Genomic DNA, 144179 nt, shown 5'->3' with positions numbered 1-144179 from the left:
AATGTTTCCAACCGGCGAAGATGCTCCACTAGGGGGGTCCACGTTTCGCAAGCGTAGACAAGGGAGGGAATGACCGTGGCCGAAAAGACCTGAAGCTTCGTGCGGAGCGACAGACCAGGTAGCTTCCACACAGCGTTACGCAACCGATGAAAAGATATTGCCGCTCGACTGATTCGGAGTGAGACCTCTGCTGATAAACTGGAGCCGGTCATAAGCACACTGCCCAGGTATGGGAAACTCTCCACTCTCTCCACAACTGCCCCATCACCAATTGGGAGTTGTTGGGGTGGAGTGTCCGATGGTACAAAATACCCAGGCAGGTGCTTAGTTTTGGTGGGGCTGATGGTAAGGCCCCACCTCTTAGTGGCACGCTCCAGTCTCAGCAGCAGCGTCTCCAACTCCTCTTCTGAATGAGCAGCTATTACCAAATCATCGGCATACATAATGTGGTTGACCAATAGGGAGCCATCCCTTGATCGCACCCGGGCGTCGATCAGCCTCCCATTATATATGTACCAAATGGAAATTCCCCCGGTACAGCTATTGAAGGCTTCACGAACTACGCAGTCGAAATAGATGTTAAATAATGTGGGAGCCAGAGGACATCCCTGTCGCACCCCAAGGTGTACAGGGAAAGGCTCCGACTCCCGGCCACGTAGTTTTACCCGGGCCCGCTCACCATCATGAAGGTCCTTAATGATCGTGAGCAGAGGGTCAGGGACTCCGAAAGCACGAAGAACAACCCAGAGCCCAGTCCTACTGATGGTATCATAGGCCTTGACCAGGTCAATAAAGCAGAGATGTAGGTCTTTTTGGAATTCCCTACACCTCTGCTGTAGCAGACGGACATAAAATATGGCATCTGTGCAGGACCGCCCTTTCCTGAAACCGCATTGGGGCTCCGCAAGCCTCTCCTCAGCGTGCCTAGCAAGGCGATGTTGAATAATCCTTGCCAGGACCTTACCTTACAGCGACACACACACCGACACACTCACAGACATACGTGGACTCACACACACATTGACGTAAACACACATATGTACTTACACACACACATATGGACTAAGAGACACACACATGGACTTAGACACACATACATAGACTGACACACACATAGCCCTACACACACATAGACATATGGACTGTGACACACAAATATCAACTTTAGATACACAGACATGGATTAACACGCACATATCGACTCACACACACGCATTGACTTACACACACACATCGAGTGACACAGACATGTATAGACTTACACACACATGTGGACTAACACACACACATATGGACTGACACACACATATACATCGACGTACACGCACACATCGACTGACACACACACATGGACTAACACACACACAGCGATGTATACGCACACATGGACTGACACGCATTGTCCGTTGGAGAAAGACAGAGACACACATGGAGTTAAAGACACGCATGGCTCTACACGCACACACATATGGACTCAAAGACACACACACGGACGGGCATAGCAATCCTCGATGATGGCACAGCTATCAGTATGGCAGTACTGCGTATGAGGTAATAGCGTGACGTGAGCGATGGAAACAATATAAATGTATTAAAACATAATCAGAAATGACAGACTGGCAGTAGACCGTGGCAGCGTCATAAAATCACAGCAATAAAAGGGAAAATTGAGCAACGTAAAAATCCAAAAAGACTTTTGTGCACACAAACATAATGATTGTAACATCTGTCAACTTGTTGCATAATCGTAAACAATGAACCCGAGTTGTTATCTGCACACAATATCTGGCAACGTGTTTGTTTAATAATAATAAGCAATGAACACGATTAATGATCTGCACACAAACATTATTATTGTAATGTTTGTGAACTAATGTGTTTAACAATAGTAATCAATGGGCTTGAGTTGTTAGCGTAAGAAGCAAGAAACTTTGTACTTACCATAGCCATGTTGAGGCCTTGTGCCATGCGTAGCCCCCGTCCTGGCCTACATTGGCGAGGCAGCAGAGTTGGCACATTGCCAGGCTAGGGGCTGGGCCGCTATCCCCCCCTCCCCAGCATCCCCCACGCGGGCAAGAATAATGCTATGTAAGCACCAACATATTATTATGTAGGGAGTCTGTAGTATAAACTGGACGTATCGTGTTAGGGGGGACGAAGAGGACATGACACTGTGAAGAAATATCCGCAGTGTGATGTGTGTATGTGTTGGCTGTAAAACGCGTAAAATGAATGTCCCCGTGAGCTCGAGCGAACGCGTATCACTTGGTAGGGTCCGCCCCCCCCAGGCAATTGGCGTCAGTTGGTACGGTCGATGTCGCGCAATAAATAAATAATTAATCATGGAAACGGCACAAATGTGTTAATTAAACTACTTTAAAGTTTACGGATGGGAAAACGGAATAGCCTATTCCCACCGCGGGGCTTGGGGCGTGCCGCCCAGCAATTTTTTTTCTATGTGAAGCCCACCGTCCAAAATCCAAATCCCCCGCAAGTGCGAGCACGCGGAGACTTTTATATATAAGAAATATATTAAGGTAATATTTATCAATATATGTGTATTCATATTTGTAGAGGAGTAGTGGATTATGTCATGTCACCCTGGGGGAGATTATAGATGACGTCAGGTCACACTGGGATATAAGCTAGGACCGGTGACGTGATCGGGGTCGTCGTCAGGAGCCGGGAACGAGAGAGGTTAAGAGTTGGGACCCAGGGTAGGGGGAAATTAGCACCAGGCTTGGGCGGCTACTTCACCTGGCCGACGGAGTCGGCTGATCCCTTGGTCGGTGCTGAGGGAAGAGCCCGAATATCCTGGGTGGGTGCTAGGGACCTCCCAGTACCCTTTCCCTGGGGAGAACTATACCAGCCATCCACTGTTAGGCGTAAGCCCCTATTAAGTTCCTAGGCATAAGCCCTTAATAAACCTTGGCATTAGCCCTTATCGAAGAACTGCGTCATTTGCACCACAACAACTGGCGCCAGAAGTGGTTTTGTCGCGAGTCGCAATGTCAAAGTCCGGCGTGAGATGGAAAACTATGCCTGCGGTGCACCTGGACAATGAGGACGCCAGCGAGGAAGAGCTGGCGACGATCCCGGAGGCCGGGGCCCCGGAGATGTGCCCCGCAGAGGCGGATGGGTTGGAGCTAGAGGAGACTGCGGTCGGAGGAGCTGCTAAGCTGGAGCTGCTGCAGCTCACGATGGCGCAGCTCGCCGTCGCGTTGGCCGAGGTGGGAGATTGCGTACAATCGGCGGGTCGAAATCGCGGAGTCGCCAACATCGCGTCGCCCACCAAAATGGACCTTGCTGCAAACTCGCCGGCGGACGCGCCGCGGCACTCACATTTTTTGTAAGACGCCGGTACCAGGCGCCATTGTTGGTGCGACGCCGGGACTGGGCGCATTTTTCGTGTGACGCCGGACACCACCGCCATGACACCTGTCATGGCCACGCCCATGGGCGCCGCCGCTCTGGACGTCGCCGCCGACGCGAACGTGGGCCCGTGGAATGCCGCGGTGGCGGTGCTCGCCGCGGCCGCGCCCGCGGTGACGTCCTCGACTGGGTGCCGGGGCTACCGGGGCTGCTGCGGCTCGGCGACCCGGTGCCGGGGCTGTGGCATTGGAGTCGTCGGCGAGCGGCATGGCAGGTGAATCCAGGCCGGGTGCGGGGTCGGCTCACCTGCGGCTGCGCCGGTTGCCCCACCCGTCGCGCCGTTCGCCGTGAAGGGGAGCGACTGGCTCGAATTTCAGGCACGCTTTGATGCGGCCTATCAGTCGGTGCGCTGGCCTGCGGAGGAGGCGCTACGTGCGCTGCCAACATGCCTCGACTCAAGGGCGTTGCAGGTGTTTTTAACCATTCCACCGGCTGACAGGGCGACGTTGCAGTCAGCCTACCAACAGATGGCCGCGGTGTTTCAGCCGCCATCTAGTGCACGGCTCAAGTTTTCAGTGCGTCAGCGGGAAGAGGGGGAATGGCCCATGGCGTTCCACTGCTCCCTCCTGGCTCGGGCCGCGTACCCCGACCTTGAGGGGAGGGCGCTGGACCCCTTGGCCCTAGAAAGGCTGTTGGGCCTCGTGGTGTAGCTGGGCATCGCATTATCCATTGCCGAGGAGTCCAAAATCACGTCGTTGGCCGTCGCGCAGAACATCCAAACGCATCTCGCTCTGCGACGACTACCCACGGTGGCAGCGTGTGTTGGAGTTCCCACGCCGGCAGCGGTGGCGGCACCTCAGGGGGTGGACGCCCTCGCTACCGTGGTGGTCTACGACCGACGCGGGAGGGGTGCTGCTGATCGCCGGCCGGAAAGGCGGTGGTGGACGGGTCCCCCTCGTCCGCAGGCTGCGGGGCAGTCGACCTGCTTCAGCTGTGGCCAGCAAGGCCACTTCAAGCGGGGTTGCAACAATGCCCCTGGGGCCTTCATGAAGACCTCCTCTCCTGCGACCGGGTCTCCAGCGGCGGGACCTCCGGGTCCACAGGCAAGTCACGACGCATCGATCGTACGGCCGCTCCCCCCACCTCACGCATCTAGCGGGGTTAGGGTCCATCCTCAGGGTATCATCTCTAGGAGTTCGGGCTCGAGTTCTGCGGGGTCGTGGCCGTCGGTTGGGTGGCCCAGACAGACTCACCAGTGGAAGGCCCTCGCGCACCAAGTGGTAGCCGCCGTGGCGGGGTCCTCGGCAGTTGTGGGGCACGTGCAGGGGGTCCAGGTGTGGATCCTGGTGGACATTGGTGCGTCCACCTCCATGGTCTCGGAGGCCATTTTTCATTTACTGCCACGCAGCGTTGGGCTGTTGCGGCCGGTTCTCGGGGCTTGCGTGGCCGCCAACGGCGACAGCCTCGGCATTTTGGGTCGCATCAGTAGCGATCGGTGAAATTGAATTGGTGGGGCCCATTTTGGCCTCCAAGACCTTGGCCGTACCATGGCTCTTGGGAACGGATTTTTTGGCTCGGATGCCCGTGCGTATCCTGGTCGACCAATGGTGCGTGGAGATGCCGTCGGGGGTCCGCTTGCATTTCCTACGATCTCCCACAAGGTTGGACCCTCTAGCCGCTAGTGTGCGGGCTTTGACTACAATGTCTGTCACGGTTCCACCTGGTTCACAAATCCTGCTACCCCTCAGGCTGCGCTGCCCGTTGAGATTAGAGTCCCCGGAGACAGGAATACTCTTGTCTCCCTCCAATTATTTTTAAAGATTCGACAGGTTGGTGGGTGCTTTTATGGCCGTGTAGGAGGGCCAAGAGCCCTTTTTGCAGGTCCTAGATTTCAGGGCTCACGCCGATCGTCGTCACGTTCGGTACCGTGTTGGCACACGCCACCCCGGTCGTGGCAGGCATGTTTCCCGCTGGGAGGGTCGATGCATCATGGGTGGATGCGTTGTACAACGAGAACGCCTCATTGTCCTTCGAGGAGCGCCAGCGGCTCCGCAGACTCATCGTCAGGTTCGCCGATGTGTTTAGCCAAAGTAAATTCGAACTGGGTCGTATGACTCTCCTGGAACATCACATTGATACGGGCGACTCGGCCCGTATTCGCTTAAATTCACACCGCTTTAGCCCAGCGGAAAAGAATCATGTCCGCTCCACAGTTGATGAAATGTTGGCGGCGGACATTATCTCCCATTCCAGTAGCCCTTGGGGGGCCACCATTGTGCTAGTCAAAAAACAGGACGGGAGTCTCTGCTTCTGCGTCGACTTCCGTAAATTAAACATGGATGATTCCCTCGATGCTCTCTCGGGTGCGCGGTTCTTTTCGACTCTAGATTTTCTCTTGGGCTTTTGGCAGTTTCCGCTTGACGAGGCCTATAGACCCAAGACCGCGTTCCGCACACCCCAGGGGCTGTTCCAATTCAATCGGCTTCCTATGGGTCTTCATTCGGCCCCGGCCACCTTCCAGCGCCTTAAGGAGATGGTATTGGTGGGGCTGCAGTGGGAGTCTTGTTTAATCTATCTGGACAACGTGATTGTTTTCGGCCGCATGTTTGACGTGCACTTGCAGCAACTTGAGGCAGTGTTCACCAAAGTGCGCGCCGCTGGCTTGAAATTCAAACTACCGAAATGCCATCTTTTGCAACCATCGGTGAAGTTTTTGGGACACATTGTGAGTGTGTCAGGTGTGGCCACTGATCTGAAAAAGACTGGTTGTGTCTGGTCGTGGCCGGCTCCTACATCTGTAGCTGAGGTGCGTAGCTTTGTTGGCTTCACGTCATACTATCGCCGGTTCGTCCGCGATTTTGCGACCATTGCAAAGCCACTGCACGCACTCTCTGCCAAGGGTCAGAAATTTCGCTGGGGGAAGGAGGAGGAAGTCGCTTTTGTGGTGCTTCGCACGGCCTTGGCAGACGCGTCGCCCTTGTGGTACCCAGACTTCTCACGGCCATTCCTCCTCGACACCGACGCCAGTAACACGGGCATTGGGGCTGTCCTGGCTCAGGTCGTCGATGGGGCGGAGCGGGTAGTTGCCTATGGTAGCCGTGGTACTTTGGACCAGGAGGGAGCTGCTGGCTATAGTTTTTTTTGTCTAGTTGTACAGACCATACTTGTATGGTTGCCGGTTCACCGTCCGGACCAACCATGCGGCCCTGCAATATTCCCTGCGAATTGACCAGCCCTCGGGTCAGCTGTCCCGCTGGCTCGTGGTGCTCCAGGAATATCCCTTTGATGTCATCCACAGGAAGAGGACTCGGCATGGGAATGATGATGGCCTTTCCAGGCTGCCCCCGGATGGCAGGTGCGCTTATGCTCTCGGTTCCAGCCGCTGTAAGGCCCCAGCGGACACCGTGGCCCAGTCGGTCGCATCGGCTGAAGCGGCGCCCCATCCGGGTGTTACGTTGCCTGCTGATTTTGGCCTGGGACTCCCCCGGGAGGTATGGTCCAAGATGCAGATGGAGGATTCCTCTCTGTTGAGGCTGCGATGCCGTGTTGGTTCAAAGGCCCGGAGCTCAGCTCCGTCGGCTGCCCTGGTGATCGCCGTGCATGAAGGCCTCCTCATGCGTTGGGATGCCCAGTTGAAGCGCTATTGTGTGGTTGTGCCCATTGGCTTGCGAGGTAAATTGACCCGAGTCATTCAAGAGAAATGTATGCACCTCGGCTACCATAAGATCTTGTTGACCCTTAAACGGGTTTACTGTTGGCTGGGGGTGGAGGATGATGTGGTTCTGATTTTGAAGGGGTGCCACGACTGTGCGTGGAGGAAGGCTCCAGTTGGTCAGGATCGGGCCCCGCTGCAGTCCATCCGGGTTTCTCGTGTAAATGAGCTCGTGGCGCTCGACATTCTGGGGCTATTCCCTGCATCCCAACGGGCCACAGGTACCTCTTGGTGGGTGTGGAGTACCTCACGCGTTGGCCTTTGGCGTGGCCTCTTGTGGACCAATCGGCCTCGTCCATCACTGAGGCGTTCGTTCAGGGGTATATTCTTGCCACGGGGGTGCCAGAACAGCTCTTGACGGATCAGGGGTGGAATTTTTCTTTCCGGTTGCTCAAGGAGGTCTGTGACCTCCTTGGCACAAAGAAAATCCGCACCTCGCCCTACCACCCCCAGTTTGACTGGATGGTAGAGCGATTGAACCGCACACTCACGTCCATGCTGTGTCATCACGTCAGCATGTCTCAATCGGACTGGGACCTGTTCATCCCGGGGGTGCTGGCCGCATACAGATTGGCTCCTCATGTCTCGATGGGGGTTCTCCCCTTTTTACCTCATGTATGGGTGAGAACCCGAGCCCCTGATGCATGTCCAACTGGACCTGGGTCCTGCCAAAAAGGGTTTGCCTGTTCCCGTCCCAATGCGGGCCGCGCTCGATCGGCTGCGCGAGGCGCGGCAGGCGGCTTTAGATAATTCGGCCAGCCGGCAGGCGGCCACCAAGCGCCTGCCCAAACACCAGGCAGTCGGCCTTCCATGAGAAAAGGGCCAGTTGGCGTGGCTGCACTGCCCAAAGTGCCGGTGGCTACGTCCCCTAAATTACATCGCCCTTGGCAAGGCCCTGTCGAGGTCGTGGAGGTCCGTCGACCGCAATGTGTCCGTATTTGGTGGGGCCACCGCCACTGGATCGTGCACCCGTCACGGCTCACGCGAGAGGTGCCGCCAGGGCCCCCTGATTCATCCCCATTTACGGAGCGGCCAGCGATTGATGCATCCGACGAGCCGGGCAGCGGGGGCCATGGTGATGCAAGCGATGCCCTGCCCTTGTGTTCGCCCGCAGAACCACCGCCAGTGACACCGTGAGCGTCGGGCCGTCCGGAGGATGTCACGGCAGAGGCCCTGTCTCCCACCGCCTATTCAGGAGGCCGACGCTGCAGGGGGCAGTAGCCCACCATTGGGTACGCCGGCAGAGCCCCCGCCGGTTGTGCCGCTGGCAGCGTCTCACCCCGCCCATGTGCCGGCGGGCTCGCCGTCGGCCAGTGCGCTGCCGCCTCGGGCGGCGGATGACATGCAGGGGAGCGGGCCGGCGGCCAGAACGCGCTCGAGGGGCGTGCGCATACGTTGACGGCCCTTATGTGGCCCCGAGTGGTGACTCTGCCCTGACTTATCTTGTTCCGTGCTGCCCTAGTGTTGTGTTCCTTCTAGCAGCCGGTCTTGTCCCTACACACCATTTTGTGTTCTTGGTCATTTTTTTTCACGGGGGGGTGGGGGGGGGGTGGATGATGTTGAGGAATAGTTTATGACGTCATGTAACCCTGGGGTGTAGGAGGGATGACGGCTTGTCACCTGTCACCCTGGGGTGTATGAGGGATGACGGCTTGTCACCCTGATATATAATCTGGGACCCGTGACGTGAAAAGGGATCGTCACCAGGGGAACGAGAGAGGTTGGAAGTCGGGACCTGGGGTAGGGGGAAATTAGCGCCAGGCTAGGGTGGCTACATCAACCAGACCGACCAGGCTGATCCCTCGGTCTGTGCTGAGGGAAGAGCCTGAATAGCCTGAGTGGATGATAGGGACCTCTCGGTACCTTTCCCTCAGGGAGATATAGGATAGCCATAATAACTGTTGGGCTTAAGCCTCTAATAACTGCTAGACATAAGCCTGTTTAGTTCCTAGGCGTAGGCCTGTTAAGTTCCTAGGTGTAATCTCCTAATAAACATTGGCATCAGCCCTTACGAAGATCTGCGTCAGCGTCGTTATTTGCACTTCAATATGTGTATTCATATTTATCAATATATTTATTAATATGTATCAATATATATTGCGATATAGTTTCAGCCAATTAAGGACGATGACAAGCCGTGTTTTGTAATTATTATTATTTACGTGGCAGAGGAGGATACCGGAGCAACCCTGGAGAAATCCCATGCCTCGTGCGATGGTGCAACGCTCTATTCACCCCTTTCCCAGCAGATGGAAACAGATGGCGATCAGTCCGTTTGCTCCACGCTGCTGTAGGTCATGCGGGGCGAGGGTGGGTGGGTGGGCGGTCTGTGGGACCATACTTCCCTACGTTGGTCAATGAAGTAGGAGGCGACAATGGCGTGGTAGTGACGACATCACATCAGCTCAAGGGGGTGGTGCGGCAATCGGTCAGGGTGGAAGCCACCCAATATTGTGTGCTTCGTCTCTTCGCATGGTCGCACTTAGAGGTTGTTGTTATATATCGAGGGCCTCCTCCTCTTGCCCAAAAAATCCACATCACGTCCTAATGGCTCGTGCCGTCTTGAACGTTTAATGCCGCAGGCGTCTGCTATGTCATGCAGAAAAAATGCGGCCACGCTACAGCTCCGTTGTAGTAGTGGTAGCAACAGTTACCTCTTACTTTACCGTGCGAAATGGGACCTTTTTGCCACTATCAAAGTGTAGTGCCATAGCGCCAGCTGGTGGACAGATAGTACACACGCCGGTGATGGCGTGCACAGAGTAGAGGCCCCTGGAACCATCCGCTCTGGTAGCATAAAAGGAGCCGAGAGCAGGGAGCTCGAGGCTGCCGGTTCTGGGAATAGGCTGGTCTCGTCTTTGCTGTCATCTCGTCGCCGTCGTCGCTGCTGACTCCACTAGATAGTGCGCGACTGGAAGTTGTTGGCTATCTCAGTCAGTTAGGGTTGTGTACAGGCTAGGCTAAGTAACTGTGGCGAGTGTGTGGACGAGACCGTGAAAGGTGTTAATAAATAAGTAATATTTATAAATACTTTTTTTATACACGCTTTAATGAAATGTACCGTACGAGTAATGGCAGATCTCTACGACTCCAGGAAGTGGCCTCGAGGCTTGCCATAACGTAAGGGGCCATGGTGATTTACAGCCAACGTCAGTTGAGCGTGGACAATTAGACCCAAGCCGAAACATAACATATAAAAAATAATGTTTTAAAAATATATGTTCTTTATTTTTATGATAGAATATAGTACTGTCATCAGTATGACATAAGTATACCAAGTTTGCAGTCGATAGCACATTGGGAAGTGGGTTAAAATTGAGTTACAAGATTTGAGGATACGACAACAACAACAGACAGTGAGTTAATAGAAGGCGTGTAATAATAAAAATGTGCATCCTAGAAACCGTCTCTGAATCGTTGACAACTACAAAAGTATAAAACCAATAATGGGTTTTATCCTTTCTGGCAATAAAACAGGTATTACGATGTTTAAACACCAAATAGAAACCTTTTGCAAGGAATCAAGTACTGAATTTACCACAAACGGTACTTGCGGTGAACATGCAAACACGCTCTGATAATTATATCTGCATTGCCTTTGAGACTAATTGGCCTACACCAGAGACAGCCTTATTTAGGGCCGAGTCTCACCGGTGTCAGATCAGATACTTACAAAAAGCGAACAGCACAAAGACAAGGTACTATAACTGCATTTATAGACGATTCCTTGCAAAAGGTTTTCATTTGGTCTTAGAACATCTTAACACCTGTTTTATTGCCGGAAAGAGTAAAACCTATTCTTATTTTTGCAGACTTTAACGTTCGTTCATTTCTCAATTCGCTTCTCCTGGTGAGGATTGAGTAGGGCGGTCCAGACCTCCCTTTCCATGGCGACAGACTCCAGCACTACATTACAATACACTATACACTACTCTACTATACATTAGTATACACTGCTACAATATGCACTACTGTACACTACTATACATAACTATACACTACTACACTATTATACATTATACACTACTACACTATACATTACTCGACACTATACATTACTATAAACTACTATACTATACATTACTACACTATACACTTATATACATTACTATACACCACTACACGATACACTACCATACACTACACTACTACACACTACACTACTATACACTACACTACTATACACTACACTACTATACACTACACTACTATACACTATACTACTATACACTACACTATACACTACTATACACTACACTACTATACACTACACTACTATACACTACACTACTATACACCACACTACTATGCACTACACTACTATACACGACACTACTATACACTCCACTACTATACACTACACTATCATACACTACACTACAATACACTCCACTACTATACACTACACTACTATACACTCCACTACTATACACTACACTACTATACACTACACTACTAGACACGACACTACTATACACTCCACTACTATACACTCCACTACTATACACTACACTACTCTACACTACACTATCAAACACTACACTACTATACACTCCACTACTATACACTACACTACTATACACAACACTACCATACCATACACTACACTACTATACACTGCACTATACACTACACTATACACTAGACTACAATGCACTAGACAACTATACACTACACTACTATACACTACATTACTATACACTACACTATACACTACACTACTATACACTGCACTAATATACACTACACTACTATACACTACACTACTATTTCACTACACTAGTATACACGACTATACACTACACTACTATACACTCCACTACTATACACCACACTACTATACACTCCACTACTATACACTACACTACTATACACTACACTATACACTACACTATACACTACACTATACCAGTGGCGGCTCCTGCAAAATCTCTCATGGGGGCAAATGTCTGGATGATTTATAAGGATAAGGTCCACCCATGCAAAGGATAAATTAACAGCTTAAGCATGTAAAGGCAACTTCACTTCTTTAATATTAATGAAAAATAAAGTGACTCTTACAATACATCTTGTTTGGTTCTATACTCACTATTAATACAATCCACTCAAGTTTATTTTATTAAAGATTCCACTAGGTGGCGACAAATAATATTGTTGGATGCAACGTGCTTACGTATGATGACGTAAGCACGTTAGTGCGAGCCCTCCCGGAAGCCATAGAGAATGCATTGCAGCGCCCCCCGTTCGAAAAAAAAACATATTTGAATGTAAGTCTATGGGACCACTCTGGGCGATTCTCAGCCGGAGTGAAATCGCCCAAAAAGAGGCGGTACTCCACAGAACGTGACATGACGCTGATTGGACTATATCCAGAGGCACAGTGACGGCTAGCGTGACTCTGTGGTTGAATGACATTGGTGGTGCGTCGCCCAATCGCCCTAACGAAGAAACCGCCCCTGCACTATACACTACACCACTATACACGACTATTCGCTGGGGAATTCCCAGACCAGCCGAGTGACATCGTGGGCCCTCCAAGGGGGTCTTCACCCAACGTTACCGCTCGAGTTAAAATGAAAAAAAAAAAACGTAGAACGTGAATGAAAAAATTTTCGTTAAAAGATAAATGCGTTTGAACGGCGTAATTAAATAAGTTGTTTGTTGTTCCGTGACCCACCGCTGCTGTTGTTGAATACAAATCTCATCACGGTGGTTGTCTCAGGGGGCTCCCCCCTCCCCAACTCATAGCTTTGGTCACCAGAGGGGGTAAGCCCCCCCCACCCTCCTGCCTACCTACCACACTGCTCGTTAAGGGCCGTCCATAAATGACGTCACCCAAATTTGGATGATTTTGACCTCCCCCCCCCCCCTAGTCACACGGCGTCATAAAAAGTGAGACCCCCCTCAAATATGACGTCACAAAGCCCTACCCCCCCCTCCCAAATATATAAAACATGCTTCAAATCGCTTTAAATTATTGTCATTGTAGTGCATATTTAATGTGGCGCTGCGCTCGGATCTTGTAGGAGAAAGATGTATTAAAAAGTATATTTAATTAAGTAGAACGTGTTGTCTATATTTATTTAAAGTTGCACATTTTGATGTGACGTCACATTTCTCACCCCCCCCCCCCCCCGTCGTCGTCACACATCGGCACAAATATCTGACCCCCCCTTGGTGCGTGACATCATTTATGGACGGCCACTTACCCTACTATGGGGTTGGAGATCCATATCGTCTCTGGCCAAGTTATGTCAGCCCTGACCGGGAATTGAACCTAGGTCACCGGTCAGATGAGCGTCGTCGCGAACCTGTGGGGGTCGCTAGCCCCCGAGATCCCTCCCTCGATAATACTAACGGCCGGACTAACATCATCAATCGCCCCCCCGCTGCTAAGCGAACCGCCGCTAGGCTCCTCACCCATGGTGTGGGAGCCGTCACCCGAGGATTCCCCTCCACCGCGGGTCCGCGTAGCAGGCATGGTTAACCACGTACGCGCACACCCACACACAGCTCTGCACGGCACTCACCCAACACTGACCACTCACGTTAGGATCGCGCACCTGTGTTACACACGTCGTGAACGTGCGCGCACACACATACAGCTCCACACGCGATACCCACTCTTGCGCCGCTCTGCGCCGCACTGGCCGCTCACGTTACGATCGCGCAACTGGGGTACGCCGATTACGCACGCCGAGAGCTTACGCAAGTAACGAGCACACGCAAGCGGGGCACACGCCGACACAACGACTCAAGCCGCCGCCGTGCGCGCGAGACAAACCGTACAACAATGCGCAGCCGATTACGCGCTCGAGCCGCGGGGTCGGGGGTCAGGGGTCCACCACCGCGCCGCACTTTACGCAAGTAACGAGCACACGCAAGCGGGGCACACGCCGACACGACGACTCGTCCCCTCCCCCACTCGCGCGTGCACGTCAACACAAGTATCGTACAAGGACGATTCTCCTCTCACACGGCTGCGTAGTCACGCCAACACACAAAAGTGCTCTCCCCGGGCGTTAACCCACACACCTCCGTACCCGCACAATCGTACAGAGACCACGGCCTTTACGCATACAACGACCACACACCCGCGAATGCAGTGCACGCTAATACCACGTTCAAAAACACCCAACAACACGGTTCCGTTACTACGCTCGAGATTTTATTAGCCCTTGTTAACCCACCGAGCCACCCGTGTGTGTGTGCGGGCCAGCAAGGCGCTCCTAACCCACTCTTTGGTGGCGTGCAGCCCTACTCTATGCCGCGCTCACTGCTAAACCGCTTTCCTACTCGTCCTTACCCCGAACTAACCCTCTCCCACGGATCCTACTCTCCGCTCTGAGGTGTTGTAAGGCGCGCAACACGATACCGTCTGTAGTCCCTGGTGACCTTGCGGCGCTCAGATCGTCCTGCAGACAATCTAGCGGCTCGCCCGATGACTCCTTCGTCGCCGACTCCGTGTCCAAACTCCAGAAGAAGAGAGTTCCCTACTGCCCCTGCGTTTTCTTTTAAGCTATCCACATCAAAGGCTAGGCGCCCCCGTCCCGACCGCCTTGGTCTCTCGACCAATCCTGAGCCTAGGATTTCCCGCTCTTTTGCGATCCCGCCGGCCTTTGACCTTTCGACCAATCAGTCGTCCCGGGTCCTGATCCCAGCTATCTGCCATGCTGACCCGTGTTTGTGTTTGTATGCGTTTCTAACTGCGGGGCTCTCTGAGCTCGCCGTGGTCGTGCGATCTCAAATCCGCCCACGGCGCCGCAGTGTTACTTGGCCTGGGAAGGGTCCTGTCCAATTCCCTGGCCCTGAGAAACCGTGGGGTAACCCCCCTAGGGAGCCCTCGGGTGAAAACTCAGGGTAGGTGACCCGACCACGAGGCCCTACGTGGGTGCGGGTGCGTGTTTATGTGGGGGGGGTGATGGGGGGCAGTGCGGCGGTGGAAGTCGGGCGGCTCCCTGGCTCGGCAGAGCGGTCCCGTCGCTGTGGCACCACATAGCCCCCCGGGGTGCCAGTCCCCGTCCCGGGTTGACTGGAGCACCTCGCCTGGGTTGCCCCCACGAGGTATCGCCGCGGGGTCCGCGGGATTCGCCCGGCCCTTGTGGCTGGCCTCGGGGGTGGCGGCTCCATCTCCTGGGGCTCCGGCGGTGGTCTCCTCCTCCATTCCAATGGCTCCCCTCGGTCTCTGGCACCTGCGGGCTGGGGAACAAACTCAGAGGCGGTGGGGTTTAAGGGTCGCCGTCCCCGTCGCCCCCGGCCCCGCCCGGGGCCCCTCGGAGCCCGGGGCTCCGTGGGGCCCATATACTGCGCGAGGCCCCCGGGCACGGGGGGTGGGGGGACCCCGGGGTTTCGGGGTACTTGGACGGTGGGGCTCCCCCCCTCTGGGGCTGCTCGCCACGGCTTCAGTCGGCGGATGTTGACCACCATCTCCCGGCCCCTCCCTGAATCAGCACCGTCCATGGTGAGATCTGCCGTCTCACAATCCAGGGTCCTCGCCAGTAGGTGGTCAGCTTCCCCACCTGTCCGGCACCGACGCGGGGAGTGTACAGCCACACCTCGGAGCCCGCAGTGTAGAAGGGGGGCTCCATACGGGGTCGGGCGCCCTGCTCTTACCGCTGGTGTGCGGCCTCTCCGTGCGGGTAGGCTCGGCCCCTGGCCCCTCGGAGGGTCTCCAGCAAGTGCTCCACGGGGTGGCTCCCTTCCTCCCGTTGCGGCGGAGGGACACCGAACAGCAGATCTGCGGGCAGGCGAGACTCGCGACCAAACATCATTAGGAACGGGGTCTGTCCTGTAGATGTGTGAACGGCGGTGGTGTAGGCGAACAGGGCATAGGGGAGGTGTTCGTCCCAGTCCTGTTGATTCGCGGCCGCCATGCGTTTAAGCTTCCCGGCCAGAGTCTGGTTCATCCTCTCTACCATCCCGTTCGCCTGGGGGTGATACGCCGTGGTTCGGTCCTTCTGGATCCCGAACTCTCGGCACAGCGCCTGGAATAGTTCGGCCTCGAATTCACTACCCTGGTCGGTAATGACTCGTTCGGGGATCCCGCACTTAAGTACGTAGTTTTCCACGAAGGCCCGGGCCACTACGAGGGCTGTTTTATCCGGGATAGCCACCGCCACGGGGTAGCGGGTGAAGTACTCCACCGCTACGAGAATATATCGGTTGCCCCGGTGGGACCGTGGAAAGGGCCCCTGCAGGTCGATTCCGACCAACTGATTCGTCCGACTGACTCGGAACGGCCTCAGGGGTACCTGGTACCTCGCCGGCTTTTGCCCACACTGCTGACAGGCCCGGCAGCCCTGCACCCAGGCGGCCACATCTTGCGCCAATTTAGGCCAGAGATACTGGCGACGCAGAGTCTCCCGGGTGCGCCGTTCCCCATCATGGCCCCCGAGCGGGTGGTCGTGTACCAGTCGTAGTAGTTGGGGTCGCACATGGGTGGGAACGCAGATGCACCCCGGCTGCCCAGCGTCGGCCAGTTCCCTCACCACCCCGTTTTCTACACACAACCGGGCATACAAACCACTCCAGGGCCCTGGTAGTGCATCCTTCTTCTCTCGCAGTGCCGCCTCCACCGCCGCCAGATCCGGATCTCGCTGCTGGGTCTGTCTCAGCTGCTCGTCGTTTAGGATCGGGAAGGCGCAGCCGACGTCCTCCTGGATCCGTCCGATCGGGTCCCGAGCCGCGGGTCCCGCGCTTGCCGGGCGGTCGACGGGATCCTCAGTGCCACCTGTGAGGATCTCTGTGGCGCACACTGCACTCTCTCTCGCTGGGGGGGGGTCAGTGGCCGCGGCCTCTCGGGGGTCCGTTGCCTGCCGGCAGCGTCCCCCCGTGAAACACGGGCAGGCCTCCTCCGCCCTTGTCTCGGCGTACACCGTGGGTCGCCTCGACAAGGCGTCCGCGTTTGCATGCGTCCGGCCAGCCCGATACTCGATTTGCATGTTGTACTCCTGCAACTGCGCCAACCACCGGGCCATCTGCCCCCGCGGCTCCTTGAATGTAAGAAGAAACTGCAGAGCATAATGGTCAGTGTGTACGCGACATCTCCTGCCGTACAAATACGGCCGGAACTGTTTGCATGCGAAAATCACGGCGTACAACTCTTGGCGTGTCACGCAATAGTTCAGCTCGGCCCCACTCAAGGTCCGGCTTGCGTACGCGATGACTCGTTCCGTCCCATCCTGTACCTGTGACAACACCGCGCCCAGCCCGCTGCTGCAGGCGTCAGTGTCCAAAATAAAATCGGTGGTGAAATCTGGGAAAGCCAAGGTGGGGGTGTGGGTGAGGTGGTCTTTGAGTGTGGTGAAAGCCGTCTGACAGGCCTCCGACCACTGATAGGGGTTCTTAGGGGAGGTGAGTTGGGTGAGGGTGCGTGCAATCTCACTGAATCCCTTTACAAATCGACGGTAATAAGTGGCGAGTCCCAAGAATGACCTGATCTCCGTCAGGTTCCTCGGCCGCGGCCAATCCACTACGGCACGCACCTTCTCGGGATCGGTGCTCACCCCTGCCTCGCTGACTCGGTGTCCGAGGTACCCCACCTCGCGCTGCGCAATGTAACACTTATGCGGCTTGAGCTTGAGATGAGCCGCTCGCAGTCGCTGGAACACCTCTCGAAGCCTGGACCAATGCTCAGACAAAGATCTACTGAACACTATCACATCGTCCAGGTAAATCAGGCACTGTTCCCACTGCAAGCCCCGCATCACCAACTCCATCAACCGCTGGAACGTCGCGGGCGCGTTAGTGAGTCCGAACGGCAACACTCGAAACTCAAACAGGCCCATCGGCGTGGTGAATGCTGTTTTTGGCCGATCCTCCTCCGTCATCTCCACCTGCCAGTAACCGGACGCCAGATCGAGGGTGGAAAAATACCGCGCTCCTGCGAGACTGTCGAAGGTGTCGTCGATGCGGGGTATGGGGAAGGCATCGCCGAGCGTGACTGCATTTAGTTTACGGTAATCGACGCAGAACCGGGTTGACCCATCCTTTTTCGTTACTAGTACCACTGGGGCTGACCAGGGGCTCGCCGAGGGCTGAATTATGTTATCGCGTAGCATATCCGTGACTGCCTCTTTGATCTGGGTCCGTTCAGGCGCGCCCACTCGGTATGCGGGGAGTTTGATGGGTCGGGCTGCACCTGTGTCAATTTGGTGCTTGACCAGGTCGGTCCGGCCCACGTCCGAATCGTGCTCACTGAACACGTCGGCGTACTCCCGAAATAACCCGCGCAGCTGATCGGCCTCCCCCTTAGGTAAGGCTGCCCAAGGCACATGTAACACATCCTGCAGTGGAACAATCTCGGCTCGGGGGGTCGGGCCGACCCGCCAGGCCAGATCCTGGCTGTCCTCGGGGCGGCCAGGGTCCTCCGCCCAGAGTGCGAACACCGAGTCGTTCGAGTGGCGAGCGTGCAGGGGGTGTACGGTGGCTAACGGGGTGCGTCGTCGTATCATTGCCGGGGTACTGTGTGGGTTAAAGACACGTATAAACAGCCGGCCCCCATCTGCGTTTACCAGTGTGGCTGACCCTACCACCCCGTATCGCGATGCCAACTCCGGGTGAGGAGTCAGCATTACCTCGCCCGATGGTCGGTGGGTTGGGTCGGTGGAGAGGGTTGCCACTGGCACCAGCATCTCGGCGAGAGGTCCGATGGTGACGGCCGACACCAGCGTAGCGGCCACGGGTGTGAAGCGTGGGCGATTCGGCTCCTGTCCAAGGAACGGAATCCGCTCCCCGCTGCCCTCCACCGTAGCGCATCGTTGCCGGGGCTGTACGTTAAGTCCCAACTTTTCCAGGAGGTCCGTTCCTGCAATGCACTCGTGGCACAACACACTCGACACGTAGAATTCCTGTGTGCACACCTGGTTTCCTAGACGGACCTCGAGGGAGACCTTCCCCAGCAACCCCATCCCGGCTCCGCTTGCCGTGTGCAGCGCGCGATCCGGCGCCTGCAGGCAGCCCACGTCCACCCCGAGCATGCTGCAGTGCGCGGCGCTCATGAGAGAGGCCACGGCGCCCGTGTCCAGCAGGATCCGGGTGCGCTGCCCGTTCACCTGGCCTTCCACCAGCGACGTGGCTCCCGTTATCCCTGCCACCAGCTCCCGCAGCCAATCGCCCGAGGTCCCCGCGCCCTTGGGTGTTGTCGTTGTAACCTGTTTATGGATCACTCGCTCGCCATTATTCTCATTACCGTCTATTTGTATCGGGACCGCGTCGATTGCACCCCTAGTTGGTCCGCTCACTAGGAGGCGTTGGAGTTTAACCCCCGCGCCTGCCTAGCTCGGGTGATTTCAGGAAAGTCTCTCACTAGATGCCCTCGGCGATCGCACATATAACATGCCCGGGGAGGGGGGGCGGCTCCGTAGTGGGCCCCCTGCCCACTCCCTCCCCCCCCATTACGCCGCTGTCCACCCTCCGCCTCTAGTCGGGCTACCCTCCCAGATAACCCTCCCACCGTGGCGCGTAGGTCCCCCATTTCGGATCGGATGGTCTCAACGGAGGATTGCAGTTTGGTCATATTTTTATTCGTTTCCTCGCGTACCTGGGTTACCCTCTCACCTACTTGGTTTACCTTGTTGTCTATCTGGGTTACCTGGCCGGAGACATCCTTTATACCCGTTTGTATACCGGCAACCCATCCCGGGGTTGTCTCGCGGGACACTGGAGACTCTCTTTCCCGGCCCCTTACGTCCTCGCGAGCTCCTGTTCCTCCTAGTCGTCTTCCGAGAGCAGGCTCGCAATGGCGCGCTCTCGTCCCAGCCCCCGGAGCTGCGCGCGTTCGCTGTGAATTCTTTCACACTTACGTGCGCGCTCGACAAGGGTGTTAAAGGGAAGACGTGGGCAGCTCATGTCTGGCTGCCACCACGCCGTGCGAGACAGGTACCGCTGGATTTTCTCGGCGGCCAGTTCCTCAATAACCTCAGTTGCGTACCCCGGGCGTGCGATCTTTGTTAACTCGCGCACATCCTCGGCGTAATCACGTAGATCTTCGCCAGGTTGGCGACGGCGCGCCTCTAAGGCCGATTTTGCTTCCTCCTCGTCACGCGTGCCAAAACGCTGATCGAGTCGGCGCATCAGCTCCTCTAGCTGTGTCTGTGCGCTCGCGGGTAACGCTTCTACAAAATCGGCTGCCCGCCCATCAAGATTCATATTAAGTTGACGTACTGCCTGCGCGTCCGTCCATCCATTAATTTCCTTGGCCCCTAAGAGATTGCGGGCGAATGACTTCCACGAAGGGGCCCCCCGGCCGGTAAATATCAGTCTTATTTTAGCGTGAGGTAACGCGGGGGTCCGTACCGCTTCCGACACCAATTTGTGGGGGTCGCTAGCCCCCGAGATCCCTCCCTCGATAATACTAACGGCCGGACTAACATCATCAATCGCCCCCCCGCTGCTAAGCGAACCGCCGCTAGGCTCCTCACCCATGGTGTGGGAGCCGTCACCCGAGGATTCCCCTCCACCGCGGGTCCGCGTAGCAGGCATGGTTAACCACGTACGCGCACACCCACACACAGCTCTGCACGGTACTCACCCAACACTGACCACTCACGTTAGGATCGCGCACCTGTGTTACACACGTCGTGAACTTGCGCGCACACACATACAGCTCCACACGCGATACCCACTCTTGCGCCGCTCTGCGCCGCGCTGGCCGCTCACGTTACGATCGCGCACCTGGGGTACGCCGATTACGCACGCCGAGAGCTTACGCAAGTAACGAGCACACGCAAGCGGGGCACACGCCGACACAACGACTCAAGCCGCCGCCGTGCGCGCGAGACAAACCGTACAACAATGCGCAGCCGATTACGCGCTCGAGCCGCGGGGTCGGGGGTCAGGGGTCCACCACCGCGCCGCACTTTACGCAAGTAACGAGCACACGCAAGCGGGGCACACGCCGACACGATGACTCGTCCCCTCCCCCACTCGCGCGTGCACGTCAACACAAGTATCGTACAAGGACGATTCTCCTCTCACACGGCTGCGTAGTCACGCCAACACACAAAAGTGCTCTCCCCGGGCGTTAACCCACACACCTCCGTACCCGCACAATCGTACAGAGACCACGGCCTTTACGCATACAACGACCACACACCCGCGAATGCAGTGCACGCTAATACCACGTTCAAAAACACCCAACAACACGGTTCCGTTACTACGCTCGAGATTTTATTAGCCCTTGTTAACCCACCGAGCCACCCGTGTGTGTGTGCGGGCCAGCAAGGCGCTCCTAACCCACTTTTTGGTGGCGTGCAGCCCTACTCTATGCCACGCTCACTGCTAAACCGCTTTCCTACTCGTCCTTACCCCGAACTAACCCTCTCCCACGGATCCTACTCTCCGCTCTGAGGTGTTGTAAGGCGCGCAACACGATACCGTCTGTAGTCCCTGGTGACCTTGCGGCGCTCAGATCGTCCTGCAGACAATCTAGCGGCTCGCCCGATGACTCCTTCGTCGCCGACTCCGTGTCCAAACTCCAGAAGAAGAGAGTTCCCTACTGCCCCTGCGTTTTCTTTTAAGCTATCCACATCAAAGGCTAGGCGCCCCCGTCCCGACCGCCTTGGTCTCTCGACCAATCCTGAGCCTAGGATTTCCCGCTCTTTTGCGATCCCGCCGGCCTTTGACCTTTCGACCAATCAGTCGTCCCGGGTCCTGATCCCAGCTATCTGCCATGCTGACCCGTGTTTGTGTTTGTATGCGTTTCTAACTGCGGGGCTCTCTGAGCTCGCCGTGGTCGTGCGATCTCAAATCCGCCCACAGCGCCGCAGTGTTACTTGGCCTGGGAAGGGTCCTGTCCAATTCCCTGGCCCTGAGAAACCGTGGGGTAACCCCCCTAGGGGGCCCTCGGGTGAAAACTCAGGGTAGGTGACCCGACCACGAGGCCCTACGTGGGTGCGGGTGCGTGTTTATGTGGGGGGGGTGATGGGGGGCAGTGCGGCGGTGGAAGTCGGGCGGCTCCCTAGCTCGGCAGAGCGGCCCCGTCGCTGTGGCACCACAAACCCTCTCGTGGCGGCGTGGCAGAGATCGACTCCAAAAGATATAAAACATATAAATGTATTTTACCATTCATGTATATTGCATGTTGAACTTTTTTCGCACTGTACGTAGGGTAAGGACAACAGACTAACACGCAACGAGAAGAAGCGTTCTAAAGAAATTAGTTCTCAATTTAGAATCGTGGTGTAGTGTGTCGTGGATAATCTATTGTCTAGTAGTGTACAGCAGTGCAGTGTATAGTGTAGTGTACAGTGCAGTATATAGTAATGTATGGTGTAGTGTATAGTAGTGTAGTAGGTAGCATAGTACTATGTATATTTACTTTCTATAGCATCGTATATAGCCAACCGTGATAATCGTAGGTGCAGGGGCAGTACAACAAACTAAGAGGCCCACTGAGCTATGTAGCTCGTTTTCAGAAGCCACATGGCCACAAATGATAGCTCAACGATGTGGCTGATATCATCATCATGATCATCACGTGGACATTTATAGCAGCAGCCGAATACTCCAAATGCGTGGTGATGTTGATTCTCGCCGTGAAAAGGACCCGGAGATAAATCCACGCGACCACGGGGAGGTGGGAGGAGAGACGCAAACTCCAAATGTACAGCAGGGGTCGGGATCTGGATGGAACCCACGATCTTCCTTTGCTACCGTGGCGCCTCGACTCGTCCGCTCCATCTCCATGGTGTGTCCAGATTTTAAATTCCTTGTCCCCCCCCCCGCGCACCCCCGATGAGCGCATTTGCCTGCGCACGAAAGTTCAACATACGGCACATACACGGCTGCCCGAGCATCAGCAGCCGCAAATACACGGGGCTCGCCTGCCTTGAGACGGCCCTGGAGGAAACTGGAACCTCCCTCCAGGCATCCTGGATCGGCGAGCACTGAGCTCCTCCCTCCCTAAATGGCTCCTTAAATGTAGCATCTCGCTCGCGACCGACCGACCGGCCGCTGCCCGACTCTGCAACGCATGCTGGGCACAGCTGCTCTCACTGCCCAGTAGCCCCCCCACCACCACCATTCCTCCTACCAGCTACGGCCCCCCACCTCCCCATCTAACCTCAGCACCCCGCCTCCAAAGATAAAGCTCCCCCGTATATCACCGTTGCATTGCTTTTATAGCTTTTTTTTGGTGATTTATAAAACGTTTTGGTTTAGGCATATTTGTTTGTTGTAGTACAGAGTTAGACTGATGACGTTAATCTAAATTGTCTTATGGTTGTTATTGTTTGACTTGCATCCCACTGGTATTTTTTGCACACAGCATTGATATACGGTGCTTTTTTGGAAGACATTGCTGTTTTTTTACTGGATTTTTCTGTTTGCGCGTAGTCACTTTAAGATGTTTTAATGTTCATGTTTTGTTTTGTTGCAGTTGCACCTGTTTCAAGAGCCGAATGGCTCACAGGGCTATACCAAATAAATGAAACTGAAACTGAATAGCCTCAACGGGGCTTGATGGGGCAAGTTTTACGTCGGTATGTTGAACTTTATTCGCAACGTCATCCATGGATGTTGGGATGATGTGATGGATGATGCGATGATGGGAGATGGATGATGTGGTGGTGATGATGAATGATAATGTGGTGATGATGTGATGGATTATGTGATGATGAATGATGTGGTGTTGATAAATTATGTGATGGACGATAGGATAATATGATGTGATGATTTGATAATGTGGTGATGATGTGATGGATTATGTGATGATGAATGATGTGATGGATGATAGGATGATTTTTATGATGAATGATGTAATGATTTGATGATGATGTGATAGGATCACGTGATGATGGATTATGTGATTATGCGATGATGAGATGGTGGATGATGTGATAATGTGATGATGGATGGTGTGATGATGATGGGATGGTGAATATGCTGGATGATGTGATAATATGATGATGGGATGATGTGATGATGGATGATGTGATGATTGGATCATGAATGGATAATGGGTTGACGTGATGGGATGATGGTACAATGTATTATGTGATAATGTAATGTTCGGATGATATAATGTGGTGATGATGGATGATGTAATGATGGGATGATGTGATGTGGTGATGATGGATGATGTATGATGTAATGATGGGATGATGTGATGAGAGTAGATGTATAATGTGATGATGGTATGGATACTGGGATGATGTGATAATGTGATGATAGACGATTTGATGATGGTAGATGTGATGGATGATGTGATGATGGATGATGTGATAATGGATGATGTGATGTGGGTGATGTGATGATGGTAGATATAATGGATGATATGATGATGGGATGATGGATGATAGTATGATGATGGTATTGTGAATGTGCTGGATGATGTGATATGATGAGATGATGGATGATGTGATAATGAATGGATAATTGGATGATGTGATGATGGATGATGTGATGATGGGATAATGAATGGATAATTTGATGATGTGATGATGTAATGTTGGTATGATGTGATGATGTGATTATGGGAGATGGATGATGTGGTGATGTAATGTGGTGATGATATATGATGTGATGTGATGAGAGTAGATGTATGATGTGATGATGGGATGGATAATGGGATGATGTGTGATGTGATGATGTGATGATGGTACATGTGATGGTGGGAGATGATGTGATGATGGTTGATTGGACGAAGCGACGACAAATCGTTTGGATCACAACTGGCGAGAGACGGTGCCGACACTTCCGATGAGCACGGTTCATTACGTACGGTGCGAAGGAAGTTCAACATCACACACACGACCGATTAGGGGGGAGGTTCAACGTTCATTGCCCGTCTCTGATGTCTCGTCCCTTAAACCGCTTAGCCTCCAGGCAATCCGCAGACCTGCAGACGCAGCAGCAGCAAGCAAGCAGTAACTCAGTCGTCGGCCTGGTCCCGCGAGAAGACCTCGGGTTCACATTTAGACACTAGCGGTCATCTCCTTTGGCAGAAAGGGGGACTTATATGGCCAGAGCCAAGGGGGAACCTTTGGGAGCAGACAGCGATCCCAATGCGTTTGGGGAGTCGAGCGCGCATGCGGGTCCGTGCAAACGCGTATGTGTGTGCACGTGTACGTGTGTGTACGTATGTGTGTATGTGTACGTGTGTGTGTGCACGTGTATGTGTGTGCACGTGTGTGTATGTGTACGTGGGTGTAAACGTGTATGTGTGTACACTGGTGTGTCTACACGTGTTTCTGCACGTGTACGTGTGCACGTGTGTGTATGTGTGTGTGTCCACGTGTACGTGTGTGTATGCACGTGTGTGTATGTGTACGTGTGTGTGCACGTGTATGTGTGTGAATGTGTACGTGTGTGTGTGCATGTGCAGTGGTTAGCGTGCTGCACTACGAACCTGGCCACCCGAGTTCGATTCCCGCTCACGGCCAATACCAGTGATGATTATCTGAACCGGTCCTAGGCCTCCCCTAGGTAGACTCAGCCTGAAATAAGTACGTGGTGCGATTCGTAGTAAACATCGCCACTGGGGAGACAAAGGCGGCCGGGCGCGGTGTGTGCCACAGTGCCGGTAGCCTTCACAAGTGCTACTCGCTAATAGCACTTGCCCCAAACGTCTGTGAAGGCTACACGGGGGATCTTTGTCTTTGGCGTGGGTGTGAGGGGGTGGGTGCGTTGGATGCGCGTGTGGGGGTGGGTGGGCTGGAGGCTCGAGAAGAGAGGATCGAGTTCGGAGGCGGTGGTGCAGACAGAACGAGGCACGTCAAGTCCTCCGACCTTCCAGTTGGCTCGCTGTTCCTTTGGTAGCGTAGCCGCAGAGGTTTGAGACACCTCCAGCACCACCACCAACCATCACCAACCATCACCCGACCATCGAGTGTCTGTCCTCGCATCGCTTCTCTGCCTCTCTGTCGCCTTCCCTGCTGGCGATTGTCGTTGAGTCTTGGAGAGATAGCGCAGGTGAGTGGCACAGGCTAGAGAAGAGAAGGGCTGATGGGTGAGTGGCTGAGAAGGTGAGTGAATGAGTGGGTGAGTGAGTGGGTGAGTGAGTGAGTGGTGGCGAGTGGCACAGGCTAGAGAAGAGAAGGGCTGATGCGTGAGTGGGTGGGTGAGTGAGAGGCACAGACTAGAAAATATATGGGCTGATGGGTGAGTGTATTAGTGAGTGGCACGGGCTAGATAAGGGATGGGATTTGAGTGGGTGAGTCGGTGGGTGAGTTAGTGAGTGGCACCCGGCCTCGAGCCTGTCACTCACAAATTATAGCTCAACGAAGTCGCGTATCACGTCGAAATGTATAGCAGTAGCCAAATACTCCAACCGCACGTTTCTAAATGTGGATGAAAAAATTAGGAGAGCCCGGAGAAAAATCCACGCAATCACGGCGAGATAGATAGAACATGCAAACTCGAAATGCACAGCAGCCGTCAGGGTCAGCATCGAACCCACGACCTACTGTATACCAGACGAGGTAGTTAAGATCTCCTAGCCACCGTGGTGATTATTAGAGAGAGAGAGACACGCAAACTCCAAATATACATCAGCAGGCATCGTCAATGTCGGGATAAAATCGATGACCTCTTGCATACCAGGCGAGGTAGTTAACATATCATAGTGACCGTGATGATGATGAGAGAGAGAGAGACACGCAAAATCCAAAAATACAGCAGCAGGCATCAGGGTCGGGATCGAACCCACGATCTCCTGTACACCAGGCGAGGTAGTTAACATCTCATAGCCACCGTGATGATGATGAGAGAGAGAGAGACGCAGACTCCACATAGACAACAGCAGCAGGCATCGTCAGGGGTCGGGATCGAACCCACGTCTTCCTGTATACCAGGCGAGGTAGTTAGCATCTCCTAGCCACCGTGATGATGATGGATGAGAGAGAGCGACACGCAAACCCCAAAAATACAGCAGCAGGCGTCAGGGTCGGGATCGACCCTACGATCTCCTGTATACCAGGCGAGGGAGTTAGCATATCCTAGCCACTGTGGACCCAACAATAGCGCAGCTGATACAGTGTTCGGCAGACCTTCCATCATCCGGCAGTGGAATTTGTTGATTGAATACAAACACCATATCAAATAGCGGAGATGTTGCTGTGATCGGTGCTGTTGATGATATGTTTGCAGTGATGGTGATGTTGCAGTGATGAGTGATGTTGTAGTGATGGGTGATGTTGCAGTGATGGGTGATGTTGTAGTGATGGTGATGTTGCAGTAATGGGTGATGTTGCAGTGATGGGTGATGTTGCAGTGATAGTGATCTTGTAGTGATGGTGATGTTGCAGTGATGGGTGATGTTGTTGTGATGGTGATGTTGTAGTGATGGTGATGTTGCAGTGATGGTGATATTGTAGTGATGATGATGATGATGTTGTAGTGATGGTGATGTTGCAGTAATGGGTGATGTTGCAGTGATGGGTGATGTTGCAGTGATGGTGATGTTGCAGCGGATGGGTGATGTTGTAGTGATGGTGATGTTGCAGTGATGGGTGATGTTGCAGTGATGGGTGATGTTGCATTCATGGTGATGTTGCAGTGATTGGTGACGTTGCAGTGATGGGTGATGTTGCAGTGATGGTGATCTTGTAGTAATGGGTGATGTTGCAATAATGGTGATGTTGCAGTAATGGTGATGTTACAATGATTGTGATATTGCAGTGATGAGTGATGTTGCAGTGATGAGTGATGTTGCAGTGATGAGTGATGTTGCAGTGATGAGTGATGTTACAGTGATGATGATGTCGCAGTGATGAGTGATGTTGCAGTGATGGTGATGTTGCAGTAATGGGTGATGTTGCAGTGATGGGTGATGTTGTAATGATGGTGATGTTGCAGTAATGGGTGATGTTGCAGTGATGGGTGATGTTACAGTGATGGTGATGTTGCAGTGATAAGTGATGTTGTAGTGATGGGTGATGTTGCAGTGATGGGTGATGTTGTAATGATGGTGATGTTGCAGTAATGGGTGATGTTGCAGTGATGGGTGATGTTACAGTGATGGTGATGTTGTAGTGATGGTGATGTTGCAATGATGGGTGATGTTGTAGTGATGGTGATGTTGTAGTGATGGTGATGTTGCAGTGATGGTGATATTGTAGTGATGATGATGTTGTAGTGATGGTGATGTTGCAGTAATGGGTGATGTTGCAGTGATGGGTGATGTTGCAGTGATGGTGATGTTGCAGTGATGGTGATGTTGCAGTGATGGGTGATGTTGTAGTGATGATGATGTTGCAGTGATGGGTGATGTTGCAGTGATGGGTGATGTTGCATTCATGGTGATGTTGCAGTGATTGGTGATGTTGCAGTGATGGGTGATGTTGCAGTGATGGTGATCTTGTAGTGATGGGTGATGTTGCAGTGATGGTGATGTTGCAGTGATGGTGATGTTACAGTGATGGTGATATTGCAGTGATGAGTGATGTTTCAGTGATGAGTGATGTTGCAGTGATGGTGATGTTGCAGTGATGAGTGATGTTGCAGTGATGTTGCAGTGATGAGTGATGTTACAGTGATGATGATGATGATGATGTCGCAGTGATGGGTGATGTTGCAGTGATGGTGATGTTGCAGTAATGGGTGATGTTGCAGTGATGGGTGATGTTGCAGTGATGAGTGATGTTGCAGTGATGGTGATGTTGCAGTGATGAGTGATGTTGCAGTGATGGGTAATGTTGTAGCGATGGTGATGTTATTGTGATGGTGATGTTATAGTGATGGTGATATTGCAGTGATGGGTGATGTTGTTGTGATGGTGATGTTGTAGTGATGAGTGATGTTGCAGTGATGGGTAATGTTGTAGCGATGGTGATGTTATAGTGATGGTGATATTGCAGTGATGGTGATGTTGCAGTAATGGTGATGTTTTGGTGATGGTGATGTTGCAGTGATGGGTGATGTTGCAGTGATGGTGATGTTGTAGTGATGGTGATGTTATAGTGATGGTGATGTTGCAGTGAAGGTGATGTTGCAGTAATGGGAGATGTTGCAGTGATGGTGATGTTGCAGTTATGGGTGATATTGTTGTTGCTTTCATGGTGTTGATGTTGATAGGGTGCTGATGGGATTGAGGTGATAGTGATGATGATGATGGTAGTGAACATTCTGGTGATGGTAGCGGTTATGATGATGATGGACATTGGGTGATGGTGACGGTAAAGATGATGATGTGGACATTTTGGTGATGGTAGCGGTGATGGTGATGGACATTCGGTGATGGTGACGGTAAAGATTGATCATGATAGTGAACATTTTGGTGAAGGTAGTGGTGATGATGATGGACATTCGGTTATGGTGACAGTAAAGATGATCATGATAGTGAACATTCTGGCATCTGATCTGTCCCCTCCAGTCGTGAATCCTTTCGAGGTCAGAGGGACAGGTCGCCTGAATAGACAACAACGATAATAACAATAAAACAAATAATATAAAGTTCGGAGAGGATGAGTAGTGACTCTCCATTGTGTTTTTTCTTCCGGACAAGTGGTGGACGACTTGACAGCGGCTGAACACATACCTGTGAACCCATATGGTTTACTCCCTATTCTTGTACAGAAAATTTGAGTTTTCAAGTCCATAGGGTGTACAGCCGTTTTAATGCGGGCCAAAAAAAATGTGTGCCTGTTTATTTGTGTTTCTCCGTTGTGATGGGCCTTCATAGGATGAACGTTGAGATTCATAAGGGGCACGGGGTGACCAATAAGGTCTGAATTGGTCTGTAATAAGGTAGGCGCTAATCAGAGGTTGACAGGAATGCTTATAGACAGAGACCCATATAGATCCTTAGAGATACATAGAGGGCTTTTGAAAGAAAGTTTCGCCGTTTCACGACAATCCCTCCCCCCCCCCTTGGTGTTCACATACCTGTCAACCCTTTATCAGTGCCTACCTTATTACAGACCAATCCAGACCTTATTGGTCACCCCATGTCCTTAGAAATCTCAACGTTCATGCTACAAAGTCCCATCACAAGGGAAAAACACAAACAAAAAGAAAACATTTTTGTTGTCGTATTGAAACAGCTGGGTAAATCGTAAGGTTTTCCAAGTATGTTTTAACGTAAAATTATAATACGTAAATGAGAGAAATCATAATTTACTGACAATAAACATATATAACAATAATTATTTCTTATATCATGTAACCTTTGTAAAGAAAACCCATGCCACCCGCTCCATGACCTCAATGTTGAACTTAATCTCTAAGTCAGCCATTTTGTGCCATCCTCATATTTTGCGCAATGCAATAAAACCAACTGTTTTAACATCAAATTTCTTAACAATATGTAAATTAGATAATTCATATTTTACTTACAATAAACATATGCCACAATTATTATTTGTTATATCGTGTAACCTCTGAGAACACACCCGTGCCGCCCACTCCATGAATTCAATGTTAAACTTAATCTCTAAGTCGGCCATTTTGTGTCTTCCTCATAAATTGCGCAATGCAATAAAACCAACTGTTTTAACATCAAATTTCTTAACAATATGTAAATTAGATCATTCATATTTTACTTACAATAAACATATGCTACAATTATTCTTTGTTATGTCATGTAACCTCTGAGAACACACCCGTTGCTGCCCGCTCCATGAGTTCAATGTTAAACTTAATCTCTAAGTCGGCCATTTTGTGCCTTCCTCATGAACAGCGCAAAGCAACGCAGTGACGCCAAACGTTGTAAACTATTGCAAAACAACTTATATTTTCATCACCAAAACACTATCATCGTCTTGCAACTCGGTTGTATCTATTCATTCGAGTGGGATTTGATTTAAAATAAATAAGTTACCTCACACTCTCGTAAGCATTTAAATAACTCACCACGAGGCGCGACGCCATCTTATTATTGTTTGATTTCTCCCTCGCAAAAAACAGCGAACAAAATACAAATAAAAATATAAGTGAACATCTCGCACCTGCGATAGCGAGCAGAGATATCCTCCATGTCGCAACACCGCAACTGAATTCCTCTGCCAATGGGATTGAGTGTCAGTGTTAATATTTGAGATGTATATGTAATGCACATGAGAAATCAACTATAATAACAAAGTCTCAACTATGCATATGTTAGTTACCACCACGAACTCAATCAATAGTCAATTAACATTACCGAGTTCCTGTCAGTCAATTGATATTCAAATTTAAGTTATATATTATTGGAGCTAATGTAGACTGCAACTTACTGGTGCAGAAAATAGCCCTAAATCTAAAATTGTACTCTACTGTGCACGTGGGGGCTCGGAATCCAATCCCTGATCACCCTTTTCCTGATCTTAAATTATGATCATGAAACGCACCTGGCTACCTTCAGCTATGCAAAATGGTTTATTAGGTACCCATATGCTACAGATTGTACAATAATGTGCGATTAATCACAGGTGAGCTCACATCGGCTACAGTAGCAATGCTGCTTTCTCATAAACACCTTGCAGCTAATGATGGTGGCATCCTCTGGTCGTGGTTGAAGATGGTGATGTGATGATGATGATGGTGAACATGACAACGATGTCTATTCAGCGTGGTTGAGCATAAGAATGACCCAATCCATCCGTGATAATCTATCCGCCGGCAACTTCCACTCTCCCACGTACAGCGCTCATCATCTTCCTTCCCACCTGCTCATCCTCCTCCAACTCCTCCAACTCCTCCGCATCCTCGTCCCCTGCTCTCCTGAAGACCGTCACACTCCTTCGCAATGGACCGGAATCGCAAGGGCGGATTCGAGACCATGAGGACCACCACCACCAAGACGACCAAAATCATACGGAAGGGCAGCACGGGGATTGTCCAGCATGGTTAGAAATACAACAACGCCGTGTGCTACGATAGAGGGTGGCCCAAAAGTCAGGACACATAGGGTTTTTGTTTTTATACAGGGTGGCCCAAAAGTGAGGAGACATAGGGTTATTGTTATTATACAGGGTGGCCTAAAAGTCAGGACACAAAGGGTTATTGTTATTATACAGGGTGGCCCAAACTTCAGGACACATATTCAGCAAACATTGTGACGTCAGCATAATCACGGGGACGTTACCCGTCACTGGAACGTGACCATTGTAATACCAACGCCATCAGAAAAAATACATATTTAATCGGCGACGTTTCGTGCAATAGCCCTTCATCATGAAGAATAATAAGTAACGTAATGCCGTTCATGGCAGAGCAGTGATTTTTCCATTACTCAAAACGTAGTCTCATGACTTTCGTTCTTTTTTCTTAAAACCTGCACGTTTTAGCCTCTGTTAACCTTAAATATGAGAGCAGTGAACTCTTGTAGGCACTACGGCATGGGGAGCCTTCCCATTGGCTAAGCAGCTGTTTCTGCACACAGCGGTGTTGCTGATGCTACTACTGCTGCTGATGACGCTGTATCTCCTCCTCTACTACTAATGATGATGTTGTTTTTGCTAACTCCCCCTCCTCACCCCTCACTCGGCACCCCTCCTCACACCACCTCCTCACTCATCCTCTGCTCACTCCTCTGCTTCTCACTCCTCACTCCTCCACTCCTCTACTTCTCACTCCTCCACTCCTCGCCTCTCCTCCACTCCCTTCGCCGCCGCTCCTCACCGTGGCACCCAGAGTCGTCTTCCACGAGCAGCACGAGCTCCACGGTGAAGCGCAAGTCGTCCATCACCACGTCCACCGTCTCGCTCGTCACCTTCAACACCAACGTGGAGCCGGGCGACAGCCTGCCCGAGTTCACCATCAAACCCCCTCCCCTCAACGTGCCCGAGGGTGAGCTACAGGGGAGGGGGGGGCACTTGGGGGGGGGGGGAGAGTGGTGTTGGTGCAGCAATAGTTACCGTGGGTGCCACAGTAGATGTTGACTACCTCGCCTGGTATGCAGGAGGTCGTGGGTTCGATCCCGACCCTGACGTATGCTGTATATCGGGAGTCTGTGTCTCTCTCATTATCATCACGGTGGCTATGAGATGTTAACTACGTCGCCCAGTATGCAGGAGGTCGTGGGTTCGATCCCGACCCTGACGCCTGCTCTATATTTGGAGTTTGCATCTCTCTTTCTCTCTCTCCGTGGTGGTTGCATGGATTCTTCTCCGGGTTCCTCTGGGTTTTCCCTCCACATTTAGAATCAACATGATGCGTTTAGAGTACGTGAATGCTTTACATTTCCACATGATAAGCCCACTTTGTGGTCGCTTCTGAAAAAAGAGTTACATAGCTCAGTGGGCGTCACCTGATAAAATAAAAATACAAATAGTTTTAGTTATTTCGGTAAAGACAACTGTCCTGCTGTATCGGTTCTGCCTGATGACGGTCGCTTGTGTTGCGATCGAAACGTCGTGGTTTATTTTCTTTTATTTCTACCCACGTGACTTTACCAAAAGAACCAAGAATATGGATTCCTGCAGTCACGAAAGCTTCAAATCAAGATTAAATACAAATAGTTTAGTATAGCGTGCGGGGCTATGAACTCGGCTGACACCCGAGTTCGATTAATGCTCACAGCCCCCTAACACCAGTCATAGCGATTATCTGAACTGGTACCGGGACTCACCTAGGTCGACTCAGCCTCAAACGAGTACCTGGAGCGGTGTGGAGTTAACATCGCCGCTGGGGAGATAAAGGCGGCCGGGCGTGGTGCTGGCCACCCAAATCCCTCGTGTGCCGTGCCGGCCTTCATAGGTGCTGCCACTTGCTAACAGCACTTGGCCCAACAGTTTTTTAAGACTATACGGGGGGATCTTTGTCTTTAGTGTCTATGGTGCTGCACGTGGGGGTGGCTATAAAACTGCACGTGGTGCTGGTGGTGGCTATGCTGCTGCTGCTGCGATGGCTGTCTGTAATCACCCAGCAACTGTGGAGGCAGCAGCAGAGAGGGTTGGTGGATGGATCACACGAAGATGGGTTGTGAGACTCTCTTGGCCCTCGCCCCCCCTATCCCCCTCCCCCCCCCCAAGGTAAGAACGTCTTCATGAGGGCCAAGATTGCCGGGGAGCCCAAGCCCAAGGTCTGCTGGAAGCGCGGAGCTGGGAACGACGTCAAGGAGTTCGGAGAGCGATTTCGCGACCGATACGATGCCATCACGGGCGAGCACTCGCTCCAGGTGTCCACCTCACTCACCCACAACGGCCACCTCACCCACATCTCACCTGCACGGCCACCTCACCTGCACGCCCATCACCTCACCCACACCTCACCTTTACAGCCACCACCTCACCCACACCTCATCTGCACGCCCACCACCTCACCCACACCTCACCCGCACGGACAACACCTCACCCACACCTCACCTGCACTGCCTTGGCCTGACCCACTCCTCACCCGCATGACCATCACCTCACCCACACCTCACCTGCACGGCCACTTCACCTGCACGGCCACCACATCACCCACACCTTACAGCCACCACCTCACCTACACCTCACCTGCACGGCCACCTCACCCAGACCTCACCTGCACGGTCACCACCTCACCCACACCACACCTGCATAGCCACCTCACCCACACTTCACCCACACAGTTACCTCTCCCACAACTCACTTGCACGGCCGCCTCCCCACCCCTCAACCGCACGGCAACCACCTCACCAACATCTCACCCGCACGGCCACCTCACCCACATCTCACCCGAAACGTACGGCCACTACCTCACCCACCCCACACCTCAACTGCATGGCAGGGCGGTGCGTGCTGCTGGTGGCCACCCACCACTCCCTCTGTGTGTGCCATCGTGCCGGGCTCCATAGATGCTGCTTCTCGCTACCAACAGCACTTGCCCCACCTCTATGAAGGCTACATGGGGGACCTTTGTATGTGTGTTGGGTACAGATCGAAAATGCCACCATGGACGACACGGACACGTACAAGTGCGTGGCCACCAACGCCTACGCAGAGGCAACCTGCACCTTTAGCCTGACCGTCATTGAGAGTAAGTGGGTGGGCGAGTCGATGGCTGGATGTGTGGATGCGTGTGTGGGTGTGTGGGCTGAGTGGGTTTGTTGAGTAGGTACGTGGGTGAGTGGGCGGATGGGTGAGTGGTGGGTGGGTGAGTGAATGAGTGAGTGGGTGGATGGGCGAGTGGAGTGGATTATTGGGTGCATTGGTGAGTGGGTGGGTGAGTGAGTGGACGGGTCGATGAGCGGGTGAGTCGGTGGGTGGTGGGTGAGTGGGTGGATGAGTGAGTAAGTGGGTCGATGAGTCTGTGAGTGGGTGGCTGGGTGGGTGAGTGAGTGGGTAGATGGGTGGGTGGTTGTGAGAAAGTCTTCAGGAGAGTATTCTACTCCTCCCTCACCTCCTCACCCTTCATTTCCTCTCTGTGTGAACGTTTCAGATCAGGAAAAAACAGTGGACTTCAAGTCGATGATGAAAAAAAGGTGAGGGTCAGGAACTCCAATCCCCAATACAAGGCGTCTATATCTATAATCTATATATGAGGGTCAACATCTATATATATTGATTTGAAGCTTTCGTGACTGCGGGAATCCATACTCTGTGGTTCTTTCGGTAAAGTCACGTAGGTACAAAATAAATCTATATATTTACAATCTGTATATGAAGGTCTACATCTATAGATCGATAATCTATCTACAATGGCCTACATCTATATATCTATTATCATCCTCCTCCTCTATTCTCCTCCTCCTCTATCATCCTCCTCTATCCTCCTCCAGGTCCAAACTGCCGCCTCCACCTCCACCCAAGGAGGTGAAGGTCCTCACGGAGAAGGAGATCATGGAGCTGCTGATGAACACTGAGAAGAAGGACCTGGAGCGAGTGTGCTTCGAGCTGGGCATCACCGACTTCCGTGGCATGCTCAAGAAGCTCAAGCAGATGAAGAAGAAGCATGAGGAGGCGATAGAGGTGATGGTGGTGATGATGGTGGTGGTATTGATGATGGTGGTGGTGGTAATTGAGCAGTTGTGGATTGGAGCGTTTCCCATAACTGAGCAGTGTGCTTATGAACAGCTCCAGTTTGACAGCAAAGATCTCACGTCGAATCAGTCGGGCGGCATACATATTTTCACCGGCTGCGTAATGCTGTGTGCAGCTATCTGGTCTGTAACTCAGCACGAAACTTCGGATCTCTTCATCCACCGTCATGCCCTTCCTTCTCTATGCTTGTGAAACGTGGAGCCCTCTAATAGAACATCTGCGCTGGTTAGAAAAATTCAGGCTGGCGTGTCTACGATCCATCCTGGGTTTAATCAGGCTGGATTGTGTGAGGAGCTCACAACTTCTTGAAAGATCTGGACATATTCCCATCAGTGAGCTCCTCTGGTAGGCAAGGCTGCGTTGACTGGATCATTTAGCCCGCATGCCCAGCCTCCGCATGCCTAAACAGCTTTTGTTCGGCCGGATCGAGGGGGCTAAATGGGCACGACGCGGGCTAGAGAAGAGATGGAGTGATGTGGTACAGGAGGATGTGGAGCTTTGTGGATTTGCCGGAGACTGGTACCAGCGGTGTCAAGATCGGCCTCTATGTCGGAGGCTCGTAAAGGACGCTGCTGCTGGGCAGTTGGAGGCAGTCGCCCTCCAACAACAACGGAGGGCGGAGGATCGATGCTCACAACAACGAGTATAAGCACAGGGTGGCTAAAGCACATCCAGTTGGCACAGTAGGGGGCACAGGTGGTGCATCAACCAGTCATCTCAGTCAGTCGATCCGTGGCACCTGGATCTGCCCCATGGCCTCCTGTCAGCGGGAATTCAACATTTCACGTGGCCTCAAGGTGCACATAGCCTTGCACAAGCGTCGTGGTGATGTCACCGCCACTTAGTGGCGAAATGCGTTTTTTGTTGTATGTGCGTCTCTGTGTTCGCGTGTGTGCGCGCGTGAGCGGTAGTGTAGCGATTAGCGTGCTGCGCTACGAACCTGGCAAAACGGGTTCGATTCCCGTTCACGGCCAACAGCAGTGACGATTATCTGAACCGGTCCTGGGTCTCCCCTAGGTCGACTCAGCCTCAAATGAGTACCTGGTGCAATGTGTAAACATCGCCACTGGGGAGACAAAGGCGGCCGGGCGTAGTGTTGGCCACCCACCCCCTCGTGTGCCGTACTGGCCTTTATAGGTGCTCGCTAACAGCACTTCCCCGACAGTCTGTTAAGGTTATACGGAGGATCTATGTCTTTGTGCGCATGTAATTACAGACGGTGACACTGCTCAAGGACATGGTGGACGTGGTGGTGAAGACGGGCGAGAAGGCCATCTTCGAGGTCCACCTCGAATTCAAGGACCCCAACCACCAGCGCGTCCGCTGGTTCAAGGTCAGTTCGCATCCCAGATCGAGAGGTCGAGCCAGACGTCACACCGGTTACACCTTGAACCGGCGCGTCCTCTCTCTCTCCCCCACCGCTCCCCCCTTCACCCATCGCCCCCCATCGTCCCTCCCCCCCATCTAACGCTCCTCTCTTTTTCCCCCATCTCACCATCCCTCTCTCTCCTTTCTCTACCCCTTCTCTCACATCTCTGTCATCCCATCTCCCCCATCTCCCCCCCCCTCTTTCTCACCTTCCTCCCCCTTCTCTACTCCATCTCTCCCCCATCTCCCCCATTACTTCCTCTATCTCCCTCATCTCTCGCCTCCCACTCTCTCTTCTCTCCCCCATATCCTTCCCATCTCCCCCAAATCTCCCCTCCATCGCTCCCTCATCTCCCCCATCTCTTCTGTCTCTACCCCATCACTCCCCCATATTTCTCCCACAACTCCACCATCTCCCCCATCTTCCCCCATCTCCCATCGCCCCCATCTCCCCCCCCCCCCCATATGTTCCCCCCATCTCCCTCATATTTTCCCTCCCTCTTCTCTACCCAATCCCTCCCCCATCTCTCCCCCATCTCTCCCCATCTCCCCCCCCCATCTCTCCCCCATCTCTCCCCATCTCTCCCCCATCTCCCCGCCATCTCTCCCCATCTCTCTCCATTTTTCCCCATCTCTCCCCAATCTCTCCCTCATCTCCCCCATCTCCACTCCATCTCCCACATCTCCCTCATCTCCATCATCTCCCACCATCTCCCCCCGATCTCCCCCATCTCCCGCTCATCTCTTCCCCATCTCCTCCCCATCGCTCACTCATCTTCCCTCCATCTCACCCCCATCTCACCCCCATCTCCACCATCTCCCCCCCCCATCGCTCCCCCATCTCAACCATCTCTCCCCCATCTCCCCCCCCCATCTCCCCCATTTCTCCCCCATCTCCCCCAAATATTCCCCACATCCTCCCCCATCTCCCCCACATCTTCCCCATATCCTCCCCTCTCTCTCTTTTCTCCCTTATCACTCCAATCACCCCCCCACCCCAATTTCCCTCATCTCTCCTCCCCCCGCCCCCCCCCTTCTCTCTCCTCCCCCCGCCCCCCATCTACCCGCCATCTCCCCTTGGTGGTGGTGCACCAGAACAAGGAGCTGCTGATGACGGCCGCGAGTGCGGGGAAGTACGAGCACAAGCAGTTCTCCAGCAAGCACACGCTGGTGATCGCCAACGCCGACCTCAGTGACCAGGCCGCCTACTCGGTGGAGGCCAACGAGAAGACGTGGACCGCCAACTTGAAAGTGATCGGTGAGAACGAGGGTGGAGGGTGGTGTAGGAGGTGGTGGTGGAGGAGGTGGGAGAGGTAGTGGTAGAGATGGTGGTGGAGGAGGTGGTGGTGGAGGTGATGGTGGAGGAGGTGGAGGGGGTGGTGGAGGTGGTGGTGGAGGTGAAGGAGGTGGTGGAAGAGGAGGTGGAGGACAGGGGAGAGGGGAGAGAAGGAGGTGGTGGAGGAGGAGGTGGTGGAGGAGGTGGGAGAGGTGGTGGTAGAGATGGTGGTGGAGGAGGTGGTGGAGGTGATGGTGGAGGAGGTGGTGGAGGAGGTGGAGGAGGTAGTGGTGGAGGTGAAGGAGGTGGTGGAGGAGGATGTGGAGGACAGGGGAGAGGGGAGAGAAGGAGGTGTGGAGGAGGTGGTGGAGGAGGTGGTGGAGGAGGTGGTGGAGGAGGAAGTGTTGGAGGCAGGGAAGGTGATGGTGGAGGAGGTGGAGGAGGTGGTGGAGGTGATGATGGAGGAGGTGGAGGAGGTGGAGGAGGAGGTGGTGGTGGAGGTGAAGGTGGTGGAGGAGGAAGTGTTGGAGGCAGGGGAGGTGATGGTGGAGGAGGTGGAGGAGGTGGAGGAGGTGGTGGAGGTGATGATGGAGGAGGTGGAGGATGTGGTGGAGGTGATGATGGAGGAGGAGGTGGAGGAGGAGGTGGTGGAGGAGGTGGTGGAGGAGGAGGTGGTGGAGGAGGTGGTGTTGGAGGCAGGGGAGGTGATGGTGGAGGAGGTGGTGGAGAAGGAGGTTGTGGAGGAGGTGGTGGTGGTGGAGGTGGGGGAGGTGATGGTGGACAGGGGAGATGAGGGATGAGGAGAAAGGCGGAAGGAGGATATCTCAAAGTGATCCTTGAAAAGGTGGAAGAGGTGGGGGAGGAGATGGTGGAGGAGGAAGAATAAAATAATGAGGTGGAGAAGGGAGAGGAGGAGAAGGAGGAGCAGGATGGAGGAGTGAAAACCCTTCTCCCCCCTTCCCTCGGCCCCTCCCACCACCCCTCCCACACCACCACCCCCACCGCCCGTCCATGCTCCAGACGACCCGTGCCGCATCCTGTCTAACCTGCGTCCGGCGCACTGCAAGGAGAAGACGATCGCAATGTTCGAGGTGGCGCTCTCCAAGAGCCAGGGCGACCTCAAGTGGACCTTCAACGGCATGCCAATCAAGCGCAGCGACAAGGTCAGCGCTCCGGGGCTGGCCGTCGAACAAAGATGGTCGCCTGCATTGCGCGTTTTCAGACGCTATATACACTACACTATACACTACACTATATCTTCTTGGTTCTTTCGGTAAAGTCACGTAGAAGGGAAGTAATAAAATAATAAAAATAAAACATAATATTTTATTACTTCCCTTCTACGTGACTTTACCGAAAGAACCAAAAAGATGAATCCCTGCAGTCACGAAAGCTTTAAATCGAAACACTACACTATACACTAGTATACACTACACTATACACTAGTATACACTACACTATACACTACTATACACCACACTCTACACTACAATACTATGCAGTACACTACACATCACACTACTATACACTACATGACGATACACTACTATATACTACACTATACACTACTATATACTACACTATAAAATCTATTCCACTACACTATACACTACTATACACTACACTCTACACTACTATACACTACACTATACACTATTATACACTACACTATACACTAGTATACATTACACTATACACTTCTATACACTACACTCTACACTACAATACTATGCAGTACACTACACATCACACTACTATACACTACATGACGATACACTACTATACACTACACTATACACTACTATATACTACACTATAAACTCATTTCCACTACACTATACACTACTATACACTACACTCTACACTACTATACACTACACTATACACTACTATACACTATACTATACACAACAATACTATGCAGTACACTACACATCACACTACTATACACTACATGACGATACACTACTATACACTACGTGACTATACACTACTATACACTACACTATACACTACTATATACTACACTATAAACTAATTTCCACTACACTATACACTACTATACACTACACTATACACTACTATATACTAAACTACACACTAATATATATTATACTAGACACTACTATACACTACACTCTACACTACAATACTATGCAGTACACTATACATCACACTACTATACACTACATGACGATACACTTCTATACACTACATGACTATACACTACTATACACTACACTATACACTACTATATACTACACTATAAACTCATTTCCACTACACTATACACTACTATACACTACACTCTACATTACTATACACTACACTATACACAATACTATTCAGTACACTACACATCACACTACTATACACTACACTATACACTACATGACTATACACTGCACTATACGCTACATGACTATACACAACACTACCATACACTGCACTATACACTACACAGCGCTCTACACTACACTTTTGGCTCACCATCGAACAAAGATGGTCACTGCATCACGCGGCACTTTCGGATGCACTTCTGCGGCCGTCTGGAATGCTCTTCCCTTCCGATAGATTGGCAAACTCATTTCTGTATAACTGCTCCTCGTTGTTGTTAGTTGTCCTTCCCCACCCCCACACCTCCGATTAGCGTGATTGGCTCCGTACGGTGCGAAAGAAGTTCAACGTACACACACACACGCACTTGATAAGACAGACAGCCATCTCGTAGTCACGTCGCACGGGCGGCTCTTGAAATTTCGAGGTTGTCGCGGTAGCCGCTTATTTATTTATCGAATGAATCTAACTGCAAATTCTAAACCGAACGGATCTTCCCGTTTGGGGGGTTGTTGTTGTTGTTGTTTGCCTTTCTGCCGACCGCCTGACCGCCCGGGGCCCCCCACGAAGATGGAGATCGTGTCTCGAGACGGGGGCAAAATCCACCAGCTGATCATCAAGGACGCGCGGCTTAGCGACAAGGGCACCTACGGAGTCTGCATCGGCGACCAGACCTCGTCGGCCGAGCTCATCGTCGATAGTGCGTGGACAGAGGGGGGGGCGACGGGTGGAGGGAGGGATGGCGGGGGTAGGATGATTGTGGGAGGAGGGGGGGTGATGGTGCGGGAGTAGAGCTGTATATTTGGAGTCTGCGTATCTCTCATTATCATCACAATGGCTAGGAGATGTTAACTAGCTCGCTGGTATGCAGGAGGTCGTGGGTTTGATCCCGACCCTGACGATGCCTGCTGCTGTATATTTGGAGTCTGCAGTATTTCTCTCCCCGTGGTCGTGTGGATTCAACGTCACGCGTTTTGGAGTAATTGGCTCCTGCTATAAATGTCCACGTGATGATGATGATGAGGATAAGCCACTTGGTTGAGCAGCTATCATTTGTGATAGCCAGTGTCGCTTCTGAAAAAGCAGCTACATAGCTCAAGAGGGCCTTTCACCTGGTAAGATAAAATTAAAATAGCTTAGAGATGAAATTATATCAACCACACGGACACCACGGGCAGGGTACCTTCCAAGGCTGTAATTATAATATATCTTGGGGGGGGGGGGGGGGGCGGCCACACCACCACCCCCCATCATCACCGTGCTACCCAAAGTTTTGGCACCGCTCATGACCCACGTTTCTCTCCCCTCCCCACACCTCTACACCCCGGACTCGACCACCGCTGCTTCACAGAGGAGCCGATCAAGTTCTCGAGCAACCTGAAGACGGTGCGCGTGAAGGAGAAGAGCGGCGCTCGTCTCGAGTGCGAGATCACCACCAAGGACGTCACCGTGAGGTGACGCCTCGGGACAACCCCTCCTGCTGCTGCTGGGGGTGGTGATGGTTGTGCTGGTGGGGGTGGTGTGGGGTTGGTGGTGTGGTGATGGTGGGGGTGGTGATGATTGGTGGTTGTGATGGTGGGGGTGGTGGTGATAGTGGTTGTGATGCTGGTGATGTTGCTGATGCTGGTGAAGGTTGGGGTGGTGGTGATGGCGGTTGTGATGGTGGGGGTGCTGGAGATGTTGCTGGTGATGGTTGGGGTGGGGTGGTGTAGTAGTGGTGGTGATGATGGTGGTGGTTGTGCTGGTTGTGGTGCTAGTGGTGGTGGAGCTGGTAATGTTGCTGGTGCTGGTGGTAGTGGGGAGCGGGAGTGTAGCGGTAAGCTCTACCCTGTGCTATGAACCCGGCGACCCGTGTTCGACTCCCGCTCAGGGTTCCTGCTCACGGTCGACACCAGTGACCATTATCTGAACCAGTTCTGTGCCTCCCCTAGGTCGACTAAGCCTCAACTGAGTACCTGGTGCGGTGTATAAACATCGCCACTGGCATGACAAAGGCAGTCGGGCGTGGTGCTGGCCACCCACTCCCTGTGTACCGTGCCGGCCTTCATAGCTGCACTTGCCCCAATAGCCTGTGCAGGGTATATGGGGGATCTTTATCATTAGTGTTGATGGTGGTGGTGGTGCTGGTAGTGGCGGTGCTGATGGTGGTGGTGGTTGTGTGGTAATAGTGTTGGTAGCTGTTGATGGCATCAAAGGATGAGGCCAGGTTGACCCTCTTAATCTTCTCCCCCGATCACTCACTTCACTCACAAGCCACCCCCTCACCGTCTCCCATCTGCCCTACCACCCACAGCCAAAGAGAAAGGTCACCCGTGTAGGCTTGGACAGATGATTGGGGCAAGTGGTGGTCGTTAGCGGGATTTGAACTCGGGTCACCAGGTTTGTAGCGAAGGGCACTGACCGCTCACCTCTCAACTAACCACCCCTCCCCTCCTCTTCTTCCTCCCAACCCTCCACCACATCCATCACCACCACCTTTACTACCTCCACCACAATCACCTCCACCACCACCATCACCACCACCACCAATACCTCCACCACAATCACCTCCGCCACGACCACCTCCACCACCACCACCTCCACCACCTCCACCATCACCACTACCTCCACCACCTCCACCACCACTACCTCCACCACAATAACCTCCACCACAATAACCTCCACCACAATAACCTCCACCACCTCCAACATCACCACTACCTCCACCACTACCTCTATCACAATCACCTCCACCACGACCACCTCCACCACCACCTCCACCACCTCCACCACCTCCACCACCACCACTACCTCCACCACAATCACCTCCACCACGACCACCTCCACCACCACCTCCACCACCTCCACCACCTCCACCATCACCACTACCTCCACCACCACCTCCACCACTACCTCCACCACGACCACCTTCACAACCACCACCACCTTCACAACCACCACCACCACCGGACAGGTGGCTTAAGAACGGGCAGCCCATCCCGCAGCACCTGCTGGACAGTGGCAAGGTCAAGGTGGTGTCGAGCGGCAAGCACCAGGAGCTGGTGATCGAGGACGCCACGTTGGAGGACTCGGGCCAGTACTCCATTGTGGTGGTGCAGGAGGGGGACACCAAGGAGTACGTGTCCGCCGCTGACGTTCACGTCGAAGGTGAGCTGGCACTGGGGTGGGGGGGCTGAGGCATGTGCCCCCCCCCCCTCAACCCTGATACAATGCTTTTTCTTAACCAAGTGTAAGGCCCACTGAGAAAAGCCATGCGTGTGTGTGTTGGTGCTCGCTAACAGCACCTGCCCCTCCTCCTACTTTCTCCCCCCCCCTTCTCCCCCCACCTCCTCCGCCGACCCCTTCCAGCCAATCTCCTCTGCCCCCTACTTCTCTCCTCAAAATCCACTTCCCCCTCCTGCACCCCTCCACCTCCCCCTCCCCCCTCCCCTCCTCCCACCGTCCTCCTCTTCTACTCCCTCCTCCTCCTCCCGCCCCTCTTCATCCCCCCTCCTCCTCCTCTCCTCTTCCTCGTTCTCCCCCTCCTCCTCCCTCTTCCACCTACTCCCCCTCCCCCTATATGGGGGGTCTTTGTCTTTTCTTTTGCGGGGATTGTACTTAGTGCACCGCTCTACGACCCGGTCCTGAGCCTCCCCTAGGTCGACTCAGCCACAGATTAGTACCTGGTGTGGTGTGCGGGGAGACAAAGGCGGTCGGGATTCATTCACCCCCCCACGCGTGCTGTGCCGGCCTTCATAGGTGCTCCTCTGCTAACAGCACTTGCTCCCAACAGTCTGTTACAGGCTATACAGGGAAGCTTTCTCTTTGGGGGGGGGCGGGGGGTAGGTGCTACAGCTGGCCCATCCGCCAGTCGTCTCAGTCGGTCAACCCATGGCACCACGTGGGTCTATCCCGTGACCTCCTGTCGGCTGTGCCTTCGACACTTCACGTGGCCTCAAAGTGCACCTGGCCTGGCACATGCGCCATGGTGACGTTAACGTCACTTAGCGACGAATGGCGTGAGTTTTATTCGCCGGCTCACGGCCACGACCAACCCCAGTGACAGATGATCTGAACCGGTCCCTGGGTATCTCCTAGGTCGACTCAGCCGCAAATGAGTACCTGGTGCTGTATGTAGTAAACATCGCCACTCGGGAGACAATGGCGGCTGGGCATGGTGCTGGCCACCCACCCCCTCGTGTGCCACAGTGCCAGTAGCCTTCATAGGTGCTGCTCACTAAGACTACTTGCCCCAACTGTCTTGTAAGGCTATACGGGGGATCTTTGGTGGGTAAGCGGTGGGTAAATAATTGAGTGAGATGATGAGTGAGTGAGTTAAAGTTTCAAGTGGATAATACACAGCGAGTGGGTCGCTATGTGAGCCTGGATTTTTAACCGAGTCTGTGGATCTCTGTGTGAGTCTCTGGGTCTCTATGTGAGTATGTGAGTCTCTATGTGAGTCTGTAATTCTCTGTGTGAGTCTGTGGGTCTCTGTGTGAGTCTCTGGGTCTCTATGTGAGTATGTGGGTGTCTATGTGGGTCTGTGGGTCTATGTGTGTGTCTGTGGATCTGTCTGAGTCTCTGGGTCTCTGTGTGTGTATATGTGTCGCTGTGTGAGTCTGTGGGTCTCTACGTGAGTCTGTGGGTCTCTGTGTGAGTCTCTGGGTCTCTGTGCGAGTCTCTGGGTCTTTGTGTGAGTCTGTGGGTCTCTGCGTGAGTTTGTGGGTCTCTGTGAGTCTCTGGGTGTCTATGTGAGTATGTGGGTCACTGTATGAGTTCGTGGATCTCTGTGTGAGTCTGTGGGTCTATGTGTAAGTCTATGGGTCTCCGCGTGAGTCTGTGGGTCTCTACGTGAGTCTATGGGTCTCTGTGTGAGTCTATGGGTGTCTATGTGAGTATTTGGGTCACTGTGTGAGTTCGTGGATCTCTCTGTGAGTCTGTGGGTCTATGTGTGGGTCTGTGGGTCTATGTGTGAGTCTGTGGATCTGTCCGAGTCTCTGGGTCTCTGTGTGTATATGTGTCTCTGTGTGAGCCTGTTGGTCTCTACGTGAGTCTGTGGGTCTTTGTGTGAGTCTCTGGGTCTCCGTGTGAGTCTGTGGGTCTCTACCTTGCCCCCGTCGATCTGTCGAGCCTACAATGGGGGACTTGTGTCCGTGTCTGCGTGCGCGTGCATGCAGAGCGCATGGCCACGCTGCAGAGTGGCCTGTCGGACCAGGAGGTTCGCACCGGGCAGCCCTCCGAGTTCACCGTCGTGCTGGATGATGAGAAGGTGGAGGGTACCTGGAGGTGCGACGGCAAAGTGGTGAGTGTGGCCACCGGGGAAGGTTGCATTGCCACGGTGACCATTGTTATCATTATCATCATCATCGCCGTGGTCATCGTCATCATCATCACCACGGTTACCGTCATCATCATTGCCATGGACACCGTCATCATCACTATCCCCACCGTCATCACCATCACCACCATTATCACCATCAGCACCATCATCGCCACCATCACCAACATCGCCATCATCATCACCATCATCATCGTCACCATTATCAACATTATCGCCATCATCGCCACCATCGCCACCATCATCGTCACCATCATCGCCATCATCGTCGCCATCATCGCCACCATCACCACCATCATCACCATCATCACCATCAGCACCATCATCGCCATCATCATCGTCATAATCGTCGTCGTCAACAACAACAGTATCACCATCAGCACCATCATCGCCATCATCGTCATCACCATCGTCATAATCGTCGTCGTTAACAACAACAGTATCACCATCAGCACCATCATCGCCATCATCGTCATCACCATCGTCATAATCGTCGTCGTTAACAACAACAGTATCACCATCAGCACCATCATCGTCATCATCGTCATCACCATCGTCATCATCATCGCCATCAGCACCATCATCGTCATCAGCACCATCATCGCCATCATCGCCACCATCACCACCATCATCATCGCCATCATCACCATCATCACCATCAGCACCATCATCGCCATCATCGTCATCACCATCGTCATAATCGTCGTCGTCAACAACAACAGTATCATTTCGATTTAAAGCTTTCGTGACTGCAGGGATTCATCTTCTTGGTTCTTTCGGTAAAGTCACGTAGAATGGAAATAATAAAATAATAAAAATAAAACGTGATAAAATAACTCTCACGACGTTTCGGCCACAACGCAAGCAGCCGTCCTCAGGTGGAGAGCAGGTCTGTTGAGTAGACAAAGTCTAGACAGAGTCTACTCGACAGACCTGCTCTCCACCTGAGGACGGCTGCTTGCGTTGTGGCCGAAACGTCGTGAGAATTATTTTATTATGTTTTATTTTTATTATTTTATTATTTCCATTCTACGTGACTTTACCGAAAGAACCAAGAAGAACAACAGTATCAGCAAGTTGCAGAACTATCCAGAGCATAATCACCACCCTGCTGGACCCCCCCACCCCTGCCCCCCCCTCTCCCCCCGGTAGATCGAGCAGGATGACAACGTGAAGATCGTGAAGCAGGGAGCGGTGCACAAGATCACCATCAAGAACACGCAGGACAAGAACATGGGCCGCTACACCTTCACTGCCAAGGGGGTCAAGACGGAGGGAAACCTCAACGTTGCCGGTATGGGAGAGGGGCTGGAGGGGGGGCCTATTGCTCGTAAGGGGGCCTATAGCACGCAGCGTAACAATGAGACAATGCTGCTGCTGAGTTACAAGACGTTCTGTGGGTTAACCCATCATCCAACCTCTTCCACCTCCACTCCCTTCCCCTTCTTTCCCTCCACCCTCCTCCACCTCCTCCACCGTCCCCCTCCCCCTTCTCCCCTCCTCGCTCCTCCACCCCAACCCGGCCTCCTCCACCTCCTCCTCACTCATCATCCTCAAACTTTCTCCCTCCCCCTTCTTTCCCTCCCACCTCCCCACGCGTTCACCTGCCTTCCCCTCTCCTCCCCACCTCTTCTTCTCTCCCCTACCATCACCCCTGTTTATATCTCCCTCCTTCAACCTCCTCGCCCTCCCCCTTCTTCCCTTCCTTCCTACTCCCTCCTCCTCCTCGCTCCTCCATCTCCTCCCACCTCCCCACGTGTTTTCCCACCTTCCCCCCCCCCACACCGCCCCCCCCACCCCAGACCCACCCGAGATCGACGCGGACCTGCTGGAGCGCCTGATGCGCGAGCCCATCACGGTGCGTGCGGGCCAGACGGCGCTCATTGACATCGCGTTCACGGGCAAGCCGGTGCCCAAGATCACGTGGCTCAAGGACGGCCTGGAGGTGGAGGAGGACGCCCGCACCACGCTCCACCGCACCTCCTCGCAGACCTCCTTCTGCCGCGCCAACTGTCAGCGCGAGGACAGCGGCGTGGTGACGCTGCGACTCAAGAGTCCCTGCGGCTCTGTCAGCGTGGACATGCAGCTCAACGTCATCGGTGAGATCTAGGGACGCTAAGTCGAGACACCCACTGGGGTGGAGGTGGTCGTGGTGGAGGTGGTGGTGGAGTAGGTAATGGTGATGGTGGTAGTGGTGGAGGTGGTGAAGGTTGTGCTTATGTTGCTGCTGGTGCTGGTTATGGTGATGGTGGTAGTGTAGGAGGTGGTGGTCAGTCAGCAAACCCATGGCACCAGCTTAGTCTGGCCATAGACCTCCTGTTAGCGAGCCTTAAACACTTCACGTGGCCTCAAAGTCCACCTGGCCTGGCATAGGCGCCGTGGTGATGTCACCGTCACTTGTGGCGAATAACGGGTGTTGGTATTGGTGGTTATGGTGCTGGTGGTGGTTACGGTGGTGGTTCTGGAGGGGGTTGTCAATGAACTGCCATTGCTTAATAAACAACTTAGAGTGGGCGACCACGGAACGGAGCGGGGGCGCTCCTCCATACTTCCTCCGCTCCTCCTCCGTTACTACTCCGCTAATCCTCCACTCCTCCGCATGATAAGCCACTTCGTTGAGCTATTATTTGTGTCGCTTTTGAAAAAGAGCAACACAGTTTAGTAGTGGGAGCTTAATTGTTTTATAGTTTAACAGTTTTCATAGTCTTTAGTTGTTTATAGTTTGTATAGTTCATGTTTTTTTTATAGTTAATAGATTTATTGTTTAATGTTTTATAGTTTAATTGTGTTATAGTTTTCCTTTATATATTTTTATAGTTTAATTAAAAAAATATATAATTTTATAGCTTTTATCGTTTCATATCTTTTATCGTTTGATAGTTTTTAATTTTGTTCTATAGTTTATAGTTTTTATATTTCAGCGATTTTAATAGTTTTATGGTTTATATAGTTTTTCTAGTTCGTAGTTTTTTCTAGTTTAATAGTTATTATTTTATAGCTTTTTTCGTTTTATATCTTTTATAACTTTTAAAGTTGATAGTTTTTTTTATGTTTTATAGTTTTTGGTTATAGCTATTATAGTTCATCGTTTTTATAGTTTAATAGTTTCTTTTTATAGCTTTTATCGTTTTATCGTTTTTATAGTTCATAGTTTTTATAGATGATGGTTTGTATAGTTTATCGTTTTGATAGGTCATGTTTTTTTTTTAATAGTTTATAGTTTTACAGTTCGTAGTTTTTTTATATTTTCATAGTTTTTACGGCTTCGTTGTTTTTACACTTTAATATTTTATTTTTATCTGTCGGCGGCTGCGGCGACAGACGTGCCCAAGCCTCCGCAGGGCCCCGTGGAGTTCACTGAGCGGACAGGCCAGTGCGTGACCATGAAGTGGAAGGCACCCAAGGACAATGGCGGGCGGCCGGTCACCAGCTTCGTGGTGGAGAGGCGCCAGGTCGGTCGTTCCTCCTGGATAAAGGTGGGCGAGGTGGACAGCAGCGAGACCTCCTTCTCCTACGACAAGGTGGAGGAGGGCAAGCAGTACCAGTTCCGCATCCGCGCCGTCAACACGGAGGGGGTGAGCGAGGCGCTGGAGTCCGCCGAGGTCTACGCCGGGGAGCCCTACGGTGAGAGGGGGTGAGGTGGGGGGTGGGGGGGCTATGGAGGCCTGGCATACATCGTCGGAAATGTCAGCGGTGCGCCAAGAATGATCATCGCCACCACCAATGCTTTCATCAGCAGCACCACCACCACCTTCATCAATATCAGCAGCACCACGAACGACTGTAACCATCACCACCACTACCAAAGCCTTCATCAGCACCACCATCACCACCTACATAAATATCAACAGCACCACAATCATCAACAACAACAACAACCGCCATTCACCACTAAGTGGTGGTGACGTCACCATGGCGCTTGTGCCACGCTATGTGAAGTGTTGAACACCCGCTGGCAGGAGGTCGCGGGACAGACCCAGGTGCCACAGGTCGACTGACTGAGATAACTGGTTGATGCACCACCTGTGCCCACTACTGTGTCAACCACAATCATCACTACCATCACCACCTTCATCAAAAACACCACCACCATCATAATCATCACCACCATCACCACCACTGCCACCACCTTCATCACATTCACCATCACCACGAAGTTGTTGTCCCACACCTTTGGGTCTTCACTGCTGTGCGTTGAAACCTCCCCCCACCCCCTCCTCAGTGCCCCCGGGGTCCCCCTCTGCCCCCGTCGTGAGCAACGTCACCAAAAGCTCGGTGACGCTCAGCTGGCAGCCTCCGCAGAGCGACGGCGGGTCGGCCATCTTGGGATACATGGTGGAGCGCAGGAAGAAGGGCAGCTCCCTTTGGGTGCCCGTCAACACGCAGCTCGTGCAGGGTACACGGAGTGGCGAGGGGGACACGCGGGGAGACACACGGGGACACACACGAAGACACCGGGGACAAGGAGAGACACACGGGGACATGCGGGGTGACACGTGGGGAGACGCGGGGACACGCGGAGGAACATGCGGGGGGGCATGTGGAGACATGCGGGAACACGCGGGGAGATGCACGGGGACACGTGGGGACACGCGGAGACACACAAAGACACACGGGAGACATGCGGGGAGACACACGGAGACATGGGGACAAGGGGAGACACACCGGGACACGCGGGGGGACATGCGGGGAGACACACGGGGACACGGGAGGACATTCGGGGAGACACAGAATACGTGGAGACACAGAGTGACAGAGACACAGACACAGGGTTACAGAGACATGGAGACGCGGTCTGGCTGTTTGTGCCTGTCTGCGTGTAGCACAGAGTTGGGAGCGGTGGCGCAGAGGTTAGAACACCGTGCGACTAACCAGGCATAGACCCGCTTTAAGGAGGTGCTCGCGAACAGGGCTTGCCTCGATGGTAGTGTTGAGGCTACACGGGGGACCTTTGTGTGTTGTTGTGCAGGGACGGAGGTGGAGGCCGGGAAGCTGGCGGAGGATGTGGAATATGAGTTCCAGGTGACGGCCGTCAACGCGGCCGGGCCAGGGACGCCCAGCAGCACCTCGATACCTGTGCTGGCACGCGACCCCATCTGTGAGCACATGCCCACCCACCTGCTAGGTCACCCACCCAGCGACCCATTGACTCACTCACTCACCCATTCACCCACTCACCGACCCATCCACCCACTCACCCACCCTCTCACCCACTCATCCATTTACCCACTCACCCACCCATGCACCCACTCACTCTAGATTTGAAGCTTTCATGACTGCAAGGATTCATACTCTTTGTTTTTTTCGGTAAAGTCACGTCGGTTAAAAATAAAATAAATGAAAACTAAATTAAATCACGCCCGAAACGTGACCCACTCACCGATGCATCCACTCACCCACCCACTCACCCACCTACACACCGACTCACTCACCCATTCACACACTCACCAACCCATCCACTCTTTCACCTACCCACTCACCCAATCACCCACTCACCGACCCATTCATCCACTCATCAACTTTCTCACCCACCTGCTCACCTACCCATCCATTCACCCACTCACCGACCCATCCACTCAATGACTTGAATATTCATCCACTCACTCCACCACCGACCCATCCACCCACCCACTCACTCGCCCACCCCAACTCAGTCAGCCCATCCATCCACTCGACCCCCTCCAACTGTCACCCCTCCGTACCCGGCAGACCCTCCGGGCAAGCTGGAGGACCTGTGGGTGACCGAGACGACCTACTCCAGCGTCTCGCTCGCGTGGAAGCCCCCGCTGGCCGACAGCAACAGTGGCAGTGGCGGCAACAGCGAGGCACAGGGCTACGTGGTGGAGATGCGCTCCGAGGATAGCGGGGAATGGGTGCGCTGCAGCAAGGAGCTGGTGACTGGCACGCGTTTCACGGCCACGGGTCTGCGCGAGAAGGGCCGCTACTTCTTCCGTGTCAGGGCCGTGAATGAAGCCGGCGTCGGTGAGGCGAGGGAGCTGGACAAGTACGTGGTGGCCATGCCACCACCTGGTGAGACAACGACACATTTAAGGGCGTTTTTATCGGCAAACAAAAACATACTATATTATACGCTTTGGTTTTTTCGGTAAAGTCACGTACTGTATCAATTAATTTTGCTGTGACGGTGCCACCTGAAGACGGAAGCTTGTGTTGCCTCCGAAACGTCGTGATTTAATTTATTTTAATTTTATTTTTCACCTACGTGACTTTACCGAAAAAACCAAAGAGTATGGACCCTTGCAGTCACGAAAACTTCAAATCTAGAAATACTATATTATACTAATATATTATAATAATATTATAATTATCTTACCTATAAAAGTAAATTTTTACTGTGTGTGTGGATGCCTATCCTTGTAACGCTTTTAACTGATAAACTGTTGGGTTTACATATCAACAAAGTACACAGATACAAACTTTACACGCTTTCCTCTCACAGCGCAGTGGCTCTGACTTTGACATTTAGTTTGTCGGAGCGATCCTCCGCCAGCTGTAATGAGGCATCACGTCAACGCTGGGAGTGTGTGTGTTGAGTGTGTGTACGCACGCGTGTGTGTGTGTGTGTATTAGTGTGTGTGTGTCTGTCAGGAGCGGAACTGTAGCGGTTAGCGCTTCGCTACGAACCCGGCGACCCGAGTTCGATTCCCCCTCAAGCCCAATCCCATTGACGATTGGCTAATCCGCTCCTGGCCTCAGCCTAAAATGAGTACCTAGTGCGGTGCGTAAACATCGCCACTGGCCAGACAAATGCGGTCGGCCATGGTGTTGGCCACCCACCCCCTCGTTTGCCGTTCGGGCCTTCAGATGTGCTGCTCACGAACAGAACTTGCCCCGACAGTCTGTTAAAGGCTATACGGGGGATGTTGTCTTTGTGTACGCGTGTGCGTGCTCGCAATGCCGCCTCCCCTCCCCCGGGAGACACCAATATCAACAATTACTTGTATTTATATTTGTATATTTCATTATACTTGCAAATTTGCCACGCTAACATATTCTTATTTTCCTATATTTTTACAAAAAGAAGTTTAACCTTAAAACAAACTATATCTTTTTTATCTATTCATTCATTTCAATACTTTCCCCCCATTGAGACTACTTTTATTAACATCTAAATATAATTTTTATTAGCTTCTGTTCTATATATATGAAGAACGTTTAAATGTTTTGACATGGGAGTAAAGCGGGAGCTGAGCTCTTGAACACAGCTCTGGGTTTACAGGTCGAGCTATGTTCCCATCCTCACCTATGATGGCCATGAGCTTTGCGTAACGACCGATAGGATGAGATCGCGGGTACAAGGGGCCAAAATTAGGTTTCTCCGCAGAATTGCCGGGCTCACTCTCCGTGATCGGGTGAGGAGCTCAGTAATCCGGGAGAGCCTCAGAGTCGAGTCACTGCTCTGCCTCCGGATCGAGAGGAGCCAGTTGAGGTGGATCGGGCACCTGGCCAGGATGCTCCCAGTAGATTTCCCCTGGAATCTACCGGGCACTTCCCACTGGGCAAAGACCCCAGGGCTGGCCCAGGATATGCTGGCAGGACTACGTCCCTCGACTGGCCTGGGAACGCCTGGGAATTTCCCAGGAAGAGCTAGAGTCTGTGTATAGTAGTGTATAGTAGTATATAGTGTAGTAGTATATAGTAGTGTATAGTGTAGTAGTATATAGAGTAGTAGTGTATAGTAATGTATAGTGTCGAGTAATGTATAGTGTAGTAGTGTATAATGTATACTAGTGTAGTAGTGTATAGTTATGTATAGTTGTGTACAGTAGTGCATATTGTAGCAGTGTATACTAATGATAAGTAGAGTAGTTTATAATGTATAGTAATGTACTGCTGGAGTCTGTCGCCAGGGAAAGGGAGATCTGGACCGCCCTACTCAAAACGTTGCCACCGCAAACCTCAATAGGACAAGCGGACTGAGAAACGAAACGAAACGGAAATGAAAGACATGTCAAATTGTGAGAGAGGTGACCGGTGGTTACCCGTGGCGCTTTGCCTCGGTGCTGATAACTCTCCACCACCCACCCGCTCCCCGCTACCCTCCCTCCCAGCCGCTCCCAGGTTCCACCTGACCTCGCGCCACCAGAGCTACGTCTTCCTCAAGGCTGGCGAGACCCTGCGGCTGGCAGTCCGCTTCTCGGTAGGCACCACCGCTCCCTTCAATCGATTGATCGATCGCTCGCTCGCCCGTTGGTTGCAGCGACAGGGCACTCAGCTCCAGGACTTCTTTTTCCAGTACCAAGATGTTGAATGATAATACGATGGGGTCCATCTTCTTGGTTCTTTCGGTAAAGTGATGTAGAAGGGAAATAATAAAATAAGACAAATAAAACATAATACAATTATATAATATTTTATTTTATTATTATATTATATAATTTTATTATTTTATTGCTTTATTTTACTATATTATTTTATTATTTTTATTTGTATTATTTTATTATTTCCCTTCTACGTGACTTTACCGAAAGAACCAAGACGATGAATCCCTGCAATCACGAAAGCTTTCAATCGAAATTCGATGGGGATTTCATGCTTTCTGGCGTCAATACCGCGGGTGTCAAGGTGTTCATACGTGTGGTAAAAAAAGCGCCAATTAATATACTTTGTCAGTGTACGCACTCTCCTTGAAAGTGATTGGCCTGCACCAGAGACAGCCTCCTCCATGGCATTATTGTCCCAAGACTGCTAGACTAGAGGCCGCCACGAAAAGGCAAGCAGTACAAGGGCAATGCGCACACCCATGCAGTAGTAAGCTGGGGTTAAGCAGCTGCAGCGAGTTGAAGCATTTCGCCTGCAGCAAGATGTTGAATGAGAAAGCAACAACGTGATTTCTGGCCTTTCTGGCAGAAATACAGGGGGGCGTAACGATGTTCAAACACCAAACAGACGCCAATCACAGGGGCATCAAACTGACCACGTGGCCGTTTTTGAACACCGCATCGTGCTGCTTCTGCGGCTGTCTGGAACGTTCTTTTATTCTAATATGAGCAAGCCACTGGGAGGTACGATGCACTTCTACATCATCTAGATTGATGAGCTCATTTGTTTAGAACTGCTTGTGGTTCTTGTTGTGTTTAGTTTGTTGTCCTTCCCCCACCCCCACACCTCCAATTAATGTGGTTGGCTATGTACGGGGGGGAAAGAGGTTCAATATTACACACACTACATCGTACACTACACTATGCATTACACTAAGATCAGCACACACAGTTGATAACTGCCCCTTGACCCTGATGCTACACCCCACCCTCCCTTCCCACCTGCAGGGCATCCCCACGCCCACGGTAACCTGGCAGAAGAACACGCTGGCACTGCCTGACCGCGCCAACGTGTCGACGGAGGGTGGCAGCACCCACATGGTGATCTCCAGCGCGGACCGCTCCGACTCGGGCATCTACAGCGTCAATCTGGCCAACGAGGCCGGCTCCGAGACCATGAAGATCCGCGTCACGGTCGCGGGTGAGCATCATCGCGCTGACGAGCGTCGCACCGAGCACTCACACACTCACTCACTCGCTATTTCACTCACTCACTCAGGCATGCACCCACTCACTCACACACTCACTGGCCCACTCACTGACACACTCACTCAGTCACTCACTCGTTTGCACATTCACTCACTCACTCACTCGCTATTTCACTCACTTACTCAAGCACTCACTCACTCGCTCACTTGCTCAATCACTCACACACGCACCCACTCACTCACACACTCACTGGCCCACTCACTGACACACTAACTCACTCATTCACTCACTCGTTTGCACATTCACTCACTTACTCACTCGTTATTTCACTCACTTACTCAAGCACTCACTCACTCGCTCACTTGCTCACTCACTCACACACGCAACCCACTCACTCACACACTAACTGGCCCACTCACTGACACACTCACTCAGTCACTCACGCGCTTGCATATTCACTCACTCACACTCACTCACTGACACTTACTCATTCGCTCGCATACACCCCAAACTCACACACTCGCTCACTCACTCGCTCACGCACTCCCCCACTCACTCACCTACTCTCTCACTGACACGCACTCACACACTCACCCACCCACCCACTTGCTCGCTTGCTCAATCACTCTCTCACGCCCACACCCACTTACTCGCTCACTCACGCATTCACTCACGTATTCACCCATTCACTCACTTACTCACTCATGCATCTACCCACTCACTCACTCACTCACCCACTCAAACACTCATGTGCTTACTCACTCACTCACGCACCCATTCACTCACCAACTCACCGACCCACTCAAACACTCATCTGCTCACCTACCCACTCACACACTCATCCATTCACTCACTCACCCGCTCACTCAAACACTCACCCACTCATCCACTCATCTACCCACTCACACACTCACTCATACATTCACCCATTCACTCACTCACCCACCCACTCAAACACTCATCCGCTCCTCCACCCTCTCGCCAACTCACTCCCTCACCCATTCATCCACCCACCTACCCACTCAACCATTCACCGACCCGCTCCCCCGCTCACACACGCGCTGACTGGCCCGCTCACCCACCCACCCACACACTCCTCACACACTCACTCAATCGCCCACTCATCCACCGCGGAATTCGTTAGAGATGAGAAGAAGGAGGTAGGAGAGTTCGCAGAACCTATTCCACAGAAACAAGCAATGAACGCTCTTCCGCTACAACCACTCGAACCGAGCCATTGATGCTTTGATATTTGCATTGCCCTCGTGCTGTTCGTCTCACGGCGTCGTTCACTGGTCTAACACCGGTGAGACACGGCTGGCGTAGCTCTGGTGTACGCCAATCAGTCCCAAGGACGATGCGTGCATCATTACAATCACAGAATGTTGGTTTTCATGCACCAAAAGCACGATTTGTGGATCATGCAGACTTGATGACGATGCCTTTTAGTGACGATAGGTGGATCTGTTTGGTGTTCGAACATCCTAACACCTCCTGCATTCATGCCAGAAAGGCTGAAGCCTGATGTTGTATCACTCAACATCTTGATACTTGAAAATGAATTTCTTTAGAACCACTTGTTATTGTTTAGTGTTGTTGCCCTTTCCCCACACGTCCGATTGACGTGGTTAGCCACATACGGTGCGAACGAAGTTCCACGTACGCACACGGACAAAAGAATCCCATGGCTACAACTGGCTCAAGCCGCGCTATGAATGCTTTGTTGTGTGCATTTTCCTTGTACCTGCCGCATGCCTCATCTCCGTCTCACTGACCGTCCCGTGTGTCCCCGTGCGTCCCCGTGTGTCCCCGTGTGTCCCCGTGTGTCCCACATCCCTTCGACTTCCCCCCCCGCCCATCCCCACAACCAACTGGCCAGACGTTCCCCGTCCTCCGGGCGAGATCACCCTGGCGGAGGAGATCAGCCAGACGGTGACGCTCACATGGGAGCCGTCGCCGGACGACCTCCCAGAGGAGCGTGTCTACTACGTGGTGATGAAGCGTGACTCGAGCACCATGAGCTGGTTCATCCTGTCGGACCGCGTGGCTCACACGCGCTACACCGTCACCAACCTCGTGCCGGGCCGCAAGTATTTCTTCCGCGTGATGGCGCGCAACGACCTCGGCGTGAGCCAGCCCACCGACTGCAAGGATGCGTGGCAGGTGCCGAAGCAGAAGAGTGAGTCCTGCGTCACCGTGCGCGTGCGTCGATGTGTCTGTGTGTGTGGTGGGTACGTAGGTGTGTGTCACTGTGTGTGTGTGAAGGTGTGTGTGCGCGTGTGGAGGAGGCTCAATCTTGATTTGAAGCTTTCGTGACTGCAGGAATCCATACTCTTTGGTTCTTTCGGTAAAGTCACCTAGGTAGAAAATAAAATAAATCACGACGTTTCGGGTGCAACACAAGCGTCCGTCATCAGGTGGGGAAGCATGGTCTGCTGGAGACGTGACTTTACCGAAAGAACCAAAGAGTGTGGAGGAGGCTCGTGAAGGATGCTGCTACTGGGCAGTTGGAGGCAGTCGCCCCTCCAGCAACAACTGAGGATAGAGGAGCGACGCTCACAACAACGAGCAAGGCGCCGGGCGGCTAAAACGCAGCAAGATGGCACAATAGGGGTTACATTTGGTGCATCTACCGGTCATCTCAGTCAGCCAACCCATGGCACCTGCTGGGTCTGTCCCGAGACCTCCTGTCAGCGAGCCTTCGAGACTTCACGTAGCCTCAAAGTGCACCTGGCCTGGCACAGGCACCGTGGTGACATCACCGTCACTTAGTGGTGAATGGCGTGGTATTGGTTTTGGTGAAACTTTGTGTGTGTGTGTCACTTTGTGTGTCACCGTGCGTGTGTCACTGTGTGTGCATAGGTGTGTGTGTAGGGCGTGTGTCACTGTGTTTGTTACTGTGTGTGTGTCCCTGTGTGTGTCACCGTGTGTGTGTCACTGTGTGTGGGTTTGTAGGTGTGTCACTGTGTGTATATGTAGGTGCGTGTGTGTCACTGTGTGTGTGTCACTGTGTGTGTGAAGGAGCAGGTATGCGTGTGTGTGTCACTGCGTCTGTCACTGTGCGTGTATCACTGTGTTTGTCACTGTGTGTGTGTCACCGTGTGTGTGTCACTGTGTGTGGGTTTGTAGGTGTGTCACTGTATGTATATGTAGGTGCGTGTCACTGTGGGGAGCGGTAGTGTAGCGGTTAGCACGCTGTGCTACAAACCTGGTGACCCGAATTTGATTCCAGCTCATGGCCTACATCAGTGACGATTATCTGAACCGGTCCTGGGCCTCCCCTAAGTCGACTCAGCCTCAAATGAGTACCTGGAAGACAAAGGAGGCCTTGGCGTGGTGCTAGCCACCCACCCCCTCGTGTTCCACAGTGCCGGCCTTCATAGGTGCTCGCTTACAGCACTTGCCCCTACAGTCTGTTAAGGCTATACGGGAAACTTTGGTGGGTAATCGGCGGGTAAATAATTGAGTGAGATGATGAGTGAGTGAGTTAGCTGAAGTTTCAAGTGGATATCAAACAGCAAGTGCGTCCCTGTGTGAGTCTATGGTTCTCTGTGTGAGTCTGTGGGTCTCTGTGTGAGTCTGTGGGTCTCTGTGTGAGTGTGCAGGTGCTTGCTAACAGCACTTGCCCCAACAGTCTGTTAAGGCTATACGGGGGATTTTTGTATTTGTCTTTGTATGCGTGCGTAGTTGTGACACTGTGTGTGCCAGATGGGGGGGGCACAGCACAGGTGGTGCATCTCGGTCATCTCGGTCATTGTGGGACAAGAGTCAATCATTGCCCTCTATACTAATTGGCCTATACCACCTTAACATGTAGAGGACTGCAGATCTTGGGGCAAAGGTTTATTATTGCCGGCTCTCTCCATATATAACACCTTTAATAACGTATTCTCGCCACCGCCCCCCCCCCCCCCCCGTTGCTATCATCACCGCCATGATCTTTGCCATCATCGCCATTGCCGCCATCATCTTCGCCATCATCACCGCCATCATCTTCGCCATTGTCCACGCCCTCATCAACGCCATCATCATCGCCACCATCATCTTCGCCATCATCGCCGCCATCATCTTCGCCATCATCTTCACGATCGTCGCCGCCCTCATCAACGCCATCATCTTCGCCATCATCGCCGCCATCATCTTCGCCATCATCTTCGCCGCCATCGTCGCCAACATCTTCGCCATCATCAAATTCTATCATCTTCACATCATCGCCGACATCATCTTTGCCATCATCTTCTCCATCATCGCCGCCATCATCTTCACCATCATCTTCTCCATCATCTTCGCCATCATCACCGCCATCATCGCCGCCATTATCTTCGCCATCATCTTCGCCATCATCTTCTCCATCATCGCCGTCATCGCCGCCGCAATCATCATCACCATTATCCACCGCGGCGGCGGCGGCCAGACCTTTTCGAGGTCAAACTCAACCAGTACCAGGACAAGGAGCGTGAATTCGCGCCCGAGTTCGTGCTGCCCCTCAAGGACCACGTGGCTCCGCCGGGCAACGATGTCAAGATGAGCTGCGCAGTCAGCGGCAACCCGCGGCCGCGCGTCGCGTGGCTGTGTGACGGCGAGCCGGTGAGCGAGACATCCAATGTGTGGTGCAGCGACACGTACGGCGTGTGCTCGCTGCACGTGGCGCTCGCCACCGCCAAGGACAGCGGCGTCTACTCGGCGGTCGCCTCCAACCACCTCGGGGAGGCGTCGTGCTCGGGCAAGCTCGCCGTGACTGGTGAGTGGCGGTGGCTGGTGAGTGAGTGGTGAGTGACTGGTGAGTGGCAGACCCAGGTGCCACGGGTCGACTGACCGAGATGTCCGAGATGACTGGCTGATGCACCACCTGTGCCCCCTACTGTACCAACTTGCTGTGCTTTAGCCACCCGGCGCTCCGCTCGTTGTTGTGAGCGTCGCTCCTCCGCCCTCCGTTGTTGTTGGAGGGCGACTGCCTCCAACTGCCCAGTAGCGTCCTTCACGAGCCTCCTCCACTGAGGCCGATTTTGACACCGCTGGTACCAGTCATCGGCAAGTCCACTCAGCTCCACGTCCTCCTGTACCACATCACTCCATCTCTTCTCTAGCCCGTGCCGCGCCTGTTTAGCCCCCTCGATCCGGCCGAACACAGACACACACACACAGACAAAGATGCCCCCTGTAGCCTAAACAGAATGTAGGAGCATGTGCTGTTAGCGAGTGGCACCTACGAAGGCCCGCACGGCACACGAGGGGGTGGGTGGCCAGCACCACGCCCGGCCGCCTTTGTCTTCCCAGTGACGACGTTGGCCGTGGGCGGGAATCGAACTCTGGTGGTTCGGATTCTTAGCGCAGCACGCTACACCCGCTATACTGCACTAGGGGGCCGTCCATGAATGACGTCACGCACCTAGGGGGTAGGGGGGGTCAGACATTTGTGACGATGTGTGACGAGGGGGGGGGGGTTTGAGAAATGCGACGTCACATCAAAATGCGCAACTTTAAATGAATATAGACAACACGTTCTACTTAATTAAATAGACTTTTTAATAAATGTTTTCTCCGACAACATCAGAGTGCAGCGCCACATTAAATACGCACTACAATGACAATAGTTTAAAGTTATTTGAAGCATGTTTTATTTTTTTTTTTGGGCGGGGGGGCAGAGCTTTGTGACGTCATATTTGAGGGGGGGTCTGACTTTTTGTAACGCCGTGTGACGATGGGGGGGGGGTCAAAAATCGTCCAAAATCGCGTGGCGTCATTTACGGACGGCCCCCTATGAAGACAAAGATCCCCCGTATAGCCTTAACAGAATATTGGTGTAAAGAGCGTTTAGCGAGTAGCAGCACCTATGAAGGCCATTGCCATACGAGAAGGGGTGGGTGGTCAGCACCACGCCAGGCTGTATTTGTCTCCCTAGTAGCGATCTTTACACACCGCACCAGGGCTATTCATTTCAGGCACGACACTCACACACGAACGCACCCACACTCACTCATACACAAAGACAAAGTTCCACCGTATAGCCTCGACACACGCGTACATACGCAACACACACGCAGACACAAATACCAACACCCGCCATTCGCCACTAAGTGACGGTGACGTCACCACGGCGCTTGTGCCAGGCCACGTGCACTTTGAGGCTGCCACGTGGAAGTGTCGAAGGCTCTCGCTGCTGAGAGGAGTTTTTACTTATTTATTTTTAGTTAATTTATTAGTTATAGCCATGTGAGCCATTCGGCTCTTGAATCGGGTGCAACCGCAACAAACACAAAACAAAAACATGAACAAGAAAACATCTTAAAGTGACGATGTGCAAACAGAAAATCCAAGAAAAAAGACAGCAAAATAAGGAAGTCACGGGACAGACCCAGCAGGTTCCATGGGTTGCCGGACTGAGATGACCGGTAAATGCACCACCAGCTGTACCCCCCCCCCCCGACTCTGCCAACTCTCACCCTCACTTACTCACACACAAAGACAAAGATCCCCCGTATAGCCTCAACACACGTGTACATACGCACGCACGCATCGTTCGTTCGTATCAACGGATCTCTAACCCCCCCCCCCCCATCCGTTGCCCCCCCCCCCCCCTCTCTTGCAGGAGAAAACTAACGGCGAGAAGGGATGGGGGCGACGGCCCTTCCCCGATCGTCGACCGCCCAATCGTCGCAGCCCAAAAGCCGTCTTCTTCCCCCTGTCCCCCATCTCTTTAGAACGTCCGGTCGATGGGTTGGGTGGTGGGGTGGTCGCTCGATCGTGTCGCGGCCTTCGTTTGGGTCCGACGGTTCGCACCCCCCCCCCACCGCGCTCCCCCCCCCCCTCTCCCCCCCCCCCCCCCGCCGGGATGCCGTCACCCTCCGTCGCCGCCTGGTACGAAGGAGGTTGTCACGGGGTCGGCTGCTTCTAGCTACGACTTATTTTCGTTTGGGCTGGGTGTGGATGCCCCCCGCCACTGATGTGCCCTGTGGCTCTTTTGACTTTTCAGGGGGCCGTCCATAATTGACGTCACGCACCTAGAGGGGGGTGCGGGGGGGGGTCAGACATTTGTGACGATGTGTGACGAGGAGCGGGGGGGGGTGGTGTTTGCGAAATGTGACGTCGCATCAAAATGCGCAACTTTAAATAAATATAGACAACAGGTTCTACTTAATTAAATCGACTTTTGAGCAATGTTTTCTCCTACAACATCAGAGTGCAGCGCCACATTAAATACGCACTACAATGAGAATAGTTTAAAGCGATTTGAAGCATGTTTTACTTTTTTGTTTGTGGGGGGGGGGCAGAGCTTTGTGACGTCATATTTGAGGGGGGGGTCTTACTTTTTGTGACGCCGTGTGACGAGGGGTGGGTCAAAAATCGTCACAAAATTACGTGACGTCATCTATGGACGGCCCCGGCTATCGCAAATGGTAGCGGCTCAACCGAGTGGCTGATATCATCGTCGTCATCACGTGGACATTCCTTGCAGCAGACAAATAACTCTTAAACGCGTGGCGACGTCGCTTCTAAACGTGGAGTGGAAATAACTTAAGGACCCAGAGAAATATCCACGCGAACTACGGGGAGAGAGTGATAGAAATATACAGCAGGCGTCAGGGTCGGGATCGAACCCACAGCCTCCTGTATACAAGGGGAGGTAGTCAACGTCTCCTAGCCATTGTGATGATGATGATGAGAGAGAGAGAAATGTAGAGCAAGTGTCAGGGTCGGGATCGAACCCACAGCCTCCTGTATACCTGGCGAGGTAGTAAACATCTCCTAGCCACCGTGATGATGATGAGAGAGAGAAAGAGAAATGCAGCAGCAGGCGTCAGGGTCGGGATCGAACCCACAACCTCCTGTATACCAGGCGAGGTAGTCAACATCTCCTAGCCACCGTGATGATGATGAGAGAGAGAAAGAGAAATGCAGCAGCAGGCGTCAGGGTCGGGATCGAACCCACAACCTCCTGTATACCAGGCGAGGTAGTCAACATCTCCTAGCCACCGTGATGATGATGAGAGAGAGAAGGAGAAATACAGCAGCAGGCGTCAGGGTCGGGATCGAACCCACAACCTCATGTATACCAGGCGAGGTAGTCAACATCACCAACCCCACCATTACCCGAATCCTTATCATGACCCCTATCACTTCCCCTATCACAACCCCAACCCTGTGGTCGAGTGGATTTCTTTTCTGGGTCCTCCGGTTTTCCCCTCCACATTCAGAACCAACGTCACCACGCGTCTATAGTATTCGGCTGCTGCTTGACATCTCCACGTGATGACGATGATGATATCGGCTAAATCGTTAAGCTATCATTTGTGAAAGTCAGGCCCTTTTTGAAAAGCAGCTACACAGCTTAGTAGTGGGCCTTACCTGGTCAAATAAAAAAAGTTCATTTAGTTATTACCTTGGGCCGGTGCTGCAAAGGGTTAGAGGGTTTAGGTTAGAGCCTGGTCAAGGTTAGAGTCTAGCACCCATGTGCATGTGGGAGTTTGCATATCACATGGGGAGTTGTGGTGCAGTGGTTAACGCGCTGCGCTACGAACCAGGCCTGCCGAGTTCAATTCCCTTCCACGGCCGCCACCAACCACGGTTGTGATTATCTGTACCGGGTCCTGGCCCTCCCTTAGGTCGTCTCAGCCTCAAATTAGTGCCTGGTGCGTAGTAAACATCGTCATCACTGGGGGAGACAAAGGCGGCAGGGCGTAGTGCTGGCCACCCACCACACCTTGTGTGCCACAGTGCCGGTCGCCTTCATAGGTGCTGCTACTCGCTAATAACAGCACTTGCCCCGACATTCTGTTAAGAGGCTATACGGGGTGGGCGGCGGAGTGGATCTTTCCTTTTGTGTGCATCACTTTGGGAGCGGTTGTGCAGTATGGAGCATATTCTTAGATTTTTTCGGTAAAGTCACGTAGGTTAAACATTAAAATTAATAAAAGTAAGATAAAAAATAAAATACAAATCACGACGTTTCGGAGGCAACACAAGCTTCCGTCTTCAGGTGGAACCGTCACAGCACGACAGCTGTATCAAGTAAGAGAAATTCCAAGAAAACAGTCCTTGTATATATACTGGTTGAGGGTGGGAGGAGCCAAGGTGGGCCCTGAATATTATTTTTGTGAGGTTCGGTGCGGCTGAAGCACGCTCCTCCCACCCTCAACCAGTATATATGCAAGGACTGTTTTCTTGGAATTTATCTTACTTGATACAGCAATCGTGCTGTGACGGTTCCACCTGAAGACGGAAGCTTGTGTTGCCTCCGAAAAGTCGTGATTTTTATTTTATTTTTTATTTTATTTTTATTAATTTTACATTTTTACCTACGTGACTTTACCGAAAAAACCTAATAATATGAATCCTTGCAGTCACGAAAGCTTCAAATCTAGAATCAATATAGAGCAAGTCCACTGGAGCCCCGAGTTTGCATCCCGGCTCGATTCCCGAAGGACAACTAGGGCAGTGGAGAGCAGCGAACATCTTAACCGGCCCCGGAGGCATTCCCCCCCGAGATCGGCGTCAGGGTCAGGATCGAACCCACGACCTCCTGTCTACCAAGCGAGGTAGTCAACATCTCCTAGCCACACACAAATATACAGCAGCAGGCATCTTCAGGGTCGGGATCGAAACCATGACCTCCTGCGTACCAGGCGAGGTAGTCAACATCTCCCAGCCGCACACAAATATACAGCAGCAGGCATCGTCAGGGTCGGGATCGAACCCACGACCTCCTGTGTACCAGGCGAGGTAGTTAACATCTCCCAGCCACACACAAAAATACAGCAGCAGGCATCGTCAGGGTCGGGATCGAACGCACGAATTTCTGCGTCCCAGGTGAGGTAGTTCACATCTCCTCGCCACCGTGGCGAGATGTTAACTAGCGACCGCTGGGATTCGAACTGCGATGCCTCTGTGTGTGTGTGTGTGGGGTGGGGGAGTGGTGGCGCAGTGGTTAGCACGCCGCGCTATTGAACCCGCTCGCTCAAGTTCGATCCCCGCTCACGGCCACTACCGACATCAGTGATAGCGCTTATCTGAACCGCTCCTTGGGACTCCCCTAGGTCGACTCGGCCTCAAACGAGCACCTGGTGCGTTCGGCGGTGGTGGTGGTGTTTAGTAAACATCGTCATCACTGGGGAGAGACAAAGGCGGCCGGACGTGGTTGTTCATCACTTCCCGCACGCCGATTCACCGCGCGTGCCACCGTGCCGTTCTGCGTCGGGTGGTGCTCGCTCGCGGCACTTGCCCCACAGGAAAGTTGAGGCTATACCGATGAGGGGGGTAGAGCTTTGCCTTTGTTATGCAGCATTAAAATTGAACGTGAAAATGTAAGCGCGTGTCGGTGCGTTTGTTGTTTCCAGGACGCCATTCACCCGGCAATGATTGATTGTTGACGATGATGATGATGGTGATGACACCCAATGCGACGATTGCATAGCTGTCAACCCACGTGGTTTACCCCGTATTCTTGTACATTGAGGTCCATGCGGCGTACAGCCGTTTGTGATGGGACTTTGTAGGATGAACGCTGAGGTTTATAAGGGGCACTAGGTGACCGTTAAGGTCTGAATTGGTCTCTGATAAGGGAGGGCACTACTATACACTACACTATACACTACACTATACACGACACTATACACTGCACTACTATACACCAGAGGTGTGGACTCGAGTCATGTGACTTGGACTCGAGTCAGACTCGAGTCATGAATTTGATGACTTGCGACTCGACTTGGACTTGCATAACAATGACTTTGTCCCACCTCTGAGGTGTGGACTCGAGTCATGTGACTTGGACTCGAGTCAGACTCGAGTCATGAATTTGATGACTTGCGACTCGACTTGGACTTGCATAACAATGACTTTGTCCCACCTCTGAGGTGTGGACTCGAGTCATGTGACTTGGACTCGAGTCAGACTCGAGTCATGAATTTGATGACTTGCGACTCGACTTGGACTTGCATAACAATGACTTTGTCCCACCTCTGCTATACACTACACTATAGACTACACTATACACTACACTATACACGACACTATACACTGCACTACTATACACTACACTATAGACTACACTATACACTACACTATACACGACACTATACACGACACTATACACTACACTATACACTGCACTACTACACTATACACTACACTATACACTACACTACTATACATTACACTGTACACTACACTATACACTACACTATACACTACTATACACTACTATAAACTACACTATACACTACACTATACACTACACTATTATACACGACACTATACACTACACTATACACTACACTATACACTACACTATACATTACACCATACTATACCTGTCAACCCATATGGCTTACCCCGTATTCTTATACAGGGAATTGAGTTTTCAGGTCCATACGGTGTACAGCCGTTTATGATCGAACTTTGTAGGGTGAACGTTGAGATTTATAAGGGAAAATGGGTGACCATTAATTGGTCTGCAATAGGTTAGGTCACTGATACGTGGTTGACAGGTTTGCTATACACTATACATTGCACTATACACTACACTATACACTACACTACTATGCACTACAGTCGAATCCTAATGTTAATTTAAGCTGAGATATTCCTCAAAGTATGGCTTCTCGTGTGTTTTTTCAGATAATACAATCAAGCAGGGAGAGTGAGTTTGAGACAATGACAGACAGAGAGAGAGAGCAGACAGACAAGCAAACATAAAGGTGCAGGAGAGGGAGAGGATGAGCTTGGACCTCGCCCAAATCAGCCAAATGTTAATGTCATACCTAGTCAAACCCTACCAAATAGGACACTCTACTTTCAGGAGAAATGGTTTAAAGATTATACTTGGCTCTATTACATCACCTCCTTAAAGGGGGTCCTCTGTTTCTATTGTACTTGCAACACAAAAGTCTAAACTTGCGTCAAAAGCAGATTCAGCTTTTGTCAAGACTGGCTTTCAAAATAGGATGAAGGCACTGGGGAAATTTAGTGCGCATAAAGACAGCCAGTGGCACAAATTAGCTGCGATGACTCGGATTCAGGAGCCAAAACCTGTTAATGTGCAACTTTCACGTGAGCTTGAAAGACAGCGGCAACAAGCGAGTATAAATCTCATGAAGATTGTTGGGGGATGTGAAATACTTGGCACGGCAAGGTCTGGATTTTCGAGGCGTTGATAAGGAGAGTGGGAATTTCAGCCAGCTTCTAAAGTACAAGGCAGAGGGCGATGCAGAGCTGACCACCTGGCTGAAAGGTCACTTTGATTTCACCAGTCCCCAAATGCAAAACGAAATTTTGAAGCTGGTGGGCAATACAATCGTCAAATAAATTGTGTCGGAAATAACATCAATGCCAGTGGTGCAGTTCGCACCTATCATTAATGGCACCCAGGATATATCAGGAGTTGAGCAGGAGTCAATATGTTTGTGCTTTGTAGATGCAGATCTCCAACCGAAGGACGAATTCCTGGAACTCTACGAAGTGTCAACAACGACAGGGCAAAATATAGCCAAGATGGCATTTGGTGTGATGATGCGTCTAGGCCAGGGGTCGGCAACCAAAATAACAAGAAGAGCCATTTCTTTCCAATTCGGTACAAAATTCAGTATTTCAAGAGCCGCAATGCATCTATGTACATACTGTACATACGTACATATCGTCAAGATGCAGCCCGCAAAGAGCCGCATGCGGCTCCGGAGCCGTAGGTTGCCGACCCCTGGTCTAGGCCTTCCTCCGTCCCAACTTCGAGGACAAAGCTATGACGGTGCCACAAATATGGCTGGACGATTGCAGGGGGTGCAAGCCATTTGAAGGAAAGAACAACCGCTGGCGATGTATTGTCGCTGTGGTCCACACTGCGTGAACTTAGTTACGCATGCTGCCTGTGTAGCCTCTCCACTAGTAAGATAACACTGGTCAACAAAAAAAATTCTGGCCAGAACTTTTGCAGCTGTTTTAGACTAATTTCAGGGTGCTGATTCCAAATCTGATCTCATATTTGCTCTATCACATCTCATTTTATGCTATCGGCATACCCCATTTTCATTGATTTTACCCGAAATTATCTTTGTCACTTATGATTGCAAGTTGTTGCGAGTCAGTGACTGCTTTAGTGTTAAAATATGGTGCTGTGTTTTTAGGATAATTTTCTTCCGCAGTTTTTATTGAAAATGCAATATTTGATATCTCAAAAACCTGATGTGATAGACAAAAACTGATGCCAGATTTGGAATCAGAACCCCAAAATTACCTTAAAACCGTTGGAATACCTTATGCCAGAAAAAGTGTGTTGACCAGTGTAATCAATGGATCTGGTGCATTAATTGGGGGGCGTCTTTAATCAATCTGGCAAGTTCAAGGTGATTTTCCAGGAAATCGCAAAATTAGAGCATGGTTTCAACTCGTTGAAACCTATCTGCACCCCTGCCATCCGCTCAGTTTTCAGCCAGTATGAGTCAGTGCTGACATCCCTTGAAGAAATGGCATCGTGCAGCTCATCTGACACTTCAACTAAGGCCAATGGTCTTCATGGAACATTTCTAAAAGGGAACACTGTGCTCGGCCTTGCAATGGCTGAATACCTGATGGGGGATTTGGAGTGCCTGAACACCTCCCTGCAGCTTAGGAAACAGACTGTTTCAGGCATGTTGGAGGCTGTGAACCATGTCAAAACAAGCATGCAGGGTAAGCGAACGGAGGATCACTTTGATGTTTTGTTCGCAAAAGCAACTGCTATGGCAACAAAGTTGGACCTACAACCTATTCAGATGCCTCATATCCGCAAACCTACAGAGCGTTACACCGTTCAGGCTACGGCCCATATCCAGCCGGAGGCCCAGTCTTTGTACAGAGCCCAATTCTACAACGCCTTGGACACAGTTCATACTCAATTCATAGAGAGTGTTTGATCAAGCTGGATTCCACAAGCAGCAGCAGCTTGAAAAGAATTGCTGCTATGCGGAGACGTGGACAAGATGATGGACGAGTATCCTGAATTAAATTCAAAACTACTGCAGGTGCAACACCATGTGAGACTAGGCTCTAAGAAAAGCTGTCTCGGGTATGGACCAATCAATTTCAAGGACAGTGCATACATTATCAGAGTTGTGTTTTTGTTTTGGATTTTGACCGCAAGTGTTGTGGTTAATGCAAACATGATCCCTTGTATAAAGGTGTCAGTTTTGTTGGCAATAAAGGGTAAAAACCTACTACTATGTCTTGCTACTGGCAAAGGAGGTCTCATAATGAGCTCAGATGTTGCTAGCGTTATTAGAGAAATGGTGCCAGAGGTGAGAGGTCTCTTCAATCATGTGGAAGCTTTAGTAAGACTTCTGCTGGTCGTGCCTGGGATGAAGTTTTAGTGCCCTGAAGAGGCTTAAGGCATGGTTTAGATCTTCGAGGCTGAATAATGTGGCCCTGTGTCACGTGCACCAGAGGAGAAACTGGACAGACTGGACCTTGATGGAATATGGCAATCTTTAATGGGTGTCAACGATAAGCGCAAAAATGCCTTTTGGGCCCTTTGCTTGAAGAATGACAAGTCAAAACGCTCGTCATTGCCTGGAGAGGAGGTGAGAGGATGGGAGAGGAGAGCAGAGGAAAGGAGCAGAAATGACTGCAGAGCAGGGGAGAGGAAAAGAGATGGCTGGAGAAGAGAGTAGAAGATAGGACCAGAGAAGAGGACGAGAGAGTGGGCTGGAGAGAAGATAGGAGAGGAGTGCAGAGCAGAGCAAACGTCCCTCCTGCCCACCCAAGTTTACTTGTAAATATGTAAATAAAAGCAACAATTTGCTAAACCTTTGCCACAGAATCTGGACTTGTCTTCATCTCACAATGCATTGATGTCTGTTTTTATTATTGTGGTTATGGTCATCTCAGTCAGTCGACCCGTGGCACCTGCTGGGTCTGCCCCGTGACCTCCTTCCAGCGGGCGTTCGACACTTCACGTGGCCTCAAGGTGCACATGACGTCATCGCCACTTAGTGGCGAATAGCGATTGTTGGTTATGGTCCCTAATCTCTGTCATTACATACAATGAAACAAGATAAGATTTTTTAAAAAATACACAAAAACAGAGCAATGTAATTCAATACACTATTAGACATTATTGTAAAAAAAAAGTCCATCCCACGTGTTAGTGAATTTTTTTTATATTATACGCAGGAAATGGCAGGAAATCGTTTTCAAATTTGTTTTTTTTTCCTGGGGGGGGGGGGCCCAGACCCCCTAGAAGATTTGGTCCCCCCAATGTTGACTGCATGGCGAAGGCCTTCCACTACACTATACCATAGGGGCCGTCCATAAATGACGTCACGCGATTTTGGACGATTTTTAACCCCCCCCCCCTCGTCACACGGCGTCACAAAAGTCAGACCCCCCCCCTCAAATATGACGTCACAAACCTCTGCCCCCCCCCCCCCCCAAAAAAATAAAACATGCTTCAAATCGCTTTAAACTATTGTCATTGTAGTGCGTTGTTAATGTGGCGATGCACTCTGATGTTGTAGGAGAAAACATGTATTAAGAAGTCTATTTAATTAAGTAGAATGTGTCGTCTATATTTATTTAAAGTTGCGCATTTTGATGTGACGTCACATTTCTCAACCCCCCCCCTAGGTGCGTGACGTCATTTATGGACGGCCCCAAACCGGTTTTAACCACCCGCTTGCAGCATCTCCGTGCCTTCGTCCCAACAGTCGCAGCGTTGTGTTAGTCGCCATATACCTCGGATGTGCGTAAACCGATTTACGTCCAAGCGGTTATCGGTTACGAGTGATTACTAAAAAAAACGGTTTTAACAACCCCCTTAAGTCTCTCCCCCACGCCCCTCCTCAAATTGTCTGCGGAGTTGACCGCGACTCGCAGTACCCAGGCGAGCAGGGCGCAGCATCAACTATCGCACCAGCAGAGGGCGGTAGTCCACCACGACCAACATCGTCAGCAGAAGCAGCAGCAACAAACACATTCCTGCGGAGGGAGCTGGTAGGAACGTTGGGTTGCTCGGTCAATGGCCAGGGTCAACGGCGGCGTGGTGTATTCCGCAAATATGGCCGACTGTGAGGGCGGGCACAAGCCGGCGTGAGTAGGTTAAACGTTGAGTTTTATAAGGGCACCACGGGGTGACCAGCCCCTCACCACCCAGCCCCACCCCTCCCACCCCCCACCCAGCCCTACCCTCTCCACCCAGCCCCTCCCCACCCTCCCCACCCAGCCCCACCCCCACCCAGCCCCACCCAGCCCCTCCCCACCCACCCCTCCCCACCCAGCAATTAATTTTTATAGCAAAATATGGGGGGGCATATTTAGCATATTTTAATATTGGGGGGAGGATGTGTCCCCCCCCCCAATATCTATTATAATTACGGCCTTGGTGGGAGCCGACGAGGAGCCGTACCCCCACTGCCCTTCCAGTAGATGGCAGCAGAGCAGCAAAGAGTGTGGACTAATCTCCATCTGTCCCATCTCGCTCCCTTCCCTTCTACCCCGTGGGTGGGAGCCGACGAGTAGCCGTGCCCCCCACTCCTCTGCCAGTAGATGACAGCACAGCAGCAGAAAGTGTGGACTAATCTCCATCTGTCCCATCTCGCTCCCTTCCCTTCTACCCCGTGGGTGGGAGCCGACGAGTAGCCGTGCCCGCCACCACTCTGCCAGTAGATGGCAGCAGAGAGTGTGGACTAATCTCCATCTGTTCCATCTCGCTCCCTTCCCTTCTACCCCGTGGGTGGGAGCCGACCAGGAGCCATACCCGCCACTGCTCTGCCAGTAGATGGCAGTACAGCAGCAGAGAGGCGTTGTTCATTGTGTCGCGTGGTGCGTTCTCGCCGTGCGTCGGTGCATCTCACCGCACACAGGGCGTCTTGAGGATAGGGACCTGGGGGGCCATCCATTGAGAACGCACGCCAAAATCTGCAAAAACTTGACCCCTTTCCCCGCTCCCTGTACGCACGCGTATTTTTTACACCCCCCACCTGCGTACGTACGCCTAATGCAACCCCCGCCCCCCGCCCCCCCCGAATCCTATAGAACGGCCGATATTTAATCCACGCAGAAACGATCAAGGATTAATCATATTCACGTGTTTAAGCAAACAGATAATCCGTCGCCGGACTATCTGACTCATTTGAAGGCCAATGTAGATAAATAATAATTATCGAAGCTTCCCCCCCCCCCTCACCGTTTCATATGCGTACGTACATTGTCAGTAGACCCCCCCATACGCAAGCGTATGCATTTGGGTTAACCCCCCCACTCCCTTGCCCACCTCCATGCGTACGTACTAAATGGAACCTGGCCCCCTGAGCGAGCTGCTGGTTCAGAAACAATAGCGGAAAAAAAAGAGAGAGGGAGAGCGAGAGAGAGAGAGGGGGCAGAGAGGGGGGGGGGTTTACATAAAGCAAAGCATAAAAAAAACAAAAAAAACTAAATGATGAACGAAGCAAAGTGCCGACTACACCGAGCATCTTCTTGTTTCCTCTGATCGTAAAAAAATGGATAAAAAAATAAAGAAGAAAAAAGGAAAAATGAGCGACGGCTTTCACTCCGGCAGTTGGAGGGTGAGAAGCAGGGGTGGGGGGAGGGTGTGCAGGAGAACAACCAACACAGCAACGTGGAAACCGCCTTATCTGTGTTTGTATAAACATCGGCAGACCACCTCTTGACGTACGGGGGGAGCTCGCTGTCTCTGGGTGGAAGGTTGATCGAGCGTGGAACGCGCGGTGCGAGTTTGAGAAGGGCCCCAAGGGGTTAGTGGGGGGGGCGCACGCGATGACCCCTGACTTGCGGGGAGTCGAATTCGATTCCCGCACACGGTTGGTGATTATTGAGGGCACCCCCCCCCCACCCCCGGGTGGCAAGGAGATGTTGACTACCTCGCCTGGTGTGCACGAGGTCGTGGGTTAGAACCCGACCCTGACGATGCCCGCTGCTGCTGTATATGTGGAGTCTGCGTCTCCCTCTCTCATCATCATCACGGTGGCTAGGATATGTTAACTACCTCGCCTGGTGTGCAAGAGGTCGTGGGTTCGAACCCGACCCTGACGATGCCCGCTGCTGTTGTCTATGTGGAGTCTGCGTCTCTCTCTCTCTCATCATCATCACGGTGGCTAGGAGATGTTAACTACCTCGCCTGGTATGCAGGAGGTCGTGGGTTCGAACCCGACCCTGACGATGCCTGCTGCTGCTGTATATGTGGAGTCTGCGTCTCTCTCTCTCATCATCATCATCACGGTGGCTAGGAGATGTCGACTACCTCGCCTGGTGTGCAGGAGGTCGTGGGTTCGATCCCGACCCTGACGATGCCTGCTGCTGGAAATGTGGAGTCCGCGTCTCTCTCGCTCATCATCATCACGGTGGCTAGGAGATGTTAACTACCCCGCCTGGTATACAAGAGGCCGTGGGTTAAATCCTGACTCTGAAGCCTGCTGTTGTTTATTTGTAATTTTCGTGTATCTCTCTCCCCGTGGTCGTGTGGATTTTTGTCTCCGGGTCCTCCGGCTTTCCCCTCCACGTTAAGAATCGACATCGCCACGCGTTCGGAGTATTCGGCTGCTGCTATGCATTCTCACGCGACGATAATGATGACGATAATCAAATCGATTGAGCTGCGATCGTTCGTGGCCAGGTCGCTTCTGACAAAGAATGACTACACAGTAGCTCAGTGGAGCCTTGCCTGCTAAAAAACACATTCCTGCGGAGGGAGCTGGTAGGAACGTTGGGTTGCTCGGTCAATGGCCAGGGTCAACGGCGGCGTGGTGTATTCCGCAAATATGGCCGACTGTGAGGGCGGGCACAAGCCGGCGTGAGTAGGTTAAACGTTGAGTTTTATAAGGGCACCACGGGGTGACCAGCCCCTCCCCACTTTGCTTTCGTGAGCATGACATTGATTTCTCGATTTAAAGCTTTCGTGACTGCAGGGATTCATATTCTTGGTTCTTTCGGTAAAGTCACGTAGAAGGGAAATAATAAAATAATATAAATAAAACATAATAAAAACCCTCACGACGTTTTGGCCACAACGCAAGCAGCCCTCCTCAGGTGAAGAACAGAGCTGTCGGAAAGACAGCATCCCATGAACACCGCTAAGCTTGGCAGCGTATTTTCAGCTGGGTGGGAGGAAGAGAGCGTCGTGATAAAGGAGTTTACATATCAACAGAGGAATTTAGCATATTCATATTATTTTATAATGTTAAATTTTTATTATTTTATTATTTCCCTTCTACGTGACTTTACCGAAAGAACCAAGAATAAAGACATTGATATTTTGAAATGCACCTATTGTCAGGGAGAAAACGCGTGCATTTGCGTCATTCCTTCACAGAAAGTCCCGGTCGCAAAAACGAAGTTTGTGGGGGAACGACAGCCATTTTCCGTATTTTTGATTCATAAGCAATTCGAGAATAACACTTACTACCCGGGAAGAAAATAATCGTGTTACATAGTGAATTATTGGCCGGTGGAGGGTGTGGGGGGGGGATGTTTGCCGAGTTGGTGAATTTGAGACGGAGAGCGGTGCGCTCCTTTTGTCGAGAGCAACGAGCCGGAGCGGGTGGAGAATCGGATCCTCACCTCTCATCCTCATCCTCGCCTCTCCTCCTCGTCGCGGTTGTCGGCCCGAGCAGCTTCATGTGAGGACGAGCACCGCAGCCACCTGTTTGCGGCATAAACATCAACAACAACATCAACAACAACATCAACAACAACATCAACAACAACATCAACAACAACAACGACGTCAGCAACAGCATCATCAGCAACATCATCAGCAACAGCATCGGCAACATCATCAGCAACAGCATCATCAACAACATCAACACCACCAACATCAACAAACATCGATAGCATCAGCAGCAACATCAACAGCAACATAATCAGCAATATCAACAACATCAACAATATAAAAAAACATGAACATCAGCAACATCGACAAACATCAACACAATCAACACCATCAGCATCATCAACAAAAATCAATAACATCAACATCAACAACAACATCAACAACAACATCAACAACATCGACAAACATCGACAGACATCAACACAATCCACACCATCAACAACATCAACAAACATCAATAACATCAACATCACCAGCAACATCAGCAATAATATCATCAACAACAACGACACCAATAACATCATCAACAACATCAGCAACATATAAACAACATCATCAACAACATCAGCAACATCAACAACACTACCCTACACACTACACTATAATTGTACTTTGTTTCTTTCGGTTAAGTCACGTCTAAAGATAAAATAATAAATTAAAATAATAGTATATTACGACGTTTAATTTATTATTTTATCTTTAGACGTGACTTAACCGAAAGAAACAAAGAATAATTCCTGCAGTCACGATAGCTCCAAAATTAAGACTATAATTGTAAACGCTGTAGTGGTGTTTACTCTCCAACATACCGGCGGGATGAAGTCGTAAACGAATTGGCGTCTTGTTTACGTGATCAACCTCACTTGGCTGTGTTTGGTGGTGGAGGGTTACGACACAACATTTAGACTCACACGACCTAATCCACAGCGACTTTTAACACATTCCTGCGGAGGGAGCTGGTAGGAACGTTGGGTTGCTCGGTCAATGGCCAGGGTCAACGGCGGCGTGGTGTATTCCGCAAATATGGCCGACTGTGAGGGCGGGCACAAGCCGGCGTGAGTAGGTTAAACGTTGAGTTTTATAAGGGCACCACGGGGTGACCAACCCCTCCCCACCCAGCCCCACCCCTCCCACCCCCCACCCAGCCCCACCCTCCCCACCCAGCCCCTGCCCACCCTCCCCTCCCCACCCAGCCCGTCCCCACCCTCCCCACCCAGCCCCTCCCCACCCTCCCCTCTCCACCCAGCCCGACCCCTCCCATTTTTGGATTCACGACGGACGGACGGACACAATAATCCCCTGTGGGCTGGTGGAACCAGGTGGTTCCTACCAGTATGAATAATTTTGGTCGCAGAAAGCCGTTCGTGTTAAACAAACACAATACTCGTAAATACGATAGTAGTGCAAAGTATGGTGAAGGTGAACACATCACTTAACGAAAACACGCGAAGTAAACTCAACTATTGTTGTTATTTTACCAGGCGTAAGTCCCCAGCGAGCCGTGTAGCTTATTTTTCATCACAAATGATTGCAGCTCAACCTCGCGCTGATATCATCATCATCATGATGATGATCATCACCATATCGTCATCGCCATTATCATTATCATCATCGTCATGATTATACCACGTGGCTGATATCATCATTGCCATCATCATGATTATCATCATCATGATGATCATCACCACGTGGTTGATATCATCATCATGATGATGATCATCACCACGTGTCTGATATCATCACCATCATCATGATGATCATCATTATCATCATCATGATGATCATCACCACGTGGCTGATATCATCATCGCCATCATCATGATGATGATCATCATCACGTGGTAAAAAAAATTATAGCAGCAGCCAAATAATCGAAAAACTCTGAAGGCGTGCTTCTCGACTCGCATTTATAGGGGTCGCCGGGTTCGTTCTGCAGTAGCGCGCTAACCACTGCCCCCCTCCATCCCCCCCACCACCTCCACCCTTAACCACAACATCGCTATCTTGAGACCCGGGCGGCAGGGGCAGACGATGCGTGACGAGCCGATGGCGTGAGCGCTGCGTGAGACGACGCAGGGCTGGAGGGGGAGGAGAGGGAGGAGGGAGGGGAGGAGAATAGAAACGAGAGGTTACTGCGAGTCAAGGGGAGGGGAGGGGAGAGAGAGAGAGAGCGCTAGAGAGAGGGAACTAGAGAGCGCGAGCCGTCGGCAGACTCGGTCGGATGATCGGGCGTCACGAGCGAGCCCCGTGGCTACTTGCGGTCATGGTGACATGAGGGTGGTGTGGTCGTGTGTGTGTGTGGTGAACTTTTACCTACATTCCTCACCAGCTGCATCGTTTACTGAGCCATAATTAATTCGCCTCCATGACTGAAATATTACCTACACACCACCATCATCAACATCATCATCAGCATCGTCTGCTCGGCCATCATCAATTTGCCTCCATTATTGAGCTATTACCTACACACCATCATCATGATTTGCCTGCATTATGGAGCTATTACCTACACACCACCATCATCAACATCATCAGCATCGTCGACTGAACCATAATCAATTGCCTCCATGACTGAATTATTACCTACACACCACCACCATCAACATCATCATCAGCATCGTCTACTCGGCCATCATCAATTTGCCTCCATTATTGAGCTATTACCTACACACCACCATCATCAATTGCCTCCATTGTGGAGCTATCACCTACACACCACCATCATCAACATCATCAGCATCGTCGACTGAACCATAATCAATTGCCTCCATGACTGAACTATTACCTACACACCACCATCATCAACATCATCATCAGCAGCGTCTACTAGGCCATCATCAATTGCCTCCATTATTGAGATATTACCTACACACAGCACCACCATCAATTGCCTCCATTATGGAACTATTACCTACTCACCACCATCATCAATTGCCTCCATTATGGAGCTGTTACCTACACACCACCATCATCAACATCATCAGCAGCATCGGCTCCTGAGCCATCATCGATTCGCCTCCATTATTGCCATCATTTTATTTATTTTATTTTACCAGCCCGGCAGTGGCTCCTTTGCAAAAGCGACTCTGGCTGTCAGGAATGATAGCAGCTGAACCCAAGTGGCTGATACAATCGTCGTCATCATCATCGAGGGGTAAATGTGTAATAATGCTCGTTTGAGGCGACTTCTGGAATCCGTCTTTAATTCAACTTGTATTACAGCTTTCCTACACGCTGCTGACATGAGAGGGACAGATAGAGAGACGCACTGCCATGTGGCAACCCGGAGCCCCGCTTCCGCGTGGCCCCCTTCCTCTGTTCGTTCCCGTTCTGACCACGTGTCGTTCGTCTCCACCCCTATTTAATACCCGGGTCACGTGGTACGTTTCCGCCAATCCTCGTTAGCCTCCATGGAATATTCCAGGCCCCCTCGTAAGCTCCCGGGACCACGCCCCTGACTCATCTCCCCATTGGCTGTGGCCAAAGCCAGCAGAACCAATCCTTACAGCTGTCACCTTTCCATTACGTCAGGGCCACGCCCCTAGACTTCCTCCAAATTGGCTAAAAACTAGGACCGGCAGAGCCAATCATCATGACGAGTTGTGATACGTCAGTGAGCCGGATATATCCTCACATTACATCTGTATAGCAGCAGCCGAATACTCTGAACGCGCATTTCTAAAGGTGAAGGGGAAAAAAACCTGGAAAAACCCACGCGACCACGGAGTCGGGATCGAACCCACGACTTCCTGCTGTAGACCAGGCGAGGTAGTTAACATCTCCGGACGGGTAGAGAGAGACACGCAAACTCCAAATATACAGCAGCAGGCGTCAGGGTTGGGATCCAACCCACGACTTCCTGCGTACCAGGCGAGGGAGTTAGCATCTCCCGACGGGGAGAGAGAGACACGCAAACTCCAAATATAGAGCAGCAGGCGTCAAGGTTGGGATCGAACCCACGACTTCCTGGGTACCAGGCAAGGTAGTTAACATCTCCCGACTTGGAGAGAGAGACATGCATAATCCAAATATACAGCAGGCGTCAGGGTTGGGATCGAACCCACGACTTCCTGCGTACCAGGCGAGCTAGTTAACATCTCTCAACTTAGAGAGAGAGACACGCAAACTCCAAATATACAGCAGCAAGCGTCAGGGTTGGGATCGAACCCACTACTTCCTGCTGTAGACCAGGCGAGGTAGTTAACATCTCCCGACGGGGAGAGAGAGACACGCAAACTCCAAATATACAGCAGCAGGCGTCAGGGTTGGGATCGAACCCACGACTCCTTGCGTAGCAGGTGAGGTAGTTAACATCTCTCAACTTAGAGAGAGAGAGAGACACACAAACTCCAAATATACAGCAGCAGGCGTCAGGGTTGGGAAGGAACCCACGACTTCCTGCGTACCAGGCGAGGTAGTTAACATCTCCTAGCGAGCATGGCGGCCAATCATCAACAGCATTATCAGCATCGTCAACAGCTGCTTAGCCATCATTAAGTGTCCCATCATCATCATAACAACAATCAACAGCAGCATACTCAACAACGCCACGCGCCACCTAGGGGATGAGATAATTTGTTACTGGGTGTTGGTGGTGGCCGTGAGTGGGAATCGAATTCGGGGGGGGGGGGTGGTTGTCTCTCGGATTCTCAGCACGGCGTGGCGCTAACCGCTGCGCCACCGCCCGCCCGCCCGCACAAAAACAAAGAGAGGCACACAGAGTGCTGTCGAAATGCCAGCGTTGCAGATCCGGCATGAACCCGATTCGTCCTGATGCACGCGCTCACTGACACTCTCTCACGCACACACACAAAAGGCAACGATCTCCCCCCCCCCACCGTAGCCTTCACTCGCCTGTTGGGGCAAGTGTTGTTAAGCGAGCGCCAGACATACGCACAAAGGGAAAGATGGCCCCCGTTATGGCGCTGCCCAGAGACTCAACACTGCCCATAGACTCATCACTACACTCGAGACTCAACAATGCACATTCATTCAACACTACCCATAGACGAGCACTGCCCATAGACTCAACACTGCCCATAGACTCAACACTGCCAATAGACTCAACACTTTCCATAGACTCAACACTGCAAACTTAAACTACCCATAGACTCAACATTGTCCATAGACTCAACACTTTCCATAGACTCAACACTGCCCATAGACTCAACACTTTCCATATACTCAACACTGCAGACTTAAACTACCCATAGACTCAACACTGTCCATAGACTCAACACTTTCCATAGACTCAACACTGCCCATAGACTCAACACTTTCCATAGACTCAACACTTTCCATAGACTCAACACTGCAGACTTAAACTACCCATAGACTCAACACTGTCCATAGACTAAACAATTTCCATAGACTCAACACTGCCCATAGACTCAAAACTGCCCGTAGTCCCAACACTGGCCATAGACTCAACACTCTCCATAGACTCAACATTGCACCATAGATTCAACACTGCCCATTTCCTCAACACTGCCCATATATTAAACACTGCCGATAGACCCAACACTGCCCATATACTCAAAACTGCCCATAGACTCAACACTGCCCATATACTCAACACTGCGCCATAGACTCAACACTACACCATAGACTCAACACTGCCCCACAGACTCAACACTGCCCATAGACTCAACACTGCCCACAGACTCAACACTGCCCACAGACTCAACACTGCCCATTGACTCAGCACTACCCATAGACTCAACACTGCACCATAGATTCAACACTGCCCATAGACTCAACACTGCCCATAGACTCAACACTGCCCACAGACTCAACACTGCCCATAGACTCAACACTCCCCACAGACTCAACACTGCTCTATGGGCAGTCTTGAGTGTCACCTCATTCCTCGGCCCTTGCACTGCCCCTGCCATCGTGATCACTTCATTATCATTACCGCCGTTTAACCTCTGCCAGAGACCACATTGAGATGAGACGTTCTCTTTCTCAATATATAAATGTAAGATAAGATAACGGGAGAGGCCCCCCTTATCGAGAACCGTGCCGTGACAACGCACTTGCAGGGCTGAACTTCTACCTTTGTCGTTTTACTGCGGCCTGTAAAATTTAAATGACCCCCGCGGTTAATGGGTAGTCCACGGTTCATGTAATTCGCTGCTGCGGTTTAACTGTTAGTGCCTAATTTATTTATATATCGTGGGTTCATCTCGGTTCAACTGTTAGACACCCAGAGACTCAAATAGAGACCCAGAGACTCACGTAAAGAGCCATAGACTCACATAGAAACCCATGGACTCAACACATAAAGACCCATAGACTCACGTGGAGACCAAGAGACTCACACACAGACCCAGAAACTCACACACAGAGACCCATAGACTCACAGAAAGAGCCATAGACTCAGAAAGTTACTCAACGACTCACATAGATACCCATTGGCTCACGAAGAGAGTGATAGTCTCACACACAGAGACCCAGAGACTCACACACAAAGACCCATAGACTCACACAAAAATACCCAAAGACTCACACAGAGAACCATAGACTCACACACAGAGACCCAGAGACTCACATAGAGACCCGTAGACTCCCATAGAGACCCATAGACTCACACAAAGATACCCATAGACTCACACAAATATACCCATAGACTCACACACAGAGATCCATAGACTCACACAAAGATACCCGTAAACTCACATAGAGACCCATAGACTCACATAGAGACCCATAGAATCACACACAGATACCCAGAGAGTCACACAAAGATACCCATAGACACACACAGAGAACCATAGAATCACACACAGACACCCATAGTCTCACACAAAGATACCCATAGACTCACATAGAGACCCATAGACTCACATATATACCCATATAATCACACACAGAGACCCAGAGACTCACACACAGATACCCAGAGACTCACACACAGAGACCTATAGACTCACACAAAGATACCCATAGACTCACACACAGAGAACCATAGACTCACACACAGATACCCAGAGACTCACACACAGAGACCTATAGACTCACACAAAGATACCCATAGACTCACACACAGAGAACCATAGACTCACACACAGAGACCCAGAGACTCACATAGAGACCCGTAGACTCACATAGAGACCCATAGACTCACACAAAGATACCCGTAAACTCACATAGAGACCCATAGACTCACATAGAGACCCATAGAATCACAGAAAGAGCCATAGACTCAGAAAGTTACTCAACGACTCACATAGATACCCATTGGCTCACGAAGAGAGTGATAGTTTCACACACAGAGACCCAGAGACTCACACACAAAGACCCATAGACTCACACAAAAATACCCAAAGACTCACACAGAGAACCATAGACTCACACACAGAGACCCAGAGACTCACATAGAGACCCGTAGACTCCCATAGAGACCCATAGACTCACATAAAGATACCCATAGACTCACACAAATATACCCATAGACTCACACACAGAGATCCATAGACTCACACAAAGATACCCGTAAACTCACATAGAGACCCATAGACTCACATAGAGACCCATAGAATCACACACAGATACCCAGAGAGTCACACAAAGATACCCATAGACACACACAGAGAACCATAGAATCACACACAGACACCCATAGTCTCACACAAAGATACCCATAGACTCACATAGAGACCCATAGACTCACATATATACCCATATAATCACACACAGAGACCCAGAGACTCACACACAGATACCCAGAGACTCACACACAGAGACCTATAGACTCACACAAAGATACCCATAGACTCACACACAGAGAACCATAGACTCACACACAGATACCCAGAGACTCACACACAGAGACCTATAGACTCACACAAAGATACCCATAGACTCACACACAGAGAACCATAGACTCACACACAGAGACCCAGAGACTCACATAGAGACCCGTAGACTCACATAGAGACCCATAGACTCACACAAAGATACCCGTAAACTCACATAGAGACCCATAGACTCACATAGAGACCCATAGAATCACACACAGAGACCCAGAGAGTCACATACAGATAAACATAGACTCACACACAGAGACCTATAGACTCACACAGAGACCCATAGCCTCACACACAGAGAACCATAGACTCACGCACAGAGACCCAGAGACTCACATAGAGACCCGTAGACTCGCATAGAGACCCAGAGACTCACATACAGATACCCAGAAACTCACACACAGAGACATATAGACTCACACAGAGATACCCATAGACTCACACACAAAGACCCAGAGACTCACACACAGATACCCATAGATTCACACAAAGATGCCCGTAGACTCACATAGAGACCCATAGACTCACATAGAGACCCATAGAATCACACACAGAGACTCACACACAAAGACCTATAGACTCACACAGAGACCCATAGCCTCACACACAGAGAACCATAGACTCACACACAGAGACTTACATAGAGACCCGTAGACTCACATAAAGACCCATAGACTCACACAAAGAAACCCATAGAATCACACACAGAGACCCATAGACTCACACAAAGATACCCGTAAACTCACATAGAGACCCATAGACTCACGTAGAGACCCAGAGACTCACAAACAGATACCCAGAGACTCACACACAGAGACCTATAGACTCACACAGAGACCCATAGCCTCACACACAAAGACCCCAGAGACTCGTAAAGAGACCCCTACCTAGACTTCCGTAGAAACGCAGACTTACACAGAGACCCGCAGACAGACACAGAGACTCGTAGACACACACAGAGACTCGTAGACACACAGAGACTCGTAGACACACACAGAGACTCGTAGACACACACAGAGACTCGTAGACACACACAGAGACCCGCAGACACACACAGAGACTCGTAGATACACACAGAGACTCGTAGACACGCACAGAGTCTCGTAGATACACACAGAGACCCGCAGACACACACAGAGACTCGTAGACACACACAGAGTCTCGTAGACACACACAGAGACCCGCAGACACACACAGAGACTCATAGACACACGCGGTCCTAACCTCTAAGTGTCAGGCAGTTCGCTAGCATTGGGTCAAGCTACCCTAGCCTCTGCTGATAAGGCACTGCATGTTGAAACAAGTCCGTGCACATAAACATTTGGCATATTCTTGGTTCTTTCGGTAAAGTCACGTAGAAGGGAAATAATAAAATAATAAAAATTTAACAAAATAAAATTCTCATTTTATTATAAAATAAAATTCTCATTTTATTTTATTATGTTTTATTTTTATTATTTTATTTTTTCCCTTCTACATGACTTTACCGAAAGAGCCAAGCATATGAATCCCTGCAGTCACAAAAGCTTTACATCGAAATTTAAACATTTGGCAGTTCACTCAGCAACTGGGTCACGCGGGAGGCTCACACTGCTGATGAGACGCAGAACGTGGAAACCGGTCCAGAGTTGTTGATCGTACGCAAGCAATGCTGGTTATATTATGCATTTGTGGGATGTGTTAAAAAAAAACATCCTTCGCTGTTCGGTTCCAAGCGAGACTCAAGACGACTCAAGGCGACTTGCTGTGAAACGAGTTTTTGTTGTGACCAGGTGTGGCCATCACACGAATGATAACTGACTTGCATCCCACTGGGATTTTGGCACACAGTGTTGGTGTACGGTGCTTTTTCTGCAATATTTTGCTGTCTTTTCTTGGATTTTCTGTTTGCACTTAGTCATTCTAGATTTGAAGCTTCCGTGACTGCAAGGATTCATATTCTTAGGTTTTTTCGGTAAAGTCACGTAGGTAAAAAATTTAAATTAATACAAGTAAAATATTTTTTTTTTTACCTACGTGACTTTACCGAAAAAACCTAAGAATATGCACATAGTCACTTTAAGATGTTTTCTTGTTCATGTTTTTGTTTTTTGTTTGTTGCGGTTGCACCCGATTCAAGAGCCGAATGGCTCACAGGGCTATACCTAATAAATGAAACTTGAAAAAACTTGAAAACTTGAACTGTTCAACAAAGTGGCTGCTATCATCGTCGTCGTCGTCATCACCTGGGAGTTTAGAGGAGCAGCCGAATACTCTGAACGCGTGGTGACGCTGATTGTAAATGTGGAGGGAAAAACCCGGAGATGGACCCGGAAATAAAATCCACGCGACCACGGGGGAGATAGAGATAGAAGCAGCAGCAGGCATCGTCAGGGGGATCTAAACCACGACCTCCTGCACACCAGGCGAGGTAGTTAACATCTCCTAGCCACTGTGATGATAATGATGAGAGAGAGAGACGCAAACTCCAAATATACAGCAGCAGGCATCGTCAGTGTCGGGATCGAACCCACAACCTCCTGTAGACCAGGCGAGGTAGTTAACATCTCCTAACCACTGTGATGATAATGATGAGAGAGAGAGACGCAAACTCCAAATATACAGCAGCAGGCATCGTCAGTGTCGGGATCGAACCCATGACCTCATGTAGACCAGGCGAGGTAGTTAACATCTCCTAGCCACTGTGATGATGATGATGATGAGAGAGAGAGACGCAAACTACAAATATACAGCAGCAGGCATCGTCAGTGTCGGGATCGAACCCACAACCTCCTGTAGACCAGGCGAGGTAGTTAGCATATCCTATAGCCACTGTCATGATAATAATGATGATGAGAGAGAGAGAGAGAGACGCAAACTACAAATATACAGCAGCAGGCATCGTCAGGGCCGGGATCGAACCCACGACCTCCTGTATACCAGGCGAGGTAGTTAACATCTCCTAGCCACCGCGGAATCCGTTTCCTGAGCCCTGTACCACCGCTAACTCCGAGTTTGCCAATCGCCGACCCATAAACAGCGGTCCCAGTCACAGGTAAACAGTCCCGACGCGACGTGGCAGACAATGAATGTTGCCGGCACAGCGATGGATTCTTAAATCCATCTGTGTGGAGCTTAAAATTCGATTTAAAGCTTTCGTGACTGCAGGGATTCATCTTCTTGGTTCTTTCGGTAAAGTCACGTAGAAGGGAAATAATAAAATAATAAAATAAAACATCATAAAATACAATTCTCACGACGTTTCGGCCACAACGCAAGCAGCCGTCCTCAGGTGAAGAACAGGTCTGTCGGAAAGACAGCGTCTGATTCTTAAGACAGCGTCTGGTTCTCACGACGCTGTCTTTCCGACAGACCTGTTCTTCACCTGAGGACGGCTGCTTGCGTTGTGGCCGAAACGTCGTGAGAATTGCATTGTATTGTTTTATTTTTATTATTTTATTATTTCCCTTCTACGTGACTTTACCGAAAGAACCAAGAAGATGTGTGGAGCTTTTGAGAGCTCGCACGAGAACACGCGTACCGCGTGCATGTGTGTGTGTGTTATATATAGGCGCTGCCGCCGCTGGTCGCTACTGACAGCACTTGCCCCGAGAGTCTGTTAGAGGCTACCTGGGGGATCTTTGTCTTCGTAGCGGTGGTGCAGGCATGGGTGACGAATGTCCCAACCGGAAGTGGGCCTCGCACGAGGTCGAATCAGTCTCAAAGCAGTATACCCGGTGCGATGTGTAGGCGACATTGACACTGTGGGAGACAAAGGCGGCCATGCGGGGGTGGTGCTGCCCCCCCCCCTCCCATCACGGTGCCGCTCGCTGCTCGCAACACTTGCCCCCGTGACAGCCATGTTGAGAGGCTACACGGGGGACATTTGCTTTTGACCGCGACATCGCGACAGATAATGACGGCATTCATGAAGGCAGAGAGAGAGAGGGAGAAGACGAGAGAGAGAGGGGGGGCAACCCCTTTGGCATTTTGCAAGGGAAAGGGGGAGAGCGCTGGCCAGGGGAGGGGGGCAATGCATGAATTGGGGAAACTCAGCACCATCAACAAACGGGAGGGAGGGCGACTGGAAGTAAGGAAATAAATAAATGAAACAATCCTTACATTTATTATTCATTACTTATTTTTCCGTTTCAGCGGGACAACAACAGTGGTGGGCGCGCTGTTAGAGGGTATTTTTTTTTTATCCGAGACAGAATGAATGATACATTTTATTCGTGCTTTAGGCCCACACACGGAGTAAGGAAGCGGCGGCTTTGCCCACATTAGGAATACTGGGACGGGAATCCACGTGTTTTTAACGATTCAATGCGCGGTTAAACGGGAATCGACCGGTTTTTTTTAACAATGCAAAGCTTGATGTGTTCGAGCATGGATCGAGCGTGGATCGGGCATGGCTATCATATTTTCAATACCTATGCCTACTGTATGTCTCCGAGCGTGGATCGGGCATGGCTATGATATTTTCAATACCTGTGCCTTTGTGTTCGAGCGTGGATCGGGCATGGCTATCATATTTTCAATACCTCTGCCTTTGTGTTCGAGCATGGGTTGGGCACCGCTATCATATTTTCAATACCTCTACATATGTGTTCGAGCGTGGATCGGGCATGGCTATGACATTTTCAATACCTCTGGCAATGTCTTCGAGCGTCGATCGGGCATTGCTATCATATTTTCAATACCTCTGCCTGTGTCTTCGAGTGTGGATCGGGCATGGCTATGACATTTTCAATACCTGTGCCTATGTGTTCGATCATGGATCGAGCATGGCTATGATATTTTCAATACCTCTGCCTGTGTGTTCGAGCGTGGATCGGGCATGGCTATCATATTTTCAATACCTGTGCCAATGTGTTCGAGTGTGGATCCAGCATGGCTCTGATATTTTCAATACCTCTGCCTTTGTCTTCGAGTGTGGATCGGGCATGGATATGACATTTTCAATACCTCTGCCTGTGTGTTCGAGCGTGGATCGGGCATGGATATGACATTTTCAATACCTCTGCCTGTGTGTTCGAGCGTCGATCGGGCATGGCTATGACATTTTCAATACCTCTGCCTTTGTCTTCGAGCATGGATCCAGCATGGCTATCATATTTTGAATAAAAACACGTTCATCGTCACGTGATTTCTGGACCTAAAGGGACGAGTCGTGGATCGAAAAAGCCCCCTAAAATATTAGGCCACCCTCCTTGACGCCGATTGGCTTCCTTCCGCATGAACATACCTTACCATTCATTGTCGCGGATTCACTTTCTTTCCTGTTACAGCAGCTGCCGGAGGGACACTCCCCTGCAGCAGAAGCGCAAACACAAGCAAAGACAAAGACACCTGTCGTTTGCGAGCAAGCTACCTCCTACGATGTGAGGCCAGGGGACGCCACACCTGGAATCGTGTTCAGTTTTTTGTTCAGTGATCCAGCATCCGTTCGGTGGTTTTTGGCATTGCGCCGTGGCGGCTCGGAGATGTTAACTACCTCGCCTGGTGTGCGAAACGTCGTGAGAATTTTATTTTATTATGTTTTATTTTTATTATTTTATTATTTCCCTTTTTCGTGACCTCACCGAAAGTACCAATGAGAAAATGTTAATACATTTAATCACGACGTTTCGGGCACAACACAGCCACGTATAGTAGCTCAGTAGTGGGACTTACACATGGTAACATTAAAGTAAAAAGCAAGTTATATTTTTCGATTTAAAGCTTTCGTGACTGCAGGGATTTAGCATATTTATGGGAAATGCAGATATGGGATTAGTAATGAAAATTATTTTGTCAAGGCGCTCATCCCCCTCCAACCCAGCTTAAATATACGCTGCCAAGCTTGGTGGTGTTTCATTCAGACGCTGTTTTTCCGACAGACCTGTTCTTCACCTGAAGATGGCTGATTGCGTTGTGGCCGAAATGTCGTGAGAATTATTTTATTATGTTTTATTTGTATTATTTTATTATTTCCCTTCTACGTGACTTTACCGAAATAACCAAGAAGAAGCTAGTTATAGTTTTCTGCATTGGCACAAAAACTAAACTATTTCATAATTGACCAGATAAGGCTCTACTGAGCTGGCTATGACAAGCGATAGCGGCTCAGCCAAGTGGCGAATCAACACTTGGAAATGTATCGCAGCAGCCAAATCATCTCGACGCGTTGTGACGTCCAAGAGAAAAATCCACGCGACCACGGGGAGAGAGCCACCGCAAACTCCAAATATACAGCAGCAGGCGTCAGGGTGGGGATCGATCCCACGACCTCGTGCATACCAGGCGAGGTAGTTAACATCACCTAGCCACTGTGATGATTATGAGAAAGAGGCTGACTCCAAATATGCAGCAGCAGGCATCGTCAGTGTCGGGATCGAACCCACAACCTCCTGTAGACCAGGCGAGGTAGTTAGCATCTCCTAGCCACCGTGATGATGATGATAGAGACGCTGATTCCAAAGGTACAGCAGCAGATGTCAGGGTCGGCATTGAACCCACGACCTCCTGTGTGCAAGGCGAGCTGGTTAACATCTCCTAGCCACCGTGATGATGATGATGATGATGAAAGAAAGAGAGAAACGCACCATAAATATACAGCAGGCGCCCACGACCTCCTGTGTACTAGGCGAGGTAGTTAACATCTCCTAGCCACCGTGATGATGATGAGAGAGACGCTGACTCCAAACGTACAGCAGCAGGTGTCAGAGTCGGCATCGAATCCACGACCTCCTGTGTACCAGGCGAGGTAGTAAACATCTCCTAGCCACCGCAGCGCCCCTAACAGTGATATCGAATTTAGCAGTTGTGGCGCGCAAATCGATCGATATCGCCATCAACACGACCGTTGCTACCCCCGTTCTGTTCATCCGCGGTGGCTTCGGCCTGCACCGGATTCACTTCGTGGCAAAAGTAGCACATGCTACTTATCAGTGTCTTATTATCCTGGTAGCAAAAGTAGCAAAATGCTACGCGCCCCGCACTTTCAAGGGCCCCGCGCTAAATGCTTTCAAGCTATCAATTCCGGTTCAGTGATTCTGCACTTGCTCTATTACTATAGTACTACACTGCCTTCAACTTTTATGAACGACTGGGTGTTTAAGGTTATCGATGTGTCGCATTACACTGGTCAACCAAAAAAAAAATCAGGCCTGGACTTTTGCACCTGTTTTAGACTAATTTCAGGGTGCTGATTCCCAATCTGATCTCAGATTTGCTCTATCACATCTCATTTTATGCTATTGGCATACCCCATTTTCATAGATTTTACCCGAAATTAACTCTGTCACTTATGATTGCAAGTGGTTGCGAGTCAGTGACTGCTTTAGTGTTAAAATATGGTGCTGTATTTTTAGGATAGTGTGTTTATAATATCATTTTATGTAGATATCCACATTTATTTCATATTTTTCTTCTGCAGTTTTTATTGAAAATGCAATATTTGATATCTCAAAAACCTGATGTCAGATTTGGAATCAGCACCCCAAAATTACCTTAACACCGTTGGAATACCTTATGCCAGAAAAAGTGTGTTGACCAGTGTTATCTGGCTCTGTAGCAAATGAAAAAAATCCAATTACTTTACTGTGCAAGTAAAACATTGGTGTGTTTTAAAATGTATGTGTGTTTTTCTTGTTTTTTTTTTAGGGCCCCTTCATAGCATATGCGACAGGACCTGCACCAGTCTAATCCGGTACTGACCCTCTTCACTGCTCGTGCTTGCCTCTTCCTACCGGCACCTACACCCGCACTCCACATTCCTGCTCCGCGTGCGGGCTGCGACGTCCTGGTGACGTTGGGAATTAAGGTCGAAGGGCGGTGGGGGTGGGGGGCTTAGGGAGCTTCGAATGCCTCTGAAACGCCAATAACCAAACTCTGCTGGGGGCCCGCATGGTCGGACTCTGGTAGCAACCGACTTTTTAATAAAAAAAAATTCCTACAACATCAGAGTGCAGCGCCACATTAAATACGCACTGCAATGACAATAGTTTCAAGCAATTTGAAGCATGTTATATTTTGGGGGGTGGGGGGCAGAGCTTTGTGACGTCATATTTGAGGGGGGGTCTGACTTTTTTATGACGCCGTGTGACGAGAGGGGGGGGGTAAAAAAATCGTCCAAAATCGCGTGACGTCATTTATGGACGGCCCCTAGGTGGACTCAGCCTCAAATGAGTACCTGGTGTGGAATTTAAAAACATCGCCTCTTGAGAGACAAAGGCGGCCGGGCGTGGTGCTACCCACTCACCCTCTCAGTGACGGCCTTCATAGGCGCTGCTACTCGCTACTAATAGCACTTGCCCCAACAGTCTGCTAGAGGCTACACGGGGGATCTTTGTCTGTGTATAGGCGCTGCTGCTTCTCACTACTAACAGCACTCGCCCTAACAGTCTGCTAAAGGCTACAGGGGGATCTTTGTCTGTGTATAGGCGCTGGGTGCTACTCGTTACTAACAGCACTTGCCCCAACAGTCTGCTAGAGGCTACACGGGGGACATTTGTCTTTCTTATGGACAAGTTGTCCGACAACCAACAACAACAATAGGAGCCAAGAACAAATAGTATGTTCTAATTTACTAGAAAATGAAATGTACAAACACATCAACTCAACATTGTATTTGTAAAGCTACAATGCCACGTGGCATGCAAGACCGGGTTGGTCCGTTTTAAAAATACTGTAATGAATAATAATCGTAACATTTGGATCGTAGATAGCCTACGTGTAAGGAGGTCAACACCCCACCCCCCACTCTCTCAGCCCAACGTGTTCCAGGAATTATATCGACCGAACAGCTTTGCCTGTGTGTGTGTGAGCTCCTCCGGCAGGCAAGACTGCGTTGGCTGGGTCATGTAGCCCGCATGCCCAGCCACCGCATGCCTAAACAGCTTTTGTAGGGCCGGGTCGAGGGGGCTAAACGGGCGCGGCACGGGCTAGAAAAGAGATGGAGTGATGTGGTACAGGAGGACGTGGAGCTGAGTGGACTTGCCGATGACTGGTACCAGCGGTGTCAAGATCGGCCTCTGTGGAGGGCGGAGGAGCGACGCTCACAACAACGAGCGGAGCGCCGGGTGGCTAAAGCAAAGCGATTACACTATGAGACCTCCTTTACCAGTGGCAAAATATAGTGATCAATTTTTACCCTTTCAACTGGTACAAAAACTGACACCTTTAAACAAGGCATCATGTTTGCAATAACCACAACACAAGCAGTCAAAATGCAAACAAAAAGAAACAACTCTGATAATGATATGCACTGTCCGTGAAGTTGATTGGTCCACACCCGAGACAGCTTTTCTTAGAGCCTAGTCTCACATGGTGTTGGACCAGATGACGCCAAAAGGTGTCCGTTTTTGTACCAGTTGAAAGGGTAAATGCCTATCACTAAAGCAAAGCAAGTTGGCACAGTAGGGGGCACAGGTGGTGCATCAGCCAGTCATCTCGGTCATCTAAATCAGTCGACCCGTGGCACCTGCTGGGTCTGCCCCGTGACCTCCTGCCAGCGGGCGTTCGACACTTTACGTGCACATAGCCTGGCACAAGCGTCGTGGTGACGTCACCGCCACTTAGTGGCGAATGGCGGTTGTTTTTGTTGAGGTCGACTCAGCCTCAATGAGTACTTGGGGAGACAAATGCGACCGGGCGTGGTGTTGGCCACCCACCCCCTCGTGTGCCGTGCCGGCCTTCAGAGGCCGTCCATAAATGACGTCACGTGATTATGGACGATGTTTGACCCACCCCCCCTCGTCACACGGCGTCACAAAACGTCAGACCCCCCCCCTCAAATATGACGTCACAAAGCTCTGCCCCCCTCCCCCCCCCAAAACCATATTTTCATTTTTAAAATTAAACATGCTTCAAATCGCTTTAAACTATTGTTATTGCAGTGCGTATTTAATGTGGCGCTGTACTCTGATGTCGGAGAAAACATTTATTAAAAAGTCTATTTAATTAAGTAGAACGTGTTGTCTATGTTTATTTAAAGTTGCGCATTTTGATGAGACATCACATTTCTCAAACCCCCCCCCCCTCGTCACACATCGTCACAAATGTCTGACCCCCCCCCTCCCCCTATGTGCGTGACGTCATTTATGGACGGCCCCCTTGCCCCAAAAGTATGTCACAGGCTATACGGGGGATCTTTGTCTTTGTGCTAAGCCGCTGTTAATGAACTGAAAGCCGCTCGTATTTAATGTCGCCCGGAATGTTAATTAGGGGCCGGCGTGCAAACGGACGTTTCGCGTTGGACCCTTTTGCAGCTGAGGCCTATTCTGCAGGTGCTCGAGATTGACATTTTTGGGGTCGTGAGCGGAAATGGAACCTCCAAACCCCCCCCCCCCCCCCCCCCGGGTTTGTAGCGCTAACCGCTGCGCCACCGCTCCCCACCGCTACACACACAAAGACAAAGTTCCCCCAGTACAGCCTGAACAGACTGTTGGGGCAAGTGCTGTTAGCGAGTAGCAACCTTTGCAGGCCGGCACGGCACACGAGCCCGACCGCCTTTATCTCCCTGTAGTGGTAATGCTTTCACACAACGTGCCACAGGTACTCATTTGAGGCTGAGTCAACCTAGGAACGGTTCAGATCATCGCCACTGGTTGTTGGCCGTTAGAGTGAGAATCGAATTCGGGTCGCCGGGTTCGTAGTGCAGCGTAGCGCGAACAGCTACACTGCCGCTCCCCGCTACCACCACCACCAGCACCACCAGCAGCACCACCAGCACCACCAGCACCACTACCAGCACCACCACCAGTACCACCACCAGCACAAGCACCACCACCAGCACCACAAGCACCACCACCAGTACCACCACCAGCACCAGCACCACCACAAGCACCACCACCAGCACCACCACCAGCACCACCACCACCACCACAAGCACCACCACGCCATTCGCCACGAAGTGGCGGTGACGTCACCACGGCGCCTGTGCCAGGCCACGTGCACTTTGAGGCTGCCACGTGAAGTGTCGAAGGCTCTCGCCGCTGGCAGGAGGAGGTCACGTGACAGACCCAGATGACACGGGTTGGCTGACTGAGATGACCGGTAGATGCAGACACACAGAGACACAAAGATCCCCCATACAGCCTTAACAGACTATAGGGGCAAGTGCCCTTAGCGAGCACCTATAAAGGCCGGCACGGCACACTAGGGGGTGGGTGGCCAACACCACGCCCGGCCGCCTTTGTCTCCCTAGTGGCGATGTTTACACAGGTGCACTTTGAGGCTATCACGTGAAGTGTCAAAGGCTCGCTGCTGCTGGCAGGAGGAGATCACGGGACAGACCCAGATGACATGGGTTGGCTGAGATGACTGGTAGATGCAGACACACAGACACACACACATACACACACACAGACGACACACACACACACTCTCACGCTCCTGTGTTGCTCATGGTGACCTCCATAATGTGAGAGAAGATTACCCGGTTTACTGGCCACGGGTTTCTGGAAATGATCCGCTTACTCCGCGAGGGGGGGGGTTGTTGTTTGTAAGTTGGGGAACGTTTGGGAATCCCCACGGTGGTGTCGAGCGGCTCCTGGGCACGGGTGAATCAATCGGTGTGAAGTTCGCGGGGCACGGTGGCAAGTAGCGTTGTCGTACTGCAGTAGAGTCGTTGAATGGGCGAGTGAGTCGCTTAAGTGGTTGACTGGACGAGTGAGTGTGTGAGTTGATGACTGGGTGAATGAGTGGGTGAGTGGATCATTGGGTGAGTGATTGACTAGTTGAGTGAGTGGGTGAGTAAATGATTGGGTGTGTGAGTGGATGACTGTGTGAGTGAGTGGGTGAGTGGATTACTGGGTGAGTGATTGACTGGTTGAGTGAGTGTGTGAGTAAATGATTGGGTGTGTGAGTGAATGACTGTGAGAGTGAGTGGATTACTGGGTGAGTGATTGACTGGGTGATTAGCTGGGTGAGTGAGTGGCTGAGTGGATCATTGGGTGAGTGATTGACTGGTTGAGTGAGTGGGTGAGTCAATTACTGGGTGTGTGAGTGGATGGCTGTGGGAGTGAGTGGATTACTGGGTGAGTGATTGAATGGGTGAGTAGCTGGGTGAGTGAGTGGGTGAGTGGATCATTGGGTGAGTGATTGACTGGTTGATTGAGTGGGTGAGTAAATGACTGGGTGTGTGAGTGGATGACTGTGAGAGTGAATGGATCACTGGGTGATTGATTGACTGGGTGAGAAGCTGGGTGAGTGAATGAGTGAGTGAGTGACTGGGTGAGTTAGTGTGTGAGTGGATGAGTGACTGGGTGAGTGAGTGGGTGAGTGAGTGACTAGGTGAGTGAGTGAGTGACTGGATGAGTGAGTGACTGGGTGAGTGAGTGCCTGGGTGAGTGAGTGCGGTGGCAGGAACCAACAAGGCACTCCGGTCCACATCTTTCCAAGTTTAATTACTCTTGTTGAAAGTTTGCACACAGCACTAAAAACAGTAAAATGATTAAACACCACGAGGTCGAATATCTCAGATAGTCTCCAAGTCCCCTCTGCTGTCATCTCCTCATCCAGGCGCCTCTCTCTCCACATCGCCACCATAATCATCAACGTAGCCACAATTAACTTAAGCGTCACGCGAATTCCATCTTTCAAAAATCAATTATCATTGTTTGCCTGTAATTATAACCATCGCCGTCGTCGATGGCCGCTTTTACCCACAACCGCACCGCGGGTTTTCAGTTCTACGAGCGCGTGCGTGAGCGCGTGCGTTTCGAACAAAGGGGGGGGGGAATCCACCCCCGAACCATTTCCTCCGCGAACACGCCATCGATGATGGAGAGGGGTGAATGTCTCTCCACCTCGCGCGATCTTTGACCCCCCCCACCCCACCCCAACCTCCTTCGGATCGACCACGGGCCGCCAACATCACCAAAGGGATTGGCACCTCGCCTCGCCCTTCGTTGAACCCAAATGAAAACGAAACAATAACGAAATTCATCGTATTGGGCTCTTACAAAAGTCAACGTAGAACGTCGATCGTTCGCTCGCTCGCTCGCTGTGACAGCGACGTAGAGTCGGATTTTCCCGAACGTCCCCCCCCCCCAACATTCCCCGAACATTGCCGTCACCGGATGGATCGCCCTCACCGGTCGTAAATGCGCACACCGCACGAGCCCGATGATTGGTAAACAAACAGCAGCACCCCCGTGGTAACGTCTCCACGGGGGCTTGTGCCAGGCTAGGTACACTCCGGGGTTCTGGCTGCTGGAATTATGTCACGGGACAGACCCAGCAGGTGCCGCGGGTTGACTGCTGTGCCAGGTTAGGTGCAGGAGAAGGTGGTCACGGGAACAGACCCTGCATGTGTCATGGGTTGTACTGATTGAGATGACTTGCAGGCGAACCACCTGTGCCCACCACTGTGCCAACTCACAGACACACTCACCCACACACTCAGCCAATCACACACATTCTCACCCACTCACTCGCCCACTCGCTCACATGCACACACTCTCACACTCACTTACACACTCACTCACACAGCCAATCACACACATTCTCACCCACTCACTCGCCCACTCGCTCACCTGCTCACACTCTCACACTCACTTACACACTCACTCACACACCCAATCACACACATTCTCACCCACTCACTCGCCCACTCGCTCACCTACTCACACTCTAACACCCACTTACATACTCACTCACACACTCACCCAATCACACACATTCTCACCCACTCACACTCTCACACTCACTTACACACTCACTCACACACCCAATCACACACATTCTCACCCACTCACTCGCCCACACTCTCACTTACAAACTCACAGACTCACTCACCCGCTCACTAACTATCACTCGCAAACTCACCCGCTCACTCACAAACTCTCATACTCACTGTTAGCAATCAACACTTACAAAGGCTGGCACAGCATACGAGGGGGGTAAGTTGCCATCACCACGCCTGTCCACCTTTGTCGCCCCAGTGCCGATGTTCTATACACATACACCGCACCGGGTACTCATTTGAGGCTGAGTTAATCTAGGGGAGGACCCAGAACCAGTCCAGATTATCGTGGTGGCCGTAGCTCAGTGCAGCACGCTGACCACTGCACCGCCGCTCCCCACAAATACAAAGATATCCCTCCTCCTGTAGCTTTTAACAGACTATTGGGGCAAGAGCTGTTAGTGAGTAGCACCGACGAAGGCCCCCACACACACAAACACACACATACGCGCTCTCCGTCGTGAACTCCAATCGGCCATCCTCCTCTCTTATCGCGTGGGACATGTTGAACAATCATCAGGCAGGCGCGGTGCGTTTGGAAGGGCACAGCAGGCAAATAACCAGGGCGCGTGATGAGAAGCCAGCAAGGGCTTAGTGGGGGGGTTTCGGGAAATGAAATCGACAACTCCCTGGAACCAGTCACCAGTCAGCGTCGAACTGGTTTGGGTCTCTGTGTGCGTGTGTGTGAGAGAGTGGAATAACTGGCCCAGCCAGAGCCACCACATCAGGGCACCCCACCCATCCACACACTCAGCGTACCAAGCACCATATAGAGGTTGGGGGGGAGGGCAGATATGAATAGAGAGAGATGAATAGGCTGGCCAATTGCACAACGATTCTGGCCATATTTAATACGTGGGCCCCAACCTAACCTTCAACTACAGTGGGCCCACTATCAACACTACCAAACCATCGAGAGTGAACGCGCGCAAAATGCTACAATCTGATTGGCCCATCCTGATAGGCGTGAGCATGACCCAATTCAAATGCTTTTCTCCGATTCGCTGCTGTCCACATCGCTATCACGATATTTCGAACAATTAAAAATGCAGCCCGTCGCTCCAATTGGTCGATTCAATGCCACGCAGTGAACTCACTGGCCAAAGATATCGCCAAGGGCCATACAAAATTGGCCAATTCAACACTGTCGTCTTCTAATTGGCCAGTGGCACACTGCCGTGTGATTGGATAGTTGAACACGGCCGTCAATTTCACGGCATCACATCTGAGCAGAGTAGCTGAGTAAACACCGTCTTCCGATTGGTCGAAGATTTAACACAGTGACCCGATGGGCCAATATCACCACAGCCATCCCGATTGGTCGATTCAATACCGTCTTCCGATTGGTCGATGATTTAACACAGCGACCCGATTGACATTTATCACCATGACCATCTCGATTGGCCGATCAAACACCGTCTTCCGATTGCTTGACGATTTAACACAGAGACCCTATCAACAGTTATCACCACGGCCGTCTCGACTGGCCAATCAAACACCGTCCTCCGATTGGTCAATGATTTAACACGGCGACCCGATCGGCCAACATCGCCATGGCCGTTTCGATTGGCCGAATGAATAATGTGACGCTGCAAATGAGAAGACGTTGCAATGATCGGCACCGTTCATTTGAAGCCACGAGTCCCCACAAGTAACGCCCCAGCGGGCCTACATCGAGGATTTTCCCAGACTATTAGCAAGGCGGAGGGGATTGCTCAATGGGGCTACCGCTGCGTGCCGCGCTATCGGAGCGTTAAAAGTCCCAGGCGGCATAAACGCTCGCCGCCCCGACGTTTTCTGTACCAAAACAAAAAAAAATCACTAAAAAAAAGTTCCCCATGCGGATTTCCTTGGAGGGGTGACGGTAGCGGAAGTCACGTGGTTGTGTGTGTGTGTCTCTGTGACGTAGAGGTCAGGTGTGCGTGGTGTGGGCGTGGTTTAGTGTCGTCACGGGCTCACGCGCTCAGTTGCGAACCTGGAGGACCCGGGGTTCGATTCCCGCTCTCGCAGCCACCGCCAGCACTCGTGACGACTATATCTGAACAGGTCCTGCGCCTCCGCCTAGGTGGACTCAGCCTTAAACGAGTCCCTGGTGCGGTGTGAAAACATCGCCACTCGGGGAGACTAAGGCGGCCGGGCCACCCACCACCTCGTGTGCTCGCTAACAGAACTTGTCCCCCCCAACAATTCTGTTAAAGGCTACGCCGGGGATCTTTTGTGTTGGTGTGTTGATCCTTTTTCGCACCGTACCTAGGCAACTGCCAATCGGAGGTGAGTGTGAGTGCTGTGAACGCGCTGTTTGGAACGAGTGTGGTGCGTGGAGTGTCTGTGCGTGGTGTGTCGGTGTGTGTGCATGTGTACTATGTGTGTACTGCGTGCGCACTGTATCTGTACTGTGTACAGTGCGGTGTACAGTGCATGATGTGCTACGTACAGTGCGGGCTTCAATATTGCATCAGAGGTGTGTGTGTAGTGCTCTGCGTATAAACAATGGGGTTGGTGGTGAATGGTGGTTGTGGTTGTGAATGGTAGTGGATGATGATGGTGGTTGTTGTCTCCCACAATCGTCCACCACCTCACTTGTGCATGTAAGCGTCCAGCCACAGCTCCCCAGACGCCCTCAGCGAGCTGGCGTTGGGGATGGGAAGACGGGGAGAGAGAAACAAAAACGTCGTCACCACCAACCACAACAACAACAACCACGCAGACAGACCACTGGGTTTGGCAAGATGTCTCTCATCTGCAGCGCTACAGCCACGGTGTCTCCCCCATGTCCCCGTGTCTCCCAATGTCTCCCCATGTCTCCCCCATATTCTTGTGTCTTCACCGTACCCCCGAGTTTCCCCATGTCTCCCTTGTGTCTCCCTATGTCTCCTCAATGTCCCCGTGTCTCCCAATGTTTCCCCATGTCTCCCCTATATTCTTGTGTCTTCACCGTACCCCCGAGTTTCCCCATGTCTCCCCTGTGTCTCCCTATGTCTCCCCAATGTCCCCGTGCCTCCCAATGTCTCCCCAATGTCCCCGTGTCTTCCCCGTGTCTCCCCCGTGTCTTCTCCGTGTCTCCCCCGTTTCTCCCCGTGTCTCCCCCGTTTCTCCCCACGTCTATCCCATGTCCCCGTGTCTCCATATGTCTCCACCAGATCTCCCAATGTCTCCCCAATGTCCCCGTGTCTCCTCCGTGTCCCCGTGTCTCTCACGTGTCCCCGTGTCTCCCCCATGTCCCCGTGTCTCTCACGTGTCCCCGTGTCTCCCCCGTGCCCCCCCCATGTCCCCGTGTCTCTCACATGTCCCCGTGTCTCCCCCGTGTCTCCATATGTCTCCACCAGATCTCCCAATGTCTCCCCAATGTCCCCGTGTCTCCTCCATATTCCCGTGTCTCCTCCGTGTCCCCGTGTCTCTCACGTGTCCCCGTGTCTCCCTCGTTTCTCCCAATGTCTCCCCCATGTCTCCGTATCTCCCCCGTGTCCCCCCATGTCCCCGTGTCTCCCCCGTGTCTCCCCCATATCCTCGTATCTCCCCCATCTCCCCACCCATGTCTCACCGAACGACATCGACGCACGCGGTGATGAGCGGCTTGCTCTGGTAGTCCAGGCCGTGTTTGCTGCAGAGCGACTTGACGAGCGAAGAAATCTTGTGGTAGTTGTGACGCGGCATCGTGGGGAAGAGGCTAGAAACGTCAACATCATCAACATCATCAACATCATCAAAATCATTATCATCAACAACACTAACAACATCATCAACAACATTAATATCAACATTATCAACATCAACCACACTAACACTAACATCAACAAAATCAACAACATCAACATTATCATCAACAACACCAACAACATCAACATCATCAACACAATTAATATCAACAGCAACATCATCAACACCAACGTCAACCACACCAACACTAACATCAATAAAATCAACAATATCAACAATATCAACATTATCATCAACAACACCAACAACATCATCAACAACATTAATATCAACAAAAAAATCATCAAGACCAACGTCAACCACACCAACATCAATATCAACATCATCAATTACAGCAACCACAAACATACATGGTAACTGTGTGGGTGGTGATGATGACGTTGATGGTGTTCATGATGCTGATGTTTCGTTGATGGTGCTGATGTGTCGTTGGTTGTGTTGACGATGACGTTGGTTGTGTTGACGGTGACGTTGATGGTATTGATAATGATGCTGATGGTGCTGATCTGTCGTTGACGGTGTTGATGATGACGTCACTGGTGGTGACGTTTGGTCACTCACTGGTGCTCTATCTGAAAGTTGAGGTGACCGCTGAACCAGTCGTTGAAGAACGATTGGTCCACATTGCACGTGGCCTCCAGCTGCAAACAGATGGCAAACGAACATCACGGACCTACAGGGGTCTGGATTTGCACGACAGCCCACGCGTCTGTGTGTGTACGTGTTAGCACGCCATGCTCTAACAGGTTTAAAAATGAATCCGCGACAGAATGAATGATCAATTTAACACGTAGCAGAAGGCTTTCACGACCAATATTATCCATAATAGAGGGTTTTTGGGGAGGGTTAGATTGCGTAAATATGAATGTCGTTAAACCCGCCACCATCATAATGCCTGGGTCTCTCCCATGACCTCCTGCACCTATCCTGGCACAGCAGTCAATCCATAGCGCCTTGGTCTGTACCATGACCTCCTGCACCTATCCTGGCACATCATGAGGGCACAGCTGGTGCATCTGCCAGTCGTCTCAGTGAACCCATGGCACCATCTGGGTCTGTCCCGTGAACTCCTTCCGCACCCAGCCTGGCACGGCAGTCAACCCATGGCACCTGGGCCTGTCCCGTGACCTCCTGACAGCAGCGACAGCCTTCAACACTTCACGCGGCGGCTTGGGACAGGCCGCCCTGTGCTGCCCGCGCGGTCGTGGGCTCACACCTGCATCGTGGTCCAGTCCTTGTGCTTCTCGTGGTCGATGTCCATAGGGATGTGGTTCATCTGCGTCACCCACACGAACCAGTGGCTCTCGATCACCCTGCGCACGGGGGGCACGCGAGACGACGAGGAGTCGTGACGCGCGTCTTTCAAGAGGGGCCGCCGGACTGCCCAACAGGCGGCCATAGTAACAACAACAAAACGAACGCGAAAGCCATTCAGCCGTGGATAGACAATGGTGATGGTGGTAATTACACTGAGAGACAGAGAAAGGAGCACGTGGCTTAGAGAACACATGCAGGGGAGAGACATCATCATCGTCGTCAGAGTGATCCAGCAGTGGGTAGGCTATGGTGATGGTGATGATGATTAGACAGAGAGAGAGAGGGGCACTTGGATTAGAGAACACACGCAGGGGAGAGACATCATCGTCATCGTCAGAGAGGAGACATCACCACCATCACGGTGATCTCGACCCAACAGTGGACAGACCATGGTGATGGTGATTACACAGAAAGACAGAGGAGCATGTGGATTAAAGAACACACGCGTATGGTCGAGACATCACCACCACAACAGTCACATTGATCTCCATCCAGCAGCGGATAAAGGCCGCGTCTTCCTGGGGTGGAGTGGGGGATGGTGGGATCGACGCTCCTCACCTGACCACGAAGATGAGAGCCATGGCTCCCAGGAGGCCGTAGAAAGGAGTGTAGGTGAGGAAGTAGCGGATGTAGTAGGTGACCGACCACACCAGGTCCTGCAATGCACGTATAACGACACCGACAGCAACCGTGTACTAGGAGCCTCTTGACTGTTGTAGTGACATAGAATCGGTCACGTAGCAGCATAGCGCTGGCTGCTGGCGGGGAAGGGGATCTGCAGCTTACAGCAGTCCTGACTGACGGCAGGCCACGTGATAGACGAGAGAGGGATCTATGGGAAGGGTCACGGAAGGGGCACATCAAGACCCCACCCGCTAGTAAGTTCCAGAAAGGGGGCGTGGTCGGGGGCGGAGCCAGGCCACGCTGACAGTATAAGAGTATAAGAGGGGCCCCGGGAGGGGACCTCGGGGCTGTCGTTTGGAGTGGGATCCCGTCGTGCTGCTGGAGTCTTCGCCAGTCAGGCAGTCTACCAGCTGTCCTGGCTGGGAACCGTAGTTCATTTAGTGACGAGTTATAAAGTATTAACTGATAAGGCCATATTCTCTTGGTTCTTTCGGTAAAGTCACGTAGAAGGGAAATAATAAAATAATACAAATATAAAACAAACAAAAATTCTCACGACGTTTCGACTGCAACACAAGCAATCATCATCAGGTGTGAAATCCACAGCAAGAAAATTTGATAAGGCCATGTTAATAAACAGAGTGCCTCCTACTCCTAGTGTCTCTGATGTAGTCACTACACTGTTGTGACACGCAGCAACCACCCTAGGCCCGGCTTCTTCCGGGTCTTTGAAGCTCGACCCTTCCCTCGAACGTTCCCTTCCCCTTGTGTCCTTCTCGAGCCCTCCTTCTCGAACTTTCTCTCACCGCTTTTACCCCGGGCCAATCCCCCGTCCTTCTCCCTCATAGGTTCTCAACCGTCGCCTCCAGGTTCGAATTCCATTTTTTCCGCCTTTTCCCATTTGCACCTTTCCTCCAGTCCCTTCAAACCCTCGCCTCCCGAACAGTCATCCTGGAGGCCACTCGAAGCCAAGAGGAGGCTTTGGTCTACTCCCTGGAAGTCCGTCAGAGGGATCGCGACACCATTCGAAAAACCATTGGCCTGCTTTTGATAGAATCTCCACGTGGTGGTGGTGGTGATGACGATGATATCGGCCACAAATCGGTTGAGCTGCTATCCTTAGTGATAAGCCACGTCAGGGTGGCTTCTGAACAAGAGGCTAAATAACCAGTGAGGGCTTACACCTGTTAAGATAAAAAAAAAACTAGTTTAGTTTTATTCGTATATGTTTTTGTTCAGTGATGCATTTACCTTTTCTATACAGTAGGGTGGGTAGAATAATACTTAGGGTAATATTATAGTCGAAGGTATAGAGTGGTGTATAGTAATACAGTATATAATTTAATGTTGGGTTTGTCTGGTAGTATATAGTACAGGGTAGACCCGTGTGATGTAAGAGAAAAAAGTTTAGCTGGAAGCATATTATATTTTTTGCGACATAGAATTGGAATGTATTACTTACTGTTAGTAGCTCAGCTTATTGGAGAGTATATTTAGTATACTGATGATGCTATGTAGTTTATACTTTAGTTTTTTACGTGGTTGTTTAGTAACTACAGCTACATACTATTAACATTCCTTCCCTTTGTTAATGCTACCCCCATCCCCTCCCTTTGATGCTGCTAATCCTGCATAATGCACGGGCATAATATGACTTTGAAACCCCCCGCCCACCTCCTACGCATTTCCCATAAATATGCTAAATTCCTCTTGATTTTGAAAAATAATTTTGTCAAGGCGCTCTTCTTCCCCCTCCAACCCAGCTTAAATATACGCTCCGAGCTTGGTGGTGTTTCATTCTTCACCTGAAGACGGCTGCTTGTGTTGTGGCCGAAACGTCGTGAGAATTATTTTATTATGTTTTATTTTTATTATTGTATTACTTCCCTTCTACGTGACTTTACCGAAAGAACCAAGAAGATGATGCCTTGTATAAAGGTGTCAGTTTTTGTACCAGTTGAAAGGGTAAAAACCTATCACTATATCATTTAATTTTGTTAGAGCACACGACTCGCAGTGTTGAGTGTACTAGCCCGGGACCATTGCGATCCCGAGTGTGACTCACCACCCAGTCTCTCCTCTTGAACATCGTGCTGATGATTTGCATGTGGAAGTACACGGGGATGAGAAGGGGTGGCCCGACTGCAGAACACCAGACAAAGACAAAGGTAAAGTATCCGAACACCCACCGACCCAGCCAATGGAACACAGAGGCAAAGGTCAAATATCCATCCAGCCACCCACCACCCACCAACCCACTCAATGCAACACAGACAAAGGTAAAATATCCACCCCCCACCACCTACCCACAATGCAACAGAGACAAAGTATCCGAACACCCACCCACCCAATGCAACATAGACAAAGACAAAGCTACAGTCTCCACTCGCTACCCACCCACCCAATGCAACAGAAAGACAAAGCTACAATATCACCCCCCCACCACCCAACCAATGCAACACAGACGAAGACAAAGCTACAGTATCCACCCCCCCACCACCCACCCACCCAATGCAACACAGACAAAAACAGAGGTAAAGTATCCAAACACCCACCCACGCAATGCAATACACCCACAACTTGTCTAGAAGATTGCTGTTGTCTGTCTGTATATCTATTGGACCGTTCTGCTAGTATGTGTGTATGTATGTACGTCGAACTTCTTTCGCACCGTACGTAGCCATCCCTGCTAATCGGAGTTGCGATTGGCACGGCTGACTGGCGCCCGCCAACAACAATTACCCGCAATTCACCAGGAAGGTGCGGTGACGTCACCAAGGCGCCTGTGCCGGGCCAGGTGCCCCTTTGAGGCCACGTAAAGTGTGGAAGACTCGCTGACAGAAGGTCACGGGACAGACCCAGCAGGTGCCATTTGTTGACTGACTCAGATGACTGGCAGATACACCACCTGTGCTTCCCACTGTGCCAACTCGCTGCGTTCTAGCTGCCTCGTGCTCCGCGCGTTGTTGTGAGCGTCGCTCCTCCACCCTCCGCTGTTGCTGGAGGACAACTGCCTCAAACTGCCCAGTAGCGTCCTTCACGAGCCTCCTCCACGGAGGCCGATCTTGACACCGCTGGTTCCAGTCGTTGGCAAGTCCACTCAGCTATATATCCTCTTGAACCACATCACCCCATTTCTTCTCTAGCCCTTGCTGATGGGAATGTGTCCACATCTTTCGAGGATTTGTGAGCTGCTCACACAATCCCCCCTGGTTAAACCCAGGATGGATCATAGGCAGGCCAGCCTGAATGTTTCTAACCGGCGCAAATGTTCCTTTGGGGGGGGTCCATGTTTCGCAAGCGTAGAGAATGGAGGGCATGACTGTGGCCGAGAAGACCCGAAGTTTCGTATGGGGCGATAGACCAGGTAGCTTCTACACAGCGTTACGCAGCCGTTTAAACAATAAGAGTGAGACCTCTGCTGCCAAACCGGAGCCGGTCATGAGCACACTGCCCAGGTATGGAAAACTCTCCACTCTCTCCACAACTGCCCCATCACCAATTGGGAGTTGTGGGCATGGAGTGTCTGGTGGTACAAAATACCCAGGCAGGTGCTTAGTTTTAGTGGGACTAATGCTAAGGCCCCACCACACACACACACACAAAGACACAGACACACATAGACAAAGACAGACATACAAAGACACAGACACACACACAAAGACAGAAATACACAAACACAAGACAGGCACACAAAGACACAGACACACAAAGACATGCACACAAAGAGACACACACAAGACACCGACACACGCACAAAACACACAAATAAACACAAAGACAAAGACACACAAACACACACAAAGACAGATAGACACAAGACACAGACACACAAAGATACATACACACAAATAGACACACACACAAGACACGGACACACACGCACAAAACACACAAATAAACACAAAGACACAGACACACACACAAAGACACAGACAGACACAAAGTACTCACTTAGAAAGAAGTATTTGTGCTGTTGATTGTAAGGAAGGATTTTCATTTTCTTGACTCCGTACTACACATATGGGGGGGGGCAGGGAGGGGGGGAATACAGAGCATAACTCAACATTTATTTTACCGCTCACAAAAAACAATGATCCCCTCCCCCACCGTATCGCTGGGTTCGTAGCGCAACGCACTAACCGCTGTCACCACCGCCATTATGATCACGACCACTGTCACCACCATCACCACCACTACCCCCACTATTTCTATCACCTCGATCATCACTTTCACCATCATCACCCCCACCACTGCCATCACCACTATCCACCACCACCACCATTATCAAATTCACTCTCATCACGATCATCATATTCACTCTCATCACGATCATCATATTCACTCTCATCACGATCATCATATTCACTGTCATCACGAGCATCATCATAATCACCATCATATTCACTCTCATCATCATATCCACTGTCATCACCATCATATTTTCTCTTATCATCACCACCATCATATTCACTCTCATCACCACCATCATCATATTCACCCCCCCCCCACTCATGCCCTTCTCCCAATGCCCCCCCGCCGCCATTACCTTCCCCCCCACCCCCACCCCCCATCACCTCCACGGGTTGCGTGCGTCCCAGCACGAACACGTGCAGCATGTTGACGTCGGGGTCTTTGCGGAAGACGTTGGGCTTGGCGTGGTGCTGGAAGTGGCGGTGGTTCCACCAGCTGCCCGAGGCGCCCTTCAGGTGGCCGATGATGAACTTGTGGAGTAGGTGGTTCCAGCGTGACGAGCGGAACACCGACAGATGCCCGAAGTCGTGCTGCAGCCAGCCAGCCTGGGCCTGCCAGCGGAGATGCGCGCGCGGTGTGAGCGGAGGGCACGGTTCGGTCGGTCGGAGATAACGGAGATAGAGCAGAGAGAGGAGAGAGAGAGTGAGCGAGAGAGTGAGCAAGCGAGAGAGTGAGCGAGAGAGAGAGCGAGCAAGAGAGTGACCGAGAGAGTGACCGAGAGAGTGACCGAGAGAGTGACCGAGAGAGTGAACGAGAGAGTGAACGAGAGAGCGAACGAGAGAGTGACCGAGAGAGTGACCGAGAGAGAGAGAGCGAGGGAGCGAGCGAGAGAGCGGGCGAGAGAGCGGGCGAGAGAGCGAGCGAGCGGTGAGGGTTTGCATAAAGTAAAGTAAAAAAAAATACGAAATGATGAACGAAGCAAAGTGCCGAATACACCGAGCATCTTCTTGTGTCCACTGATCGTAAAAAAAGAGAGAGGAGAGAGATGGGCGGATCGACTCGTATAGACCCCCAGACTTACATAGATTCCCACACTCACCACACAGAGATACATAGACTCATCATACAGATCATGGGACCTCCTTTGCCAGTATTAAAATACGAGAGAGTAGGTTTTCCACTTTTTTCTTGCAACAAAACAAGCGTTAAGATGTTAAGGAATGAGTGTTAAAACATCTTGACACCTGTTTTGTTGCCAGAAAAAAGGGGAAAACCTATTCTCATCATCATACAGTGACCCACAAACTCGCCACAAACAGAGAGAGACACATAGACTCACACAGAGAGACCCACAGACTCACCACAAAGACATGGACACCCATAGACTCACAGAGACCCACAGACTCGCCACACACCGAGAGACACCCATAGACTCACAGAGACAGCCACAGACTCGCCACACACACAGAGAGACCTATAAATTCACACAGAGACCTACAGACTCACCACCTTCACTGAGAGACCCACAGACTCACCACACACACACACAGAGACCCGCGGCTGACCTGCGACGTGGCGAGGATGATGGTGACGAGGACTGTGGGCACCCAGCCGGTACCGAAGAAGGCCAGGAGGCCCCAGGCCAGCACCTCGAGGAGAATGATGTGGCCCAGGTAGAGCGAGAAGAAGGAGGCGGAGGCCCGGAAGAGGCCCATGGTCTCGGCCGTCGCTCGCAACCTCTGGAAGTCCTCCACGAGCTCACGCTGTCGATTAGAGGCAATGGCGGCGGTGAGAGCAAGGCAAGAGAGAGAGAGAGCCAGGTGAGAGGGAGAGCTTCCTCCTATTTAGGCTCCGCTCCTTACTCTTTAACCCACTGCCTCCTTCCTCTTTAGTCCTCATTCCTTCCCCTTTAGGCCCCACTCCTTCAGGTGAAGAACAGGGCTGAATGATAATTCAGACGCTGTCTTTCCGACAGACCTGTTCTTCACCTGAGGACGTCTGCTTGCGTTGTGGCCGAAACGTCGTGAGAATTGTATTTTATTATTTTTTATTTTTATTATTCTATTATTTCCCTTCTACGTGACTTTACCGAAAGAACCAAGAAGATGAATCCCCGCAGTCACGAAAGCTTTAAATCGAAATGTGTTGTTGTTGTTGTTTTGGGAAAATGGAGGGAACCGGAAATAGAGGGAGACCTCACGTACAATGGATGCTTTCATTATACATTTTTATTATACTTTTAGTTCATTATAATGTGATGTCATTTTGTTAATGTATCATAGCACCATGTATTGCATGGTTTGCACGAATCGTCCTCTATAAGTAAAGTTTGATTGATTGACCAAAGGACATTTGGGCGCCAGAAAGATGTGGCCACTACTCGACCATATTGGCACTACAAGACAGAGAATAAAGTGGAAATACCAAATGACGAAATGTTGCAGTGGTCACCCTCTACGGGCTATTTGCCCCACGGATCGTGATGATGATGATGATGATGGAAAAAAGACTCAATATTTCAAGAGCCGTGATGCGCGCGGTGAATATAAATAACGCCACGGAGGGGTCGTGGAAGAGCCACGTAATGGCTTAGGAGCCGCAGGTTGCCGAAATCTGCCCTGGCCCTGGTCAGTACCTTCTTGCCGTTGTCTTGACTGGGCTCGTCCGGTGCCAGGTCTCCGATGTAGAACATCTTCAGGTATTTCTGGGAGACCGACAGATTCGGGTGGAAGGCCCGGAAAGCGTCCTGCGGATCACCCCGGGGAACGAGAGAGAGAACGAGAGATGCGGTAAATAAGCGGGCACTTAGCTGGGTGGTGGTGATGGTGGTGATGATGGTCAGAGTGGTGGTGTTTATGGTAGCCGTGGTGGTGGTGGAGGTGGTCGTGGTGGAGGTGGTTGAGGTGGTCGTGGAGGTGGTGGTAGAGGTCGTGGGGGTATGGAGGAGGAAGAGGAGGGGATGGGCCGTAGTTGCGAGGTGAGCAATTAGCGCGCTGCGCTACGAACACGGCGACCCGAGTTCAATTCCCGCTCACGGCCACCACCAGTGACGATTATCAGACTTGGCCTCAAATGAGTACCTGGTGCGGTGTATAAACATCGCCACTCGGGAGACAAAGGAGGCCGGGCGTGGTGTTGGCCACCCACCCCCTTCATAGGTGCTCGCTAACAGACTACCGAGTGGGCGGCCTAAACCTCCTGCCGGCAGCAAGAGGCCACACTTCACGTGGTGGCCTCAAAGTGCACCTAGCCTGGCACGAGGGCCGTGGTGGTGACGTCACTGCCATTTAGTGTGGCGAGCGGCGCTATGGATTGACTGCTGTGCCAGGATAGGTGCAGGAGGTCATGGGACAGACCCAGGCGTTATGGATTGACTGCTGTGCCAGGATAGGTGCAGGAGGTCATGGGACAGACCCAGGCGTTATGAGTTGACTGCTGTGCCAGTGCTCCCCACAAACAAAAATATCTCCCGTCTAGCCTGTAACAGACTGTAGGGGCAAGTGCTGTTAGCGAGCACCTATGAAGGCCGGCACGACACACGAGGGGGTGGGTGGGTGGCCAACACCACGCCCGGCCGCCTTTGTCTCCCCAGTGGCGATGTTTTACACATCGCACACAAGTACTCATTTGAGGCTGAGTCGACCGAGGGGGAGAGCCCAGGACGGGTTGTTTAGATAACATTGGTCAACAAAAAAAAAAAAATTCTGGCCTGGACTTTTGCAGCTGTTTTAGACTAATTTCAGAGTGCTGATTCCAAATCTGATCTCAGATTTGCTCTATCACATAATTTGTATGCTATCGGCATACCCCATTTTCATTGATTTTACCCGAAATTAACTCTGCCACTTATGATTGCAAGTTGTTGCGAGTCAGTGACTGCTTTAGTGTTAAAATATGGCGCTGTATTTTTAGGATAGTGTGTTTATAATATCATTTTATGTAGATATCCACAATTGTTTCATATTTTTCTTCCGCAGTTTTTATTGAACATGCAATATTTGATATCTCGAAAAACCTGATGTGATAGACCAAAAACTGATGCCAGATTTGGAATCGGCACCCCAAAATTACCTTAAACCCGTTGGAATACCTTATGCCAAAAAAAGTGTGTTGACCAGTGTAATGGCTGCTGTCAATGGCGGCGGTGGTGGTGGCGGTGGCGGCCGTGAGCGGGAATTGAACTCGGTCGTTCGCCAGCAAGACGTGTGGAGGAATATTTTAACAGCAGTCTCCTGTGGGATGGGTTGTGAGGGGGGGGCAGTGGGGGGTTGGAGGGGAGGGTGGTGGTGGTGGTGGGGGGTATCTAATGAGGTCCGTTGCCAGGGCAACGCAGCTTGCCTGCCTCCCACACCATCGCTCTTCCCGTTCCCACGGCAACCGGGGAGATTCACGCTCTGGTCCATGAGCACGCAGAGGCGATGCACACTGATACAAGACCCCCCGTATAGCCTGTGGCAGGCACGTTGGGGGGATGTGCTGTTCGTAGCGAGTGGCAGCACTGTGGCTCATCCAGACGGGGGGGGGGGGTGGCCACCAGCACCACGCCCGGCCGTCTTTGTCTCCCCAGCGGCGATGCTTTTCACGCATCGCACTCAAAAATGTTTACTACGCACCGGTACCAGTTACTCATTCGAGGCTCAGTCGATCTAGGAGGATGGATGATGGGGTTGGGGATGGTGATGATGGTGATGATGGCGGTGGTGGTGGTGGTGATGATGATGTTGGCAATGGTTATTGATGATGATAGTGATGGTGGTGGTGATGATGGTGGTGGTGGCGATGATGGTGGTGATGATAGTGGTGGCGGTGATAATAATGACGGTGATGGTGGTGGTGATGATGATAGTGGTGGTGGTGATGATAGTGGTGGTGGTGATGATGATAGTGATGGTGGTGGTGGCGGCGGCGATGATGGTGGTGGTGATGATAGTGGTGATGATAGTGGTGGTGGTGATATTGGTGGTGATGATGGTGGTGGTGATGATGATAGTGGTGGTGGTGATGATATTGGTGGTGATGATGGTGGTGGTGGTGATAATGATTGTGATGGCGGTGGCGGCGGCGATGATGGTGGTGATGATAGTGGTGATGATAGTGGTGGTGGTGGTGGTGGTGGTGATGATGATGTTGGCAATGGTTATTGATGATAGTGATGATGATGATGTTGGCAATGGTTATTGATGATGATAGTGATGGTGGTGGTGATGATGGTGGTGGTGGCGATGATGGTGGTGATGATAGTGGTGGCGGTGATAATAATGACGGTGATGGTGGTGGTGATGATGATAGTGGTGGTGGTGATGATAGTGGTGGTGGTGATGATGATAGTGATGGTGGTGGTGGCGGCGGCGATGATGGTGGTGATGATAGTGGTGATGATAGTGGTGGTGGTGATATTGGTGGTGATGATGGTGGTGGTGATGATGATAGTGGTGGTGGTGATGATATTGGTGGTGATGATGGTGGTGGTGGTGATAATGATTGTGATGGCGGTGGCGGCGGCGATGATGGTGGTGATGATAGTCGTGATGATAGTGGTGGTGGTGGTGGTGGTGGTGATGATGGTGGTGGTGATGATGGTGGTGGTGGTGGTGATGATGATGTTGGCAATGGTTATTGATGATAGTGATGATGATGATGTTGGCAATGGTTATTGATGATAGTGATGGTGGTGATGATGATGATGGTGGTGGTGGTGGTAGTGGTGGTGGTGGTGATGATGGTGGTGGCGGCGATGATGGTGGTGGTGATGATAGTGGTGGCGGTGATGATAATGACGATGATGGTGGTGATGATAGTGGTGGTGGTGGTGATGATGATAGTGATGGTGGTGGTGGCGGCAGCGATGATGGTGGTGATGATAGTGGTGATGATAGTGGTGGTGGTGATGATAGTGATGGTGGTGATGATGGTGGTGATGATAGTGGTGATGATAGTGGTGGTGGTGATGATAGTGATGGTGGTGATGATGGTGGTGATGATAGTGATGGTGGTGATGATGGTGGTGGTGGTGGTGGTGGCAGCGATGATGGTGGTGGTGATGATAGTGGTGGTGATGATAGTGACGATGGTGGTGATGATGATAATGAGAATGGTGGTTATACAACCTCTCACGCACACCCATCCATTACAGCTACCCAGTTAACAACAAAAACAACAGCCCAGCCAAATGGCGTCAGCTTTGGAACATCGTTCACAGTTTTCGTCTGATTAACACCATGAGCTAAAAATAGCAAAAAATGAAGACAAAGAACCCCCGTGTAGCATCTAAAAGACCGGTGGGGCAAGTGCTGTCATCAGCGAGTAGCAGCAGCGCATATACACAGGCAAAGATCCCCCGTGTAGCCTCTAGCAGACTGCTGGGGCAAGTGCTGTCAGCATTGAATAGCAACAGCGCCTATACACAGACAAAGATCCCCGGTGTAGCCTCTAGCAGACTGCTGGGGAAAGTGCTGTGAGCAGCGAGTGGGTAGCCACCAGCGGCAATGTTTCCCACACACCGCACCAGCCGCTGTACTTTTCCTAGGCTGAGTAGACCTACGGGAGGAAGTGGCTCAGGATAATCGCAACACCAGAGCAAGGTGACAGCAAGTTCACAAATTGAGGCTTCCCTCCCATCAGTACCAGCATTTCCCTTCCGGCACCAGCATCGTCATCATCATAATCATCAGTACCATCATCATAACCACCATCATCATCATCAACACAACCATAAACATCACCAGTACCATCAACATCATCAGTACCATCATTATCACCACCATCATCATCATCAACACAGGCATTAACATCACCAGTACCATCAGCATCATCAGTACCACCATCACCACCATTATCATCATTATCATCATCAACACAACCATCAGCATCACCAGTACCATCATCACCTTCATCACCACCATCATCATTATCAACACAACCAGAAGCATCACCACCGCCACCACCACCGAGATGGCGAAAGCTGAAACATTTCCTTTCTCGATGAACAAATAAAAACATTACGCAACAGAAGAAAAAATGAGGCAGTTGACCAGGCTGGTACCTCGTGAATGGCAAATTCCACCCACCACTCACATTCCACCCACCACTCAGTTTCCACCCACCAATAAGACTCCACCGACCAATCAAATTCTATCCACCACTCAAATTCCACTCACCACTCAAATTCCACCCACCACTCAAATTCCACCCACCACTCAAATTCCACCCACCACTCAAATTCCACCCACCACTCAAATTCCACCCACCACTCAAATGCCACCCACCACTCAAATGCCACCCACCACTCAAATTCCACCCACCACTCAAATTCCACCCACCACTCAAATTCCACCCACCACTCAAATTTTACCCACCACTCAAATTCCACCCACCAATCAATTTCCACCCACCACTCAAATTCCACCCACCACTCATACTCCACCCACCACTCAGCTTCCACCCACCACTCAGCTTCCACCCACCACTCAGATTCTGATGCCCCTACCACTCAGAATCCACCCACCACTCAGATTCTGATGCCCCTACCACTCAGAATCCACTCAGTGGCAGGGGTCTCTCTGCGCTCCAGACGGAGTCCAGGAGATGGGACCGCCGGACCAACGCTTTTACTCAGGAAAACAAAATTCCTGCGCTCAGAAAACTGAACAATGCGGTGGCCCATTGTGATCGTCACTGGCACTGCCAGAGACTGACATCCGCCCCCGTTCCCACAGCCATCGCCATCCTCTCGCTACGCAACTGAATCCGTAACTTCTTTCGCAACAGCAACGCCGGCCCATCCGCGGCTCATCAGGCAACATTCTAGCGCCGAATGTCCGTGAGCCAGAGGTCGCAACCGGGTACCCGATACCCGTACCCTACCCGATATCCGGCTACCCGTACCCGGCCGGGTACGGGTACCCATTTGCGACCCTGGTGCGGCCGGGTACGGGTAGGCCGTGAGTCACTGGTGAGTAACTGTTTGTCACTCATTTCCCAACGTCTCGTCTCTTCTCACAATTCAAGTTCCTAGAATCAACCCACCCGCGCCTGCAACATGGCTTCATCCCAGAGGTCGCAATCGGGTACCCGATACCCGTACCCTAGCCGATACCCGGCCGGGTACGGGTAGCCGGGTATCGGGTAGGGTACGGGTACGGGTACCCATTTTCGACCCTGGTGCGGCCGGGTACGGGTAAGGAATCAAAACACGTTTGCGACCTCCGCCGTGAGCAAAGCGCACGGCGAAGTTGACGGTCGGTCTCCTGCCGCCAAAGAGCCACCGACAGCCATCACCCACCACAAGGTCGACTGCCAATCGTGTTCATCGGCTCCACGAAGTTGATGCTAATGAGAGAACTGCCGACGATGATGACGGTGATAGCGATCAGATATCGCCTGCGTGTCTACAGCTAGAAACCCCCCGCGCGTCCACACACGCACATAGGTGGCGTGTCTGGTTGCAGTGGCAGATATCACCCGAGCGAGCTCCATGCTGTGGGATCTATTGTCAACCGAGACCCCCCCAGACTCACACAGAGAGACCCACAGACTCGCACGGAGACCCGTGGATTCACTCACAAAGACTCACGTAGAAACTGACAGACTCATACAGAGACCCACAGACTCACACAGACACCCATAGACTCACATATAGACTCACACAGAGACCCATAGACTCACATTGAGACCCACAGACTTACACAGAGAGACCCACGCACTCGCACGGAGACCCATGGATTCACTCACAAAGACTCATGTAGAAACTCACAGACTCACATAGAGACCCATAGACTCACACGGAGACCCACAGACTCACACGGACTCACAGACTCACAATAGATACCCACAGACTCACACAGAGACCCACAGGCTCACACAGACACCCATAGACTCACATATAGACTCACACAGATACCCACAGACTCACAAAGAGACCCACAGGCTCACATAGAGACCTACAGACTCGTACAGAGACCCACAGACTCACACAAACACCCATAGACTCACACACAGACTCACACAGAGACCAACAGACTCACACAGAGACCAACAGACTCACAAAGAGACCTACAGACTCACACGGAGACCCACAGACTCACACGAAGAACCACAGACTCACACGGACTCACAAACTCACAATAGATACCCACAAACTCACACAGAGACCCACAGACTCACACAGACACCCATAGACTCACATATAGACTCACACAGAGACCCACAGACACCAGAAACTAACATCGAGTCACCATGGACTTGCAGGGAGGGAGGAGTCAGCAGAAGGGAAACCATTACTGCCACGTATACGTGCGAGGGGGAAACACTCTATCCCCGTGCAGAAAGAACTGGTGTGCAACAGATAGAACAGGTAAATTCCAGGGGGTACGGCTACTCCACGACAGTCACCCACGGTGTAGAAGGGTGTGAGTCCAACAACCCATCTGTGTGTGACCCACCAACCCTCCCTGCTCACGCTGAATGATATTTATTTATTCTTAGGTTTTTCGGTAAAGTCACCATGTAGGTAAAACATTAAAATTAATAAAAGTAAAATAAAAATAAAATAAAAATCACGACGTTTCGGAGGCAACACAAGCTTCCGTCTTCAGGTGGAACCGTCACAGCACGATAGCTATATCAAGAGTTGTATCAAGTGCTATCGTGCTGTGACGATTCCATCTGAAGACGGAAGCTTGTGTTGCCTCCGAAACGTCGTGATTTTTATTTTATTTTTATTTTACTTTTATTAATTTAAATTTTTTACCTACGTGACTTTACCGAAAAAACCTAAGAATATGAATCCTTGCAGTTACGAAAGCTTCAAATCTAGAAACATGCTGAATGATTCCAGCAGCCGCGTGCAGCAGCAGCAGCAGCATTGCCACCACCACGTGCACCAGCTGCATAGCCACCACCACCACCACCACGTGCAGCAGCAGCAGTATTGCCACCACCACCACGTGCAGCGGGCAGTGAGCAGGTTACGAGCTGCTCATCTTTCCCAGATGGGATGAGACCGGGCGAACTGAGTGCGGGATTTGCGGTGTCTGCATCTGTGGATTAACCCTCGCGCTTCCGTCGCTGGGCAAACAGAACGAGCCACTGTGAGGAGGGGGGGAGACAAGAGAGTGGATGGGTTGGTGGGTTGGTGGGTGGGTGAGTGGGTGAGTGGGTTGGTGGGTGAGTGAGTGGGTGAGTGGGTGGGTGGGTTGGTGGGTTGGTGGGTGAGTGAGTGAGTGAGTGGGTGGATGGATGAGTGAGTGAGTGGGTGAGTGGGTGGATGGGTAGGTGTGTGGTTGAGTGAGTGGGTGGGTGGTTGAGTGAGTGAGTGAGTGAATGGGTGGGTGGGTGGGTGAGTGAGTGGGTGGGTGGATGGGTGAGTGGGTGGGTGGGTGGGTGAGTGAGTGAGTAAGTGGGTGAGTGAGTGAGTGTGTGGGTGGGTGGGTGAGTGGGTGGGTGGGTAAGTGAGTGGCTGAGTGGGTGGGTGGGAGAGTGGGTGGGTGAGTGGGTGGGTGGGTGAGTGAATGAGTGAGTGGGTGAGTGGGTGGGTGGGTGAGTAGGTGAGTGAGTGGGTGAGTGAGTGAGTGGGTGGGTGAATGGGTGGGTGGGTGGGTGAGTGGGTGGGTGGGTGGGTAAGTGAGTGAGTGAGTGGGTGGGTGAGTGGGTGGGTGGGTGGGTGAGTTACTGGGTGAGTGAGTGGGTGGGTGGGTGACTGAGTGGGTGGGTGGGTGAGTGAGTGAGTGGGTGAGTGGGTGGGTGGGTGAGTGGGTGGGTGGGTGAGTAAGTGGGTGGGTGAGTTACTGGTTGGGTGAGTGAGTTACTGGGTGAGTTACTGGGTGAGTGAGTGGGTGAGTGGGTGGGTGAGTCAGTGGGTGGGTGAGTTACTGGGTGAGTTGCTTAGTGAGTGAATGTGTGGGTGAGTGAGTGTATGGGTAAGCGGGTGAGGAGGTGGGTGAGTTAGTGGGTGAATGGCTGTAGAGTTATTGGGATGAATGAGTGAGTAGGTGTATATTGAACTTCTTTCGCACTGTACGTAGCCAACCACGCTAATTGCGAGCAAGGAGAACAAACTAACACACAAATGGTGAGCGGTGGTGCAGTGGTTAGCGCACTGCACTACGAACCCGGCGACCCGAGTTCCTTTCCGGCTCACGGCCAAGTCCAGTGACGATTACTTGAACCGGTCGTGGGCCTCCCCTAGGTCAACTCAGCCTCAAATGAGTACCTGGTGCCGTGTGTAAACATCGCCACTGGGGAAACAAAGGCGGCCGGGCGTGGTACTGGCCACCCACCCCCTCGTGTGCCGTGCCGGCATTCATAGGTGCTCGCTTACAGCACTTGCCCCAACAGTCTGGTAAGGCTATACGGGAAAGTTCGCGCGGGTAAATAATTGAGTAAGATGATGAGTGAGTGAGTTAGCTGACGTTTCAAGTGGATATCAAACTGCAAGTGTGTCCCTGTGTGAGTCTGTGCGTCCCTGTGTGAGTCTATATGTCTCTAGGTGAGTCTGTGGGTCTCTGTGTGAGTCTGTGGGACTCTGTGTGAGTCTATATGTATCTGTGTGAGTCTGTGGGTCTCTGTGTGAGTCAGTGGGTCTCTGTGTGAGTCTATGGGTCTCTGTGTGAGTCTGTGGGTCTCTGTGTGAGTCTGTGGGACTCTGTGTGAGTCTGTCTCTGTGTGAGTCTGTGCGTCCCTGTGTGAGTCTGTGGGTCTCTGTGTGAGTCTGTGGGTCTCTGTGTGAGTCTGTGCGTCCCTGTGTGAGTCTATGTCTCTAGGTGAGTCTGTGGGTCTCTGTGTGAGTCTGTGGGACTCTGTGTGAGTCTATATGTCTCTATGTGAGTCTGTGGGTCTCTGTGTGAGTCTGTGGGTCTCTGTGTGAGTATGTGGGTCTCTGTGCGAATCTATGGGTCTCTGTGTGAGTCTGTGGGTCTCAGTGTGAGTCTGTGGGTCTCTGTGTGAGTCTGTGGGACTCTGTGTGAGTCGGTGGGTCTCTGTGTGAGTCTGTAGGTCTCTATGTGAGTCTGTGGGTCTCTATGTGAGTCTATGGGTCTCTGTGTGAGTCTGTGCGTCTCTATGCGAGTCTGTGGGTTTTCTGTGTGAGTCTATGGGTGTCTGTGTGAGTCTGTGCGTCTCTATGCGAGTCTGTGGGTCTTTGTGTGAGTCTGTGGGTCTCTGTGTGAGTCGGTGGGTCTCTGTATGAGTCTGTGTGTGAGTCTATGGGTGTCTGTGAGAGTCTGTGGGTCTCTGTGTGAGTCTATGGGTCTCTGTGAGTCTATGGGTCTCTGTGTGGTGAGTCTGTGGGTCTCTGTGTGAGTCTATAGGTCTCTGTGTGAGTCTATGGGTCTCTGTGTGAGTCTGTGGGTCTCTGTGTGAGTCTGTGGGGCTCTGTGTGAGTCTATGGGTCTCAGTATGAGTCTGTGGGTCTCTGTGTGAGTCTATGGTTCTCTGTGTGAGTCTATGGGTCTCAGTATGAGTCTGTGGGTCTCTGTGTGAGTCTATGGGTCTCTGTATGAGTCTATGGGTCTCAGTATGAGCCTGTGGGTCTCTGTGTGAGTCTGTGGGACTCTTTGTGAGTCTGTGGATCTCTATGTGAGTCTATGGGTCTCTGTGTGAGTCTGTGGGTCTCTGTGTGAGTCTGTGGGGCTCTGTGTGAGTCGGTGGGTCTATGTGTGAGTCTGTGGGTCTCTATTCGAATCTATGGGTCTCTGTGTGAGTCTGTGGATCTATGTGTGAGTCTGTGGGTCTCAGTGTGAGTCTATGGGTCTCTGTGTGAGTCTATGGGTCCCTGTGTGAGTCTATGGGTCTATGTGTGAGTCTGTGGGACTCTGTGTGAGTCTGTGCGTCTCTATGCGAGTCTGTGGGTCTCTGTGTGAGTCTATGGGTCTCTGTGTGAGTCTATGGGTCTATGTGTGAGTCTGTGGGACTATGTGTGAGTCTGTGCGTCTCTATGCGAGTCTGTGGGTCTCTGTGTGAGTCTATGGGTCTCTGTGTGAGTCTGTGGGTCTTTGTGTGAGTCTATGGGTCTCTGTGTGAGTCTATGGGTCTCTGTGCGAGTCTGTGGGTCTCTGTGTGAGTCTATGGGTCTCTGTGTGAGTCTATGGGTCTCTGTGTGAGTCTGTGGGTCTCTGTGTGAGTCTATGGGTCTCTGTGTGAGTCTGTGGGTCTCTGTGTGAGTCTGTGGGTCTCTGTGTGAGTCTACAGGTCTCTGTGTGAGTCTGTGGGTCTCTGTGTGAGTCTATGGGTCTCTGTGTGAGTCTGTGGGTCTCTGTGTGAGTCTGTGGGTCTCTGTGTGAGTCTACAGGTCTCTGTGTGAGTCTATGGGTCTATGCGTGAGTCTGTGGGACTCTGTGTGAGTCTGTGCGTCTCTATGCGAGTCTGTGGTTCTCTGTGTGAGTCTATGGGTCTCTGTGTGAGTCTGTGGGTCTCTGTGTGAGTCTGTGGGTCTCTTGTGAGTCTATAGGTCTCTGTGTGAGTCTATGGGTCTATGCGTGAGTCTGTGGGACTCTGTGTGTGTCTGTGCGTCTCTATGCGAGTCTGTGGGTCTCTGTGTGAGTCTGTGCGTCTCTATGCGAGTCTGTGGGTCTCTGTGTGAGTCTATGGGTCTCTGTGTGAGTCTATGGGTCTCTGTGTGAGTCTGTATAGAGATGTTCTGGTGGCGGTGGTAGTGGAGGAGAAGGAGGTGGAAGTGGTGATGGTGGTGGCGGTGCAGGTGATGTTGCAGGTGGTGTAAGTGGTGGTGGTGCAGGTGTAGGTGATGGTGCAGCAGGAGGTGGAGGAGGAGGTGGTGGTGTAGTTGGTGGTGCAGGTGGTGTAGGAGGTGATCGTGCAGCAGCAGGAGGAGGCGGTGATGGTGCAGCAGGACGTGGTGTAGTTGATGGTGCAGCAGCAGAAGGAGGATGTGCATGCAAGTGGTGGTGTAGTTGGTGGCGCAGGTGGAGGAGGAAGTGGTGCAGGTGTAGGTGGTGCAGCATGTGATGGTGCAGCAGGAGGAGGATGTGGTGGTGGTGGTAGACGTGGTGGTGGTAGAGGTGATGCAGGTGGTGTAGGTGATGGTGTAGGTGGTGCAGCAGCAGGAGGAGGAGGAGGAGCAGGTGTAGGTGGTGCAGGTGATGGTGTAGGTGGTGCAGCAGGTGATGGTGCAGCAGCAGCAATAGGTGGTGCAGCAGCAGGTAGTGCAGCAGCAGCAGCAGGAGGCGTCGTCGTTACCGTGGCGTCCTCCCCGGCGTAGTGCGCCAGGAGTCGCGGCCCCCCCGGGTGCCGGGCCCCCCACTTGGTGACGTCATAGACGCGCCGCTCCACCACGAGCCAACGAGGCTCCCCGTGGCGACCTCCGCTCCTCTGCGAGACCTCCTCCCAGGTCCAGAGACGAGGAGACGTTGACGCTGGAGACACCGACGACGATGACGATGGTGGTGGTGCTGCTGATGATGGTCCTAACGATTTCTCGCAGGACGATGCGGACGATGATGGCGATCGAGATCGAGCGACGGCGGTGGTGGTGGCTCGTTGTTGAGAAATTCCGCCAATCGTCGAAGACGTCTTCGTCGCTGTTGCAGCCATGGATGCTGCTGCTGCACCGAGCCCACCGGCATCTCCATTCTGGACGCTCGCTGATCCTGGGGGTGCTTCGTCAGAGACCCCGTCGGTGGTTTGCTGCTGCTGCTGCCCCCCCTTGGATGTAGGGGAGCAGGGAGCACCTCCACAAGTCGCTCCACTCTGTTGCCCGCCGCGACCCATGGCTCGCTGCTGCTGTTGATGCTGCTGCTGCTTAGCCGCCTCTGCTGTGTTAGTGGCAGTGCTGCTGCTGGTGGTGGTCGTGGTCGTGGGTGAGTGACAGGGGGGTGGTGGTGGGGGGGGGTGAGACGGAACGGGGGGGGAGAGAGAGATGAGGGAGGAGACTACACGGACAGAGGTGGGGAGAGAGAGAGGTGGTAGAGAGAGAGAGGGGGTAGAGAGAGAGGGGGGTGTTACATAAAGCAAAGCATTAAGAAAAAAAACTAAATGATGAACGAAGCAAAGTGCCGACTACACCAAGCATCTTCTTGTTTCCACTGATCGTAAAAAAGAAAAAAATATATATATAAGAACAAAAATTTAAAAAGAACAAAAAATTGAGAGAGGGAGGCACTGAGAATCAGAGAGAGAGGGGGGGACGAGGAGAGTGGGGAGGGGAGGAGACGACACGGGAAGGAGAGAGGCAGCGAGGGAGAGGAAAGAGAGAGAGGTGGGTGGGGGGTAACACGGGGAGGGAGAGAGTCACCGGTGAGACTGAACCATTAATATGTGACGGGGGGAGGGAGCGGTGGCGCAGTGGTTAGGGCACTGTGCTATGCTTCACAGTTAACACCCAGCAGAGAGAGAAACAAAAGTTCGATTCCAGCTCACGACCACCGCCAGCGGTGGTGACAGCAGCGATTATCTGAACCGGTTCTGGGACTCCCCGAGGTCGACTCAGCCTGAAACACCAAGTCACTTGCTCGCTCGTTCACCCACTCAGTCAACCTACTCACTCACTAACCCACCCAACCATTCGCTTATTCACTCACCGACTCATCCACACGCTCAACCACTCATTCACTTATTCACTCACCGACTCATCCACACGCTCAACCACCCATTCACTTCTCCACTCACCTACTCACCCGTTCGCTTATTCAATAATCACCACTCACCGACTCATCCACACGCTCAACCATCCATTCACTTCTCCACTCACCGACTCATTCAACCACGCACTCACCCACCCACCCACTCGTCTTGTTTGTCGATGAGTCTAGCATTAGTCTATGGGTCCGTGTTAGTCTATGGGTCCAGCATTAGTCTATGGGTCCAGTGTTAGTCTATGGATCCGGTGTTATGGGTCAGTATTAGTCTATGGGGTCAGTGTTAGTCTATGGTCCAGTGTTAGTTTATGGGTCCAATGTTAGTTTATGGGTCCAGCATTAGTCTATGGGTCCAGTGTTAGTCTATGGGTCCAGTGTTAGTCTATGGGTCCAGTGTTAATCTATGGGTCCAGCGTTAGTTTATGGGTCCAGTGTTAGTCTATGGGTCCAGCATTAGTCTATGGGTCCAGCGTTAGTCTATGGGTCCAGTGTTAGTCTATGGGTCCAGCGTTAGTTTATGGGTCCAGTGTTAGTCTATGGGTCCAGTGTTAGTCTGTGGGTCCAGTGTTAGTCTATGGGTCCAGTGTTAGTCTATGGGTCCAGCGTTAGTTTATGGGTCCAGTGTTAGTCTATGGGTCCAGTGTTAGTCTATGGGTCCAGTGTTAGTCTATGGGTCCTGTGTTAGTCTATGGGTCCAGTGTTAGTCTATGGGTCCAGCATTAGTCTATGGGTCCCGTGTTAGTCTGTGGGTCCAGTGTTAGTCTATGGGTCCGTGTTAGTCTATGGGCCCAGCGTTAGTCTATAGGTCCATTGTTCGTCTATGGGTCCGTGTTAGTCTATGGGTCCAGTGTTAGTCTGTGGGTCCAGTGTTAGTCTATGGGTCCAGTGTTAGTCTATGGGTCCAGTGTTAGTCTATGGGTCCGGTGTTAGTCTATGGGGTCAGTGTTAGTCTATGGGGACAGTCTTAGTCTATGGGGACAGTGTTCGTCTATGGGTCCAGCCTTAGTCTATGGGTCAAGTGTTAGTCTATGGGTCCAGTGTTAGTCTAACAGATTGCTGGTGGCAAGTGATCTTAGTAGCGAGTAGCAGCGCCTACGGATGCCGGCAATGTTTACACACCACATCAAGTAGTCACTTGAGGCTGAGTCGACCTAGGGGAGGCCCAGGGACCGGTTCAGATAATCATCACCGGTGATGGCCGTGAGCGGGAATCGAACTCGGCTTGCTCGGTCCGTAGCGCGGCGCGCTAACCGCTGCGCCACCGCTCCTCACCACCACCACCCAACCGTTCCTAGTGGGCCTCCCCTAGGTTGACTCAGCCTCAAATGAGTACCCCTCAAACGATGAAGACAAAGCTCCCTTCGTCACCCCCTCCACCACCACCTACGTGTAGCCTTTAATGACTTTTGGGGCAAGTGCTGTTAGTAGCGAGTAGCAGCAGCGCCTATACACAGACAAAGAGCCCCCGTGTAGCCTCTAGCAGACTGCTAGGGCAAGTGCTGTTAGTAGCGAGTAGCAGCAGCGCCTATACACAGACAAAGATCCCCCGTGTAGCCTCTAGCAGACTGTAGGGGGCAAGTGCTCTTAGCGAACAGCAGCAGCAGCGCCTATGAAGGCCGGCCCCGTGAGACACGTGGAGGTTGCCGATGTTAGATGCACACACCGCAGCCGGATATACTGATTAAGGGCTGAGTCGACCTAGGGAGAGTCCCCTGCTGTCGCTGTCATTGATGGTGGTTAGCAGCGTGCGAACTGCTGTAACACCGCCCCCCCAATTATTAACGGAATAGTCAGCATCATCAACATAAGCACCATCAGTGTTATCATTATTGTCAGTATCATCAGCATCATCAGCAGCATCATCATCATCGGTATCATCAGTGTCATCAGCGTATTCACCAGTATCATCAGCATCATCATCATCAGCGCCATCATCGGTATCATCATCATCATCGGTACCATCAGCATCATCATCAGTATCATCAGCATCACCAGTATCATAATTTGCATCATCAGTATCGTCATCAGGATCATCATCAGTATATTCAATATCATCATCAGCAACATCATCAGTATCATCATCATCAATATCATCAGTTTCATCAGTATTATAATTTGCATCGTCAGTATCGTCATCAGTATCATCATCAGCAGCAGCATCTTCAATATCATCAGCAGCAACATCATCGGTATCATCATCAGTATCATCAACATCATCAGCATCATCAGTATCAGCATCATCAGTATCATCATCAGTATCATAATTTGCATCATCAGTATCGTCATCAAGATCATCATCATCAGCATCTTCAATATCATCAGCAGCAACATCATCGGTATCATCATCAGTATCAACATCATCAGCATCATCATTATCATCAGCATCATCATCAGTATCATCATCAGTATCATAATTTGCATCATCAGCAACATCATCAGGATCATCATCATCAGCATCTTCAATATCATCAGCATCATCATCAGTATCATCAGTATTATAATTTGCATCATCAGTATCGTCATCAAGATCATCAGCATCTTCAATATCATCATCAGTATCATCATGAGCACCATCATCATTAATGATCAGCATCATCACCGTCATCATCATCATTACGCAAAGAGTTGTCCTTACAATCCTCGTCCTCCGGAGTCGAGAAACCCTTCCGAGATGGACTCAAGGTGCAGGTCTCTGACTCCTGTGGGGAGGTCTGCGAGGTTTTTATGAAGACCGTGAACAGGGCAAAGAGTCCCCTGGGCGAATCACGGCCAGTTAACGCCCCGCAAATATGCTGAGTGGGGCTCGATTTGTAGTGCGAGAGGATCGATAATCATCATCGGAGCGCCGCTGATAATTATCAATGTTTCAAGGTTAAGAAAACAGCTGTCAAGAACCACCCCCCCCCCACCACCACCACCCACCCACCGCCTCCTCGCCATAGAGGCCGTCAATAAACTTTTATTTGAACACTTTGTAAGGCCTCCAATGAGCTGTGTCGCTCTGTTTTCAGAAGTGACCTGGTCCATAGAGACCCATAGAGACCCATACTCATAGAGACCCATAGAGATACACACTCATAGAGACCCATACTCTTAGAGACCCATACTCATAGAGACCCATACTCATAGAGACTCATACTCATAGAGACCCATGTTTATACTGGTAGGAACGAAGTGGACCAGCCTACAATAGATTATATCGTCCGTCCGTCCGACCGTGTAGCAACATCGCCCCCTACTGCAAACACTTGGCATGACCCTACAAAAACCTTTAGACTCAGTGACGCTTTCCAGGCTAAACAAGTGTAACATTCCCTTATAATTCCCTCAGATAGCTTTTAATTAAAACATTTAAATTAATGAGGCTTTCCTGGCTAAACAAGTGTAACATTCCCTTATAATTCCCTGAGATAGCTTTTAATTAAAACTTTTAAATTCAAATTTTACTCGCAGCGCCCTAAAGCCTACAGCTAGGCCTAAAGCCTCGAACTACGCCTATCACTCTCCCTTCATATCGTACCCCCGCGTGTGTGCAAGGGAGTTAATGTTTAACACTGTTACATTCCCTGATGCTTTTAAATAGAAACATTTAAATTTAAAGCTTTTACATAAATAATAAAAACATTTAATTTTAAAATTAACTCACGGCGGCCTAAAGCCTACAGCTAGGCCTAAAGCCTTGAACTAGGCCCCAACCTCTCCCTTCGTATCGTACCCCCGCGTGTGTGAAAGGGAGTTAATGTTTTACAATGTTACATTCCCTGATGTTTTTAAATAGAAACATTTACATTTAAAGCTTTTACATAAGTAATTAAAACATTTAAATAAAAAATTAACTCACAGCGGCCTAACGCCTACAGCTAGGCCTAAAGCCTAAAACTAGGCCTCACACTCTCCCTTCGTATCGTCCGATTCGGTGTAGCAACATCGCCCCCTACTGCAAACACTTGGCAGGACCCTACAAAAACCTTGAGACTCAGTGGGGCTTTCCTGGCTAAACAAGTGTAATAATACATTATGTTTATATACTTTGGTTATTCGTTCCTACCAGCCCACCCCGCGGGGTCCTGTTAGAGACCCATACTCATAGAGACCCATACTCATAGAGACCCATACTCATAGAGACCCATACTCATAGAGACCCAAACTCACAGAGACCCATACTCATAGAGACCCATGCTGATAGAGACCCATACTCATAGAGACCTATACTCAGAGACACCCAAACGCATAGAGACCCACACTCATAGAGACCCATACTCATAGAGACCCACACTCATAGAGACCCATACTCACAGAGACCCATACTCATAGACACCCAAACTCATAGAGATCCATACTCACAGAGACCCATACTCATACACACCCAAACTCATAGAGACCCATACTCATAGAGAGCCATAGAGACCCATACTCATAGACACCCAAAATCATAGAGACCCATACTCATAGAGACCCACAGAGACCCATACTCATAGAGACCCATACTCATAGAGACCCACAGAGACCCATACTCATTGAGACCCATGCTCTATGAGCATGGATGTCTATGCAGTCGAAGTGGACGAGACCACGGATATCACAAACAAAGTCCAGGTCTCTGTAATTGTGCGTTCTGTGGCTAAAAGTGAGGTGGCTTGTGAGGTGAGGGGGGCGTTTTTGGGGATTTGACGATGTCAGTGATGACAGACGAGCACCGGCTATTGCTGATTCATGTTTTGGGAGCGTTGGGGAAATACAATTTGCGTTGACAAGCTGCGAGCTCAGACTTATGACGGAGCCTCTGTGATGGCATCAGATCCTTAGTGGGGTGCAGGCCAAGATTAAAGAAAAAGCTACATGAAGCCACGTTGCACCATTGTCACGCACGCAAATTGAACCCTGTGCTCTCGCATTCAGCAAAATGTACGGCTGAGTGTAAAAATATTTATTTTTAAACAGCTGCGACATGTTTCAACAAGCCGTCCTCAGGTGAAGAACAGGTCTGTCGGGAAGACAGCGTCTGAATGAAACACCACCAGGCTTGGAGCATATATTTAAGCGTATATTTAAGCTGGGTTGGAGGGGGAAGAGCGCCTTGTCAAATATATGCTCCAAGCCTGGTGGTGTTTCATTCAGACGCTGTCTTTCCGACAGACCTGTTCTTCACCTGAGGACGGCTGCTTGCGTTGTGGCCGAAACGTCGTGAGAATTATTTTATTATGTTTTATTTTCATTATTTTATTATTTCCCTTCTACGTGACTTTACCGAAAGAACCAAGAAGATGAATCCCTGCAGTCACGAAAGCTTTAAATCGAAAAAAAAATGTTTCAACAAGTCAACCAAGCGCACCCACCTACTGGACGATGTTGTGAAGCGACGTTTACCAAGACCAGCGCCCACGAGATGGAGCTCAAATTCTAGACGAGTTCAGACGATCAGCGTGTACCAATCTGATCTGCGTGCTGTTGTTCCGGATTTTGAGCGGAAAATCCGGATGGTTGGGACAATGACACTCTGATGATGGCCGCCGGATATGATCTTCGGCTGTAAAAAATTAACCCGTAAAAACAAAGTTTTTCACTATAAATCCTTTATATGCGTGGCATCGGTTTTATTTTATTATTCATTGCTGTTTTTCTTGAGTAAGAGTTTCATTTTTACCACATTGGTATTTTAAATTAAATATGAAAAAAAAATTTCCTAAAAAGTGTAAAAATTTGGAGAAAAAAATTTCACGAAAATTAATTGTCACGCACAACGAGTCTGTGTGCAAAATGTCAGCTCGATTGGATCACGGGAAGTGGGTTAAAAAACGACCGAAAGATTTGCACGGTCGTAAGCGCGCAAGCAAGTGAACTTAATATAAAGGATTTAAAAAGCATCAAATTGCTTCTTCATAATGACACACGAGGGCATTTTCAACGAAACCGATGCACTTTTTCGTGCGCCGCAGAATAAAGGAATGGACATTGGATTCTGCTGTGCGCGAATCCGCGACACGATGGGAGCTGTGGAACGCCAGGGGCAAGAGGTTGACAGTTTCTATGATCGATCCGAGCAGAAACGCCTCACACTTCGCCCGACAGGCAATGAGCCCGAAGATAACAGCCGATCAGAGATGAGAGGAAAATAATGTTTCGTAACATTCTGGACAATCACCATTAGAACCTCATTTGCCAATAACAAAATATGATAATTGTTTTTTTACACCTTTTATTATTACAAGGAGTCATGTTTGCATCGACCACAATACCTGCAGTCATAATGCAAACGAAAAAAAACTCTGATAATGTATGTACTGCCCTTGAAGTTGATTGGTCCACACCCGAGACAGCTTTCCTTAGAGCCTAGTCTCACATGGTGTTGGACCAGATGACGCCAAAAGGCGCACAACTCAAAAACAATGCACCATCAGAGTATGAGAGCTCGGGGTAAGCATTTACACCATTGGAACCTCATTTGCCAGTAAAAAATATGATAATTGTTTTTTACCCTTCTATCTGGCAACAAAACTGACACCTTTTTTATTACAAGGAGTCATGTTTGCATTGACCACAATACCTGCAGTCGGAATGCGCCTTTTGGCGTCATCTGGTCTAACACCATGTGAGACTAGGCTCTAAGGAAAGCTGTCTCAGGTGTGGACCAATCAGGACAGTGCATACATCATCAGAGTTATGTTTTTTTTTTGCATTCCGACTGCAGGTATTGTGGTCTATGCAAACATGACTCCTTGTAAAAAAAAAGTGTCAGTTTTGTTGCCAGATAAAAGGGTAAAAAGCCAATTATCATTCTGGACAATACCGTTTGGCTCTTTCGGTAAAGTCACGTAGGTGTAATGTGAGGATATATTCGGGTTGCTGATGGATCACAACTCGTTACGATGATTGGCTCTGCCGGTCCTGGCCCATAGCCAATGGGGGGAAGTCTAGGGGCGTGGCCCTGACGTAATGGGAAGGTGACATCTGTAAGTAGAGGATTGGTTCTGCTGGCTTTAGCCACAGCCAATGGGTGAACGAGTCAGGGGCGTGGTCCCGAGAGTGTACGATGGAGTCTAGAAGATTCCATAGAGGTTAACCAGGATTGGTGGAAAGGTACCACGTGACCCGGGTATTAAAAGGGGTGGAGACGAACAACACGTGGTCAGATCTGGAACAAACGGAGGGTGAGGCCACGCTGGAGCGGGGTCCAGGCTGCCACGTGGTCGCGCATGTCTCTCTCTCTCCTTCTCACGCTGTCTATCAGCAGCGTGAAGGAGTAAGATGGGAGTGTTGTGAACGAAGGACAAATAAAGACCGGATTCCAGAAGTCGCTTCCACGACCTTTATTACATAGGTTAGAAATAAAATACTTGAGCCCGCTTCAGAAATTGTTTCTTGCTGTGGTTGTCCTACCTGATGATGGACGCTTGTGTTGCGCCCGAAACGTCGTGATTTAATTTATTTTACACTATTGGAACCTCATTTGCCAGTAAAAAATATGATAATTGGTTGTTTAACCTTCTATCTGGCAACAAAACTGACACCTTTTTTACAAGAAGTCATGTTTGCATAGACCACAATTTATTTTATTTGAAACCCTCGTGACTTTACCGAAAAAACAAAAGAGTATGGATTCCTGCAGTCACGAACACTTCAAATATAGATTATTCTGGACAATATCAGTGGTCGAATGAAAGCGAGGTTTGATCATTTCGGTGAGCTAACTTTCCTTGGTTTGGTTGATTGCACCGAAATTGTATGACATGTCACAACATTTCGATGACACCAAACTGCAGAGCCGATCAAAATATGCGAGTACGTTGACTGTGTTAGACTAAAGGCTGACCTTATGGGATTGTACAGTTCGCAAATGGTGAGGAACGAAGTTACTCCAGACGATGATCGCTACGCCAGCTACAACAGCGTCCGTTAAAAGGTCGTGGTTCTCTGCTTTGAAACGACTCAAAACACACGGTCGGAATCGCACTGACCAAGGGCGACTTTCATCCCTGGCAATCGTCTCTACTGAGACGGAGAGACTTTTAAAACTGAACGAGAATGAAGGGGACTTCTACAACAAAGTCACTGACATATTTGTCCAGAAGGATAGGCGAATGGACTCATTCTAGATTTGAAGCTTTCGTGACTGCAAGGATTCATACTCTTTGATTTTTTCGGTAAAGTCACGTAGGTAGAAAAATAAATAAAATAAATGAAAACTAAATTAAATGACGACGTTTCGGGCACAACACAAGCGTCCTTCTCCACGTGACTTTACCGAAAAAACCAAAGCGAATGGACTTCATTTACAAGTAAAGTTAAGACCATGCAATATATATATTTTCATTTGTGTTGAATGAGTATGAATAGTGGAACTGCATTCGCCTATAAAACGTGAATCGAATACGTAACTTACCTAATTGGAACCTCCTTTGCCAGTAGCAAATATGATAATTGTTTTTTTACCCTTTTATCTGGAAACAAAACTGACACCTTTTTTTACAAGGAGTCATGTTTGCATTGACCACAATACCTGCGGTCGGAATGCAAACAAAAAACACAACTCTGATAATGTATGCACTGTCCTTGAAATTGATTGGTCCACACCCGAGACAGCTTTTCTTAGAGCCTAGTCTCACATGGTGTTGGACCAGATGACGCCAAAAGGCGCACAACTCAGATTTGTTGTCAGATAAAAGGGTACAATTTTTGTATCATATTTTGCTCCTGGAAAAGAAGGTTCCAATGGTGTAAATGCTTACCCCGAGCTCTCATACTCTGATGGTGCGTTGTCTTTGAGTTGTGCGCCTTTTGGCGTCATCTGGTTCAACACCATGTGAGACTAGGCTCTAAGGCAAGCTGTCTCGGGTGTGGACCAATCAACTTCAAGGACAGTGCATACATTATCAATTTTCTTTTTTGTTTGCATTCCGACCGCAGGTATTGTGGTCAATGCAAACATGACTTCTTGTAAAAAAAAGTGTCAGATTTGTTACCAGATAAAAGAGTAAAAAAACAATTATTACGTAACTTACCTGTGTGCGTGTGTTGTAAAGAATGCTGATATGAAATATGAAACATACAACGGCCTAACCAAAAGTCATTGTGCAACCTGCCAATGAAATGGTGAATTGAAGCTACCTCTATCGGGTTCATATGTGTGTAACTCTGGCTCTGATACTAGCCACGTAGGTTAAAATAAAAGAAAATAGTTACTTTAGTTATTCTATTTTTTTTTCTTATTTTTAATTTTTATTTTCACCTACGTGACTTTAGCCAATGCCTCCCCAACCATTGACCTCACCGCACCTCACTGACAGAGACCTACAGAGACCCAAAGAGTCCCATACTCATAGAGACCCCCCTGAGACGCCCAAAGACTCATACTCATAGAGGACAACAGAGACCCATACACATCGTGACCAATCCATACCTGTGTAATGGGTTCCGGAGACACTTGTAGAGGTAACTTCTTTATTACAATCCAACACTCCAACAGTCCTGATACTCTGTTACAGCCTAGGAACACAGCCTAGGTACACAGCCTAGATCCACTACTCTGGCTACGCTCTGGAACTCGCCCTCACAAGAACGTAGAGCCGGGAGTTCCAGAGTCCCACCACTGGCCCCCACAGCGTCCCAGGGTCCTGAGATGGCTGGTCTTGGGTCTTGAGCTACAACTGGCCCTGATCGGCCAGGGAACTGCCCTTTTATGCCTCGTCCCCAACGAGAGGTGGGGTTGTGTGCGCCCCCAGATATCCCACAGAGCACACACAACCCCCCCCCCCCCCCGTTGGTGGCGCCAGGGGGCTTAACTGGCTGGGGTGCCTGGGATCCCAGCGCCTGGCGCCAAGTGGCTTAAGCGTCTGGGTTGCCTCTTATGTCACTACACCTGTGTAGTGACATAGGACGTCACTACTGTGTCGGCCCGTACGAGGGCTGGGGGCCCCAAGGGGGTGCCTGGGGGGTCACGTGGTGGAGGGACCCAGACCTCCCGTGAGGTGGCCTGGGAAGGGAGGCGTGGCCTGGGCGGAGCCGGCCACGCCAGAGCAGATATAAGCGTGGTGTGAACGCAGAGCGGGGCTGTTGAACTCCGAAGTGAAGACGACATCATCGGTCCTCAAGTCCCGGGTCGTCGTCCTGGACCAGGCAGCCCTTTGCCGGCCTGGTCCACTCTGTGTCGTGTTAGTGAGTTGAGGAAGGTGGTCACCACCTCATGTACAGTGTTATATTACTTACCGTTTAATAAATAGTGTTGCCTCCAAGCTGTGTGTGTGTGTGCACCTAATTCAAACCCACTATACCTGCAACAACAAAAAAACACTTTTATTTTTAGCCAAGTAAGGCCCCACTGAACTGTATGGCTCTTTTGAAGAAGCGACCAGTCCTATCGCAAATGATATCACCTCAACGAAGTGGCAGATCGTCTTCACGTGGACTTTAATAGCAGCCAAATACCCATGGAGAGAAATCCATGTGACCACCGGGACAGAGAGAGTGAGAGACGCAAACTCCAAATATACAGCAGCAGGAATTGTGAAGGTCGAGATCGAACCCACGACCTCCTGTAGACCAGGCGAGGTAGTTAACATCTCCGAGCCACCGTGATGATAATGAAAGAGAGAGACACGCAAACTCCAAATATAGAGCAGGCATTGTCAGGGTCGGGATCGAACCCACGACATCCTTCATACCAGGCGAGATAGTCAATATCTCCTAGACACCGTGATGATGATGAAAGAGACATGCAAACTCCAAATATAGAGCAGGCAATATCAGGGTCGGGATCGAACCCACGACATCCTTCATACCAGGCGAGGGAGTTAACATCTCCTAGCCACCGTGATGATGATGAAAGAGAGAGAGATGCAAACTCCAAATATACAGCAGCAGGCATTATCAGGGTCGGGATCGAACCCACGACATCCTGTAGACCAGGTGAGGTAGTCAACATCTCCTAGCCACCGTGATGATGATGGGAGAGACGCAAACTCCAAATATACAGCAGCAGGCATTATCAGGGTCGGGATCGTACCCACGACCTCCTGTATACCAGGCGAGGTAGTCAACATCTCCTAGCCACCGTGATGATGATGAAAGAGACGCAAACTCCAAATATACAGCAGCAGGCATTGTCAGGGTCGGGATCGAACCCACGCCCTCCTGTAGACCGGGCGAGGTAGTCAACATCTCCTAGCCACCGTAATGATGATCAGAGAGACGCAAACTCCAAATATACAGCAGCAGGCATCGTCAGAGTCGGGATCGAACCCATGACATCCTGTAGACCGGGCGAGGTAGTCACCATCTCCTAGCCACTGTGATGATGATGAGAGAGAGAGACGCAAACTCCAAATATACAGCAGCAGGCATCGTCAGGGTCGGGATCGAACCCACGACCTCCTGTATACCAGGCGAGGTAGTCAACATCTCTTAGCCACCACAATATCCCTCACCTAGCCCACACACCCAGCCCCGCCCCTCACCTACCATTAACCCTTCACCCAGTTCCTCAGGCCGATTCCGTGAATCGTCACGGATCGAGGCACGATTGGAGTCAAGGATCGATTCTCTATCTCTCCACTGCCCAAAGTCCCTCCCCTCACCCCCTTCACTTCCTATAGCCCCTCCCCTCACTTCCTATAGCCACTCTCCTCATCCCCCATAGCCCCCCCCCCTAATCCCCCTCGCTTCCTATAGCCCCTCCCCTCATTCCCTTTCATCTCCTATAGCCCCTCCCCTCATCTCCCACAGCCCCTCCCCTCATCCCCCTCCCCTCATCCCCCATAGCCCCTCCCCTCACCCCCCACCTTCCCCCTCCTTTCTCCCTTCACCTCGCGCCCAATTCCCCCCACCCCAGCACATAACCACAGCCCCCCCCCTCGTTACCATGGAGATCAGCTGACGAGCCCTCGACCAATGGAGAGGCGCGAAGAGCGCTCGCCATTGGCTGAGACCGATCTCGCGTGACCCCCCCCCCCTCAATACACCCCCCCCCTCGGGCTAGCCCCCACACACCCCTCCCCCTATTCCCCGCTTCCCTCCCCCCACCTCCATCCCCCGCGCGCGGATCTCAACGGCCGTGAACTAAAGTAACCTTTGCGAAACTACTTTCTTTCCCCCCACTCTCACGTGACCCCATCACCGCCACCACCAACAGCCCCAAGACGTTGTGGGGGGTGGGGACTATTTTGTCCGTTGCCCGCGTTCATTTGGCTTCATTTTTTTTTCGACACTTTTAAAAATGACAAAATTCCGTCGCGACGCGTCCAGACCTCCGCAAGAATTTAAGGAGAAAACCAATAAAAATGAAAAAGTTATTTGAAAGAAAAAAAATCGCGGGCACAGTCGATCTGTGCTGTCGCGTTACTTTAACGCGTTACTTCAACACGTTACTTCAACGCGTTACCTCAAAGCGTTACTTCAACGTGTTACTTCAACGCGTTATTTCAACGCGTTACTTTAACGCGACGGCAACCCCAAAGGTCTGGAACCTCCTTCGCGGAGACAGAGGGGGATTTACAAAAATCATCCACCAGTCCATCGTGTTAAAGCACCGCGGCTCATCGTTGCGGAAGGAGCCATCGGCTTGCTAGGCGGTAAACAGGCGCCGCTCTTCCATCCAGCAGTGGAGCAGTGGATCGACCAAGGCTGATCGGCATCACCCCCCCACCCCGCTGGGGATAGTTGAAGTGGTCTTCCACTAGAGGCCGCTGTAGAGACATCCTTCACCAGCACGCACATGAACACCCTGGAGATCTGTGCGGCTAGGAGATGTTGACTACCTCGCCTGGTACACAGGAGGTCGTGGGTTCGATCCCGACCCTGACGATGCCTGCTGCTGCTGTGTATTTATGTGTGGCTAGGAGATGTTGACTACCTCGCCTGGTCTACAGGAGGTCGTGGGTTCGATCCCGACCCTGACGATGCCTGCTGCTGCTGTATATTTGTGTATGGCTAGGAGATGTTGACTACCTCGCCTGGTGCACAGGAGGTCGTGGGTTCGATCCCGACCCTGACGATGCCTGCTGCTGCTGTATATTTGGAGCTGGCGGTCTCTCTCTCCCCGTGGTCGCGTGGATTTTATTTCCGAATCCCCCGGTTTTTTTCCCTACACATTTAGAATCAGCGTCACGCGTTCATGGCATTCGGCTGCTACTAAAGTCACGTGGTGATGCTGTCAGCCATTTGTCATAGGTTAGGGCGCTTGTACCGTTAAGATTTATTCAGCTGCTAGCCGCGGAGTCAACCCCCCCCCCACAGAAAAAAATCTAAATTTGAAAAGAATTTCCTGCCTAAATTATTAAGCTTCAAATCTAGAATTATTAAAAAAATTCGATTTAAAGCTTTCGTGACTGCAGGGATTCATCTTCTTGGTTCTTTCGGTACACGTAGAAGGGAAATAATAAAATAATAAAAATAAAACATAATAAAAGAATTCTCACGACGTTTCGGCCACAACGCAGCCGTCCTCAGGTGAAGAACAGGTCTGAATGAAACACCACCAGGCTTGGAGCGTATATTTAAGCTGGGTTGGAGGGGGAAGAGCGCCTTGACAAAAGAATTTGCATATCAAGAGAAATTTTGCATATTTATGGGAAATGCAGATATGGGATTAGTACTACTTGTGAAATGCGTAGGAGGTGGGCGGGGGGTTTCAAAGTCATATCATGCCCGTGCATTATGCAGGATTAGCAGCATCAAAGAGAGGGGATAGGGGTAGCATTAATAAAGGGAAGGAATGTTAATAGTATGTAGCTGCAGTAACTAAACCACCACGTGTTAGTGAATTAAAAAATCCACTAACACATAGGATGGAGTTTTTATTTATTTTTCACAATAATGTCTAATAGTGTATCGTATTACATTGCTCCGTTTTTTCTTTTTTACCTTTTCTTGTTTCATTGTATGTAATGGCAGAGATTATGGATTCATAAAGTACAACCATAACCACAATAATTTCAACAGAAATCTATTTTATAGCAATATATTGGGGGGGGGGGCATTTTGAGCGTGTTATACACGCCCCCCTCAGTGAGGCAGATGTGATAGCTGCCTCCCCTGGTGGTTTGTCATTGCAGTTTCATGACGAGACCGGCGAGCCTAAATATATTTATCCGCATACGTGAAATAAGTATGGAAGGCGAGGACATGAAACGAAGGGGTATACAAACATTACATTGGTAACATACTGAGATAGTAACAGGCACACGCTGACTGACCGCGCTCCATCCAGTTACTGAGGGGTTGCGCAATCAGAGGGGAGGCTGAGCTCGTCGCTGCCTCACCTCTCGTCTCTTCCTGTATTTGCAGCGGAGCTCCGCAAATTTGGCAATTTCGACTAGAAAAAATTATTGGAATCGCACAGAAATGACATTTATAACACAGATCAGTGGAAAAAAATCTTAAGAAACATTTTTTTCGTAACAGCTATTTTTATTGGAGATGAGATGCCGCGACTCTAAGGTAATACCAATCGCATCTACACTAACCTCTGCTGCTGTCCACAAGTAGTGACTAATCCCATATCTTAATTTCCCATAAATATGCAAAATTCCTCTTGATATGCAAATTCCTTTGTCAAGGCGCTCTTCCCTCTCCAACCCAGCTTAAATATACGCTTCCAAGCGTGGTGGTGTTTCATTCAGATGCTGTCTTTCCGACAGACCTGTTCTTCACCTGAGGACGGCTGCTTGCGTTGTGGCCGAAACGTCGTGAGAATTGTATTTTATTATGTTTTATTTTTATTATTTTTTTATTTCCATTCTACGTGAATAATAAAAAATAAAACATAATAAACTATTATTTTATTATGTTATATTTTTATTATTTGTTATTTCCCTTCTACGTGAATAATACAATAATAATAAAAACACATAATAAACTATTATTTTATTATGTTTTATTTTCATTATTTTATTATTTCCCTTCTACGTGATGCCTTTACCGAAAGAACCAAGAAGATGAATCCCTGCTGCAGTCACGAAAGCTTCAAATCGAAATCTATGACAGGTGATGAGGCTCTGCCTCCACTGCCTCCCCTGACCGCACGTCCCTGATCCACTCCTGCCTGAATGTGTTCCCCAACCCCCAGCCACCGCCGAACATGACGCGTCGTCCATCTATCGCTCCGCGTCTCGGAGTCGATGCCAAGCACACAATAAGACCGCTTCCCACTCAACACTTGGCAGAGATCACGATGATTACACTGGTCAACACACTTTTTCTGGCATAAGGTATTCCAACGGGTTTAAGGTGCTGATTCCAAATCTGGCATCAGTTTTTGTCCATCACATCAGGTTTTTGAGATATCAAATATTGCATTTTCAATAAAAACTGCGGAAGAAAAATATTAAATAAATGTGGATATCTACATAAAATGATATTATAAACACACTATCCTAAAAATACAGCACCGTATTTTAACACTAAAGCAGTCACTGACTCGCAACAACTTGCAATCATAAGTGACAGAGTTAATTTCGGGTAAAATCAATGAAATTGGGGTATGCCGATAGCATAAAAATGAGATGTGATAGAGCAAATGTGAGATCAGATTTGGAATCAGCACCCTAAAATTAGTCTGCTGCAAAAGTCCAGGCCAGATAAAAAACTGATTTTATTTTGTTGACCAGGGTTATACATCACCTTGCCCTAAAGCGTCGTTGGTGGGGTTACATTCGTGTGTGTGTGTGTCTAGGGGCCGTCCATAAATGACGTCACGCACCTGGGGGGGGGGGGTCAGACATTTGTGACGATGTGTGACGAGGAGGGGGGGGGTTTGAGAAATGTGACGTCACATCAAAATGCGCAACTTTAAATAAATATAGACAACACGTTCTACTTAATAAGACTGTTAAATAAATGTTTTCTCCTACAACATCAGATCGCAGCGCCACATTAAATACGCACTACAATGACAATAGTTTAAAGCGAATTGAAGCATTATATTTTTTTTGGGGGGGGGGGCAGAGCTTTGTGACGTCATATTTGAGGGGGGGGGTCTGATTTTTTGTGACGCCGTGTGACGATGGGGGGGGGGGTCAAAAATCGTCCAAAATCGCGTGACGTCATTTATGGACGGCCCCTAAACATTGATGCACGGTCTAAGGATCACAGTGACGAATCGCATTCACAAAGATCGGCGTTGCTGCTACTCGCTACGAACAGCACTTGCCCCCAGCAGTCTGTTAGAGGCTACACGGGGGAGCTTTGTTTGTGTATAGGCGTTTCTGCTACTCGCTACTAACAGCACTTGTCCAATCAGTCTGCTCGAGGCTACACGGGGGATCTTTGTCTGTGTATAGGCGTGTTCCTACTCGCTACTTACAGCACTTTCCCCAACAGTCTGTTAGAGGCTACACGGGGAATCTTTGTCTGTGTATAGGCGCTGCTGCTACTCGCTACTAACAGCACTTGCCCCAACAGTCTGCTAGAGGCTACACGGGGGATCTTTGTCTGTCTATAGACGCTGCAGCTTCTCGCCACTAACAGCACTTGCCCCAACAGTCTGATAGAGGCTACACGGGAGATATTTGTCTGTGTATAGGCGCTGCTGCTACTAACAGCACTTGCCCCAACAGTCTGCTATAGGCTACACGGGGGATCTTTGTCTTTGGTGGGGGGGGGCAAATGAGTATGTGGGTGGTTGCATTGCTCAGCAAAACAATTGGTGCTGTGGAGAGACAATACAATGGAGCTTGTGATGTTGGAGTTTAGTGAAAGTGGAACACAGTGATTACACAGACCCGTGCACAAAGACAAAGATCCCCCGTGTAGGCTCTAAGAGACGGCTGGGGCAAGTGCTGTTGGTAGCGCCTATACACACACACAGATTCCCCGTGTAGGCTCTAACATACTGGTGGGGCAAGTGCTGTCAGTAGCGAGTAGGAGCACGTCCATACACAGACAAAGATCCCCCGTGTAGCCTCTAGCATACTGTTGGGGCAAGTGCTGTTAGTAGCGAGTAGCAGCAGCGCCTATACACAGACAAAGATCCCCCGTATAGCCTCTAGCAGACTGTTGGGGAAAGTCCTGTTAGCGAGCACCTATGAAGGCCAGAAAGGCACACGAGTGGGGTAGGTGGCCAGCACCACGCCCAGCCGCCTTTGTCTCCCCAGTGGCGATGTTTTTACGTACCGCACCAGGTACACATTTGAAGCTGAGTCAACCTAGGGGAGACCCAGAACCGGTTCAGATAATCGTCACCGGTGTTGGCCGTGAGCGAGAATCGAACTCTGGGCGACAGGTTTGTAGTGGAGCGCGCTAACCGCTGCACCACCGCTCCACCCCTCGCTCGCACTCCATCTCGTTCACAAATCATTTGAAATATTGGTGGCCCTGATCCAATTGTGTCTTTTTGTACATTCTTATGACGATGCCCTGTTTCGATTTAAAACTTTCGTGACTGCAGGGATTCATCTTCTTGGTTCTTTCGGTAAAGTCACGTAGAAGGGAAATAATAAAATAATAAAAATAAATCATAATAAAATAATTCCCACGACGTTTCGGCCACAACGCAAGCAGCAGGTGGAATTTCAGACGCTGTCTTTCCGACAGACCTTTCTTCACCTGAGGACGGCTGCTTGCGTTGTGGCCGAAACGTCGTGAGAATTGTATTTTATTATGTTTTATTTTTATTACTTTATTATTTCCCTTCTACGTGACTTTACCGAAAGAACCAAGAAGATGGAGATTAGTCCACACACTCTGCTTCTGTACCCGAATCCACCAAGCCTGCCCGCTCCTGCTGCTGAACGCTGTCTCCACAATTACAGGCGGCTGTCCACAATCAGCAGCATAGCCACCACCACCAAGAAGATTAATCCCTGTTTGTTTTTCGTACAGCGTTTGAGATTTGAGAAAGAAAACAAACAGCCACTGCGGAGTGGCAGCTGATTGAAGTAGTCCACTCGTTCCACCAGCCAGCGTGGTGGACTGATTACCCAGAGAGTAACAACTGCCCATAGACTAACACTGCCCATAGACTAACACTGCCCATAGACTAACACTGCCCAAAGACTAACACTGCCCATAGACTCAACACTGCCCATAGACTAACACTGTCTATGGACTAACACTGCCCATAGACTAACACTGCCCATAGACTAATACTGCCATAGACTAACACTGCCATAGACTAACACTGCCATAGACTAACACTGCCCATAGACTAACACTGCCCATAGACTAATACTGCCCATAGACTAACACTGCCCATAGACTAACACTGTCCATAGACTAACACTGCCCATAGCCTAACACTGCCATAGACTAGCACTGCCCCCATAGACTAACACTGCCCATAGACCATCACTGCCCATAGGATCACACTGCCCATGGACTAACACTGCCCATAGACTCACACTACCCATGGACTAACACTGCCCATAGACTAACACTGTCCATGGACTAACACTCCCCATAGCCTAACACTGCCCAAAGACTAACACTGCGAATAGACTAACACTGCCCATAGACTAACACTGCCCATAGACTAACACTGCCCATGGACTAACACTGCCCCCATAGACTAACACTGCCCATAGACTAACATTGCCCACAGACTATCACTGTCCATAGACTAACGCTGCCCATAGACTAACACTGCCCATAGACTCAACACTGCCCATAGACTAACATTGCCCATAGACTAACATTGCCCATAGACTAGCACTGCCCATAGACTAACACTGCCCATAGACTAACACTGCCCATAGACTAACATTGCCCATAGACTAACACTGCCCATAGACTAACACTGCCCATAGACTAACACTGCCCATAGACTAACATTGCCCATAGACTCAACACTGCCCATAGACTAACACTGCCCATAGACTAACACTGCCCATAGACTAACACTGCCCATAGACTAACACTGCCATAGACTAACACTGCCCATAGACTCACACTGCCCATAGACTAACACTGTCCATAGACTCAACACTGCCCATAGACTAACACTGCGCATAGACTAACACAGCCCATAGACTAACACTGCCCATAGACTAACCCTGCCCATAGACTAACACTGCCAATAGACTAACACTGCCCATAGACTAACACTGCCCATAGACTAACACTGCCCATAGACTAACATTGCCCATAGACTAACACTGTCCATAGACTAACACTGCCCATAGACTAACCCTGCCCATAGACTAACACTGCCCATATACTAACACTGCCAATAGACTAACACTGCCCATAGACTAACACTGCCCATAGTCTAACATTGCCCACACACTAACATTGCCCACAGACTAAAACTGCCCATAGACTAACACTGTCCATAGACTCAACACTGCCCATAGACTAACACTGCCCATAGACTAACACTGCCCATAGACTAACATTGCCCATAGACTAACACTGCCCATAGACTAACACTGCCCCCATAGACTAACACTGCCCCCATAGACTAACACTGCCCATAGACTCACACTGCCCATAGACTAACACTGTCCATAGACTCAACACTGCCCATAGACTAACACTGCCCATAGACTAACACAGCCCATAGACTAACACTGCCCATAGACTAACACTGTCCATAGACTAACACTGCCCACACACTAACATTGCCCACAGACTAAAACTGCCCATAGACTAACACTGCCCATAGACTAACACTCCCCATAGACTAACACCTCCCATAGACTAACACTTCCCATAGACTAACACTGCCCATCGACTAACACTGCCCATACACTAACATTGCCCATAGACTAACACTGCCCATCCACTAACACTGCCCATTGACTAACATTGCCCACACACTAACATTGCCCATACACTAACAATACCCATAGACTAACACTGCCCATACACTAACACTCCCCATAGACTAACACTTCCCATAGACTAACACTTCCCATAGACTAACACTGCCCATCGACTAACACTGCCCATACACTAACATTGCCCATAGACTAACACTGCCCATCCACTAACACTGCCCATTGACTAACATTGCCCATCGACTAACATTGCCCACACACTAACATTGCCCATACACTAACAATACCCATAGACTAACACTACCCATACACTAACACTGTCCATAGACTAACATTGCCCATACGCTAACATCGCGGAGAATGGAGCGATGACATCACCCCTCACCCCCAATTACTGCAAGTTAGCTGCAATTTAGCTGCAATTTAGCTGCAATTGTCTCGCATTTGGGTCAGCGGATCCACCGTTGGCCAGCGGTGCTTTACCACAAGCCCAACTTGGATAGCCCCGTTAGCCATCAGGATGGCCTCGTCTCGTAACGCTCGCGAGAGAGAGGGGGACGACTCAGAGAGAGAGGGGACGACTCACAGAGAGAGAGAGAGGACGACTCAGAGAGAGGGGACGACTCAGAGACAGGGGACGACTCAGAGAGAGAGAGGACGACTCAGAGAGAGAGAGGACGACTCAAAGACAGAGAGGGGGACGACTCGGAGAGAGAAGGGGCGACTCAAAGAGAGACGGGACGACTCAGAGAGAGAGAGGACGACTCAGAGACAGAAGGGGACGACTCAGAGAGAGAGAGAGAGGACGACTCAGAGAGAGAGGGGGACGACTCAGAGAGATTGGACGACTCAGAGAGAGAGAGGACGACTCAGGGAGAGAGAGGACGACTCAGAGACAGAGTGGACGACTCAGAGAGATTCGACGACTCAGAGAGAGAGAGGACGACTCAGAGAGAGAGAGAGGACGACTCAGAGAGAGAGGACGACTCAGATAGAGAGAGAGAGGGGACGACTCAGAGAGAGAGACGGGACGACTCAGAGAGATTGGACGACTCAGAGAGAGAGGGGACGACTCAAAGAGAGAGGGGACGACTCAGAGAGAGAGGGGACGACTCAGAGAGAGAGAGAGAGGGGATGACTCAGAGAGAGGACGACTCAGAGAGAGGGGGACGACTCAGAGAGAGGGGATGACTCAGAGAGAGGAGGAGACGACTCAGGGAGAGAGAGGACGACTCACAGAGAGATTGGACGACTCAGAGAGAGAGGAGACGACTCAGGGAGAGAAAGAGGACGACTCAGAGAGAGGGGGACAACTCAGAGAGAGAGGGGGGGACTCAGAGAGAGATTGGACGACTTAGAGATAGGACGACTCATAGAGAGAGGGGACGACTCAAAGAGAGAGAGGACGACTCAGAGAGAGAGGGGACGACTCACAGAGAGAGAGAGAGGACGACTCAGAGAGAGAGGGGGACGACTCAGAGAAAGAGAGGACGACTCAGAGAGAGAGGACGACTCAGAGAGAGAGGGGACGACTCATAGAGAGAGGACGATTCAGAGCGAGAGGACGACTCAGAGAGAGAGAGGACAACTCAGAGAGACAGGGGACGACTCAGAGAGAGAGAGAGAGAGGACGACTCAGAGAGAGAGAGAGGACGACTAAGAGAGAGAGAGAGGGGACGACTCAGAGAGAGGGGGAAGACCCAGAGAGAGACGATGACTCAAAGAGAGAGAGGACGACTCAGAGAGAGAGAGAGGGGGGGACGACTCAGAGAGAGAGGGGACGACTCAGAAAGAGAGAGGGGACGACTCAGAGAGAGACGACGACTCAAAGAGAGAGAGGACGACTCAGAGAGAGAGAGGGGGATGACTCAGAGAGAGAGGGGACGACTCAGAGAGGTGGACGACTCAGAGAGAGAGGGGACGACTCAGAGAGAGAGGGGACGACTCAGAGAGAGAGAGAGAGGGGACGATTCAGAGAGAGAGGGGATGACTCAGAGAGAGGACGACTCAGAGAGAGGGGGACGACTCAGAGAGAGGAGATGACTCAGATAGAGAGGAGACGACTTAGGGAGAGAGAGGACGACTCACAGAGAGATTGGACGACTCAGAGAGAGAGAGGAGACGACTCAGGGAGAGAAAGAGGACGACTCAGAGAGAGAGGGGGACAACTCAGAGAGAGAGGG

General features: G+C 50.9%; 2 protein-coding genes across 5 annotated transcripts; one reads left to right on the top strand and one right to left on the bottom strand.

Moving 5' to 3' along the window:
• The first annotated feature begins 31748 nt into the window (after positions 1–31748).
• On the top strand, positions 31749–62725 carry IGSF22 (immunoglobulin superfamily member 22). Its single transcript, XM_078877562.1, has 24 exons — positions 31749–31848; positions 32636–32791; positions 33976–34121; positions 34846–34945; positions 35348–35390; positions 35688–35877; positions 37166–37282; positions 38413–38575; positions 39614–39756; positions 41501–41630; positions 42282–42384; positions 43884–44077; positions 46087–46211; positions 47400–47541; positions 48050–48346; positions 49569–49871; positions 50470–50643; positions 51217–51345; positions 51957–52277; positions 54320–54408; positions 55538–55730; positions 57618–57917; positions 60153–60479; positions 62712–62725. The coding sequence occupies exons 1-24, from the start codon at positions 31749–31751 to the stop codon at positions 62723–62725; spliced, it is 3999 nt and encodes a 1332-aa protein (XP_078733688.1).
• Positions 62597–121523, bottom strand: LOC144948278 (acyl-CoA 6-desaturase-like). 4 transcript variants are annotated; one of them, XR_013640128.1, is made up of 14 exons: positions 120894–121523; positions 109339–109449; positions 108269–108466; positions 107087–107314; positions 106464–106524; positions 104575–104651; positions 102444–102541; positions 101785–101881; positions 101130–101209; positions 100393–100518; positions 99432–99479; positions 77341–77407; positions 75278–75359; positions 62597–62739 (listed from the first exon to the last, which is right to left on the bottom strand). XR_013640128.1 is itself a non-coding variant. In XM_078877709.1 (12 exons), the coding sequence occupies exons 1-12, from the start codon at positions 121422–121424 to the stop codon at positions 77329–77331; spliced, it is 1734 nt and encodes a 577-aa protein (XP_078733835.1). In that variant the 5' UTR covers positions 121425–121523; the 3' UTR covers positions 77304–77328. The 4 variants fall into 4 exon arrangements, 2 of the variants coding, with proteins under 2 accessions (XP_078733835.1, XP_078733836.1); XR_013640129.1 differs by lacking the exon at positions 62597–62739 and adding an exon at positions 64149–64391; XM_078877709.1 differs by lacking the exons at positions 62597–62739; positions 75278–75359 and having other exon boundaries at positions 77304–77407.
• Between the last annotated feature and the right edge of the window lie 22656 nt (positions 121524–144179).

The sequence above is a fragment of the Lampetra fluviatilis genome, chromosome 48, assembly GCF_964198595.1.
Source record: "Lampetra fluviatilis chromosome 48, kcLamFluv1.1, whole genome shotgun sequence".
NCBI lineage: Eukaryota > Metazoa > Chordata > Hyperoartia > Petromyzontiformes > Petromyzontidae > Lampetra > Lampetra fluviatilis.
Note: the sequence above shows the minus strand (reverse complement) of the source record. Positions and strands in the feature narration are given on the sequence as shown.

Coding starts and splice junctions, on each gene's coding strand:
- IGSF22 (XM_078877562.1), top strand. CDS start 31,749: ATGGACCGGAATCGCAAGGGCGGATTCGAGACCATGAGGACCACCACC. Junction 31,849..32,635: donor CACGGGGATTGTCCAGCATG/GTTAGAAATACA, acceptor CGTGGCACCCAG/AGTCGTCTTCCACGAGCAGC. Junction 48,347..49,568: donor CATGCAGCTCAACGTCATCG/GTGAGATCTAGG, acceptor CTGCGGCGACAG/ACGTGCCCAAGCCTCCGCAG.
- LOC144948278 (XM_078877709.1), bottom strand. CDS start 121,424: ATGGGTCGCGGCGGGCAACAGAGTGGAGCGACTTGTGGAGGTGCTCCC. Junction 106,525..107,086: donor GACGCACGCAACCCGTGGAG/GTGATGGGGGGT, acceptor CCATATGTGTAG/TACGGAGTCAAGAAAATGAA. Junction 102,542..104,574: donor TCAAGAGGAGAGACTGGGTG/GTGAGTCACACT, acceptor CGTGCATTGCAG/GACCTGGTGTGGTCGGTCAC.